This window comes from Leucoraja erinacea, chromosome 10, assembly GCF_028641065.1.
Source record: "Leucoraja erinacea ecotype New England chromosome 10, Leri_hhj_1, whole genome shotgun sequence".
Lineage (NCBI taxonomy): Eukaryota > Metazoa > Chordata > Chondrichthyes > Rajiformes > Rajidae > Leucoraja > Leucoraja erinaceus.
In genome coordinates, this window is record NC_073386.1 from 52,498,045 (window position 1) to 52,633,071 (window position 135,027).

At 44.3% G+C, this 135,027-nt stretch overlaps 3 protein-coding genes across 4 annotated transcripts; 1 reads left to right on the plus strand and 2 right to left on the minus strand.

The window, feature by feature from the left end:
* Positions 1-8,541: 8,541 nt before the first annotated feature.
* uhmk1 (U2AF homology motif (UHM) kinase 1) lies at positions 8,542-32,740 on the minus strand. The gene is made up of 8 exons (XM_055642308.1): positions 32,218-32,740; positions 26,587-26,879; positions 23,689-23,880; positions 20,646-20,740; positions 18,368-18,444; positions 15,757-15,855; positions 15,510-15,598; positions 8,542-14,374 (listed from the first exon to the last, which is right to left on the minus strand). Exons 1-8 carry the CDS (start codon positions 32,615-32,617, stop codon positions 14,219-14,221), a joined length of 1,401 nt encoding a protein of 466 aa, XP_055498283.1. The 5' UTR covers positions 32,618-32,740; the 3' UTR covers positions 8,542-14,218.
* A 9,692-nt stretch (positions 32,741-42,432) lies between these two features.
* Positions 42,433-77,800, plus strand: nuf2 (UF2 component of NDC80 kinetochore complex). Of its 2 annotated transcripts, none has more exons than XM_055642312.1 (15): positions 42,433-42,520; positions 48,601-48,631; positions 49,772-49,896; positions 50,469-50,543; positions 52,706-52,782; positions 55,131-55,192; positions 56,502-56,599; positions 57,936-58,009; positions 59,074-59,170; positions 63,286-63,348; positions 67,408-67,545; positions 69,569-69,712; positions 72,329-72,504; positions 74,016-74,151; positions 77,376-77,800. In XM_055642312.1, exons 3-15 carry the CDS (start codon positions 49,777-49,779, stop codon positions 77,505-77,507), a joined length of 1,392 nt encoding a protein of 463 aa, XP_055498287.1. In that variant the 5' UTR covers positions 42,433-42,520; positions 48,601-48,631; positions 49,772-49,776; the 3' UTR covers positions 77,508-77,800. The 2 variants fall into 2 exon arrangements, with proteins under 2 accessions (XP_055498287.1, XP_055498286.1); XM_055642311.1 differs by having other exon boundaries at positions 42,482-42,596.
* Positions 77,801-84,266: 6,466 nt separating this feature from the next.
* LOC129701212 (regulator of G-protein signaling 5-like) lies at positions 84,267-91,918 on the minus strand. The gene is made up of 5 exons (XM_055642313.1): positions 90,859-91,918; positions 89,616-89,714; positions 89,431-89,492; positions 87,711-87,877; positions 84,267-87,122 (listed from the first exon to the last, which is right to left on the minus strand). The coding sequence occupies exons 1-5, from the start codon at positions 90,900-90,902 to the stop codon at positions 86,910-86,912; spliced, it is 585 nt and encodes a 194-aa protein (XP_055498288.1). The 5' UTR covers positions 90,903-91,918; the 3' UTR covers positions 84,267-86,909.
* Positions 91,919-135,027: the final 43,109 nt, after the last annotated feature.

The following is a 135,027-nucleotide window of genomic DNA, read 5'->3' on the forward strand; positions in this document are numbered from 1 at the left end:
CCCATAGTATAGGAGCAGGGAGGTTCTACTGCAGTTGTACAGGGTCTTGGTGAGACCACACCTGGAGTATTGTGTACAGTTTTGGTCTCCTAATCTGAGGAAAGATATTGTTGCCATAGAGGGAGTACAGAGAAGGTTCACCAGACTGATTCCTGGGATGGCAGGACTTTCAAATGAAGAAAGACTGGATAGACTCGGTTTGTATTCGCTAGAATTTAGAAGATTGAGGGGGGATCTTATAGAAACTTACAGAATTCTTAAGTGGTTGGACAGGCTAGATGCAGGAAGATTGTTCCTGATGTTGGGGATGTCCAGAACAAGGGGTCACAGTTTAAGGATAAGGGGGAAGTCTTTTAGGACCGAGATGAGAATTTTTATTTTCACAGAGAGTGGTGAATCTGTGGAATTCTCTGCCACAGAAAGTAGTTGGGGTCAGTTCATTGGCTATATTTAAGAGGGAGTTAGATGTGGCTAAAGGGATCAGTGGGTATGGAGAGAAGGCAGGTACAGGATACTGAGTTGGATGATCAGCCATGATCATATTGAATGGCGGTGCAGGCTCGAAGGGCCGAATGGCCTACTTCTGCACCTATTGTCTATGCTTCTATCTGTAGTCAGGATCGAACCCGGGTCTCTGACACTGTATGGCAGTAGCTCTCCACTGTGCCACCGTGCCGCTCTTAATTAAAATTTCAGACTTACATGTCTCAGAATCACTTCGATGGATTAATCGGTGGTTATCTTGAGTAGCTTGCCATTGTCATTTGTTGTGTTGCAAGTAGCTCCCATATTTTATAATACACTAATACATTCATTAATATTGTGTAATTTAGTTTAGTTTTGCTATCGTTTAGAGAAACCACGTGAAATCTGGCCCACTGAGTCCGTGCTGATCAGCGATCACCTACACAATAGTTCCATCCTACGCATAATTTACCAAAGCTAATTAGCCTACAAGCATTCACGCCTTTGGCATGTGGGAAGAAATCGGAGAACTTCCGTAGAAAACCCACGCAGGTCACGGGGAGATCGTGCACACTCCGCACAGACGGCACCCGAAGTCAGGATCGAACCCGAGTCTCAGGCATTGTAAGGCAGCAACTCCACTGCTGCGCCACCGTGCCGCACAATCCCACAAAATGGTGGGCTAACTCAGCGTGACGGGAGGGAAAGAATGGGTGACGTTTCGGGTTGAGACCCATCTTCAGACTGGTGTGGTGGGACTAGTGTAGATGGGGCATCTTGATTGGAATGAGCAAGTTGCGGTAAAGGTCCTGTTTTCACGCCTCCTCTGGCAGCGCATTCCAGGCACTCACTTCCCTCTGTGTTAAAAAAACTTGTCTTGCACATCTCGTTTAAACGTTGCCCTCTCACCTTAAAGCCGTGCCCTCCAGCCTTTGATATTAAGAGCGTTGCGGCTTGAACAATTACATCTGTTTTTTCATGAACAACCATATTCATTCATTCAAAGAGATTTATTCATTCATTACTTAAACTGCTATCACTGAGCAGGCTTCCCTTTCTTTGTTTATCTCCAATTCAGTTCATCCTTCGTATTTCTTCCCCCTCTGTGCTTGGGTGGCAAGTGGTGCATGAAATAAGAGGTTGAGGATGAACAAACACATCTGGGGCTGCTCCATCTCAATTGCATTAGAAGAACCATATCATTCATTCTGGGCCATGCCCAAATCAACTGCAGAATTTTCATCTCTTCAGCGTTTAGAGAATCAGAGCACCGTGAGCCATACAGCATAGCCACAGGCCGTTCAGCCCAACTCATCCATGCCAACTGAGATGCCCAGAAAAGACACAAAGTGCTGGAGTAACTCAGCGGGACTTGCAGCCTCCCTGGAGAACGTGGCTAGGCGACGTTTTGGGTTGACTCAAAATGCTTAATTTAGTTTTGTTTAGAGATACAGCGTGGAAGCAGGCCCTTCGGCCCACCGACCACTCCGTACACTAGCACTATCCTACACACTAGGGACAATTCACAATTCTAACTTAAGCCAATTAACCTACAAATCTGTACGCCTTTGCAGTGTGGGAGGAAACCAGAGGACTCAAGAGAAAACCTACGCGGTCACAGGGAGAATATACAAACTCCGTACAGACAGCACCCACAGTCAGGATCGAACTCGGGTCTCTGGTGCTGTAAGGCAGCAGCTCTACTGATGTGCCTTCCCCCACTCTTCAGCATTTAAGGAGCCATACAGCATAAAACTGCCCAACCCGTCCATGACAAGTCAATGCCCTGGAAAGCGACAACATGCTGGAGTAACTCAGGGGGTCAGGCAGCATCCCTGGAGGACATCCATGAATGGAAAGCACAGTGGTGCAGGGGATAGAGAAAATGCCAGGGACCCGGGTCACTGTTATGGTCACTGTTGCCCAAGGGACCTTGCACAACAAGATCACTAACTAATCCTTCCTCATTACACAATACCCAGTCGAGGATGTCCTGCCCTCTAGTCGGTTCCTCTACATATTGGTTTAAAAACCCATTCCGTATAACATTCCAGGAAATCCTTCTCCTCAGCACTGTTACCAATTTGGTTGGCCCAATCTATTTCTAAAGTCACCCATGATAACCAATGTACCTTTGCTACACGCATCCCTAATTTCCTACTTGATGCTATTGCCAACCTCCCTCCTGTTGTTTGGTTGTCTGTATACAACTCTAACAAGTGTTCTCTGCCCTTGGCCATTGTCAGCTTAATTCTCGCAATAAATTTATTTATCCCAGTGCTGTGCAAGAAAAAATAATGTAAAGTACCAAATGCCTTCTCTAGATCAAATTAATAGTGAATGTGTCTCAGTATCGCCTTGAGGCATTACAACTGAGACCTAAACTTTGCATTATAAACTGTCTTCATCGCACGTATAAGGACTTTGAAACACCTCGCATTTTGAACGTTCGGCTGCTCCGACTGATTGAAGATGGCTTCAATTGAATTACATGACATAGACAATGCAATATTACAAATTCAAATTAAATAAATCACTGCACATAATATGAGAAGCAGATTCTTAACATTCAAGCCCCGGGATTTAGAAGCTGGTATTATTCCCAAGTCTGGTCGATTCAGACTTTAATGTGCCCTTACCTTCCACACAAAAATGGTTCTGCAGTCATGATTGGGGAGAGGGGAGAACGCTGGAACAGAGGAGGGGAAGGATTTGGCATTACCTACCTGGGTTGTGCAGGAAGGCAGTGCATTTTCTGGTTTACACCCGAAGATAGACAAAAGCTGGAGTAACTGAGCTGGTCCGGCAGCATCTCTGGAGAAAAGGAATAGGTGACGTTTCGGGTCGAGACCCTTCTTCAGAATGGGACTGAGGCTTTTAGTCTGAAGAAGAGTTCCGAGCCGAAACGTCACCTATTCCATTTCTCCGGAGATTTTGCCTGAACCACTGTGGTAATAGGTTGATACAGACGACGTGGGGTGTAAGATAAGGATTGAAGAGTTATGCATTGTGTATCGTTAAAACTATGGTTAGCACCATTTTTTGTTAAGAAATGTCGAACGTTAAGTCAGCGGATCCCCCTATCCTTCTCCCCCATGTCCCACTTGGACTTGCACCTATTTCTCCCCTCCCACTCCATTCCTTCCTCTAGCTTCACAATTCGCAAATCTTCAATCCTCGTCTCACACCCCCCCCCTCGTTTCATTAATGGTCTTTGTCCAACCATCAGCTGGCTGGGGTAGAGTTGCTGCCTCGCTGCGCCAGAGACCTTGGTTCGATCCTGACTTTGGATGCTGCCTGTACGGAGTTTGTACATTCTCCCTGTGACCGCGTGGGTTTCCTCCCACACTCCAAAGACGTACAGCTTTGTCGGTTAACTGGCGTTGGTAAAATTGTAAATATTCGCTAGTGTGTAGGATAGAACTAGTGTATGGGGTGGTCGCTGGTCAGTGTGGGCCAAGTGGCCTGTTTCTGCGCTGGGTTCAGTTTACTGTCACATGCACCGAGGTACAGTGAAAAGCCACCTGTTGATTGATCTGGTTTGATTCACTGATTGAAATGATACACAATTCAAAAACATCCCTTCGGCCCAGAGAATTCCTTGCGGACCACCCATCACCCGTTGTGCTGTCCCACTTCCTCATCCACTCCGGACACAGTAGAGGCAATTTACAGAGGGTCAATTAACCTACAAACCCACACGTCTTTGGAACGTGGGAGGAAACCGGAGCACCCGGAGGAAACCCACGCGGCCACACGGAGAACTTGCAAACTCCACACAGACAGAACTGAGCAGGTTAAGTGGCCATGGTGATGTTAAAAATTATTCGGAAAGTTTGAATTTTCCTCATTTCCCTTTATTCCTGACATTCTTTATTGTTGCCCAGTAAAATATTTGTGTTGATTTTAACATCCCTTGCAGGCATGTCCCTGGAGTTCTAACTCACCCAGTTTTTATCTCACTGCGTCATTAGTCTCCGTGGTCATTTTTGCCATTTAAAATTATTTTTCCAACTGTTTTATTGACTGTTAATTGCTTGCAATTGTCTACACGAATTGGAAGCACGAGAAGACCATTCGGCCCATCAAGCCTGCTGTCATAGAGTGATACAGTGTGGAAACAGGCCCTTCGGCCCATCTTGCCCCATTGTCCCAGCTATACTGGTCCCACCTGCCTGCGCTTAATCCATATCCTTCCAAACTTGTCCTATCCATGTACCTGTCTGTTTGTGAAACGTTGGGATAGTCCCAGCCACAACTACCTCCTCTGGCAGCTTGTTCTATACATCCAATAAGAACCCAGCTGATCTAATGGTAACATCAGCTTGAAGTAATCTTTGACCTGCTTGTTTATCAAAGGTCCATCCATTAAGGTATTCTGTGACCACCACCCCTTTGAAGAAAAGACTTACAAAAACACTCAGCCTCGCCGAGAAATCAAAGATTTACACGAAGGAAAGGTTCCTTTGTTTAGGTAGATTTTTTATTGTCACTAAAGCATAAGGCAATTATTTCACCCAACAGAAGATATATGTTACAAGACATAGTAGTATGTCTGTCAAGATAGTCTGGTACACAAAGCAGCAGAATAATCAATATGCCAACACCAGTGTACATAACCAAACCCTGCGTAAATAGGTGGATGCAGTACAGTAAAACTGTTTCCCTGGAACAGGATGGGAACCGATATACAAATTGCATATTTGGATGCGGGAACCATCTAGTAACGCAACATGTTTTGTGGCAATATTTATCATACAATGAAAGCTGCATTGGAAATACACTTGCAAATTTAGTGCGCAGGAAGGAACTGCAGATGCGGGTTTAAACCAAAGCTGGACACAAAACGCTGGAGTAACTCAGCGGGACGGGAACATCTCTGGAGAGAATGGGCGAGGTTCTTCAGTCTCAACCCGAAACGTCACCTATTCCTTCTTTCCAGACACGCTGCCTGTCCCGCTGACTTACTCCAGCATTTCGTGTCTATCTGCAAATTTAGTGCCCTCCTTGGCTGCAACATAGCTGTGCAAATTTCCCTCTGTAGCTCATTTGGAATTGAGGCCTAACTGAGCCACGTTAGCGCAGGAGGAAGATTTGCGTCAATCTCTGCGACCAGGGGAATGCAGAGGGTGAAACAAGCTATTGTTTGAAACTAATGATTTGGAGATAAGTCAGGAGTATGTACACTTGGATGACTTGTTTTCCTATCTGTACAATGTTGTGGCCGTCTGTGTTTATTTCAAATCCCACCCCAAGATCAATCTGCAAATATATGTAGGATCAAGATTATTCTGCAAATATATATAAGTATACAACAGCTCTCCATCAATCAGATTGGCCTATATTCTCCCATCATCACTTAATACACTTCAATTGGAGTTGTTTCAAATTATTAGTTTGTTCCAGAAGACATCTAATACTACTAAGCCCAACTTTAATCTTGCTTTTAAATTGCTAAATGGGGAAATAATTTGCATTGACAATATTACTTTGATGTAAAAGTCAAAGATTTTACAGGATTAACTGGAAGAAGTATATGTAATAAAAAAGGACCTGCAGATGCTGGTTTATACCAAAGATAGACGCACAGTGCTGGAGTACCTCAGTGGGTCAGGGAGCATCACACATTTCAGGTCGGGATTGAAGCCTGGTCCTGGCCCGAAAAGTCACCCATCCATGTTCTCCAGAGAAGCTGCTCTAACCGCTGAATTACTCCAGCACTTTGTATCTACCTTTGGAGGAAGAACTAACTCGATACTACAGGAATGATCCCTAAATGCAAAAGGAAATGAGGAATCAATCCACCTGCAGGTGGATGGATTGGTGATTTATACCAAAGATAGACAGCATCTCTGAAGAACATGGATAGGTGACTTCTCAGGCCGGGACCCATCTTCACTCCCAACCTGAAACGTGTAACGTTGCCTGACCCACTGAGGTACTCCAGCACCTTGCGTCTATCTTTGGTATAAACCAGTAATCCATCCATCTGTGTCAAACGACTTCAGTCCTGGAAGCATAGAATCAAATGTTGACCTTACTGCAAGGCAGGCATTAGTTTAAAAACAGAGTGGACATTCTCATTTAAAAAAAAAAACACTAATTGAACACTTGCACAAACTGTGCAGGGAACAAATGAACTGTCCCAATTGTTTTGGCTTACAATTCCTGTCCTTCACATCACTGGGCATGTGGTTTTCTGCACTCTGCAGTCATCAATCCTTTCCCCAACCCACCCACTTCATTCTCTCTCTCTCTCTCTCTCTCACTGAAGAAATGACTGCAATAGGTTCTGGCTCATTGCTTGGCACAAGTGCTGGAAATAGGCATTTATATGGCACTTAGCATTTTAGTGCGTAAATCTTAACTATCAATCACCATAAAATGAATGCTGAAAATTACAATGTTCTGATGGTGCAGCAATAAACATGTACAAACAGTTGCTCAATCACCATTATCATCAGGTCGGCACTAGGAACTGCAGATGCTGGCTTGCAAAAAAACACAGTGGCTGGAGTAACTCAGCACGCCAGGCAGCATCTCTGGAGAACATGGGAGAGTGCACCTGACCTGAAATGTCATCGTTTAGTTTAGTTTGGAGATACAGCACGGAAACAGGCCCTCCGGCTCACTGAAACCATGGTGACCTTCCATCAACCGTTCACACTAGTTTAGTTTAGAGATACAGAGTGTAAGCAGGACGAGTCGGAGCTGACCATCGATTACCCGTACGCTAGTTCTGACTTACACACTGGGGACAATTTACAGAAACCAATTAATCTACAAACCTGCAAGTCTTTGAAATGTGGGAGGACGCCCATGGGGTCACAGGGAGGACGTACAAACTCCACACAGACAGCACCCGTAGTCAGGATCAAACATGGATCTCTGGCGCTGTGAGGCAGCAGCTCTACCAGCTGAGCCACTGTACCGCCCATTACACTAATCCGCGTTCTCGAGATGCTGCTGAGTTACTCCAGCACATTGTGTCATTTTTATCATGCACAGTTGACTTATGCATGTTCACAGTAGTTTATCAATATATTAGGGAAAGGAGTGTCACAATCAGCAGTGTCTCCGCGTGAAAACCCCAAACACTTCTACTGATATTAATTCAGTAAGATGATGTCTCAGTGCATAATTACATTTATAGGCCTGTTTTGTTTTTTTACAATTCCTGTCATATATAGCTGTGCTATATTACATGTTGTAAGCAAAGAACAATTTCTTGAACATCTGAAGATAGTGAATGCATTTCCAATTCCAGTTGAGCATTCCACAATAAAAGCTGACAGATGATTTTGATGCTTGACTCATTTATTAAATGCAATGCATTAATTGTTGCTCTTTCATAGTTTGAGTGTTTAATATCAGGCCTCTAACATATATAGACCGAGAGGAGGGAAAAATAATAGCTTCGTATAGCTTTCCCAAGAACTTAATCTATGGGCTAAAAATGTTGACACAAGCAACTGCAGATGTTGGAATCTTGCATAGAAGACAAAGTGCTGGAGTAACTCATCTGATGGTCAAGATAGCATCTCAGGAGGACATAGACAGGTGAGGTTTCTGGTCGGGGTCCTTCTTCAGATTTCCGAAAACGTCACCTATCCTTTCCCTCCACAGATGCTACCTGACCCGCTAAGTTGCTCAAGCGCTTTGTGCTAATAATGACGTTCATCTTTAAAAACCTAACACTGCCGCAGAAAATGAATGGGCGATCTTAAGACTGAAATGTGTTGAAAGACCTCTAAACTCCGCTGCACTGGGCCAGATTATGGCTGGTACATTGTGTCTTCAAATGACCTTGCGGGTAATGTTTACGAAGACCAATGATTCATCCAAGCATCAAACTTTCTAGAATCGGAGATACAATCAGGCTTCATCAGAAACTGCTATGGAACTAGTTTGACTGCACGGCGTCTGAGAAGAGTTGATTTTCCCTCATCATCTGTCAGGGTTTGTACGATAATAAAAATAACAGCACTGCCCATCATAGTCCGTTGCAGTAGGACCCTTAATTTTACAGAAATATATCTCAAATGCTAAATAATCTCCCAGTTAAAATCCAGAATGTTATATCCAGAATCAACATTTACTAGTGTATAAAAGTTTATAATATTTTGACAACAGAACGGTTCAATAAAAAACAACAATTTCTTTTCTGTTTTATGCATAAATTCATTCCATCGGCCATGTCATGGTTGAACTGACTTGAACAAGATCAAATCAGACACAGTGAAAGTTGAAAATGGCATATAAAAAGAAACGCAGTAACAATGTGAGTGGTTACAACTTGCACAAGCCATACAGAATGCATTCTGAATACCGTGATCTGACATGGAAACTGAACTAAATCGTCGCTCGAATCCTATACTAAAATGGTGTTATCCATATCCGAACAGCATATGTCAGACTTTAAAAAACGCAAAATACTCACTGGAATTACCTTTGCTCAATCACAAGGGTTTTGCCCACGACTAAACAAAATGGGACTAGCGTAGACTGGGCACCTTGGCTGGCATGGACGAGTTGGGCCGAACTGTACGACCCGCGATTGTGCATTTGAGGGGTGGGTATGTTCCAGAGGACTGACCCTGAGAGATGTTTTGGAAATGATCCTGTTTCAATACTTCGTTTAAAAAAAAAAAAATCTATTGGAATCATTCCCGATGAACAATGATCGGCTCTAGAATCTCAATACATGGCTGCTTTTAATCCTTTTGAATAACAAGGTTTATTCAGAGATGGCAACGAGATCAAAGACATAAAACGTATTCAAAATCAACTGCGTGAAATTCTGGCAATCGCATCAGACTTCAAGGTGCACAATTAAAAAAAAAAAGAACATGTCAATAGAACTTGAAAGGTGAACAAGTAGGATCCTACACTGTAGGAAGAAACTGCAGATGCTGATTTACACTGAAGATAGACACCAAATGCTGGATTGACTCAGCGGGACAGGCAGCATCTCTGGAGGGAAGGAATGGGTGACGTTTCGGGTCGTGAACCTTCTTCAGACAAGGGTCTCAACCCGAAACATCACCTATTCCCTCTCTCCAGAGATGCTGCCTGGCCCGCTGAGTTACTCCCAGCATTTTGTGTCCATCTAGGTACCTTACACTGTCTTTTTGAAATGGTCCTCGACACACACACACACACACACACCATGAAAATTTCATCCCATCCCCTTCCCTTGTAATTTATCAAAGAACTGGATTCCACACCTCAAGTTATCCAAGGGAAGGCAGATATTATCACTCCCGATTGTGAAATGTGGCTAATGTTTTAAGACGGCAAGTTTAGTTTCATTTGATTCAAGTCTTCTGCTAGGGTAGCACACAGACCAAGAGTGGGACAAGCATGCATTCTCTTTGCAGAATACACACATTGTTCACGACCGCCAGGACATAAAATACACTGGCTGTTGGATTTGAGGTCCCAACCATGCAAGGGTTATGGGGAGATGGCAGGAGAATGGGATTGAGAGGGATAGATCAGCCATGATTCAAGTGTGCAGTACTCAACGGGCTGAAAGGGTTTTACGTCTTAGTCTTACGTACTCTTCAAAAAATAATCAGCACAATATCAACTGGCGTGTCTTGAGAATGACATACACTAATCTCATCAAATAATTTTTGCAAAAGAAACTGATTATAATAGTAGAGCAGTAAAACTGAGATTCAAGGGGCTGCAGATTGCTGGTTTGCAAAGTAAAAGACACAAAGTGGTGGAGTAACTAGGCAGGTGGGGTAGCAGCTCTGGAGTACATGGATATTGGACATTTCAGGTCTGGGCTCTTCTTCAGACTGATTATAGTGGGGGGGGGGGAACCTGGAAGAGAGAGGTGGGGTCGGGACAAAGCCTGGCAAGTGATAGGTGGCGAAATAAGGAACTGCAGATGCTGGTTTACACCAAAGGACACTTGGAACAACTGAGTGGATCTTGCAGGTGGATACAGGTAAGGAAGGGAGGCTCGATTGGAAGGCGGTTAGACAAAGGCCAGAGATGGAAAGACATAAACTGTGAGATGAGGAGATTTGGAGAGAAGAGACGTGAAATATGAAGCTGCCCTGGTGCCCATAGTACAGCGGACTCGTGGCTATTTTAATCTGTACAGCAGATGGTCTGTCATTCTATCTCTAGCTTGATGTTGCCTAGCTGTTGCATTTCCTAAAATAAAACTCAGGAAGTTATGACGATAAAATGGTACCCTCCCAGGATTGCGGTGCAAATTGTGACTGTTGCACGCTTAAGTGGAATCTTTTACGGCGGGTGGGCTGCTGGATTAAAGTAATCTGGTTTATAATTTAGCAAATGGTAAATAGTGATTAAATCAGCATTTCATCCAAGCCTCTAAAAATGTATGGTATTTATTTTGCATCCATGAAGCAAGACTGATCCAATCAAGAATGTATCCTGAGTTAAATGAACTCCGTAGAGCTCAGCAGTGGAAAGGAAACCGCTACGCCTGGAGCATTTAAATGCCAAGCACCAATGTCAACGGTCTGCAGAAATACACTGAGAAAAAAATCTCTTTGGACACATGTAAAATATGTTTTGATATTATTTTGCTCTACATGGACATGAATTTACACGGAACCAATTCAACGAGTGGGCAGAACTCCAAAGTGAAGGGAGCAGAATGAGCTAAATGGAGTTAATACCGCATAGTTTCTCTCTCATTCAGAATCAGCAACGCCAAGATGAAACCAACTCTGTCTAATCTCTTGTTCTGGGATGTGGTCTGGAGATAGAGTTTTGCTTTCAGAATTCCGTTCAAAAAGGCGTGATTTTTCTAAACTGCAGAAAAGTATACTTTTTTTAAAAAAAACTAGGCCTTGTATGATAAGAATCGTCAATATGTACTGGTGAAATTCTTCTCCACAATTGTCCAGAAGAGATCAGAGCTGATGTGAATTCATCGCTTTTAACATTACTGTCATGCTAATGAGAAATGTAGAGTTACTTGTTTAAATGGGGGGTTTTTAACATTTGTTTTATCTTTAAATTGTTTCTGAAAATACTGAAAAGTTACATAAGCTAATGACGATTGAAACACACAATGCTTGAAGATGCAACCATTCCAAATGGACTCTTAAATATTTTAACATTTAAATAATCCTATATCATTTAAATCTATTAATTTTAACCAAAATAAACGATCAGCATGAGAAGTATCCCATTTTGTAGGTGCCATTGGCTAGTAGGCAGAGTCTAAGCATTGATATAAACCAATAAATAGTCTTGAAGTTCACTGGAAACTGGAAGATGCGAGACCTCACTTTTGTCGAATAAATGCAAGAGCTGAGCAGTTTAGATGATATCTGTATAAAATTAGGGGTAGATGTACTCGATAGAACCAAAATGTGCATCCATGTTAGAATACAATGGAGGAAGCATACACTCCTAATGTTGGGAGAGTTCAGGAAGCTTTCCTTTCCTTTACTACGCTTTGGGAACTACAGGTTTTTAAATGGTTTAACTTAAAATATCTTGGAATAAATAAAGGAGTTTCCTTTTGACCAATGTAATTTAGTTACATTTAAATTCAGAGTTCTGATGGTAAATGTCATTAATACACAGATAAATTGCTAGTTCATTAATTTAGTGATTTGAGATTGTAGAGTACAACTAAAGTGTGTTAATTCGTTAAAAATATTTTTGTAATTGTCTTTTGTACCCGAGTGAAAACCCCTAAAGAAACAATTTAAAGATTTTTAAGCCAACAGAGATTGTTTTTTAGTCTGACTTGATCACCATGCTTCCGTTAATTGGTTCTATACTCTTGTTCTGCATTTGCTCCATTTTAGAAAGTTGTCTTTGGTCATTAGCTAATATTCAGCAACTCTGTGAAATATACTGCATCTCAGTAATTCGATTATTTTTAGGAATAATGCAGCCAAGTAGAAAACATAAACGCAGCAATACTTTACAGCTGCCGGGGACATTGTGATAGTGATGTGGTTATTGTCGACTGCTATAATAATCTAAGCTGTTTCTGCAGATCAATGGATGGATGACCCTGTAAAAGGCCATGTGGAAAAAATCTTTCCTAAAATGTCTTCAATATTGCCACATCAAAATGTCAGCTATATATTTTTTTAAATAGACAACAGTGCTGTGACAGTTAAATTGAAGTTTTTGTTTAACGTATGATTACTTTTGTTTTTTGTTGTATGTTGATTTTCCAGTCAATTGCATTCACTGATTCTAACATATATGTACAAATGCATTTTCTTGTACCACTCTGCCACTAAATGTACCTAAATTTGCTTATTAGAATAATTTAAGCAGTATTTCCTTTTCAAATAATCAGACTCAAGTGATCTAAGAATACCAGCAGTCTATTTGTTTTTTTGGACTAACAATGATCGCAAATGGCCCACTCTTTTGGAAGCACTGATTTATTGCTGGGGATAAAAAAGATGTACTGGAAAAAGATGTCCAGTGTGTCCGGCACTCTGCTGGTTCCTTCCCCTGTCCTGCCAGACAGCCTGGCATCAATTATCCGCACACTTGTTGCGTCTCACCTATTAAATCACTTGTCCTTCGTTCAGTCCTTGTATGGCACGGTACTCAAGGCCTCTCAACACCAGTCAAGCCTTCCCCATGCATGGAGAACCAAAAAAACTAAAGCTGAGAAAGGATGTGCAGAACCTGCTTGTGTTTCTCCCCAAACCTGCAACACATCACACCCGTGTACATACCATTCAAGCATTTCATATAGCAAGGCCAAGAAAGAACTATTGATGAATTCTTTAGAAATAAATTGACACAATGTGATGGAACAGCTCAGTGAGTCAGGCAGCATCTTTGGAGAACATGGGTTGGTGACGTTTTGGATTTGGGACCCTTCTTCAGGTTGACTATGGTGGGGATGGGGGCGGATAGAAAGCTGGAAGAGAGGAGCAAGACAAAGCTGGTGAGGAATAGGTGGCTACATGTGAGAGAGATTTTGATAGGCAGATGGACAAAGGCCAAATATGAAAAAACAAAAGGATTTCTAATTGCGTTGCGAATTGTGAGGCCAAAGTAAGGAGTATAGGAGGAAGGGAAGGGGAGGGAGCAATGGGAGAAATGGGTGCATCCAGGTGGGACACGGGGAAAGAGGGGGAAAAAAAAGGGGAAGGTTGTTTGTAGTTTAGTTACCTAAAATACTGAAATGTTCAATGTTGTAAGATTGTGCTCAAATCTGTGCACCACTTGCGATGGTAAAAAGTAGATTTTCTCCGGTTTCCTGATATGCACTCATCAAAGTCCATCAAGCCATCACAAGTTCTCTGCATTTGATCGGCTGATGGTTGCTATGGCTAAATGCTTCCAATAGGATCTTTATGACTTCACCGACAGAGACTTTTTTTATTCCATCATTTACAAAAATGTTCTGTGATTTATTTAGATTAAGATATAGTAATCCATGAAATAGGTTTCATCAGCATGCTCCCCATTATCAAGAATGCATTTTGATACCTCTGCCAGCTAAACTGTTAAATTAGCACTTTACAAATCAACAATAGCAGTTGGCTATAATTTCTAGTAATAAAATAGATTTTGTTAATAACTTGCCGGCAGTTTTAAGTGCATGAATCCCTAAATTTGTAAACCCTTTCTCTAAACTAGCTGTTTAAATCAATGCTATCTTACACACAAAAGGAATCAGAGCAAAACATGTAACCTTTATGCTACTGTATTGAGGAATATTTCAAAAAGGACTTGGGTGATTGTAAAAGGTAGCATGCCCCATTATAATTTAGGTATCAGTAACTACTGTATGATACAGGTATCCCCTCTTGTAAGCACACAGAGGGTAGAACGTAGCCACAACAAACTTGCCATCGAACATTCTTCCAGTCAGCATCTGCTGGGCTATTTTGCAGTCCCCAGCGCTTCTGAATTCAACAAAAACCTAATTGTAAGAAAGAATGAGAATGAGTGTCTCACACATCATTGTTTAGTTTAGTTCAGTTCATTGTCACATGTACTGAAGTACAGCCAAAAGCTTTTGTTGCATGCTGTCCAGTCAGTGGAAAGACAATACATGATTACAGTCGAGCCGTCCACAGTGTACAGATACATGATAATGGGAATAACGTTTAGTGGAAGGTAAAATGCAGTAAAGTCTGATTAAAGATAGCCTGAGGGTCTCCAATGAGGTGGATAGTAAGTAGTTTCAGTTGCCTGATAACAGTTGGGAAGAATAGGTCCCTGAAATATGGAGGTGTGTGTTTTCACACAAGAGGGGGTGGTCGGGGTGTGACTTGCCTTGACTATGTTGGTGACATTGCCGAGGCAATGTGAGTTGCAAATATAGAGTCCATGGAAGGAACGTTAGTTTGTGTGATCGTCTGGGCTGCGTCCATAATTCTCTGCAATTTCTTGCATCTTGGATGTAGCTGTTCCCAAACCATGTATGATGTTTCTTTAAACCATTTTGTAATCTTGGCAGTGGTGGCATTGATATTTTTGGGAGGAATTAAAATGAATTTGAACTGTGCCCTTACTTAAGGGCAGGACAGTGGCGCAGTTGGTAGAGCTGCACCCTCACTGGGCCGGAGAGCCGGGTTCGATTCTGATCCCGTGTGCTGTATGTGGGCGTCTGCACCTTCTCCCTGTGACCGCGTGGGTTCCTCTCACATCCCAAAGACGTGCAGGTTAATTCGCTTCGCAAAATTGCCCCTAATGTGAGTGAATGAGAAAGTGGGATAACAGAACTAGTGTGAACGGGTGAATGATACTCGGCGTGGACTCCGTTGTCTGACAGGCCTATTTTGCACTCAGTGGGAGGATCTTTCTGTCGATTTGCTCCTGGGGCTGGCCAAGATGGCCATTCAAGAGTCCAGACTAGTCCTTGATTGCGCTGGTGGCCTTGCCAAAGCAGCGGGCAGTGTAGATGGAGTCAATGGAAGAGAGTTTGGTTTGTTGCATGGTCTGGGCTACTCCCTGTTCTATAGACTTATACAGGAGATTATATTTAAATCCAGGAAACTATCCTTTATTACTATAAGAATAGAGGAAAGCTTTCAGGGTAAATGTTTACGTACCTGGCCTTTGCCAGGGTTATCCTTTGGGACAAGCAGAGACAAAACAGGCCCAAACTTCTGACATTCTTCCCTTACATCTTCCACGGCATCTGTTGAGGAAAGAAACAGTAGATTTTAAATGAAATTCAAATGCAGTCTTATCTTGCACGGGTATATTTAAGGTGTCAACCCAAATCTCGCTTCTTCCCAATATGATTGCAGAATTGTTTTCAAAGTTGCTTCTACAAGTGAGAAAGGAAACACTGACCTTCATATTCTTCTTCACTTTGAAGATAGTTATGATCAATAACATTCAGCAGTCTCAAAACGGGTGTTGGGAGCATGACCAAATCATCAATATGGGGGGCTAGTAATTAAAAAAACAACATGGTAAGGAATCGAATTTGCTTATAGATATTAGGTTTAGGTTTATTGTTGTCACATGTAGAGAGGTACAGTGAACAGTTTGGTTGTGCACGGTATCCAAACAGATCAGACATACCCTACAAAGGTACAATCAAATCCAACTCAAGTACAATAGATAGAGCAAGGGGGAAGATACAGAGCGCAGAATGTACCTATCAACATTGTAGTGTACCAGTTCCAGTGACAAAGTCCAATGTCCACAATGAGATGGAGGTGAATCGGACAGTACCCCAGCTAATGGTGGATCCGTTCAGAAGCCTGATAACTGGGTGGAACAAGCTGTTCTGGTGTGGTGTGCGTTTTCAAGCTTCTGTACCTTCTACGTGAAAGAAGCAGGGAGGAGGAATGACCAGGGTGGGACAAGACCTTCAAGCTGCTTTTCCGAAGCAGCGTGAAGTGCAAAAGGAGTCAATGGTGGGGAGTCTGGTTCGTGTGATCGACTGGGCTATATCCACAACTCTCAGCAATTTATCATCATAGTTTTAAGGTAAGAGGTGACATTTTTCTGATGCATCAAAAGAATTGCACACTAGGGACAGACTTCTGAGATGTTTTGTGATGGGCAGTTCATGGGCTCTTACCAAAGAAAAAGTTTTAGAATAGATTAGATTAGATTCCTTTATTGTCATTCAGACCTTTCGGTCTGAACGAAATTATGTTTGCCTGCAGCCATACACAGAACCAATAAAAACAAAACATACAATAAACACAAATTAAACATCCACCACAGTGAGTTCACCAAGCACATCCTCACTGTAATAGAGGCAAAGTCTTTAGTCTCCGTCTCTTCCCTCCTTGTTCTCGCTCTGCGCTGAGGCGATCGATCCAGGCCGGAGATGCCGCCCTACAGTCCAGCGGACCTCCGTGGTGATGTCGCCGAAAGCCGGAACGCCGTCTCCGCTCCGAGACGGCCCGCCACAGCATCAGCTCCGGGCAGCCGCCCCAGCTCCAAGTCCCGCAGTCTCCGCTCCGGGCCGCCGCCCCAGCCCCGGGCAGCCGCCCCAGCTCCGGGTCCCGCAGTGTCAGATCCGGGTCCCGCAGTGTCAGATCCAGGCCGCCGCCGAAAGCCAGAACGTCGCACCAGCAAGTTGGGCCACCGCTGCCTTAGCCCCGAAGACGGCCAGCCTCTCGTTGGTGAGTTCTGGCTGGCTCTGCCTCCGGAGCCTTGGGGTCAGTCGCAGGCTGGAGGCCGCCAGCTCCGCCATTAGGCCTCAGCGCAGACGGAAGCAGAGAAGGGGGATACGACACGAAAAAGTCGCATTCCCCCGAAGGAAGAGAGAGGACATGTTTCACCCCCCCTCTAACACAACCCAACAAACTAAAACTTAACCAAAACAAGACAAAAAAAACCAACAGAACAAAGTAAAGACGGACGGACTGCAGGCGAGCCGCAGCTGTTAACAGCGCCGCCACTTCCGGAAACATAGGCAGCCAATGGAAATTTCAGAAGTATAAAAGAAGCCTTGCAGTGGAGTGAAGGAGGATGAAATGTGACCATGTGGAGGTTTATAAAACCATGGGGGGGGGGGGGGGGGGGGGCATAGATAAGGTGGAGGGTCAATCTTTATTTTCTCAGTAGGGAGTCTAAAACAAGAAGGCACAGAGTTAAAGTGAGAAGGGAAGATTTAAAGGAGATATGTGGAAATTCTTTCACACAGAGTAGTAGGCGTGGGATGAACTTCCAGAAGAAGTGGTACAGGTGGGTAGAATTGCAGGTACATCGTCTAAGACACATTTAGATGGGGACATGAATAGGATAGGTTTAGAAGGATATGGGTCAAATACGGGCAGGTGGGACAAGCGCAGATGGGCAGGTTGGTCAACATGAGCAAATTGGGCCAAAGGGCCTCGTTTCAATGACTCAAAACTCTAATTACAATGTTTAAAAGTGGTTTGGGCAGGTTAGAGTCATAGAGTGACCTTCGGCCCAACCTTCCCACACTGGCAAACATGTCCCACCTGCCCGCCTTTGGTCCATATCCCTCCAAACCTCTCCTGTCCATGTACCTGTCTGTTTCTTAAATGTTAGATCTTAAAAGGTTCATAGATAGAAATTATTGAGAGGGATATGGGTCAAATGCAGGTAAATGGGACTAGCTCAGAAAGGCATCTTGGTTTGCATGGATGGGTTGGGCCAAAGGGTTTATTTCCATGCTGTACGACTATAAAAGCTAAGATTGACATTTACACCACTGACAGCACCGATCAAACATGAGGCACATTTTCTAATGCCTCTCAATAGATTGTCATTTCACAACTTAATGACTTTTCTTCATTTTTTTTATCAGGGTTAAGTACGGATGGGTAAGCCGGATAAATGGAAGGAATACAAAAGGTTTTAATCCATTTCACAACACAGTTACATCAAAATATAAATTCTAGAGTCTTATATAACTTGGATTGAAGTTATGAATCTTTACCAACATGTATTTAACTGTGGACATTGAACTTACCAAAGGGAATGCTGAAGAAGGGATTGTATAAAGCACAGTCTGCTGTGATTCTTTGTGCAGGGTCATCATGAAGCATACTGCAATTTAAAATATGATGGTGAAAATTGTAAAGTGTTGGAGTAAATATGTTTTACACACAAGTATCCTTCTGCTGGTTGAATATAATTATTTTCATCTATACATTTCAATTTCTAATATCACAGGATCTTTTCGAATCTATGTCAGCACTGATGCTTTTCTAATTGAAGCTGTCTTTTCTGATGTATTATAACTATAAAAGATCTTCGTTGATAAGAGCAGCATTGGGCCATTCTGCTCTGCTGTTCGATCATGGCTGATCTATCTTTCCCTCTCAACCCCATTTTCCTGCCTTCTCCGCATAAACTTTGACACCCTTACTAATGAAGAACCTGCCAATATCCGCTTAAAAAATACCCAATGCCTTGGCCTCCACTGCTGTCTGGATTCCACAGATTCACCACCCTCTGGCTAAAGAAATTCCTCCTCTAAGTAAGGGTAGTGCAATCTTGTGACATATATCTGCTTTAATGGTATTAACATACAATCAACTAGCAAAGACTACCAAAACTAACATTTGCTTATGATCAGAAAGACGTTTTTTACGTGTTTTAGATAATTGCTTTGCTTTAATTTCAAACTGCTTTCAAATCTTTACACGGGATACTCCTCTCACTACTGAGGGTAAATTTAACCAATTATGTTTATTGAGAACAAGAGTAGGGGTTTCATGTTGCAACTGTACATGCTGTTGGTGAGATGCACTTGGGGTATTATGTGTAGTTCTGGTTACCTAGCTATAGCAAGTATGTCATTTAGCAGGAAAGGGTGCAGTGACGTTTCACAAGCATCTTATTGAGACTGGAGGTCGTGTGTTAAAACTGGGTATGCTGGGGCTGTTTCATCTCTGGAGATTTGGAGGTCAGGGGTGACCTTATAGTGGGGAATAAAGCCATGAGAGGCATAGTTAAGATTAATCGCCTGTCTTTTACTCACAGTGGGGGATTCTAAGGGGAAAGATTTTAAAGTTAACTTCAGGGTCACTTTCTCACACAAGGTGGCGAGTATGTAGAAAGAACTGCCAGAGGGGAAGTGGTAGAGGTGGGTGCAGTGACAATCTTCAAAATACATTTGACGGGTATGTGGATGGGAAAGGTTTCGAGGGATGAGGGCAAAACACAGGCAACTTGGTCAGCATGGATGAGTTGAGCAGAAGGGCCTGTTTCCACGCTGCTAACTCTATGACGCTAATGTTCACCTGGCACTCCAGTAGGTGAGTTGTAAACCAGAAGCCTGAAGATGGAAATTAAAATGTTGATTTTAGGATTGCTGATTAGGAAGTAGCCTAGAAAGAAAGGAAACAAGTCATCTCACAGAAAAGACCAGGTATGTATTCATTAAATGAGATTAATAGGGCTCCACTTGACTGATCACTTTGCAGTTGCTTCCTTTTTATTACTTAACCAAGTAATATGAGAAACACAAATATCCTGCACAGATTACACAACCTATATTTCAGCCATATGCAAACATATATCTAAATAATGCTATATTATAGTGCTACATAACACAAAAATATCTAAAGTGTGCCTCCAAATTTAAAACGCATGCTTACAAAGTCGATTATGAACATCTTGTGATATTCTGTAAGTATACATAGTGTCTACTGTATTATTTAAACAAAATTCAGGATTTGATTTTCATAACATTATGCGCACAGACAAGTTTATTTTGTAACGTTAAATGTGAAGGGCTTGTTTTAAGATATTTTTGTCACACCTACAAAGGATGCAATGCACTATCTAGCATGAATCAACGTTTAAAAACGTACATGACACGTTATAGTTGGTGGAGGGTCATGCCTAGAAGTTAGGCTGCGAATTAAACTTCACTCCTGTATCTTAAACAAATAATCTAACATTATGGCGGCTAATTTCCTTATGAAAAGGGTAACATATACTTTGTTTAGTTTAGTCTAGTTTATTGACACGTGTACTGAGGTACAGTGAAAATCTATCCCTTGGTGTGAATGCTCGTGATTATTAAGGATGGTTGAACTAACACCAGTGTTCATAATAATGTCTTTAAAACAATCGTATCTATCAACTTTCCACAGTGACATACAACACAAATATTTTTTGCCTTGCACTACTTGGACATACACATGTACAATTTTCATTTCGATTCGGAAAACATTTAAATATCAATCAAATTTTACAAAATGATCGATGTTATTAATGATTCAAGGTTGGCAACTTACCTTTTAATAACATCTCTGAGGTGATAAACTGGGATAGCTGAATATACCATATCTTTACTTGCAAAAATTGACTCTATGACAGCAGAACTGTTGGCCTGGACAGAATAAAACAGAAGTGTTTAGATCAGAGTACAACATTTGGTATATAATTGTAACAGTGAGGACTTGGAAAAGCAATTGTTTTAAAACTTGCAAAACAATTATTCTGGTATTATCCTTCCACATTATGAGTGCATATTTTATACCTACAGGCCTCTCTTGGGATACCAGAATTAGTCTGAACGGATGATCGGTGATCGTTGTGAGCTAAAGAGTCTGTTTCCATGCTGTATCTTTCAGACAATTTAATGCTTCTAAATAAAGATGACAAATTAGGTGTGATGGCAGAAAATGAAGAGCATTCTTTGGATATTAACAGGGGGCATCTCCCTTTCAATATGAAACACCAATCCATAGCTGTGGAGCTTAACTTAACATTCTGAAACTGCACAAGAATCGGCGCTAATTTTTACATCGGTAAATGTTTACATTTTTAGTCAGATTTGTCTTCTTTCTGCTCCAGCTCAGAGGGTGGCGATTCTGTGGAATTATTTGCAACAGAAGGCTGTAGAGGCTAAGCCAGTGGATATTTTTAAGGCAGAGGCAGATAGATTCTTGATTAGTACAGGTGTCAGAGGTTGTGGGGAGAAGGCAGGAGAATGGGGTTAGGATGGAGAGATAGAAGAGCCATGATTGAATGGCAAAGTAGACTTGATGGGCCAAATGACCTAATTCTACTCCTATTCCTTATGACCTTATGAACTTTCTCCTCTGGAGGTCCCATGGAATTATGATGGATAATCAGATTGTTTCTAACTAAAATTGAAAGATACAGCATTGATACAGATCCTTTAGCCAACCGAGTCCACGCTGGCCATCCACACATTACGATACAATAGAACTTTATTTATCCCAGGAGGAAAATTGATTTGCCAACAGTCATAAAAACACAAAATACAAGAAACATGATATTTAAACTGACGAGTGGAAAAGGCTTGGGGATGTGCAAAGATTGGGATTGGGGCGGGGGGGAGGTGTCAGTCTCAGTCTACCCCACTTTAGAAGGGGGATGAGTTGTACAGTTTGATAGCCACAGGGAAGAAGGATCTCCTGTGGCGTTCTGTCCTGCATCTTGGTGGAACCAGTCTGTTGCTGAAGGTTCTCCTCAGGTTGACCAGTGTGTCATGGAGGGGGTGAGCTGTATTGTCCAGGATGCTCTGCAGTTTGAGGAGCATCCTCCCCTCCTAGACCACCTCCCATGAATCCAACTCCAACTCCGCCCCCAGGACGGAGCCAGCCTTCCTGATGAGTTCACATGCTAGTTCTAGGTTATCCCACTTTCTCATCCTCTCCCTACATGCAAGGGGCAATTTATACAGTCCAATTAACCTACAAACCTGCACGTCTTTGGGATGAGGGAGGAATCCGGAGCACCCATACAGTCACAGGGAGAACGTGCAAACTCCACACAGACAGCACCCGAGGTCAGGATCATACCCAGGTCTCTGGCACTGTGAGACAGCAACTCTACCAGCTGCACCACTGTAAAACAAAGGGCAAGGAGATATGTTACATGAAAGAAGTTGCAGATGGTACTGAGAAAGGGATGATCAAGGTACAGTTTTCTTTTCTTTTTTAATTACCACAATTTTCTGACGTCCAAGCACAGGTAGCTTATGTGTCCGGACTCGAATCAATGTAACCCTAGTAAGTTAACAAATGCTACATGCCATCCACGTTTCCTGTTCTGGAAGGAATTTTTCAAATCCACCGGGAAATAAGTCTGAAGTGAAGAACTGAGGTAAACATTATTAAACATCGGAAGGACCAAACCAACTGCCTTCAGTTCCTTTCCCTGTCTCCTCCATCTGTATAAAATCATGAGGGGAATAGATTGGGTAAATGCAGTCTTTTAGCCAAGGTTGTGGAATCACAAACCAGAGTACGTACATAGGTTTAAGATGAGGGGGGAAAGACTTAATATGAAACTGACGGGTAACATTTTAGCTGCATGGAACGAGCTGCCAGGGGAGGTAGTAGAGGCAGATACTATAACAAGACTTGAAAGACATTTAGGCAGATACATGGATAGGGAAGGTTTACAGCAGGTACGTGCCGCCAGGGTAGGCAAGGTAGGAAGTGCCTACCCCGACTAAAATTATTAAATGGTAATAATTAAATATAAATAGTAAAGGCACAGGAGAATTATGCTTACCTAAGAGATTGATCTTAGGTGCTTACCTAAGAGATTGATCTCTTAGGTAGGCATAATTCTCCCATGCCTTTCATCCGCAGTACATTTAACACGCGGATGTAAGTCTACTCATGTGCCGGCGACGTTGCTTCAAGCCATCAGTGGCAACAGTTTATAAAGGCAACTGAAATTCTGCCTTTACACCACGGACTGCGTGCATGTGCTGCGCAGCACAAGTTTTGTTTTAAAAGCCGAATGACAGCACACCGAGTAGAGAACAATCTGCGCATTCGCGGTTTTCAAGATGTTTTTTAAAAGCCAAAGATACTGACTGCCTACCCTGACTAATTACTCACGGCACGTACCTGGTTTACAGTGATACAGGCCAAACGCTGGCAGGTGGGACGAGTGTAGAGGGAATCTTGATCAGCAAAGACAAGTTGAGCCGAAGGCCTGTTTCCACGCTCTTTGACTTTATGGCTGCAGCTCTCCCTGTGACTGTAATAATCACCCGCCCCATAACCCTACGAGACAATGGTGTTCCTTCAGTTCTGGATTCTTTCTCGCTTTAATTGGCCCACTTTCCTGAGAGAGGGTGAAATATAGAAGGGAGTCGATTGGGAGGTATATGGGAGGTTTGTGTGTTCACAAGTGTCTGTGATTTCCTGCGATCTTGGACAGAGTGGTTGCCATACCAAGCCGTGATCCATCCAGATGAATTGTCTGGTGCATCCATGGTGATGTTGCCTCGGGAATCCATTTTACACCGCATATTTTGATTCTCCTGACTCAGTGAATGTTGATTCTTACCTTCCATTGTGGAGATCTGATCGTCTCTTTCAGTTTAATTCCTGAGTACATTTCCAGCAAAATTATTCCGAGACTCCAAATATCAACTGCTGTTGTGCATTCTGTATTACTTTCCAAACCCATCTGTGCAAGAATATTATGCAACTCTGCTTCGGGAGCTCTGTAACCATCCGTTTGAATGTATTTCACATCCTGTACAGAGTAAGCAAACAAAGACAGTTCATGACTGAATCCTAAATTATCGCATCATTACGTGGGCAATTCGCACATCTTTTCCTGCAAGTTATTGTCTTTCATTTGAAATTTAGTTTAGACTCTGGAGTAGGGGAATGAATGGTGAGGGCTAATAACTAGTCAATGGGATTATGGATGGTGCTAATGTGGTATCAGGGAACCGTAGACAAAAGTAGAGACATGGAATGCAGCAGTGACGACACCCAAGTTTCAGGAACGTCATTGATGATGTTACAGACAATAGAAAATGGGCAATAGGTGCAGGAGTAGGCCATTCGGCCCTTCTAGCCAGCACTGCCATTCAATGTGCTCATGGCTGATCATCCACAATCAGTACCCCGTTCCTGCCTTTTCCCTATATCCCCTGACTCCGCTATCGTTAGGAGCCCTATCTAGCTCTCTCTTGAAAGTATCCAGAGAACCAACATGCACCGGCCGCTGATGCAGAGAATTCCACACTCACAACTCTCTATGTGAAAAAGTGTTTCCTCATCTCCGTTCTAAATGGCTTACCCCTTATTCTTAAACTGTGGCCCCCTGATTCTGTACTCCCCCAACATCAGGAACATGTTTCCTGCCTCTAACGTGTCCAAACCCTTAATAATCTTATATGTTTCAATAAGATCCCCTCTCAGCCTTCTAAATTCCAGAGTATACATGCCCAGCCGCTCCATTCCATTGGGAACATATGACAGTCCCATATAGTATGCACCCATCATTGTAAGAGAAATATGCATCTACTGTCAACTAAGTTAGACCTGTGGATAATCATTTTATTCTGTAATCAAGACATAGTTTTACTTTTAATCAAATTTCTGTGCAATCTTGTCAGCTGAGAATATAAAAGCTGTACCAAACTCACGCTCAGGAGATCAGCTTTGACTGCGCACCAGTTTAAATAAATCTCCTGTATTTCTATCACCAACTCCGCGTGATCTCTCCATTTGCTCCAACAGGCTCTTATAAACCCCCCTGCTACATTTTATATGTTAAAATACAAATCCAACACTTATGAGAAGAACTTATTGATAAATGTACTTCAAGAAACCAACTGTCCATATGCCAAAGAAATAAAGAAACATTTAACTTGACATTTGCCATTTAAAAGTTAAAATAGGAGAGCTACATTGTAAAGAATAATTAGATTTCTTTAGCTGCATTATTGATTGGTAATTACTTGAAGCATTTGGTCCCAAAACCTCAAGAAGCTGACGAGTCATTATTTCATTCATGATTGCCAATGATTAGGGTTCAGACTGAGACTTCTGAACTTTAATTCCCAACTGCACCAATTGTGTGGCTCATACAATGAACTTTGAACGTTAGTGTCATTTATTCAACACACAATCTTCCCATTTCTCTGGAGCATTGAGAGGAAACTTGATATATATAAAATTATCAGAGGTATAGATAGGGTAGACAGTCTGAACCTTGTCCCCCCCGCAAAAGTGGAAATATCAAATACTAGAGGGCATAGCTTTCAGGCGAGAGGGGAAAAGTTTAAAGGAGATGTACGGGGACAAGTTTTTTTTGCAACAGAGGAAAAAAATCAGGGTTTCAAGGGTTCAGCAGGGTGTCTGGAATACGCTGCCTGGAGTGGAGGTGGAGCCAGATACATAGTGGCATTTCGATAGGCACATGGTTGTGGAGGGATATGGATCACGTGCAGACAGAGGAGATTAGTTTAATGGCTTCATTTTGGTGTAACGGGTCTGTCCCTTTGCTGTATTGTTTTATGTTCTAAAATCCCCACACGAGAAATTTGAGTCCTGATTAATGAAATTTTCTAAATTATCATGTTACCTCACTAAAAACTGCCAGAATTCCAGTTTTCCACATTGAAGCTGAAATGTGATTGTTGAAATCTTTAAAAGTTAAGCTCTTACAAGTGCAATTTTTCTATTACATAAGTACCTCCAGAACTTATGGCATCTGGTCAATCTCAGTGTTCACGCATCTCTCTTACTCCACAAAAGTCATCAAAATGTCAGATCAAATATTTGTTTCAAAGATCTGAATGGAATTAAACATTACCGCGTTTAATTAAAAAAGACACACAAAGTGCTGGAGTAATTCAGGAGGTCAGGCAACACCCCCGGAGAACATGGATAGGAGACGTTTTGAGTCAGGACCCTTCTTCAGACTGATTGAGGGGAGAGGGGCAGGGAGAAGAAAGCTGGAAGAGAAGCAGGATAGGGTGTGTCACTTTAATAATAGTTGAGCGCAGGCAGGTGAGGAGGGGTTTTCATGGAAAGATGGTTGGAGAAAGGCCAGAGATGACAAAACCGAAGGATGAGAATAAAGGATAAAAGAGCTGCAAACTACGAATTGGGTTAGTTTATTGTCACATGTACCAAGGTACAGTGAACAGCATTTTGTAGGGTGCTAACCAGCCAACAGAAGGACTACACATGATTAAAATCGGGCCGTCCATAGTGTACAGGATAAAGGGAATAAATAACGTGTAGTAAAACTTAAAGTCCAGTTACTTCAGAGCTGTTTCTTTTTTTTTTGTAAACAAGCGTCTGCAGTTCCTTGTTTCTACTGCATTTAATTAGTCAGGTTATAGCTGTAAGCCGTTAAGAGCAGTGCGCAAATAATCTACTAACTCTGCTTTTAGAAACTCGTCGTTCAAGCTCCCCTCTCAAGTAAAGGCAAATTTACCTGGTTTCCCTCCTGGAAGCTAAGCCCAAAGTCAATGAGTTTGAAGCATTCATCCTCGGCGCTCCAGAGAATGTTGCAGGGTTTGAGATCTGCGTGCACGTAGCCCTCGTGGTGAATGAAAGCCAGGGCATTCAGGACATCGCGCGCACAGTGCTGGATCATCCACATTGAATGCCCTCGATTGATCGAGTGTAGCAGCAGCTCGGACACACTGACGTCCAACAGTTCCAGCAAAATGCAGTTACAACGGTGGTTCGTGTAGGAGAAGTTAGAAAATCGCCCGTACAAAGTCACTGGAAACATACAGGAGAAATTGTAAATTAATCCACATGAAACAAATAATCGATGTCACGAGCGTTGAGGCAGTATAGTGATTCAGCTGTAGAGCTGCTGCTTCACACATGCCAGACACTCAGGCTTGATTCTTGCTACAGGTGCTGCCTGTACAGAGTTTGTACATTCTCCCTGTGACTGCGTAGTTGTTTGCCTCCGGATACTCCAGTTTCCTCCCACATTCCACAGAGGTACAGCTAATAGGCTTTGGAAAATTGTAATTTATCTCTCGTGTGCAGGATAGAACTAGGATATCGGTAATCATTGGTCAACGCAGAGTAAGTGGGCCGAAGGGCCTGTTTCCACTCTGTAGGTCTATAAAGCCCACCGCGTTCATCCCGTCCTTTATTCCCCATCTACGATAACCCGAGTTGCCTGCATCTGGACCATATCCTATGCTTTTTGTGCGTTATTGTGTCTTACAACTCTATGTACTCTCAGCTGTAGTGTACAATTGCTTACGAGTAGGAAGGAACTGCAGATGCTGGTTTAAACCAAAGATAGGCACAAAATGCTGGTGTAACTCAGTGGGACAGGCAGCATTTCTGGAGAGGGGATGGGTGACATTTCGTCACCCAAACATCAACCATTCCCCTCCAGAGATGCTGCCTGGCCCACTGAGTTACTCCAGCATTTTGTGTCTATGTACACTTGCACTCCCTGTCCTTTCACTCCCTGCTATAGCTGGTAAACCTGGGAAAATATTTATAGAATAAGACCTGCCTCTCTGCAGGTAAGCCCCCCCCCCCCCCCCCCAGAGACAGCCCTGTTGAGAAAATCACCAGTATAGCTAGGTAGCAGAGTGTAGTTCACTTGAATATTAGCCACAGTCTTTCCTCCAGGAGAAGCAAATCAAAAATTAAAGGGTATAGGTTTAAGATGAGAGCAAAAAGATTGAAAAGGGACCCGAGGGACAGCCTCTTCACACAAAAGGTGTAGCGTATATGATAGGAGCTGGCAGAGGAAGTGGTTGAGGCGGGCACAATTACATGTCAATGCCGCTGTGACAGGTACATTGGCAGGAAAGTACATGGTCCAGGGAAGTGGAACTAGCTTGGTTGGGCAACTTGCTCACCGTGGATGAGTTGAGCCAAAATTAATTTCTGTGCTGTATAGCTCTGACATGGGAGTGCCCACAATGTTTAGTCAGTGTAGTATTTCTGTACACTACTGTAGCCTGGTATGAACTCACAACGAGCTAACTCTCAATGTGGCTGCTCTCATTCAAATAGTTAAGGATTTACACCATAATTTTTTTAAATATTGCCTTTTTTTCAACTAAGACACCATTTAGTTTCCTAACACATGAGAAACTGCAGATGCAGGAATCTTGAACAAAACACAAAGTACTGGAGGAACTCTGCGCATCAGGCAGCATCTATGGAAGGAATGGACAAACGTTTTGGGCCAGGACCCTTCTTCAGTCTGAAGAAAAGTCACCTGCCCATTCCACAGATGCTGCCTGCTGTATGCTTCATGGCCACTCAGTCCTGCAGACTGATTGTAGTGTGTGGAATGGAAGTGAGAGAAAAAACGGGACAAATCAGGGCCAGCAATAGATGACCTCAGGCAAGGAAGTTCCCTGAGAGATGGTGTGAGCCCAAGTGGGACACATCTTCGCAAACTGTGGAACCGGTTAACAGACTTTTAGTGGAAGAAGGGAAGGTGTTTGTAGAAGTTACCTAAAATTAGACAATTCAGTATTTATACCATTGGATTGTAAGCCACCCACACAGGATACGAGGCGCTGTTCCTCCAATGTGCGTGTTGCTTCACTGTGGCAATGGAGGAGGTCGAGGACAGAAAGATCAATGTGGGAATAGGAAGGGTGTTATGGTGGTTAGCAACCGAGAGATCCAGTAATCCTTGGCAGACTGAACGCAAGTGTTCGGCGAAATGATCGCCAGGTCTATGCTTTGTCTCTCTGATGTACAGGAGTTCACAGCGGGAACACCTGATGCAGATGCATTCGGCCATGCTATTCAACAGGAGAGGTGGGAACGTGAAAGATCTGTAGCTAAACCCTTTAACGCATTACTGTGGTCTATCCAAAACTATAAATAATTCTGTAAAATAACCACTTCCTAATTGTGATTGTTCTTATGATTCAAATGCATCGTTGCCTCAACTGTGTGACCATAGGACCTAGTTACAAATCAATTGTGAAGATGATATAGTCAACTTAAGCTCCTGCATTAATATCAGGCAGGTACACAAAAATTGCTGGAGAAACTCAGCGGGTGCAGCAGCATCTATGGAGCGAAGGAAATAGGCGACGTTTAGGGGTGAAACCCTTCTTCAGACTGGACCAGAGTAGAAATATTATGCTGATCGGAAACGTCTCCGAATAGTGAACCACAAGTATATTGTGTCTTCCATTTAAAAATGCAATTGGAATCCAAGAAAAAGTCATTTGTTGGCAATTGAACTAAACGGAGAGGAATATGCATTTCTATGTGCTTTTATTTACGAGGCTTTTAGATTGGCACATGGATGTGGAGTGATATGGATCACAAGCAGCCAGAGGAGACTAAACTATGTCATAAACTATGCCAAGATTAGTTAGCCAATCTAATTATGTTTAGCACAAACATTATGGGATGAAGAACCTGATTCTATACTGTACAGTTCTACATTCTATAACTGATGATTAGAATGTATGGAAAAGTTAGTTATACGCTTACCATGATTTAGGTAGAAATAGTTATTAACCTAACGGTAGAATCATAGTTGTCTTACTTCAGTTACTGACATTTTGAATTGCTTCAAAAGAAGGTATATTATTAAAGCCTTTAACAGAAAGTGTGGGTGTGATGCAACGTCAAGTGATATTCTAGTTATGCTTTCTCATTTAGAAAACAGCTATTTCCTGATGGGGCTTTCTACAAGCTACTGTCATCACTACAATGTCACACAATGCTTGGAAAATATGATACAAATGCAGAATACACTTGCTACTTCCTCTTTGTGATTGATTTAATGCAGTGTTTTCCAACTGTTTAGTTTAGTTTAGAGATACAGTGCAGAAACAGGCCCTCTGCCCCACCGAGTCTGCACCAATCCCTGCATGCTAGGGACTTAAAAAATAAAAATAAAATTTATACCAAGCCAATTAACCTACAAACCTGTAAGTCTTTGGGGTGTGTAGGGAAACCAAAGATCTCGGAGAAAACCCACACAGGTCATGGGTGGAACGTACAAACTCCGTATAGACAAGCACCCGTGGTCAGGATGGAACTCAGGAACTTTGGTGCTGTAAGGCAGTAGCTCTATCGCTACGCCACCTTGCGTATTAGGCAAAGAGAAGGGAGCCATATTTTTGGGTGATTGACCAAGGTGCTATGGAAAAAATTATTACACAGAAATGGAATGAATATCCTTTGGTCATTGTGCAAAAAAATAATTGATGGAATGGTGTGTTAAGACAATTTGATTGATAATCAATTTATTTTCACTGCATCAAACAAGCCTCTGTAGCATGCAACACTGCTGCAGTGATCACAATTTTTAATTGAAGTTGTGTACACTGGGAGAGTTGGGTCCACAGATGATTGGAAACTGAAATCTTCTCACCACATGATTTAATGTTTTCAGATGCTTAAACTAGTTTGGGCGAGTATAAAAGAAACATGAGTATTCAAAGCAATGTAATTCACTCCACTGAACTAGCCAATAGTGCATTATTACGACATATCTACTCTACTTGAATCTGAAGAAGGGGTTCAGCTCGAAACGTTGCCCATTTCCTTCGCTCCTTAGATGCTGCCGCACCCGCTGAGTTTCTCCAACACTTTTGTCTACTTTCTACTTCTAAGTTAGTTAACAGTTTTCTACTCCGCAATAGTTCCCATGCTTGACATACTTTAAGCTGTAAATGCGTAAAAGAAACGCATTGTTTTGAAACTGGTTACAAGCCTCTCAAAAATGATATGGCAAAAACAATCCCAGGGAAATGCACATAGGTATTAATTTATTGGTATAGATTTGTTCCAGTACTTACCCACTTTATTTTTCTTGATTCCAAAAAAACAAAAACAAAAATAAGTCTCATCCAAAGTGCTGGAGTAACTCAGTAGGTCAGACCGACAGCATCTCTGGAGAACATGGACAGGTGACAATTTGGGTTGAGGTCTTCTTGACCCGAAATATCACCTATCCATGGTCTCCAGGGATGGTATACGCCAGCGCCTTGTCTTTTTCTGTAAATCAGCATCTGCGGTTCCTTGTTTCTACAAGTTTAATTTACATTCATGACAAATAAGCTCTGTTGTAACGCAATATGCCTTGATATTGACGTCCGGTATGTATTTTCAGTAAGCTATTGCATTTAATAACTTTATAAATGCTTTTAATACTAAATAAGCTGCAGTTTCCTCCCTATAGGCATTCTTTGGAAAAGCAAAGCACAACAGCCAATTGATTCTGGTCAACATGCGGTCCAAATTCTTATCCACATATAGCTCCATATTCCTGATCTTTACTGCCTCCGTTTTAGTCAATGTAACCCTGGATTATAAAAAGTTAGGTCGCAGTGCAACAAAATTATATTTGCAGTGTGCTTGCAGACTTGGATCATATTAAAACACTGCCAAAAATGAAATTGCAATGTGCAGACCAGTTTCAACATAAAACATGAATAGCAAACTGTCACAAAAGAGCAACCTAATGTTTTGAAAAGTGATTGGCTGGGGCTAAATACCGTAAGGATTTCACTGGTGTTGAAATTGTACTAAAGTATACTTTACACTAACAAAAGGGTGCAGATAGGCCTTATTTAAAATCAATCTAAATAACAGCATTTCTGGGATACGCTGGTAAACAAACTTGGGCATTACTGTCCTGAACGCTGTTGTAAAATGAACCAAGACAGGGACGTGACTCTCTGCTCATAACGCATGGAGATGGAGGGTTGAAGACCTATGTTTACCCCGTCCCGTTACCGATGTTCCTGTAGATCCTCCAACACCTCGCTCTCCCTCAGGCCCCGACCCCCGCTCCCTAGGTTTAGTTGCCGCTGTTGCGGTGGCCCTACAGCACCGCACTCTCCCCCTACCCCAGGCCCGCTCCCCACTCTCCCCTGCCCTAGGCCCGGACCCCCAGGCTCGGTTACCGATGATGCGGTGGCCCTGCAGCTCTTCCAGCACCGCACCCCCGGTCCCCAGGCCCCGCTACCCTGCCCTAGGCCCCGATCCCCGGGCTAAGTTACCGATGGCTCCCTACAGCACCTCCAGCACGCCGCTCTCCCCCCCCCCCCCCCCTCCCCCCCCTCAGCACGCCGCAGATCCCGGGCTCGGTTACCGATGTTGCGGTGTCCCTGCAGCTCCTCCAACACGCCGCTCTCGGTGAGGAAGCCGTAGTCAGACTTGGTGTCGTGCACGAACTGTTTGACGGCGGCGCGGGCGGTGCCCGACCTCACCCCGTACACAGCGGCGGACGAGCCCTTGCCCAGGCAGCCCTGGGCCCGCCACAGCCGCCCGTTGGCCTGGAAGACGCCGAGCGGCGGCGGGTGTCCCCGCTCCGGCTCCGAGTACCAGCCGCGGGGGCCGCATCCTCCTCCTCCTCCTCCTCCGCCGCCGCCGCGGTACCTGGGCCTGGGCCTCGGCCGCGGCCTCGACCCGCCGTACATGGCACTGGTGGCGGCGGCGTGCTGGCGGTGGCAACCCCGCTCCAGCCGGCCCCGGCGCCGTAAGCGGACCATACACAAGGCCTGGTCTGGCCTGGCCTGCGGGCCTATCTGTCGGTCGGTGTCCGTCCCAATCCTAGTCAGTCCGTCCGTGCGTGCGAGCGAGCAACCGCTTCGGCCCGTCCCGCCGAGCGTAGCCCAGCCCAGCCCAGCCCAGCGCGCATGCGCGGCCCACGTCCCGCCCCTTGTCGTGACGTCACACAGGCCCACGTCACCATCCATTGGCCCGCTCTGCTGTCTGTCAACGCAGACCCCGCCCAGACAATAGCAACAAGGCTATAGACTGGAGCAGAGGGTTCCCAACCTTAAATTCATCCCGTATACCCCTGGCAACTTTTCCAAAGTAAATGTACCCCCACCCTGTCTTGTTCAGTCATTTGAATTTACACTTCGACCATAATAAAGTAACCGACAAAGGGGACATTTTAAAATACTGTTTTTAACATTATTATTTTCGGTTCAAATAATAATAACACATAACAATATGCTGGGGGAATGGAGCAGCTGTGCTTGTACACTCTGGAGTTTAGAAGGATGAGAGGGTATCTCATTGAAACATATAAGATTGTTTGGACACGTTAGAGGCAGGAAATATGTTCCCGATGTTGGGGGAGTCCAGAACCAGCGGCCACAGTTTAAGAATAAGGAGTAAGCCATTTAGAACGGACACGAGGAAACACTTTTTCTCACTGAGAGTGGTGAGTCTGTGGAATTCTCTGCCTCAGAGGGCGGTGGAGGCAGGTTCTCTAGATGCTTTCAAGAGAGAGCTAGATAGGGCTCTTAATAATAGTGGAGTCAGGGGATATGGGGAGAAGGCAGGACGGGGTACTGATTGGGGATGATCAGCCATGATCACATTGAATGGCAGTGCTGGCTTGAAGTGCCGAATGGCCTACTCCTGCACCTATTGTCTATTGTCTATTATTTAACTTATTTATGAACAACAAATGATATACAGATACCAGTATACCAGAACCAAACACAGTCAGTCAATGAGAACACATCAATCAATTAGACTTTTGTTCTTGCTTTTCACCCACGATTTTGGAGATTCTTGGTGCAGTTGCTGAAAGAGCAAGTCTCATGTCGTCTTTGGGAACTAATAGAGATTGGTGCTTTGCTTTGATGAACCCTGCCTCACACAAATAAGTAGTTGCAAATGGTACAATGATTTTGAAAGCTCGCTTCGTCAACAAGGGAAATCCTTCGGTCAATCCACCCCAAAGCTTCGAGAAGTGTCCATTGCAAGAGTTAAATTTGTCACGAAGAACTGTTGAAGATTGAAGATCAATCAATTCATCTTTACATAAGTCATCATCATTAATGTCTTCCAGTTTGGTCTCGAAGAGATGGATTATCCAAGAGGTAACATTAACAAACATCGTATCATCAAAATAATCATCAAAGTTGATTTTTAAAGCAGCCAGATGCTGACAAATTTCAATGTTGAGTTCAGGAATATTGTCACCACTTTTGTTCACCTACCAATCATCAAATTTGGGAAAATTTGGGTGATTGCCGTTCTGAACTCTCCGGCTCCACAAATCTAATTTCGCCTGAAAGCCCTGCACTTTATCCCGTGCATCAATAATTTCTTCCTTGCATTTGAACATTGAGCTGATTTAAATGAGATAAAATATCTGTGAAGTAAGCTAAAGCTCCAATAAATTTATTTTCGCAAAAGTGTTCACTCAAAGGGAATTTCCGTTCTCGAAGAAAAATCTTCATTTCAGTCCGCAATTCGAAAACCCGAGACAAAACGAGGCATCTTGAGAGCTCAGTGTGGTAGAGGAGGACGGTGTGTTCTGATCCCCCCTGCTCACAGAACACTTTAAAAAGGCGATGATTGAGAGCTCGTGCTCTGATAAAATTCACAGATACTTCAAAACAAATTTCAAGTAATCCGGAATGGTTTTGCTTGCCAGTGCATGTCGATGTAGGACACAGTGGGAAGAAACAACGTGCGGTGCTCTTTCTTTCACAAGTGTTATAAATCCAGACCTGGCACCGATCATGGCAGGATCCTATCTGTGTATAGCGAGCCAACACCATTCCAAGAAAGATGATTCCATTCAAGGAAATTATCCATTTTGTCCAGAATGTCCACCGCTTTTGTTGTCTCCTCCAAATCTTCACACATCAAGAACTCTTCAACTGATCAGCATGCACGTAACGACAAAAAACCCAGCAATTGTGCGCAGTTCAACACGTCAGTTGACTCATCCAACTGGAGATTTATTCTTGCCGGACTAGCCCGAATTTTGTCCACGATCTGAATGTCCTGTGACATCTCACCAATACAAGAGCGTATTGCTTTGTTCCCTAATGAAATTTTCTGAACTTTTATCCTCGCTTCTTGTCCACAAACGAGTTCAACCATATCCTCACAAGTTCTTCCCCCATTGTATGAGGTTTCTTTTCTTTCGCTATCCTCAGAGCCACATGATAGTCAAGTCAAGGTTATTCGTCACATACACATACGAGATGTGCAGTGAAATGAAAAGTGGCAATGCTTGCAAATTGTGCAAAAAAACAAACAAACTACAAACGGAATCACATATTCACATATTACTTATTTGTGGGAGGAAAGAAAAAGGAAAACAACAGCAATTTTAAAAGACATCACATAACAGTAAAATGGTACAGTAAAGTTAGTCCCTGGAGAGATTGGAGTTTACAGTCCTAATGGCCTCTGGGAAGAAACTCCTTCTCATCCTCTCCGTTCTTACAGCATGGCAACGGAGCCGTTTGCCTGACCGTAGCAGCTGGAACAGTCCATTGCTGGGGTGGAAGGGGTCTCCCATCTTGTTGGATCTCGAGTTGCACCTTCTGATGTATAGTTCCTGCAGAGGGGGCAAGTGTAGTTCCCATAGTGCGTTCGGCTGAACGCACTACTCTCTGCAGGGCCTTCTTGTCCTGGGCAGAGCAGTTCCCAAACCAAATTGTGATATTTCCGGACAAGATGCTTTCCACAGCCGCTTAGTAGAAGCACTGGAGGATCCTCCGAGACACTCTGAACTTCCTCAATTGCCTGAGGTGGTAAAGGCGCTGCCTTGCCTTACTCACGAGTGCTGCAACGTGTGATGTCCATGTCATATACTCAGAGATGTGGACTCCTAGGTATTTAAAACAGCTCACCCTATTCACAGTATCCCCATTTATCTTCAATGGTGTGTACGTCCTCAGATGATGTGCCCTCCTAAAGTCCACAAACAGGTTTGTTTTCGGGCGCGAATGCTAGACTGGGCAATGTTCCAGCTGCACGAAATCGCGATTTCCGGTCGCTATCTGTGTGGTGTTGGATGGCTAGAAATAAAGTGAACTTTCAGAATAGAAGGCTTCAGAGACTCATTACCCAACACTTTGGAACAAAAAATACATTGTGGTTTCTGAACACCATCTGCAATGATGAAATCAAAGCCAAAGTCCACGTATGACACAAGATAAGTTCTCATCTTGTTCAACATGATGGATTGCACGATAATCTGCGGAAAAAAAATGGAATGTGAGTTACAACGTTTTTCCACAAGAGCGGCAACATTTAACTTTGAAGAGTCTGACAGGATAACTATGGTAACTGCACAGGTGTTGGGCACGGAGGTGAAATGCATTATCACAGAGAAATGTAACAATGAGGGTTAGCTCGATGTGGAAACACCATTTCAAAAACACAGAGTGCTTGGGGTAGGTAGGCTATTATAGAACATATTAATCAGTTAAATAAATATACGAGAGATAGATATAATATTTGCATATGGATAATTTGTTCTATATTTTGTTTTTTCCTAGTTATTCTCCTCTGAATTAGACTACTACATTGGCAACATGGTAATTAAGAAGTATAAAATACAGATTGTTAAGTCCAAAGCAGTAGAAAGAAAAAATATAGTTTTTTTCACAAAATAGGCCTACTTCAAATTTTCATCTACTTCAGATTTTTTTTGAATAATAATTGAATAAAAAAATATAAATCCAGAAACAACAAATTTACCCCAGGTTGGGAACCCTTGCCCCAGAGTGTTCAATTGTTAACATAAAAGTTAACATAAACATCCACCACAGTGGATTCCACATTTCTCGCTGTGATGGAGGGCAATAAAGTCTAATCTTCTTCCATCATTTTTCTCCCGCGGTTGGGGCAGTCGAACTATTCGTCGGGGCGATCGATGCTCTCACAGCCGGCAGTCAAAGCTCCTGCGGCTTGGAGCTCCCGAAGTCGGTCTCTAACCAGAGACCACGAGCTACATGAAGTTAAAGTCTGCAGGCTCCCGTGATTGGAGCTCAGAGGTCGATCCCTGGCAAACGATCCCGGTTTAGTTATTGTATGTACCAATAGTGGAACTGTGCAGTCTTGCTGCACAACAGGCTTGTAAACATAAAAGTTTAGACTGTTTAAACTGTTTAATTATTATATGTGCCATTAGTGCAATTGTGCAGCCTTGACATGCTGCACAATAGGCTTGCAAACATAAGAGTTTAGACTGTTTAGTTATTAGATGTACTGTGAGTGTAACTGGGTAGTTATCACTTGGGAAGACAGGGCAAGTACATAAGGATGCTCTTCATAGACTATAGCTCTGCCTTCAATAAGGTCATCCCCACCAAGCTCACCACCAAACTCCACCAGCTAGGCCTCAGCTCGCCGATATGCGATTGGATCCTGAATTTCCTGACGGAGCGACCGCAGGCAGTGAGACTGACCCGCACCTGTCCTCCACTATCACACTGAGCACCGGCACACCACAGGGCTGTGTACTGAGCCCCATGCTCTACTCCCTCTTCACACACGACTGTGTTCCTGCATTCGACACCAACACCATCGTCAAGTTTGCAGATGACACAACGGTGATCGGGCTGATCACCAACGGTGATGAAACAAAATACAGAGTGGAGGTGCAGAACCTGGCGGACTGGTGCTCCCGCAACAACTTGTCACTAAACACCTCCAAGACCAAGGAGCTGATTATCGACTTCAGGAGGTCACATAATGGAGAATACGGCCCAATCTCCATCTACGGGGATAGTGTGGAGAGAGTGTCCAGCTTTAAGTTTCTGGGCACTCACATCTCAGAGGACCTCACATGGCCCATCAACACCGCTGCGCTGGTCAAGAAGGCACAGCAACGACTGTTCTTCCTGAGAACATTAATAAAGACGGGTCTGCCCCAACAGCTGCTGACAACCTTCTACCGCTACACCACAGAGAGCATACTAACGTATGGCATCTATGTGTGGTATCTCAGCTGCATGGAGGCAGAGAGGAGAGCTCTTCAGCGCGTCGTCCACAGAGCGCAGAAGATTATTGGGACACCGCTACCAGCCTTGGAGCGCATCTACCACACACGGTGTCTCAGGAAGGCCGTCAGCATCCATAAAGACTACTCACACCCTTGTAATGGACTGTTCGAATTACTTCCCTCCGGCAGACTTTACAAGGCCTTCTACGCCCGCACCTCCAGACTCAGGAACAGCTTCATTCCCAGAGCTATAGCGGCTCTGAACTGGCCCTGCTGAGTGCCCCCCACCCCCATGGACTGTCTCCCTCGGATGGTCACGTCGCACAGACACGTCTGCACGTTAGTCTGTTTGAACTGTTTTGACTGTTTTACTGTTTTAATGTTCTTTTTACAAACCATGTTCTCGGGGTATCTAACTCTAAATTTAATTAGTTATTTAAGTTATGACATCGGATGGAAGCTGCATACCAAATCTCGTTGCACTTATGTGCAATGACAATAAAATATATTATTATTATTATTATTATTATTATTATTATTATTATTATTATTATTACTTTCTGCGCGTAATGTTCAGAAAGAGGTACGGAATTTTTGCATTTTTCAGCTTGAAATTGTGCAATATGGTTCATACAGTAGCGAGTCTTTTAACTTACACTTGAATGCAATATATATGCTTTAAATTGGATTGGAGCGTTTTTGAAAGGGGGAGGCTGTGCGATCACTGGCCTTGGGGGTACCCGGTGAGGGAGTGGAGCAACCGAGTGGGGAGAGGTTGTGGAAGAAGGGTGTGTCCCCTCCCAGAGTAGGAACATTTTGAAATTTGATGTATTAAAATCATGTTTTAGTGCATTGTAGAAGTATGATTTCAATGTTTTTTGTATGAAGTATTTTTAAGAGGTAACTTTTTAAGGGGTAACTTTATCCACACAAAGGGTGATGGGTGTATGGAACAAGCTGCCAGAGGAGGTAGTTGAGGCAGGGACCATCCCAACATTTAAGAAAAAGTTAGACTGATACATGGATAGGACAGGTTTGGAGGTATGGACCAAAAGCAGGTAGCATAGCTGGGACATGTTGGCGGGTGTGGGCAAGTTGCGCCGAAGGGCCTGTTTTCACACTGTATCACTCTATGACTACATTATACCTCCACCATGCATGAATGCTTCAAAATCAAGTGATCGAGTTTTATTGCCATATACTCAAGCATAGAAACATAGAAAATAGATGCAGGAATAGGCCATCGGCCCTTCGAGCCAGCACTGCCATTCAATATGATCATGGCTATTCATCTAAAATCAGTACCTCTTTCCTGTTTTTTGCCCATATCCCTTGATATCATTAGCCCCAAGAACTAAATGTAACTCTCTCTTGAAAACATCCAGTGAATTGGCCTGCACTGCCTTCTGTGGCAGAGAATTCCACAGATTCACAACTCTCCGTGTGAAGAAAGTTTGTCCTCATCTCAGTCCTAACTGGCCCCTCCCTTTATTCTTAAACTGTGACCACTGGTTCTGAACGCCCCCAACATCGGGAACATTTTTCCTGCAGTTACAGTAAGTGAAAATCTCTGTCCTTTGCCTATCAAAACCCCACTTTCCAGTATCAACCTATTGCCAGCACGGAAACAGGCCCTCCAGCCCATCAATTCCACGCCGACTTTCGATCACCAGTTCTATGTTATCCCACTTTCTCATCCAATCCCTAAACACTTTACAGAGGTCAATTAACCCTACAAACCTGCCGTCTATGGGATGTGGGGGGGAAACCGGAGAGCCTGGAGGAAACCCATGTGATCACAGGGAGAACATGCAAATTCCACACAGACAGCACTGGAGATCAGGATTGAACTCGGGTCTGTGTGCTGCCACTGTGTTTTCAGGCCTGTTATGTTGCTGCAACTCAAACGCCCAGGAACAAAGGTGATTCCAAAGAATGGTGGCTACTACCCGGTCGATCACCAGTACTGACCTCCCCGCCATCGAAGGGATCCATAGGAGACACTACCTCAAAAAGACAGCCAGCTACAAACACCCACACTACGATGGCCATGCTCTCAGTTTACTCCTACCATCAGGAAGGTGGTACAGGAGGATGAAAACTGTGATTACCAAGTTCAATAACAACTTCTTCCCAACTACCATCAGGCTCTTGAACACTGCACAACACTAACCTCAACAGTGAATCTCTCTGGAATGTCTTTAGTTGCATTAAGAATTAATTGCACTAATATTGGGGTTATTCATGCATTCTTATTTTGTTTATTATATATTCTCTGTATATTTTGTGTTTACGGGCCTGTAATGGTGATGTAAGTAAGAATTTCATTGTTCCACTGCTGGTACGCATCACAATTAAACACTTTTTCTAGCCTATTTCGTTTGCTCCATAGATGCTGCTGCACCCGCTGAGTTTCTCCAGCTTTTTTGTGTACCTTACAATTAAATACTTAACTGTTGTTTTTACAAGTCTGTCGTGCACGTGAGAACTGTGCAGTAGCACTGTCAGTACATATGACAATTAAACACACACTTGACTCTAACCTCAACTATGAATCTGTTCGAAGTGTCTTTGGTTGCACTAATATTGAGATTATTAATAAAATAATGCAAAATTCAATAAATTATCTGTGTATAGTATGCTTACAGGCCTATTGTGCAGCAACCACTCTTGACCCTGGCCTCAACTAATAATAATAATAATTATAATAATAATATCTTTTATTGTCATTGCACGTCAGTGCAACGAGATTTAGTATGCAGCTCCAACCGATGAAAAAGAAAAGTAAAATAAATAAATAAGCTGTGTGTCGAGACCATCCGAGGGAGACAGTCCATGGGGGGTGGGGGGGCACTCAGCAGGGCCGGTTCAGAGCCGCTATAGCTCTGGGAATGAAGCTGTTTCTGAGTCTGGAGGTTCGGGGGTAGAAGGCCTTGTAACGTCTGCCGGAGGGAAGTAGTTCAAACAGTCCGTTACAAGGGTGTGAGGAGTCTTTATGGATGCTGACGGAGCTGACGAATTATGGAGTGTTTTTGGTTGCACATTGGGGTTATGATTTTATATAGTTTTGGCTTATTATATATTATCTGTATATATTGTGTTTAAAGACCTGAAGTAAGTAAGAATTGCAGTTTCACTGTTGGTATCCATCACAATTAAAGTAGTGACTCTTGTGTTTACAGGCCTGTTATGCAGCAAGAATAGTGTACAGTAGCTTTGAGCGTGAGAATCACACATTCGAATAAACTGTCACGCCCTCACGCTGATCAGAAATTTCTCACGCTCTGTGGTGAGAAATTCTGCGATCAACGAAAATTTCAAAACTCAGATAAACTGCATGGTCCGCGGGTGTTGGAGAGCCGGGGTTGAGGGAGGGATGGAAGCAGCTAGCGGATACGGTTGCGGGGAGTCGGGGCTGACGAGTGTTTGCGGGGCTGGCGAGTCGCTAGCTGCAGTTCCGGCCATGGAGCAGTGCAAGAGTCCCGAGCTGTCGGAGGCGTCAGAAGCGTTGCGCCGCTGCTGCGAGAGTCTCTGTGCCGAAGGCACACAGCATCAAGGACCACAGCCACCCAGCACGCAGGCTGTTCTCCTTGTTACTGCAGACGATACAGGCTGCACGTGCCACCAGACTTAAGAACAATTTTTATCACCATGACATCAGGCTTCTGAACTAATAAACATATCATATATATTGATTATTTTATTTATTATTGTCTTTTATTTACCAAAGGTACACAAAAATGCTGGAGAAACTCAGCGGGTGCAGCAGCATCTATGGAGCGAAAGAAATAGGGGACGTTTCGGGCCGAAACCCTTTACCAATGTCACTTTTACCTTATCTTTTTTTATCTTAATTTTATTCTGGTAATATTATTGCTGAGGTGACCCGTTGTCTTGTCAAACACATTTCATTGTACCATTGACTCTGTGTTAACCTACATATGACAAATAAAAAACTGAACTGAACTGAACCTGGAGGGCCTGGAGGAAACCCACGTGGTTGCAAGGAGAATGAGCAAATTCTGCAGACAGCACTGGAGATCAGGGTCGAACTCGGGTCTGTGTGTTGCCACTTTGTTTCCAGGCCTGTTATGTTACTGCAACTCAAACGCCGAGGAACAAAGGTGATTACAAAGAATGGTGGATACTACCTGGTCGATCACTGGTACTGACCTCCCTGCCATCGATGGGATCTTTCGGAGATAAGGAATGGATGAATAGAGGCCCTTCTTCAGACTGAGAGTCAGAGGAGAGGGAGACCAGAGACATGGAAGGGTAAGGTGTGAAACGAGAGATGAATGCAAACGGTGATAAGGTAATGTATTAGTAAAGAAGTGCAGATGCTGGTTTATACCGAAGGTAGACACACAAAATGCTGGAGTAACTCAGCGGGGCAGGCAGCATCTCTGGATAGATTCCTTTTTCTCCAGAGATGCTGCCTGACCCGCTGAGTTACTGCAGCATTTCGTGGACATTCGGTGTACTTACTCCAGCATCTGCAGTCCCTTCCTGCCCAAGAATGGAATGGATCATTGTTTGGCTGCACTTCCTTGTTGTGGTCCAAGCGACGCAAGAGCGCGATGATCTCACCGGTGAGGTCACGGCGTCTGGCAGTTGACGTCGAAGGCGCCAAAGTTGAATGGTGGAGTCAGAGCGCGGCGGCGGCGGGCGGCGGGTGAAGGTACCGGTCACTGCGGGCGGGGGTGTGAGGGCGGCCGGAGCACCCGAGGCAACCGGACACCGTGTGTCCGCGGCAAGTAACCCATCCTATCGCCCCTTTTGCAGAAGCCGCCAGCGCTTTGTTGCCCTATTTGTCTGAGGCATCTGCCTATTACTCCTCGAATTGTGCAGACGCGGTGATAAAAATCACTCCGCATCCGCCGACGTTGTGGATGGATTTTAAAGAACTAAATCACCTCTCACCTCGGCGGGGCGGGTCCGGGCCGGGCGCGGGCGGGGGGGGGTACGTGTCGCAGCTGGCAGAGCCGATGCCGGCACCCCTGCCCTTGTGCGCATGCTCGGACGGCGCCGGTAACGGGGATCGGTGTTACCGCGCATGCTCCGCCGGCCCGGTCGAGAGCCGGCGCCGCTGCCATGGAGAGCCGGCAGCCGGTCGCCCGCATGCTCAGTTGGTCAGCAGCCGGCCTGACGTCATGGCCAAGAGCCAATACATCTAGAGTCATGCAGATGCAGCACAGACCGTTCTAGATGCACTATTTACACGTCCCATTTTTATTAGACAAGTAGGCCATTCGGCCCCTCGAGCCAGCACCACCATTCAATGTGATCATGGCTGATTATCCCCAATCAGTACCCTGTTCCTGCCTTCTCCCCATATCCCCTGACTCCGCTATCTTTAAGAGCCCTATCTAGCTCTCTCTTGAAAGCATCTAGAGCACCCTCTGAGGCAGAGAATTCCAGACTCGCCACCCTCTGTGAGAAAACGTTTTTTCTCATCTCCGTTCTAAACAGTTTAACCCCTGATTCTGGACTCCCCCAACATTGGGAACATGTTTCCTGCATCTAGCGTGTCCAAACCCTTAATAATCTAAAATGTTTCAATAAGATGCCCTCGCATCCTTCTAAATTCCAGAGTATACAAGCCCAGCCGCTCCATTCTACCAACATATGACAGTCTTGCCATCCCGGGAATTAACCTGGTGAACCTGCGCTGCACTCCCTCGATAGCAAGAATGTCCTTCCTCAAGTTGGGAGACCAGAACTGGCCACAATACTTCAGATATGGTTAAGAAGGAACTGCAGATGCTGGAAAATGGAAGGTAGACAAAAGTGCTGGAGAAACTTAGCGGGTGCCTCAGAGGAAGGGTTTTGGCCCGAAACGTTGCCTATTTCCTTCGCTCCATGGATGCTGCTGCACGCGCTGAGCTTCTCCAGCACTTTGCTCCCATACTCAACTCCTCCTGTTATGAAGGCCAACATGCCATTTGCTTTCATCACTGCCTGCTGTACCAGCATGCTGGTGCATTAGTCCCATTTGCCCATTAGTGGTTGACCTGTCTCCCTCTAAACCTTTCATAGCCACTTACTGGTCGCAGTGTCTGGCCAGTGCAATGTAAAGTCTGATTAAAGATAGTTTAACCTCTCATTCTTTAGCTCCCATTGGTGTCTGGTCGAAATGGTTCAATTTTAAGATTCCAGTTCTGAATTTTTAATCCATTCAAAGTCTTGCTCCTCTGTAATTCTTCCAGCCACCCATGCCCGGGACTCTGACCCATTGAAAACCCTGTGATTGACTCAAAACTCACTAGAAAACGATATGGGAGTGGGCTCAAAATGCAGGATCTCGACCCGAAACATCACCCATTCCTTCTATCCAGAGATTCTGCCTGCCCCGCTGAGTTACTCCAGCATTTTGTGTCTTCTTCTTTTCGTGCCTTTGAAGCTGGTTGGTTATATGACAGTTTCCCATTCCTTTATACAGTCCTTTGCGTTTTTATTGAACACTGCAAGATCCTTTGGGCTGCACTGGTTGGGTAGTAGGGGGCAGACAAAGCAGTGCTGCATTGTATGGTCCTCTTCTCCACATTCACAGGTGGTTTGGCCAGTTTCATAGCCCCATCTGGCCATCTTGTATTGTATTCTTGTATTGTATTCAAATTTTATTGTCGTTGCCTCACTTTGAGACAACGAAATGAATTTCCCGTACAGCAGTATCGTTAAAAAAAATCACAAGAAAAATAATAAAAATAAATAATAAATAAATAATAAAACATATTAAAAAATAAAATTGAAATTGAATTATCAAATTTAACAAAAGCACAAACGGGAAAACCTGGTCCTGCACTGCACAACATCGATAGCAAGAATGGCTTCCCAAGTTGGAGGAAGGCACCATAGTCAGATATGGCCAGCCTGCCCCTCCGTGGAAAATGGAAGGTAGTCGGGGCCTTCCGAGCACCTAGCGGGTCGCCTCAGAGGAAGGGTTTTGGCCCGATGTTCACCTATTTCCCCTCACGCCGGGCTGGTGGAACGCTGACGCGCCGAGCTTCCCGACTTTGAGCATCCTCCTCCTCCTCCTGTTATGGACCTCCAACATGCCAGCCGCCTTCATCACTGCCGGCTGTCCGCATGCTGGTGCATTCCACAGGCCGAGCTGGGCTGTCTCGCAGGACCCCATGACTTACCGGTTGTCAGCGCCGCCCGCATTGGAGCTCGATTAAAATACCGCAGCTCCTTTAGCTCCCATTGGTGTTGGTCGAAATGGCAGCTTTTAAGATTCCAGTTCACTCCGGGCTCCAGACGGCGACCCCCGGTAAGGCATCGCCACCCCCCGCGATGTTCCAGCGCTGTGATTGACTCCCGCCGCTGAAAAGGATCTGGGAGTGGGCTCAAAATGCAGGATCTCGCCGAAACAATCCAGGTAGGCTATCCCGCTGTGGGGGGGGGGGGGAGTTACGCCACTCAAATAATCTTCTTCGCGTCCTCACCTGGAAGTTATATGAAGTCCCGGTATCCCCACAGTCCGTGCCCTCTTCCCCCACATAAAAAAACCTTTGGGCTGCACAAAAAAATACACTTTTAACATAACAAAATAAACAAAAAAACAAAAAGATACCGGGCTGTAGGTGGAGGCTGCTGGCACCAGCGCCACTGGCAGCTTTTGATCGCCCTGTTCCTGTTCTCAGGCGGTTGAGCGTCTTCCACTGGACCCATGGTGCTTCTGAGCCTGGAGGGAGGGCTTCAGAAGGAGGGATACCCATGTCAGTAGGAGGGGGGGTCGTCCTCATGCCTTTTTGTCCATAGTTGGAGTCTGGTTTCTTCCCGTGATGCTATTAGGGGCTGGACATGGCTGAGAAAGCTTCTCCTGGACTTCAGCCGTTGGGCTGGGGGTACACGTCCGTAGAGGAGGTGGCGTTCATCACTCGTGGTCTTGGTCATCTCTACTCGGCTGGCGACTTCCCGTCTCACATCGGCAGGGGCAATGCCAGCGAGGAGGTGCAGGTTGTTTATGTTGGTGGGCTTTAAGCAGCCAGTGATTGAGCGTCAGGTGTTATTGAACACTGGGTCTAGTTTCTTGGCATGGGATGATCTCTCCCAAACAGGACACGCATACTCCGCAGAGGAGTAGCACGGGGCCAGAGCAGTAGATCTTAATGTGTGTGCTGTGGCTCCCCATTTGGAGTTGGTCAGCTTCCGGAGGATGTTATTTCGGGAGTTAACATTCAGTTTGGTGTTTTTGACGTGTTCCTTATAGGAGAGAGTGCGATCCAGTGTTACACCGAGGTAGACAGGGTTGGTGCAGTGCTCAAGAGGTGTTCCAGACCATGTGATGTTAAGGGGTCTGTTTGCTTCCCGGTTCCTGAGACGGAACGAGCAGGCTTGGGTCTTCGCAGGGTTTGCGTGTAGGTGGTTGCGCTCGTAGTAGAGGTGTTGCTCATCTAGGACTGAGGTGAGATTCGCTTCTACAGCTTCAAACGTACTCTCTTGGGATGTTACACAGAGGTCGTCGGCGTAGATGAACCGCTCAGTGTTCTGGTCCATTGGCTGGTCACTGGTGTAGATGTTATATAGTAGTGGAGCCAGCACACTACCTCGAGGCAAGCCATTCCATTGTCGTCACCAGCGACTTTGCTTGTTGTTAAGGACAACATGGAAGCGCCTATCTTTCAGGAGGGCTCTGATGAGGTCCGTGAGTGCCAGGTCTTTGGTATTCTCCAAGATCTTTTTTAGGAGGAGGCGGTGATTCACAGTGTCAAACGCGGCAGACAGATCAACAAAGACGGCTCCTGTCACCAGTCCTTTCTGGAACCCCTTCAATGTGCTGTGTGAGATTCAGAAGTTGACTTGTTGTGGATTTGCCAGGTCGGAATCCAGCTTGTTGAGGGATGATGGCTGGTTCAGCGACTGGGGCAAGCCTGTTGAGGATCAGGCGCTCAAACAGCTTGTATGGGTGGCATAGCAGGGAGATTGGGCGGAAGCTCTTTGCATATGCTGGATGTTTACCAGGATTTAGAAGAGCGATGATTTTGGTTTTCCTCCAGATCTTTGGGATGTTTCTTGTCAGCATGCAATTGTTCATCAGCTCAAGGACCCACTTCCGTGTCAGAGGTCCAAATTGCTTGATCTCCTCTGTGAAAATATTGTCCAGGCCAATGGCTTTGCCAGTCTTGAGGGCTTTGATGCTGATATTGAGCTCTTCAAGGGAGAACGGCTCAGTCAGTCCGGTGTTTTGGGAGTGCTGAAGTCGGTCTGCCTTTGGTCTTGGCTGTTTGGTGGTGGATTACCCGTTGAGCAGCAACTGATACGCAACTTGGTTGGCCGTGGTGGTATACTGTTGATGTGTTGATGGGTCATTGCTGATTTTTCAGATGAGGCTCCATGCCTTTTTGCTGTTTTTTGCCATATCAGTTGTCTCCAGTAGAGTTTGCCATTTCTGCTGGCAGCATTCTGATAGGGAGGTCATGAGTCTCTCACCTACTTCCATGGTGCTTTCAGCAAAGGGGTCAGATTCGTAGAGCTGTTGGTATTGCTCATATAGTTCGCTGCTTAGTGTCAAGGCCGGGGATGTATTGAGTGCGGCAGCCTCTCGGGATGTTCTCTTGGGCTGCCTGGTGCACTAACTTGGTGAAGATTTGATAGTATTTGGGTCTGCTGGAGGTGGGCGATCTTCCCTTCAAGATCTTCTTGGAAACCAGGCCAGTTCGCTTTCCCAAAGTTGAATCTTCTCTGGAAAGGAACTGTGGCTGGGGTAACTGCAGCATTGACTGTAAGGCCAATGGGGCGGTGTTGGGTTTTTGGCAGTGGCTTCAGTACCAGCTTCTTGCCCAATCCAGAGATGCTGTGGCTGACAAACGCGATATCAGGGTTGTAGCCGGCTTTCCATCGTCCGCTATTAAAGGACTTTGGTTGCTTGGCATCATGGATCAGGTAGATCTGGTTGGTTTTGGCCCATGCTTCCACTGCATCTCCATCAGCGTTGTTCCCAGCGTAACCCCAGTGTGAGCTGTGGCTGTTGAAGTCTCCAATCACTATCCTTGGTTTCCCAGATGATGGTATTTCTGGCATCAGGAAAGGTGTGGGAGGTGGCTTGTAGACGGAGGTGTTGGTAATTCCTCTGAGCTCAGCGGTTAGGACCTCAATGTTGTTTACATCGCTCTTTGATGTTGATTCGATGATTGTCCAGTTTTTTGCAAGCATGACGCTTCCATGTTTCTCATGTGGTCTTTCAATGAGGTTGGTCATGCCTTCCACTGGAGGGCGGGGATGTGCGCGGTGAGTTTCTTGGAGGCAGAGAATATCACACTGATGCTCTCTGCAGAGTTGGGCAACAAGTTCTTCTTTAGTTGCAGAGAGTCCTTCAACATTTAGAGATATGATGGTCAAAGCCGGCCTTGGGGGCGGGTGTTGGCCTCTCTTCCTGTTCCGGGCTGATGGGCTACTGCCATTTGTTAGGCTTCTGGACATCATTTGTCTTTCGGCTTTCGATTTGGCTTCAAAGTGTTTGGTAGAATTCGTAAGTAAATTTGGTGATATTACTTGACAGGGATCGTGAACGCTTCTACCTTGACCCCCATTTTGTGTCTATCTTTGGTGTAAACCAGCATCTGCGGTTCCTTCCAACACATCGTACTGGGGCCATTCAGTCATGTCACAATCTTGCTACTTGGATTAGTGGCAAATAATTGAATTTTACACTGGTATTCAAAGACTGTAATTTTGGCCATTAGTTGAATATAACACATGTAATGCTTTGAAAATTGAAGATTTTAATTGTGTATTTTATTACTTTGTTTTCTATAGTAAGAAGTATTTGAAAAGACTTTTAAACCACGTAAGCATGTTAACTTTTCCTTTTAATCTATCCCATTGTTCTACCGTGCAGGTGCATGAATAATTTATCTAGCATGCCACTGGATAAAAATGGATAAATCTGGACAGGGAAGCAAATTTGCAACATATTCAAAACATGTATATTTTGTTTTGATGAATATTTATATGTAATGCATATTTGCATTTAGTTGCAGACTACACCTTTTTTAATTGGGACAAAATGTTAAATTTCCCATAAGTAGTATTTTGAATCGAGGTGTCACTGTGTCATTAGTTGTGCATGCGATTATCTTTCAGAGTTAATAAGTCAGATGATATAAGTGGTATTATACAACTTGACATAATTTATGGCAAGCAATTTATGCTCAAAGGTATTAGAGTGCATCTGTCATTTAATTTCTAGATTGAACCTCATTAGATGTTTATCTGCTAGCTTCCCTGATCTTAATTTATTTCCCACATATCAATTTAGTCAACAAGATGAGGTTTTATGTAATATTCAGCGTTTATATTAACTTTAAATTTTTCATATCAGATTAAGTTGTGGATTAATGTCGATTTCCATGTAGACAAAAGATTACAAGATATTAAATATTTTTTGAACATTGCCAACTCTCATAGCTGGTATAGAGAACAAAACACAAAATGCAGGTGTAACTCGGCAGGTCAGGCAACATGGGTGACAATTTCGGAACCATTCGTCAGATTTTATAGTGGGGAGGGGGGGCAGAAAGTTGGAAAAGTGGTGGGGTCAGGAGAAAGCCTGGCATGGGATAGGTGAGGAGGGTTTTGATGGGTGTGGTAAGTGACGAAGGCTAGAGATGTAAAGGAGTCAAAAGGTGTCAAGTAAGGAGAGACGCGAAGAGAAATGTAAAGCCAGTGGGAGAGATATAGGTGGGAGGAGCTGGATAGCGGGAGAAATGGTTGTGCACCGAAGTTGGGGGAGCACATAAGAGAAGGGGTAGATATAGTTAATAATTGTGAGCAGACACAAAATGTTGGAGTAACTCAGCGGGACAGGCAGCATCTCTGGAGAGAAGGAATAGATGACGTTTTGGGTTGAGACCCTTTTAATAATTGTGACTTGGTTAACATGTTAAACAATGCCAATGTGAATTCTAAAATGCACTCTACTTTATAGCTGAAATGGAGGGGGAAAGAGTTGCCTTTCCTATTTGTAAATTGGATTATATTGTAAATTACTGTCGCAAACACATATTAAGTGGGCCAGAAGCTAGCAACGTTACCAAAGCTGACATTTCTAAGGTAAGCATTTTATAACATTTCTCTAAACTTCTGTAAAATCACTCATAGCCAAGAATGCATTGATTTATGAGGGCAAGAGCATTAAGAAGTGGAACATATATTTTTAAATGGAGCTGGAAAAGAATATGGCTCAAACCCTACATTCATTATTTTCATTGTTAGTTTTGATGTGCTGTTCCCTTGACACTTTTGAATACATTTTCAACTCTCTGAGATTAGAGAACAAAGTAGTCTGTTTCTTACAGCATTCATGCAACCTTAGAATATTTGAACATTTTACTATGTACTACTCATATTGAGATAGGTGTCCAGCTGTTTCAAAGAGAGTTTCTTGGTTGTAAAATATGAATTGAGATGCATAATGGAAATAATTCTAAGTATATTTTGATAATATTCTAGAAAATAATTTTACATGTACTGGTTCATGAATAATTGTCATTTATGTACATTTTGAATTCTTATTTGTAAAAGTAGATCATGCTAATACTGGCTTGCTTGAAAATGTCATATTTGAACTTGCTTGCAATGTAATATGAATGGGGAAAAAAAAAAACTTTTTTTTGTTTCAATAGCCAGAGGTTGTGCAGTGCTTGTACATGAGAACTCTGCAGTATATTTTCGATGCACGGCCAGATTGTTTCTGCATGGTGAGTAAACATTAGCAAGAATAATGCATACAATATATATTTATGTTCTTGACTCTGTGTACCATCCATTACACGTTGGCATGATTGGCTTGATTATCAGTGTAATAAGTGAAAATTGATAATACAGGTGCACAACCTTTTATCCGAAAGCCTTGGGACCAGACACTTTTCGTAATTCGGAATTTTTCGGCTTTCGGAATGGAAGATTTTTAGCGTAGATTTTAACGGCTGGCTCAGTGGTAGAGTGCTCGGCTCATATCCGCAAGGTCGCGAGTTTGCGCCTCGATCCTGGCAGTTACTCGATCGCGAGTTTGAGTCTTCAATGTAGTTTTTTCTTGCAGAATAGGAGAGAATAGGGAGGGTTAGGCTGGGATCATGCTCTGCGAGATGATCTTAGTGCGGGAGACAAGTGTAGGAGAGGTGTACTGACTGTGTGGGCAGAACTTTGGAAGTGATTGCCCACCATTCTCAAAAGCCGCTGTGTCTACCTGTCCCTAGGATAGCAGGGGGCGATCAAACAGCACAATATCCCCCTCCCCCTCCAACTCCAGAGGAATCCGCTCCCCGATGGGCCGCTACGGCGACAAGTGGCAGTTCGCCCACAGCCCGAGCTGCGCCACCCCGAGAACAAGACGTACTTGCACACCATCAGCTTCTCTGTATCCCTCTGGAGTTGGAGCGGGGCTGGGCTGCAATTGCTGATCTGGGATCTCCGTGCTTGCAGTGCAGGCCTGGGGGTTGGTGTCCTGATGAGCAGGCGCAGCTCGGGCTGTGGGCGAACTGCCACTTGTTGCCGTATCGGCCCATCGGGGAGCGGCTTCTGGTGGCCCTGGCGTCTCCGGCCAAAAGAGAAGGTGAGGGTATATTGTGCGGGAGGGTTAATAATTGACAATCTGCTGCTGCCTGCCCGCTGAGTTAAAAAGTTCCCACGGTAGACTCACGATACACAGTGTATCGTGAGTCTTGCGTGGGAACTTTTTAACTAACTCCCTTCAGTTTCACCCCCCTACACCCCTCTGCTTCCCGGCCTCCCTCCCCTCTCCAGCTCCCCGCCCCCCGCCCATTGCACCGTCCAGGGGGGGGCAAGGGCGGTACAGTGGCAGTTCCCAGTCTCAGTTCCTCCTGTCCAGGGGGGTGCTTGCCGGAGACGTCAGGACCTGGACAGGACACTGGGAACCCACTCCCCGATGGGCCACTACAGCGACAAGTGGCAGTTCGCCCACAGCCCGAGCTGCGCCCCCTCATCCGCAACTCGGGTTCCTCTGGAGTTGGAACGGGGCTGGGCTAGAGTTGCTGCTGGCTGTGAGTCTCTGGGGAGGGAAAGGGGTCACACACATGGCCGGAAAGCAGAGGGGTGTAGGTGGGGTGAAACTGAAGGGAGCGACAATCTGCTGCTGCCTGCCCGCTGAGTTAAAAAGTTCCCACGCAAGACTCGCGATACACTGTGTATCGTCAGTCTACTGTGGGAACTTTTTAACTCAGCGGGCAGGCAGCAGCAGATTGTCAATTATTAACCCTCCCGCGCAATATACCCTCACCTTCTCTTTTATGAATGGGGATTTAGTTCCCCTTTCTTCGAAGACCGACCGGAGGTTCCGCTGTCACCTCTGCGGGCCGCCCTCGGTGAACGTCTACAAGGACCTTTCTTCAAGGACCGAAAAAATGTCCGCTATTCGGAGCTTTTCGTTATTTGGAATTTCGGATAAAAGGTTGTGCACCTGTAGTACAAGAATTGGTGCTTGCTACACAAGTACTTGATTATGGATATGAATATATTAAGTCCCACTTTAATGTACATTTGTTTATCCATAGAGTAATATATAAGCATTGATCTTCCTGACGTTAGTTAGACTTTGTGAACTTACTCTTTAATGCAGATAAAACACTCACTTTTATCTCTTTTCTTTTATACTTACCTATGTAACATCGGTTATTATTCCACTAGGGTCGATTGTGTTAAAATTTAGAGCCAGTAGTGATTCTTGCAGAATAACGTCTGCAGTGGTTGTATGAAATAATGTTTTACCTTATTAATCTTGCACTTTGACATTTAATCTTTGAAGAATATTTCTAGTTTTATATCATCTATAAGCCAACTTCTCAAATGAATTATTCAAATGGAATGCAAGGGACCTAAATCAATGCATCTGGTTTATCTATAGCTGCCTGGAGATGAAAACGTACCATATCCACAACTTTTTGAAAATTCTATCGCAACATTGAACCTGTATATTTGCATGTAAGTATCAAAGTGGTCCGACAGAATAAGGCATTTTGGGTAGCTGAGAATCCAAGTTGTTCAGACGAGTGTCTCCTGAAATATCTGGTTTGCCATGTTGTGACCAGTAAACTAAAACACTTGGAGACTAAAAGTGATGGATAGGAAAGGACTTTATTTGTCTCGACAAACAGACATGCTTTTCGTTTAGTTTAGAGATAGAGCGTGGAAACAGGCCCTTTGGCCCACCGAGTCTGGGCCGACCAATAATTCCAGTACACTAGCATTATCCAACACATTAAGATCAAATTTTACATTTTCCTAAAGCCAATTAATCTCCAAACCTGTACATCTTTGGAATATGGAATGAGAAAACCCACGCGTTTTGCGGACCACCTGCAGTCGGGATTGAAACCAGGTCTATAGCGCTGTAAGGTAGCAACTCTACTGTTGCACCACCTTTTGTAGACCATCTCACTAGAATCTCTCCAAAGACAAAGTACATTAAGTCTTTATGCGAATGGTATGTTAGCTTTCATTGCAAAAGGATTTGAGTATAGGAGCAGGGAGGTTCTACTGCAGTTGTACAGGGTCTTGGTGAGACCACACCTTGAGTATTGCGTACAGTTTTGGCCTCCAAATCTGAGGAAGGACATTATTGCCATAGAGGGAGTGCAGAGAAGGTTCACCAGACTGATCCCTGGGATGTCAGGACTGTCTTATGAAGAAAGACTGGATAGACTTGGTTTATACTCTCTAGAATTTAGGAGATTGAGAGGGGATCTTATAGAAACTTACAAAATTCTTAAGGGGTTGGACAGGCTAGATGCAGGAAGATTGTTCCCGATGTTGGGGAAGTCCAGGACAAGGGGTCATAGCTTAAGGATAAGGGGGAAATCCTTTAAAACCGAGGCGAGAATAACTTTTTTCACACAGAGAGTGGTGAATCTGTGGAACTCTGCCGCAGAGGGTAGTCGAGGACACAGTTCATTGGCTATATTTAAGAGGGAGTTAGATGTGGCCCTTGTGGCTAAGGGGATCAGGGGTATGGAGAGAAGGCAGGTACGGGATACTGAGTTGGATGATCAGCCATGATCATATTGAATGGCGGTGCAGGCTCGAAGGGCCGAATGGCCTCCTCCTGCACCTAATTTCTATGTTCTATGTTTATATGTTTATGCTCTTAAGAACAAAGATAAGTGATTCAATATAATTCAATAGCTTCTTCAGTGATGTTTGCTTCTATATTTTGAGAGCAACAAATGGATAATGTGAGTACTGAAAAGGCACTTCTGAATGTTCAAACTGGGACAAAGTATGGGACATGAATCGTCTAAAGGCTTCTCAGAACCTAGACACTCAAAATATACCTCATTTGTTGCAGGATTGAGGGGTGAGTCTCTGGATATGTAAAACATTTAAATAACAAAGCTATCACGCCCTGTCCTGAACTGTGTGTTAATTGGTAGGGAAATGCCATTCATGTTGTGCTAATACAGAAGACACAAGAGACTGAACCTTGAGCAAAAAAACAAAATGCTGGAAGAACCCAGTGGTCAGCAGGGATTTGTGGTGGAAAATGGTCAGAAAGTGTAAGGGATGGCCACTTAATACCTTCCCTGAGCTCATGATGAAGGTCTCAGTGAGGGCTAAGCATTCATATATTGTCCTTTCAGCTTGCGTTTACAAATGGGTTACACAGTCAAAATGTTTTTTTCCAAGGTGGAAATATCAAAAACTAGAGGGCACAGCTTTGAGGTGAGGGGGAGAGTTTAAAAGAGATGTGCGGGGCAAGTTTTTTTTAACATAGCGCTTGGTGCCTGGAAAGGCTACTGGGGGTAGGGGTGAAAGTGGAATGGATGGTTGAGGTTAAGAGGCTTTTAGTAAGGCAAGTGGATTTGGAGTGATATTGTTTACGTGCAAGCAGGTAAGAGTTAGTCTTGGCTTTGTCACAGACACTGGGCTGAAGGGCCCGTTCTTATGCTGTACTGCTCTGTGTTCCATGTTAATTGCAAAGTGGTAGAAGGGCCACCTATTAGTGTTAGACGGCTTAGATATCTTTCCTGGCAGTCAATCATTGGGATGCAAGAGTTTTTAATTGTGTTCTCACACATTCATATTACTAATCTAATATGAAATCTAGCTAACTTTCAGAAGTAATAGAGTCTACTCACAAGAACTAATTACACATTAAAAGGCCAAATTATATTTGAATGTTAAATGATATAACCATGATTTCGTTGTTTTTTAGAATTATTTAGATGGAATTTGTGTTGCTTGAAAAAGGATACTGTTAAATGATTTTTGTGGTATTGTTTGAAAGAAACCAACATTGTACAAACTGACTTGTTTTTAAATGTCTTACTCAGGCATAATTTGATATCCATGTGCGCAATCCCAAATTTTACGATGAATGACCTCTGGAATCCCAGTAAGTTTCTAAATTAATTCAACTTCCATTAAAGCATGCAATTTCATGCATAATATGCACTTCTTTGAGATTTAGTTCTATGACTCAAATCACGGGGCTTGGGATTAAATTAAAACCCTCCACAGACATTGAATGCCTGTATTAAATCAATAATTCACATTACTAAATTGAATGACATGTTTGACATAAAAGCATAGGGAAATTATCCAAAGCAGTAAATTAAGTGAACTGACTTGCATCCACCTAAAAGTCATTTGTCCAGTTTAATATCATTCCTCATGTATAACCACGTGTAGTGTAGCCAATAATAAATCATGAGAGTTGACAGGTAATCAAATTCTTTAAGCAGCTGCACAACAGAACAAACTCAATTTATAGTAAAGTTTGAATATTACTTGTGAATGATTTTTGGCACAAATGCACCCATTTCAGTTTTCTACTATGTGCTATTGTGATGTGGTCTTGTAACGTGAAGAGTATGGGTTATAAGTAATAGGAGTCGAATTAGACCATTCGGCACATCAAGTGTACTCCACCATTCAATCATGTCTGATCTATCTCTCCCTCGTAACTGCATTGCCCTGACATCTCCCCATAACTTCTGACACCTGTACTAATCAAGAATCTATCTATCTCTGCCTTAAAAATATCCACTGACTTGGCCTCTACAGCCTTGGTGACAAAGAATTCCACAGATCCACCACCCACGGATTAAATTAATTTCTCATGGTCTTCCTAAAAAAACGTCCTTTAAATCTGAGGCTATGACCTCTAGTCCTAGACTCTCCCTCTAGTGGAAACATCTAGTAGAAGTATAGCCCTACAACTTGTATATTTTGCACTATAGGACAACCTATTTTCAGCTTAACCAGATCTGATGTAAAATTTAACTTGAGCAAGCTTTTTCAAACTTATTAACACAACTCCAGTGCAGTCTAAGTAAATTTTGGAAACCAGCAGAAGATTAGTATATTCCACTTCATCTATAAACATTGTACTTATCACATATATATTGGTGTAGGAGAAGTAGCATTGACCATTTTTCACAATTTTGTATTGAGTAACTTGATAGCTAACCTATTGATAATTACAGTTGAGTGAGATTATATTGAATTATATTTTAGAGAAATGCTAAGTATAATTATGTTTTTGAGCACCACTGGAAATGAACAATCCTTATTGTTATTGTTTAATATATTTGCTCACATGATCCAATTTTAAGAATTCATCATCAAAATATGGTTGGCGCTGACTGTTTTTCTTTCTCTTTCTTACTTGCTCATCTGTTGTACGAATTTAATGAACATAGAAACAAAACGTGTCATTATGATCCTGAGTGGTATCATCAGCTTTTTCCAATTCAGAAGGAGAGCTCTGGATATCTATCTGAACCAACAAAAAAGTTTTGTGAGTATTGATTTATAAATGAAGTATAATCTTATGTTCCACAGAACAAGATTCCTGCAACAAATAAAATTTTTGCTCTTATATGAAACGTTAAGGACTCATTTTATTGACTTAGAATTAGATATCTAAATTGGTTTTTTTAATGAAATGAGATTTATTTGCCCCTGTGGTATTCCTGAGGGAGTGTTATTGTGAAAGCATCTTTCATCATCCTACAAAAATATTCATTTATGAATTGGATTATATTCAGTATTTACTTTAATGTCATTTTAACTGAGTACTTGCATACACAGATGAAACAAAAAATAGTTTCGCAATCAGTTCCCGCCAGTGCAGTTAATAAAAGAATAAATACATATTGCTTTAAAAATTAAAATGACCATATCTAAAATAGGCCTAATAATTGAAATAAATACAGACATACAGACATTAGGTGCCTAGCTGTCAAAGTAGGGGCGAGGTTAGATGTGTTGGTGTATGATATATGGGGAGGGGACACAGTCCGTTAACCAGTCTGATTGCCTGTGGGAAGAAGCTGTGTAGCATCCTGCTGGTTTTTCAGCTGATGCTCCTGTACCTCTTCCCTGATGGCAGAATGGAGAAGATGTGGTGTGATGGATGATAGGGGTCCTTAATAATGGAGATGACTCTGCTGATGCTCCACTTCTGATAGATCTCCAACAGGAAAGGGAGTGTGGCACCAATGATCCTACTGGCTGTTAAGTTGGTTTTGCTCATAAGCCTTGCAGCTCCCAAACCAGGAAGTGGTGCCGTAGGTCAATCAATATACTCTTTATGGTGCCCCTGTAGATGGTCCTTAGTTAAACAGTAGGGAGTCCTGCTTTTCTTAGTCTCCGGAGATTATATGCTATTTTTTCTGATTGTGTTGCTCCATTATCTAGACACTGAAAGTGCAAGTTATCTTTACAGTTTTCTGATCCTTTATCCTTATACCTTTGAGCATTTTTCACCATGTATAATACATTGCCTTTTATCAGAACAACAGTTAAAGCGTTTTTCTAAATGCTTGCATTTAATAGGTGTTGGATTCTCCATTCTTTACATTTTCCTGTTTGTATTGTCTGCAACACTGACTGTCTTGTTTGTAGATAGATTCTATCTAATAAATAAATTGATTGATTTGACTTTCAGGTTCTTTCTAACGTCTTCCCTGCATGCAAGCCAACTGAATTTTAAATTCAATCTTTATTTGGCTGATCTGGTTATGATTATTCTCATAGTAGAGGAGTGCAAAATATATTTTTAGGGAAAGTAGCTGCACAGCAAAAGTATAATGTTAGCAGAAAAATATAACAAGTGTAATTATTCTCCACAGGCAATGAATCTGGGGATGATGCAGCAGATGCTTACATCAAATGAAGAAATGAAATACAGAATTCAAAGTCTTCGGTAGGTTAACACTAATGCAGATTAAGCTGTGAGAGGAGAATTTATTTCTCTAATTATACCCACTGTAAGTTTAAAAAAAAAAAACTCCTGAAGGGCCCACTTGTGCGTCATTTGCGCGTAATGTACGCGACATTACGTGTTCCTGGTGACGTAAGCAGTGACACGCAGTTGGGCGAGGCGCCCCAGGATTTTGGGATGTAAAGAATCTTTGCGTGTCATCTGCGTGACGCGCAAATGACGCCCAAGTGGGACCGGCCCTTAATATTAGTTGCTACGTTGCACGGCCACAGGTCCCATTGGATACAGAAAATATACTATTGATTTTGTTTGTTGGATCAGCTATCTGTGGGAACCATCGTGCATTAATTGCACTACACGGTGGAGACACAAGGAACTGTAGATGCTGGAATCTTGAGCAAACGACAAAGTGCTGGAGGAACTCGGAAGGTCAAGCCGCATCTGTGGAGGGAAAATAGAGATGGTTTTTTTTTGGTTGGGACCCGTCTTCAGGCTTGAAGTTCCTCCAGCACTTTGTGTTGTGCACTACAAAGTCGACATCTGCACTGGAAAAAATCAAAATGGTGAAACTTTTTCTTAGACTAGGATACCGTGAGGAAAACAACTGCTGATGCTGCACATTTAAGAAATGCAGCTTCAGTAAGAAATATGCTGGGATATATTTTTAATGTATCCTTAATATTGCTCTCCATTAATCTCCATTTGTAGCATTCTGCACCATTTTGATGCATTTTAATTTTCTTGGTGAATATTTCAATTCACAAATTTAATATGGCTCTCTCCTATAATCATCTTGTTACACAGGATCAAACACTAATCCAAAACACAACCCAGATTATCTGTTGTAATGGAATACTTTTGTTTAACCCCATAAATGTTGGCGCAAGTTATCAGTTGAAGGATGGAGTGCAGCATCTAAAAGTAATGATGGAATAGACTAGATCCTGATGTACTATTACTAAAATATATTACTTTGATATTTTAAAGATGTGCAAGTCATATGAAGTAATATAAATAACTTTATTGGAAAACACTTGCTTTGCCAGAACAATACCACCTGACCAACAGGAAAAGATTGAGGTGCTGTCTGCAAGCATTGGAGAGTTGCAGCAAGTGATAAACTGGGACTATCGTCACAAACAAGTAAGTGCACTTGTGTAGGAAAAAAAGGAACTGCAGATGCTGGTTTACGAAAGAAGACACAGAATGCTGTAGCTCAGCAGGACAGGCAGCATCTCAGGAGAACATGGTCGTTTTGGGTTGGTACCCTTTTTCAGACTGACGACCCGAAACATCACCTTTCCTGTAATGCTGCCTGACCCACTGAGTTACTTCAGCACTCTGTATCTTCTTAAGTATGCTTGTGTTGTAGCTCTCCTCCTGTTAACAATTTTAATTAATGTAGCAGAATATTACAAAGCTCTTTACTGTCAACTTGTGACTTTGGCATATATTTACTATTTTTATGTAGGAGAGTGTGGCCAGTTTGGATTATCCAACAGGCAGAAGTAGCTAAATTCTATAATTCTATACTGGCAGGCAGGTTAGCTAGTGCAACACGGGTGGGATCTTATACAGGGCAGATGCAGGTGAGAGGTTAGAATTTGGTGTGAAGGGTAATGAGAGAAAGTATTGAGGACAGAGTAGGTAGGAGAAAGGCAGGGAGCGAGGAAGGAATGTCGGTTTAAATTGAATGTATTTTAATGTAAGGCCTGATGGGTAAGGCAGAAGAACTTGGGGCATGGATAGACATGGGCGATTAGGACATAGCCATTACGCAAACATGGCTCAAAGAGGGGCAGGACTGGCAGCTCATTGTTGCAGGGTGCAGGTGCTTCAGGAGACACAGGTAAAATAAGGGGGCAGTGTGTTATTGGTTAAGGAGGATGCCACAGCAGTGGTCAGGGGTGACATTATGGCCGGTTTGCCTAGTGAGGATATATGGGTGGAGCTGAGGAACAAGAAAGGGATGATCACCTTGCTGGGGGTGTAATACAGACCCCCGAATAGTCCACGGGAATTAGAAGAGCAAATGTACCCGGAGATTGCAGGCAGCTGCAAGTCTAATAAGGTCGTTGGGGATTTTAATTTTCCCAACATTGATTGGGAATTTCATAGTGCGAAAGGTCTAGCTGGGGTGGAATTTGGCAAATGTGTTCAAGAAAATATCCTCTGGCAATATGTTGAGTGCCCTACACGTGAGAGGTGCATTGGCGGCGCGACTCACCTGTTGCAGCGGCCCCTACAGCCTGTCTGTCTTTTTTTTAATTTTTTGTCTAGTTAAATGTAGTGTTGGTGTTTTTTAATACTGGTTTTAAATGTGTATATGTGGGGGGCGGGGGGATCCGTTTAAAATCTCTACCCTGTCCGGGAGACTCGGCCTTTTCCCTGTCGGGTCTCCGTTGTCGTTGGGGCCTAGCACCGTGGAGCGGCCTCCAACCTGAACGACCCGGGGGCTCGGGAGACTGCGGAGCTGAGGACTACTCACCATCGTGGGCTGGCCGGCCTCGGAACGTGGGGAGCGGTGGTGACTCGCTGCTGCGACTCGACTCCTGGGGCTCGGAGGCTCCAGCAACGCAGCCGCAGGTCCGGTGGACTGGGACATCGGGAGCCCGTGGGTCCGGGGGAGAGACCGCTTCCCGGAGCTCCCGCAACGCAACTTTTTCCAGCGCGTGTTGCGGGGTTGGAACGACCCGGGATGGGGTAGTACATCGCCTGGCACGGCTTCATGGCTGTGGGACATTCTAGCACCCGCCGGGGGCTCCAACTTCGAGACTTTTAGACCAGGAGCGGGGCTGTAAATCGCCCGGCACGGCCTAAAATGGCTGTGAGACTTATCAGCGCCCGCCTGGGGCTTGGACATTGGGAGAGACATGGAGAACAGGGGAGAGAAAAGACTTTGCCTTCTGGATGGATGTTTGTGTGAATTAAATTGTGTGTATCTCTAGGAATTGTCTTTGTTTGTTTGGCTGTGGAAACAGAATTTCGTTTGAGCCTCACTGAGGCTCAAATGACAATAAAAGGTATTGTATTGTATTGATTTAGTCATGGGCAATTGGGAGGGGCAAGTGAATGAAGTGTTTGTAGATGAGCCTTTTGGGATCAGCAACCACTGGTCTACTATGTTTAAGATAATTATTGATAATAATAATAATAATAACTTTATTTGTTAAGCACCTTAAAAAACAACCAAAGCTGACCAAAGTGCTGTACAGAAAAAAGAAAACAAGCAAGACATCATAAAACAGGCAGAACAACAGAACATACAACTAACACGAGGCGCATAAATTACATACGAAAATCCAAACAATAAATTAAAATACATAAAACACGAGTACGAACCACGCAGCAAAAGCCAGGCAAATAAAGTAAATAAATAATTCAACACCTCACTGGTCTACAAAGGCCACGGAGAATAGATATGTCTTCAGGAGTGACTTAAAAACAGCTAGAGAAGGGGCCTGTTTAACGTGCAGAGGCAATTCATTCCACAATCTCGGAGCCGACACAGCAAAGGCACGGTCCCCTCTGAGCTTCCGCTTAGTCTTTGGCTCAATCAGGAGCAGCTGATCATCTGACCTGAGAGAGCGGGAGGGCGAATAATAGAGTGAAGAAGCTCAGATAGGTAGGACGGGGCAAGACCACTTAGGGATTTAAAAGTAAATAAAAAAAATTTAAAACGAATCCTATACTGAACAGGCAGCCAATGGAGAGAGGCCAAAAGGTGTGAAACATGATAGGGATAGAGCTGGCTCACGAGTTAAGATGCTAAATTGGGGGCAAGGCCAACTGAGGGTATGAGACAGGAACTCACTTGAGTTGATTGGAGCAGGTTGTTTGATGTACCTGAGGACGTGTTTGATGAGTAGGAAAAGGAACATCAGGAATGCAATGTTTTTAAAAGTGTGCTGACAAGAGTTCAGGACATGCATGTCCTTGTTAGTGAAGGGCAAGGAGAGAAGCCTGGATGATGAGGGAAAGGATAAGAATAAGAAGGAGCCATGGGACGGGTATAGGCAGCTGGGATCAAAAGTATCCCTGGAGGAGTTTCGGGAACTAAGCTAAAAAGGAAATCGGATGTGCCAAAAGGGGACAGGAGGTAGCTCTGGCAGATAGCATTAAGTATAATCCCAAGAGATTTTAATCCAAAACTCATAAAAGGGAAAAGGGTAACCAGAGAGAGAGTGGGACACCTCAGTAATCAAAACTGTGTGGAGTTACAGGAAATGGACAAGGTCCTCAATTAGTATTTTTCCTCTGTTTTTTTTGTGGAGAAAGACAGGAGCACGGGGGTCTTGAGGTAGTCACTGGAAGTGTCTTGAGAGCAGTTATTATTATGGTCACACAGTTGCAGTAGGCCCTGCCTGACGTGTATGAAGATGGACATATCTCCCAGGCCTGATCAGATATATCCAAGAACACTTTGGGAAGCAAGAGAAGAAATTGCAGGAGCCCTCACAGAGATTTATGAGTCGTCGTTAAATAGAGGCGAGGTATATTTGGCATATTGGCCTTCAGTCAGAGCATTGAGTATAGAGCTTGGGAGGTCATGTTGCAGTTGTACAAGAATTTGGTGAAGCCGGATTTAGAGTATTGTGTTCAGTTTTGGGCACCATATTATAGAAAAGATGGTGTCAAGCTGGAACGGATGCCGAGAAGATTTACGAGGATGTTGCTCAGACTCAAGGGCCCGAGCTATAAAGAGAGGTTTTGTAGGCTAGGACTCTATTCCTTGGGGTGCAGGAGGATGAGGGGGTGATCTTCTAGAGGTGTACAAAATCATGAGAGGAATAGATCAGGTCCAGAGTTGGGGAATTGAGTACCTGATCCATCAGGTTTAAAGTGAGGGGGGGAAAGTTAATAGGAACTTGAGGGGTGACTTTTTCACGCAAAGGGGGTGGGTGTATGGAACGAGCTTCTGGAGGAGGTAGTTAAGGCAGGTACTATTGTAACGTTTATGAAACATTTAGCCAGGTACATGGATAGGATAGATTTAGAGCCAAATGCAGCCAGGTGGGACTAATGTTGGCCAGTGTGTATGTTGGGCGGAAGGACATGTTTCCACGCTGTATGACTCTGAGTTGAATGGTTATGACGTCCATCAGCATCTATTTTAAGGTCCGGAAGGACATTCAAAATCTAATCTGGCTCTAATACAATTTGAACTTTAATGTGACCGTGTGATATATTTCTTGTTTTAATGGAAAATGCAGAAGACAAGAATTAGAGAAAATAACTGCATTTTCTAATTCATTCAGACCTCTGTTCAAGATGCAACGACACAACTGAAGGGTGAAATTGCCGAACAAAACAAAAGGCTGGTAGGTATATCTTAACCTTTGTCTAGATTTTTATTTCCTGAAGATTTTAATGAATTGGTAAATGTCACTTGATTTAAGTGTGATTAACGCCATGGCTTTGCACTTCTGCAAATTTAATTCCGTCATCCAATTTCCGTTCCAACTTGTGACATGCTTTTGCCTTTCAATAAAAATTTGAAAATTCAGTTTGAATAACTAAATGAAAAATAAAAATTTTAATTGCTAAATTAAGCTCAACAACTTCATATGAACATCATACGTCAGTTTGCCATCAAATGTGGAAATGTAATTTCTGATTGTTGATGTGTTGAAGTTGAGTTGCATGTAACAGGGTAACGGCCACAACACACTCAAAGACGTACAGGTTTGTAGGTTAATTGGCTTGGGTAAAAAATGTAAATTGTTCCTGGTGTGTCGAATGTGTATGGGGATTGTTGGTTGACGTGGACTCAACCGCAATTTTGGACACTATCTGAGGAAGGATGTGTTGGCTCTGGAAAGCTCCTCTGGAAAGGGTCCAGAGGAGCTTTACAAGAATGATCCCAGGAATAAGTAGGTTAATCTATGATGAGCGTTTGTCAGCACTGGGCCTGTACTCGCTGGAGTTTAGAAGAATGAGGGGGAACCTTAGTAAAACATACAGAATAGTGAGAGGCTTGGATAGAGTGGATGTGGAGATGATGTTTCCACCAGTGGGGGAGTCTAGGATTAGAGGTAATAGCCTCAGAATTAAAGGACGTTTTTTTGGGAAGGAGATGAGGAGAAATGTCTTTAGTCAGAGAGTGATGAATCTGTGGAATTCTTTGCCACAGAAGGCTGTGGATATTTGTAAGGCAGAGCTAGATCGATTTTTGATTTGTATAGGTGTCGGAGGTTATGGAGAGAAGACGGGAGAATGTGTTTAGGAGGGATAGATAGATCAGTCATAGTTGAATGCTGGCGTAGACTTGATGGGCCTAATGGCCTAATTCTACTCCTATCACAAATTACCTTATAATTTGTTGGGTTGAAGGGTGTGTTTCCGCGCTGTATCTCTAAATAAACTACGGGAATACAATCAAACTAACGTGAAGTGCAATACGTAGAGCACAGGGGACGATACAGGGTGCAGAATATAATTTCAGCATTGTAGCGCACCAGTTCCAGAGACAGTCTAATGGAGGCAATGGGATATGTAAAGGAAACTAGACGTTGTCCATAGTCCTTTAGCAAGGTCTTTATTTAAACACTAATAACACACGTTCCAGTACTAACCACAACTGGTCTACATACGTACTGGAACCCAACAGGGAGGGAACATGCAGAGACTACAGTTATACTATAGAATGTGGGAGGGACGATATGCTAATGAGGTAGTTACATATATGGTTGCATGCATAACCATCTACATCCCTTCCCGTAAGATAAATAGCAGCAACAGGCAATTATACAGACCTGCACATAATAACAATAATGGTCAGAGAACATCTCAAACTAAGCATAATCACCATACCGATCAGGAGCCCGCACAACTCTGCCAGAGCGGGTCCGTACACCACCCTCACTCCCCTCTCCCAAAGGCAAAGGCAGCGAAGATCGGGGCATTTCAGGTGCCGGCTGTTGTAGCAGGGGCTGTCGTTGATGGTGAGGGGCCATGGAGTTGCAAGCAGCACACGCAGCAACCCGAGCCTTGATGTACTTGGCCATAGCAGGCCAATAGTATTGCCCCTGGGCATGTGCAACGGTGGCGTCAGCACCCGGGTGCCCGGAGTGTGCAGCAGAATAGTAGGCATCATACAACGAGGCAGGAATAACCACTTTGTGACCCTTAATGACAATTCCATCCCGAAGTACAAGCTCGTCCCGAACAAGGAAGAACGGCCTCACGGCAGCAGGCAGGGAGTGTGGCTTGCAGGGCCAACCACGCAGAATAACAGCCGACAGCTGCTGCAAATCAGAGTCAGCAGCGGTGTGCTCAATCAGTGTCTGTAACTGCTTCGACGGGACGAAATTCACGTTGAGGACATGCAGATCAGATTGTTCATATGGATGCTGTACACAGGAGGACAAAGGCGCCCGCGACAGGGCATCAGCAATATGCATTTCCGTGCCCTTCTTGTACACTATGTCAAACTCAAAGCGTTGCAGCTGTAACATCATCCGCTGCAAACGGGCCGGGGCAGCATGAATGGGCTTATTAAGTATGGTGACCAACGGCTGGTGGTCCGTTTCAACTGTGAACCGCACACCGTAAAGAAAATCTCTAAACTTCGAACAGGCAAACACCATAGCCAGGAGCTCCTTCTCGATTTGAGCATACCTCTGCTCCGTGTCAGTCATTGTGCGAGAAGCAAACGAGACAGGCAGCAGAGAATCACCTTCGCAGAGCTGCATGCAGGCAGCACCGAGGCCAAAACGGGAAGCATCACAGGTCACGACAATCGGCAACTTGAGGTCAAAGAATCGCAGTACAGGAGTGTCAATCAGCTGCTTTTTTGCTGTGGGCTCCAAGACCAGGCAACTTCCTTCTTGGTTAGAAGGCGCAGCGGCGCACTTGGCTCACTGAGGCGCGGGATAAACTTGCCCAAATAATTCACCATCCCGAGAAACCTTTGCAGACCTGCAACATCAACAGGGGCAGGAAACTCTGAAATAGCCGTGGTCTTGGCAGGGTCGGGCTTCAGACCCCGAGAGGTGAAAATGTGTCTGACGTAAGAGACCTCAGACAGTCGGAACCGGCACTTGGAGGGATTCAGCTTGAGGTTTATCTGACGAGCACGGTCGAGTACCCGGCGGAGATTTCGGTCATGCTCCTCGACATCCCGGCCGTACACAAGGATGTCATCTACAATGATGGCACATGGGAGCCCGGCAAACAACTGCTCCATGGAGCGCAGGAAAACCTCGCTGGCGGAGCTAATCCCGAAAGGCATCCTGAGGAACTTGTACCTCCCAAAAGGCGTGGCGAAAGTGGTGAGGTCGGACGACTTGCTGGAGGTAAATTTGACTGTACCCTAGCTAATGGAAGAATCACGTAGAAGCCTTAAATTAATGAATTCCAAATGGTTATAAACAACCTAATTTAAAGATTTCCAGTCAAATCTATTTCTACACAAATACTTGCCTGCTCTTGGATGCAAATAATTCTAATGTAACGTTGATCTTTCATAATAAATTGCTGAATGCTGCTAATGAGGTTGTGAAGCTGCATTTAATTATTCAAAAGAACATTTTTAGTTTAAAAAACAAAAGCATGCCACAAGTTGGAACATAAATTGAAAGACAGCCTAAAATTTGACCTGCTGCCCAGGTTTCATACTTGTGTAGGGTTACACAGAAGCAACAATTTCTAAGCAGGCTAATGTTTCCCATGTGACTGCTGTTCTTGTCTTCCTAAGCATTAGAAGTAGTAGATTTGGGCGGTGCTGTTAACCAAACAGTGGCAAGTTTCTGTGGGACATTCATAGATATGTATGTTATGTTGCAGCTTGGTGGAGGGAACGAGTATACAAGATGTTGGGTGCAGTTATGGTTGAGTAGACCTTTGGGTATATTGAAGCCTTCTATGTTATTTATCCAGCCTTCTATGTTCTGCCAACAATCAGAGAGCATACATCGGCCTCTAGATTTTACACATAGTCCTGTCTAAAGTGTGTTGGTTAACAGTGGCACAATAGGTGCAGGAGAAGGCCATTCGGCCCTTCGAGCCAGCACCGCCATTTAGTGTGATCATGGCTGATCATCCCCAATCAGTACCCCGTTCCTGCCTTCTCCCCATATCCCCTGACTCAGCTATCTTCAAGAGCCCTATCTAGCTCTCTCTTGAAAGTATCCAGAGAACGGGCCTCCACTGCCTCAGAATTCACATTTTATCATAATCCTTTGATTTTAGATTTTTATTTCTGATTTATTTATGTAACTTGGTTTTGACCTTTCATACTACAGCCAGTAGTCTAGCCCTCTAATACTGTAAAAATAACCATTATACCACAGAATCCCAACTGTTGGTTGACAGGTTGGAAAGGTTAACGTAATTATTTTCCCTAATAAAGTTATTTTATTGTTATCTTTTATTCATAGAGCCAACTCAAAGTGGACTTGGTCAATGCAAAGGAGAGACAAGCAAAGCTCAAACCCATGATTGTGGAATGCCCAGAACAACAGAAGAGTGAAATACTGGCAATGAGTGAGGCAGTTGAAAAGAAGAAGGTTGCCTTGGTATGAATATTCTTATATACGTTTAGATTATAAAGTGCTACCTTTTGCTGGCAAATCATTGCAAATTTGTCCACCACTGGTCCCATTTTAAGGGAAAAGAGTATCAAGGTGGAAGTGGCTTTTGTGCAAAAGTCACGGTATTGTTTTGCAAGGGTGAACTTCCTTAAATTGCTACTTGCCTCTGTCTACACCTTTGGCTGGAAGAACCCTCCAAACTATCCACCCCAGTGCACTTTTCTTCCCACCTTTGAAATGTACTGTTTCATTGGCTAGCGTGGTGTCAATTATATCAATTTCTCAACATCCTTTAGTCATTCTAACCTCCCTCCTTCTGAACCCGCCTCTTGATCTAATCTCATTTTTATCAGTCGTGCCGTCAACTTTGCTGCTGCTGTTTCTGAAACGATGCTTTGTAAAGGCTGAACGTTAACTATCCTACACCATCTAACTTTCCCTGCATGGAAACCTGGTACACATATAAAGAGCCAGTCGCTGACCTCTTTTAAGATCACCTACAACCCTGTGCAACCTGATTCTACATTCTTTCCAATGCAGAGATCTGTGTCAGGACTGTTACAGTGGAATCATTGTTTTAAACTTTTTTTTTGTCCCACAGAACATGTTTTTTCTGTCACAACTTTTCCCTTTTTTGTATATAATATTATGAGGGGAATAGATCAGGCGGACCCACAGAATCTCTAGCCCAGAGTGGGGGAATTGAGAACCAGAGGGCATAGGTTTAAGGTGATGGGGGAATAATTTTATAGGAATTTGCATGGTGACTTTTTCGACACACAGGATGGAAGGTGTATTGAACAAGCTGCAGGAGGAGGTCATTGATGCAGGATCTATCGCAATGTTTAAGAAGTAATTAGATGGGTATATCGATAGGACAGGGAATATGGGCCAAATGCAGGCAAGTGGGACTAGTGAAGATGGGACATGTTGGTCAGTGTGGGCAAGTTGGGCGGAAGAGCCTGTTTCCACATTGTATGACTCGGTGTAGACTCTTGCTTCTTAATAATTTTCAGCTGCCTGATGTTAACTGGTGCTTTTTTTTAAAACTGTGGGTTTGTAGAGTGGGGATGTGAAAGTGGGATTACAGAGAACTAGTGTGAATGGATGATCGATGTTGGCGTATACTCAGTGTGCCGAAGGGCCTTCACACAGCATGTTGTATCCCTAAGTTAAACTAAAGTAATTCATCTGTGCTTAAGATATGATGGGAATGTTAATATGTAATTGAATAATTACATGTTTTGTCTCTGAGCAGTATCTTTTAAAATGAGTAGAATCTATGCCGTTGGTTCCTGTTTATTCCTCCAGGATAAAAATAGTCATTTCCTCACTCTGTTCTGGTGTAGTTTGACATTCAGGATGTATGAGATAGTCACTGTGATCTTTTTCAAGATGTATTTTTACAATCATCCACGTGAAAGGAGATCTGAGGCAACAGACTGCAACTTAATCAAAAAAACAAAGCACTGGAAGACCTCAGCAGGTCAAGCCGTGTGTGTGTGGAGGAAATTGGCAGACATCTGATCAGGCCAAACAAGGGTCCCATCCTGCAAGGTCTTCTGTCCGCTTCCCTTCACAAAAGCTGCGTGACCCACCGAGTTCTTCCAGTATGTTTTGTTCATGGTTCAAGTATCTACAATCTCTTGTCTCCAGACTGCAACTTAATATTGCCTTGAGCACTTGTTCCGAGCTAAGTCATTGCTTGGCATGTCAAGGGGTACTACAAACTGCCCCTATGGTTAAAACCTACTCTATGTGATTTAACTGAAATAAACATGGAAGGGATCTGCCTTGAATGTTGTCTTTTTATCTTTTCCTAAATGTCCTAGTTGCATTCTTAGTGTGCAGAGAGTGCTTTGGGTTGGCATCATCAGACCTAAACAGCAGACAATTGCCGGTCAAGGACTGACTGGTTGGTGTTGTGGATGTGCCAACTCGTGCTTATCAAAAAATCTAGCTGACTGGTTTATCTCCATCGTCATTCTTTTTTGTGCATATTCAACAGCAAAAGAAAAACGACAGGACATTGGAACTTCAGGACAAGTTGGCAAATTTTAGTGATTTCCAGAAAAAAGAACTGGAAACTTACTGCAGTATCTTGCAACAATCCCAAGCTGGCTTTGACAAAATATGCAGTGAGAACACAGAGGTATGTTTATCAAACTGTGCATTACATTTTGCTTAACCTTTGCTAACTTAAATATCCTAAATGACTGTTTTCAATGAGGGTGAACATTGTGACGATGTTCAGCACATCACATCAGTTTCATAAAGTGTTCTTTATTATGGGTGAAAACTTTGAAAATCAACGATTTTTTGAAAAACAAACATCTTAATTACACAGAATCATAAATTTAATTATTTGTATATTATTATTATCATTCTGGTATTTATTATGCTCATCGCTGACTGGAATGAGTAATGGAAACTTTATCTCTACTTCAGATATTTGACCAAATCAGCATGGTGAACTACATAGAAGCTAATCAGAAAAGGGGGGGGGAGGTTGTTTTTTGTTATTTTTACATGAATGCATTTGTACACAAGATAACATTTGAAAAAGTTTTTCCAGTAACTGCTGATAAATCTCTGCTTTTCTTATAAATGAAAATAAAAGTTAAATGCATTTTTTCTCTTAAACTGAATTTAATGCACTTTATAATTATTCTATTGTCAGTGATATAGCTTAATTGCTAGATCAATCATTCTTTTGGAGTTTTGGATGTTACTAGACCAAGTGGGACCTGTTGGGTCCCGTCCCCTCAACGTACGGTTGCGGGGGTGGGGGGGCGGCCTGCGGCGTCACACACACATTAACCAACACGCACGCACACACACAGCCACCCTGATATTATTTTAATTGGCTCCTTTTACCCCATACCCATCCTATCCACTGACGCATAGCCCCCAACTCGCAGGCCCATCTAGAGAGGGGTGGGGGGAGGTTAAGAGTGAGGGTTAGTGAGAGGGGCAGAGACAAACAGAGAGAGGAGCAGAGGGGGAGGGGGTGGCTGGGAAGGGAGGGGTGGGGGGGTGGAGGAGAGGGAGAGAGAGGCGGATGGGGGAGAGAGAGGCGGATAGAGGAGAGAGAGAGAGAGGGGGGGGAGAGAGGAGGGGGGGGGAGAGGAGGGGGGGGGTGGGGCGGCAGCCCTTGGGGGGGACGTCAATCGCAGCGCAACACACAGTGCCCGCAGAGCAATTGTGATGTCATCAGCCAAAGCTGCTTGGTTTTATTTTCAAAGACATTTCAGATTTGTGAACATTTTCATAAATAACTTGAGAAATAAAGCATAACTTTTTCAGATAAGACAATTTTGGACTCCACATGATAAAACTCTACAGGAATATGTAAAAAACGTTTCCGTTCGCGCGTCGTTTCTTTGAGCAGATGTGATCACACACAAACAAATAAACCCGCGCACGCACACGCACACACACACTCAAGAGTTTTATAGTTATAAGGATTATACTCCTGTTTTCTAATTGTATTGTGATTTTAGTCTCCTCGGTCATCCAAAGAGTCATAGCGTCTTTCTGGTAGCCGCTGGATTTTCAAAATGTTCGGCGACAGTGGGATTGACGCCAATGTGCATAGCTTGACTTCACCTGACGCAGGTGATTTCGTAGGTTGTCGCCGGTGCTGACTTCGGTGAATTCCATTGGCGACTACCTGCGTCAACAGGTGATGGGTGCCAGCTACTGAATTGTCTTCACTTGTCGCCGACAGGGTCGTAGCTTGTTGCAGGTGGACGTAGGCTGACTTTGGTTGTCGCACGTGTGGTTGTAGGTGTGGCTGTAGGTGGACATCCTAAGTCGTGACGATTGGGTCGCCGGTTGTGGGTAACTTGACGTCAACTAGATTTTCGGCAACCTGCTATGACAGACAGTCGCCATCAGTTGCCTAAAATATCACCTATGTGGGACAGGCCATTTTCTCCACCTGAGCAAACGGTTCAGATTCCCATGAGCACCCGATACTCATCAAATCTTTTAAAATTAATCCAATTTTGACTTTTTAGGTCTATATTCTGGCAATGAATTCAAAAGCACCTTGAATCTTTCTGTCCTCTCTTAAAATGATTTATTTTTGGATTGATGGCCTCCTCTTAATTCAGTTGTCATTGGAAATAGTTTTCTTTAATCTATCGTGTCCTTTCATAGAGCCATGCAGCATGGAGACAGGTCCTTGGCCCAATTTGTCCTTGTCAACCAAAACTCCGTTCCTCAGCTGATCCCATTTGGCCCATATCCCATAAACCTTTCCTATCCGTTTACTTTGATAATTTTAAATAGTCCTGTAACATTATTCTGTAATCAATATTCTTTTGAAGAAAACATCTTATTGTTTTTTTCAAAGTCTGCCTTGATATTCAAGTGAATTTACACTGGATCGACTCAAGTGTCAAGACTTTCCCTGCACAATGGAGTCCAATTTTGGTTTCAATGTTCCTGCTGGGATATAAATCCTACCAGGTTTTAATATTGTTGAATTGAAGCAATCCTTGTGAGGGCATTCTTATAAATTTCAAGGATTGGTTTGGTTTCAAAAAGCCAGGCTATTATTTAATTCTCTGCTATCGAGAAAAATATGTTCTCTGGAGTTATATGAAGATAGAAGGTAAAAACAGAAGCGTAGGATAGTTCCAAAAGTATATTGAAACCATGCCCTTTTGATCAAGCAGCTGTTGGATTTTATGTGCATACATGTCAAAAATGATACTGTTGTTTCGTGCAAGAATATATTGTTCACTTAACTTTTCTACAGATTTGGAATGAAGAAAATAAGCTGGATAGGAAAAGAATGGAACTTGAAAGCATGCAGACAGAAGAGGCTCAACTGAAAAGGGTTCTCTGTTTGAAGTTAGAAAAGCAAGACAAGCTGCAGATGCAGATATTTAAGAAGCGGGAAACTTGGGAGCATAACCTTGATTCAGTAGCGAGGTAAGTAAACTTAATGTGGGCACAAGGAACTGCAGATGCTGCTTTACTAAAAAAAGGACGCAGTGCTGCATTAACCTGAGGGTCAGACAGCATCCATGGAGGGCATGGATAAGCAAAGTTTCAGACCCGAGGCGCCACCTATCCATGTTGTCCAGAAATGCCTCTTGACCCACAGAATGACACCAGCTCTGTGTCTTTTTTATTAATTTAATCACTGTATCAGGGTTTGCTTTGGACTGTGGTGCATCTTTTAGCTGTTATCATCTGTTGACAGGAGAGTTTAAGCAAAGTAGTTAAAATTAGAACCACACTTATGTGTATCGAAACTGTCAGAATTGAAAACCGCTATGGTGTCTTTAATCTATCAGTTTTTAACCCATGTCACTACCAGGTGTCAGTATTTACTGCTTCTACAAATATTCTTCTGCATAAACACTCCCTGGTTACATGTAGCATGTTGGCTACAGAGTAAAACCTTATTAAACTGATAGATCAACTAATTTTTGTGCTTGAAAGCCTAAGGCAGTTACAAAGTAACAATTCCAATCCCATCAAACACACTGGTTATTCCCAGCAATGGGAGTCATTCTGGATGGAGATTCCAAGAAACTGTGGGTAAATACATTTCCGTAAGGGGAAAAGGGTGGGACTATCACATGCTCCTTGGATAACTAGAGCTAGGGCAGTAGCATACTGAGATCTGCCTGTTCGAAAAGATAAAGGTAGAAACCCTGGTCTTATATTATATTACCCGCCCAGGAGTGCTTGTGTGTCAGTATAAAGAGATTCACTCTGTATGTGCCCCAAGGTATAACTGCGCTGGGATTGTTAAATTGAATAATATGGATGAAAGTTTTCTCTGTCGACTGCTCAATGCTGCCCCTGCCCCTATGTTGTATGCAATCAAACCCCTGCTGTGTGTATTCACGCAGTGTTTGAAGGTGTAAAGGAAGCTTTATTCAGTAACTAACCTGTGCTATGCTTGCCGTTGGATGGGAAATGTAACATCAAACACTGCCAGTCCGCTGAAAGTGAACCTGTAGGAATGAAATGGATTGTTCCCATCTCTCCTATTAAGGCATTGTGATAATATGGTCTGGAATTTCCATTTATATATGCAAGAAGAAATGTGCTCTTGAATTTGGATAGCCAGCTTTACTTCAGTTGGAAACCGCGCGGACACAGGCCCTTCGGCCCACTGAGTCTGCCCAGACCAGCGATCAATCCTGTACACTAGCTCTATCTAACACACAAGGGGAAATTTACAGAAGCCAATTTACTTACAAACCCGCATGTCTTTGGAATGTGGGAGGGAACCAGAGCACCCGGAGAAAATCCATGCGGTCACGGGGAGAACATACAAACTCCATATAGACTGGATCGAACCCGGTTCTTTGGCACAACTCCACCGCTGCGCTGCCAAGAGCTTAATCTGGCCTATTCTAGGTGAGCCCAAAATAAAACAAAATATGTATTTTAAAATACGACTTTTTTTTTTTTTTTTTTTAAAGTGACTATGATCGATTTAAGCTTCGAAGCCAGGAAATGACTGAGCAAGTTGCTCAATTAAAGAGTGAACGCCAACATATTCTGACAAAAATTCAGCTGATGCAGGATAAGTGCGAGAAAGAAGTGTCTGATTGTGAGGTATGTAATGGGAAATTGAAGAAAAGCTTTGTGTGTAGTTTAGATTTCATAATTGGATGACTGGAACTTTAATCTTGTATTCCTTTAGATGTTTAGTTGTGTGAAGATCAGTAGGAATTCTAATAGTTTAAATTGATGACACCTCAATGCCTCTAATCAAAATGACATTTGCTCATGAGTAAATGTAAATACAGCCTGTAGTGCCAAATATGGTTTTAATTGGAGGTGTTTAGGTCAGCCTAAAATGTGCTACCTAAAATAGTTACAGGATTTAAAAAAAAATTGCTTTGATAAACTGCAGAATTTATTTCATTTGAATAATTCTTAAATGTACCATGACCGAGATTGGGCAGTTTGATAACACTATGCTAAACAAATCTTTGATAGCTTGCCTTTCCTGTTACAAAACTAATGGCGCCGTATTGTTGATGGAGAAATAATGTGCAACTCTAAAACTAATAGCCCTGTCCCACGGTACGAGTTCATTCCAAGAGTTCTCCAGAGTTTGCCCTGATTCGAATTCGGAGAGTTACGGTAATGGCCACTTGTCGGTACTCAGGGCTGTCGTGGACATTTTTCATCATGCTGAATACCTGCCGTTCGCGCTAAGAGACGTCCCAAAGCTCCGACGTCCCCGCTACGTTCATTCTCCGTGCTTACCCCTTTGATTTTTTTTTTTTAAAACTCGGGAGAGCTCTTGGAATGAACTCGTACCGTGGGACAGGGCTTTAAGGCTTCATTTTAATTGTATTTGTATAATGTTGTGTCCTACTGCCCCCACCACTCCCCTACAGGGAACCTCACTGAGTCTTCCCCTTTTAGCCAGGTGACCCCAGCTACTCCCCACCCATACAATAGTCCTCATGGCGCTCTCCTCACTGAACACCCACCATTTTTTCCCCCCCCCCCCCCCCCCCCCCCCCCGCCGCTTCTGCCTCCATTCATTCACCTGCCTGCCTCCGACCCCAACCCCATCCTTGCTGTGTGTTCACTATCCATACAGAACGGTCTGTCCTCAGCAGAGGCCTTGCCTTTGTTCCCCTCCGCCCCCACCTCAGACGAGTTCCGGGTCCGCCATGATGTAGAGTTCTTCTGCTGTCGCCTCTGTCTCTGTGCCTTTTTCTATGGGAAGTCCTCACCACCCAGTGATGACCCCATTCTCCGGTCTCCAACGGATCCCTCCTCTTGGACTCTCCCGGATCGTCCTCTACCCTCTTTAGACCTTTTCATTTCTAACTGCCGGCGGGACATCAACTGCCTCAACTTTTCCACTCCCCTTACCTACTCTAACCTCTCTCCCCCTGAACATATAGCCCTCTGCTAACTTTGCAGCAACCCCGACTGGATAATCAAACCCGCTGACAAGGGAGGTGTCGCGGTAGTCTGGCGCGCTGACCTCTACTGAAAACTGAGGCCAGGGGACAATTTTCAGACACTCTTCCTTCTTAACCATGGACCATGACCCCAAGGATGAGCACCAGGCCTTAATCTCAAGCACCATGACTGACTTCATCACTATCGGCTTTTTGCCCCCTAAAGCCCTCAACCGTATCGTACCCCAGCCCTGCACGGCCCGATTTTATCTTCTCCCCAAAACCTACAAACAGAACTATCTATTGATAGACCCATTGTTTCTGCTTGTTCATGCCCCGCCGAGTTAATTTCCACATACCTTGTTCATGCCCCTCCCGAGTTCCGTTTCCCAGGCCCCCCCCCCCCAGGATAGGTTCCCCCCCCCCCCCCCCCCCCCCCCCTCCATTCGTAATAAGGACCCCCCCCCCCCCCCCCCTCCCCAGAGCCCCCCTTGTCCTCACCTTTCACCTCACCAGCCGTCGCGTACAGCATATAATCCTCCCAACATTTTCGCCACCTCCAATGAGATCCCACTACTGGCCACATCTTGCCATTTCCTCCCCTGTCTGCTTTGCACAGAGACCGTTCCCTCTGTAACTCCCTGGTCAACTTGTCCCTTCCCACCCAAACCACCCCCTCCCCTGGTACTTTCCCCATGCAACCACAGGAGATGCCCTTTACCTCCCACCTCGACTCCATCCAAGGACCCAAACAGTCTTTCCAGGTGAGGCAGCGGTTCACTTGAACCTCCTCCAACCTCAGCTACCGTATCCGCTGTTCCAGGTGTCAACTTCTGTACATCGGTGAGACCAAGCGCAGGCTCGGCGATCGATTCTCTGAACACCTCCGCTTAGTCCGTCTTAACCAAGGTGATCTCCCGGTGGCCCAGCACTTCAACTCCCCCTCCCATTCCCAATTTGACCTCTCTGTCCAGGGCCTCCTCCATTGTCAGAGTGAGGCCCAGCGCAAATTGGAGGAACAGCACCTAATATTTCGCTTGGGTAGTTTACACCCCAGCATGAACATTGACCTCCAACTTCAGATAGCCCTTGCTTTCTCTCTCACTCTCCATCCCCTCCCCTTTCCAGTTCTCCACTAGTCTTACTGTCTCCGACTACATTCTATCTTTGTCCCGCCCACTAGCTGACATCTGTCTGAAGAAGGGTGTCGACCTGAAACGTCACCCATTCCTTCTCTCCAGAGATGCTGCCTCACCCGCTGAGTTACTCCATCATTTTGTGTCTACCTTTATGTTTAGATTTATTGTTGTCACATGTATTGAGGTACAGTGAAAAGCTTTGTTTTGCATGCGTTCCAGTCAGATCAGATAATACATTCTATCTCTGTCCTGCCCACCCCCCTGACATCAGTCTGAAGAAAGGTCTCGACCCAAAACGTCACCCATACCTTCTCACCAGAGATGCTGCCTGTCCTGCTGAGTTACTCCAGCATTTTGTCTACCTTCGATTTAAACCAGCATCTGCAGTTACTTCCTACACAGATCAGATAATACTATACATAATAACAATCAGGCCAAACAAGAGCACAATAGTTGAAGCAAAAAAAAAAGATAAGAGTGCAGAATATAGTTCTCTGCATTGTAGGGCACCAGTTGCATGGACAAAGTCCAATGCATGCAATGGGGTGGAGGTGAATCGGACAGTATACCAGCTTATGGAAAGGATGGCATGTTCAAGTGATTGACAGAATGCAATTATCACAAAGTATAGCTTTTTCATGCCCACCATCGGGAAGAAAACCAAAGTGCTAGTACCCTAGAGCATGCCTTGAATTTGCTATTGACGGATTGTGTGAATTGCACAGTACTTGGATCAGCTTTTGAGCTTTGTCCTTAATTTATCTGCGAACAGAACCTCCTTTCCAAATTGCTGACTGGTCTGGAGCAGTACCATGAGCGCCTGGCCACTGTGACGCAGAAGATGACACATGAGAGGAGTGAACAAATGGCGGAGCTGGAGAGTGCCATGAATGAACGAATTTAAAATCCCCCTTCACATTTTTTTGTACAAATTGCATTATTTAAAAAAAAAATCTTTGACCTCTTCTGTTTATTCTCCACAAGTGAAAATGATTCGAGCAGATATTTCAAAGCCGACGGATTTGTCACTGTTGTCACTTTGTACATAATATTAAAAATAAGCCTTTTTATCTATCTGAAATAATGATTTTCAAGTCTTTATATGCATTTTATACTCTGCGGCTTTTGAAAAAAATGTAAAATAAATGAAAGCTTAATGGGGATTGCTACAGTTAATAAACTAATGCTTATCGTGTTGTATTGATTCAATTTTATTGAAATTACCACGGATGAGGTGTGAATGTTTATCAAAGAAGGTGACACAAAAGGACAAAGTGCTGGAGTAACTGGAGATCTCGGGGAAAACTTATGTGGTCACAGGGAGAACGAACAAACTCCGTACAGACAGCACTCATAGTTTGGATTGAACCCGGGTCTCTGGCGCTATAAGGCAGCAACTCTACCGCTGTGCTATGTTAAGACTGATTCAGGGAGTATTGTCTCCTGAACTGCTGATCGTTTTTACTATCAAGCTCCCACTGTAATGGTGGGAGGTTCACATATTTGGAATTCGGGCAAAGTCGAGTCAGTGGTAAGTTAATAATATTTGCAGGAGAATAGGAGGGAGGTGTGACAGTGACGTCTGAACTAATCTCCACGTAAAACTCAGACCCAATTTACCAGAGACGTGATTTTTTATTTTACCTCAATACTGTATAATTTCTCCCTACTTATTCCAGCCTTAAATTTATATCCCTCTAATCCTTTCTCCTGAGGTGAGAACAGATCTAGGTGTGACTCCTCAATTGGTCCTTGTGGAATTGAGTAAAACATTTATTCAACATTTTTTTTTAATTCATAGATTTGTGGTGTTCACGCTCCTGGTAATCCGAAGAACAAACTGCCTACTCATAATATTAAAGAATTTACTGAGGCACAAATGGCCATGGTCTACACAATTTTCAATTTTAGTTGCACTCATCTCTCCTGTCTTTAATCCCAGTGTTTTTTCTTTGCCTTGGGCACATCAGCGTAGATGTTCCTGAGCACAGATTTGACAGACTGAGCTATTACAAACCTGGTAATGGTTTATTATTGGCAATACAGTGAATACGTATCTGGTCAAATCATACCATACATGAGCGCAAACAGGCAATGCGCAAGTAGGACAGGTAGTGCAAAAGGAAAAACACCAAGAGCAAGAGTAGTGTTACAGCTTAAATGAAAGTGCAGATAAAAATATCTTGCATACATAGAGAGGTATAAGGAAATGCAGATGCTGGTTTACCAAGGAAAGACACAAAATGCTGCAGTAGCTCAGCGGGTCAGGCAGCATCTCTCGAGAATAGCCAGTCTGCGTAGTCTGCATCTCTGCGTAGCCAGTCACAGTGTGAACTCCATCATCAAGTTCGCTGACGACACCACTGTTGTGGGACGTATCACTGATGGGGATGAGTCGGAGTATAGAAGAGAGATCGAGCAACTGTCCATATGGTGCCAGTGCAATAACCTGGCCCTCAACGCCAGTAAAACCAAGGAACTGATTGTGGACTTTGGAAGGAGTAGGAGGGGGGAAATCACAGCCCCATTTATATCAACGGGTCGATGGTTGAAAGGGTCAAGAGCTTCAAATTCCTGGAGATCTTTCCTGGTCCGAGAACACTAATGCAATTATCAAGAAAGCTCATCAGTGCCTCTACTTCCTGAGAAGATTACGGAGAATCGGTTTGTCAATGAGGAATCTCTAACTTCTACAGGTGCACAGTAGAGAACATGCTGACCGGTTTCTTGGTTCGGCAATTTGAGTGCCCTGGAGAGGAAAAGACTACAAAAAGTAGTAAACTCTGCCCAGTCCATCATCGGCTCTGACCTGCCTTCCATCGAGGGGATTTATCGCAGTCGCTGCCTCAAAAAGGTTGGCAGTATCATCAAAGACCCACACCATCCTGGCCACACACTCATCTCCCTGCTACCTTCAGGTAGAGGGTACAGGAGCCTGAAGACTGCAACAACCAGGTTCAGGAATAGCTACTTCCCCACAGCCATCAGGCTATTAAACCTGGCTCGGACAAAACTGAATATTAATAACCATTTTGTGTTATTTACACTTTCTCAGTTTATTTATTCATGTGTGTATATATTTATATTATGGTATATGGACACACTTATCTGTTTTGTAGTAAATGCCTACTATGTTCTGTGTGCTGAAGCAAAGCAAGAATTTTATTGTCCTATACAGGGACACATGACAATACTTGAACTTGAATAGACATTTTGGTTCGGGACAGTTCTTCAGATATAGTGCCTATTATAAAATTTATGAAGGTGTTTCTAACTATATCTCAAACTTTGACAGATTGGAGTTATACAGCGTGGAAACAGGCCTTTTAGCCCAATAGCCCAACTAGCCCATTTCGACCAACAGTTTTCTGGAAATGGTGAAATGCATAATTCCTTCATTATTGGATAGGAAAGATTTAGTGGGATGTAGGGCAGACATGGGCGGATATGGCCCAGCTGGTAGAGCTGCTGCCTCACAACACCAGAGACCCTTGTCTGATCCTGACCTTGGGTGCTGTCCCTGTGTAGGGTTTGCATGTTCTCCCTGTGGTCACTTGGATATCCTCTGGGTGCTCCGGTTTTCTCCCATGTCCCAAGCATGTACAGATTTTTAGGTTAATTTGCCCTAGTGTGTAGGGAGTGGAGGTGAAAGTGGGATGACATCAAACTTGTGAATGGATGATGGTTGGCATGGACTAGGTGGGCCGAAGGCCCTGTTTCCCTGCTGTATCTTCCAATCAGTTAAGTGGGACTAACTTGGATAGGGCATGTTGGTCGGCATGGACTTGTGCCGTGTCTATGAATCCAGACTGCATGGCATAAACAATATTTGAAAGACAAAACTACATTTTCTTGTGTTAGTCTATAGGGGGCACCAATGATCCATTTACCCGTCTATTTGTTCATTTCAAACCGGTTGATCATTTTACGAAATGGGCTGAGACAATTATGCCAATGTTGTGGCAATAATACATATAAGTGCACTTATTTTTGATCCAATAGATTTGGGTGCTCCTGCCGTTTACTTGGGATGAACAATATTTTGCATAATATTCACCTAAAAGAATTTGCCAAAATGATTCAAAAGGAGGTAGGAGAAAATGACGATATCATTGTAAAGTTTATTATAGAAACAAAATGTTCTTGCATAGTGTCGTGAAATCCAAGCATTAGTGTAGAGGCTTTTTTAAAAAAATGGATACAGTCATTCCAGCCTTTCCTATAGATAGAGTCGTCGAGAGGCAGCATTAAAACAGGCCTTTCATCACACTAAAGGGCCTGTCCGACTTGGCCGTCATTTACGCGACAGGCCGGTAGTGACTGACGTGCGACGGTCCCGCGCGTCATCATGCGTCCGCACAGCCGTCTGGAGCGCGTGACGTCATTTGAAGATAGACACAAAATGCTGGAGTAATTCAGCATCTCTGGAGAGAAGGAATGGATGATGTTTCGGGTCGAGACTTCTTCAGTTTGAAGAAGGGTCTTGACCCGAAACGTCACCCATTGCTTCTCTCCAGAGATGCTGCCTGTCCCACTGAGTTACTCCAGCATTTTGGGTCTACCTCCAATCGTCTTGGCCCTGCTCTGGGTGTAGGAGATCCACAACAGCCGTGAACCCCAGGCCGAGCATGGCGATTGTTTGCCTGCTTTTGCTGCTGTTGGAGGTGAGACGATGTGCCGCCCCAGGGTCTTGGGCCTGTCCCACTTTGGCGGCCAAGTGGGACTGGCCCTAACTCCATGGTGAACATTAGGTACCCGTTTTCACACTAATCCTGCCCTAACTCGTTTTATTCACCCTATATTGCTATCGACTACCTGCAGCACAGTGGAGCAGTTGGCTCCTATACGAATATTAGCTTACCCCATGATTGGACTGGTTAAAAAGTGATCTATTTAAATGTGTCTAGAAAACTGTATGCTGTAAATAAAGCCTGACTATAATGCGGTATCAATTGCCCATCAACACATTTACGGAACATAACTCGTACGTAAGTCAGAGACTGTCCGTACTCGTGTATGGTATGATTTGACTGGATAGGAGACTGCAAGGTGACTTGGATAGGCTGGGTGAGTGGGCAAATGTTTGGCAGATGCAGTATAATGTGGATAAATGTGAGGTTATCCATTTTGGTGGCAAAAACAGGAGAGCAGACTATTATCTGAATGGTGGCCGATTAGGAAAAGGGGAGATGCAGCGAGACCTGGGTGTCATGGTACACCAATCATTGAAAGTAGGCATGCAGGTGCAGCAGGCAGTGAATAAAGCGAATGGTATGTTAGCTTTCATAGCAAAAGGATTTGAGTATAGGAGCAGGGAGGTTCTACTGCAGTTGTACAGGTTCTTGGTGAGACCACACCTGGAGTATTGCGTACAGTTTTGGTCTCCAAATCTGAGGAAGGACATTATTGCCATAGAGGGAGTGCAGAGAAGGTTCACCAGACTGATTCCTGGGATGTCAGGACTGTCTTATGAAGAAAGACTGGATAGACTTGGTTTATACTCTCTAGAATGTAGGTGCTTGAGAGGGGATCTTATAGAAACTTACAAAATTCTTAAGGGGTTGGACAGGTTAGATGCAGGAAGATTGTTCCCGATGTTGGGGAAGTCCAGGACAAGGGGTCACAGCTTAAGGATAAGGGGGAAATCCTTTAAAACCGAGATGAGAAAAACTTTTTTCACACAGAGAGTGGTGAATCTCTGGAACTCTGCCACAGATGGTAGTTGAGGCCAGTTCATTGGCTATATTTAAGAGGGAGCTAGATGTGGCAAAGAGGATCAGAGGGTATGGAGAGAAGGCAGGTACGGGATACTGAGTTGGATGATCAGCCATGATCATATTGAATGGCGGTGCAGGCTCGAAGGGCCGAATGGCCTACTCCTGCACCTAATTTCTATGTTTCTATCGCACTTGAATTTGAACTGATTGTATCTGATCTGTTTGAATAGCATACAAAGCAAAGTTTTTCACTGTACACATGACAATAATAAACCTAAACAAGATTTATCACTGTATCTCAGTACATGTGACAATAATAAACCATTACCAATAGAAGAGGTATACATATTCTTTCTCCAGAGATGCTGCTTGGCCTGCTGAGTTACCCCAGCATTTTGTGTCCAAGACATATACAAAAGTCTAGTTACAAATGGATTGCTTGCTGAACTGCTCCATTCTGGTAATCCCATCCAAATGAGAGAAATTCATTTTATAACAGTGTCCACACTTTTATCACCTTCTGCTTGGGATGCTGCAATGCTTGCATCCTCCAACAGAGGTCAGTGAATGACCAACAGTGAATGAGTTTTGATTTCCCTTGCCCAGACACCACCTGCAGTTCTAAAGTGCCCCAACCGAGAGCTTGGAAGTGTTATCCTGCCTGTGTGCTTTCTAGTCTATGTGGCTTACTGCTCCTCTGAATTGAGGGCTTCATCCCACTGCTAGGTCTTGGCAAATAGGCCAGTGCTGTTCGAAGAGTGCTTACCTGTCAAGGTGCAAACCTTCAGTGCAGTCTCAAACCAGCGCCTCTCTGTCAGAATTAATCTGTTCACTGATATACAAAAAAGCTGGAGAAACTCAGCGGGTGCAGCAGCATCTATGGAGCGAAGGAAATAGGCAACGTTTCGGGCCGAAACCCTTCTTCAGACTGAAGAAGGGTTTCGGACCAAAACGTTGCCTATTTCCTTCGCTCCATAGATGCTGCTGCACCCGCTGAGTTTCTCCAGCTATTTTGTGTCCCTTCGATTTTCCAGCATCTGCAGTTCCTTCTTCAACACTTAACCTGTTCACTGTCTGGTAGATTAGTTTTGTTTCGTTTAACAATGCAGCATCGAAACAGACCCTTCGGCCGACCTGGTCCACGACGACCATCATTCACCCGCTCACTAGTTCTATGTTAATCCTCTTTCGCATCCACTCCCTACACATTGGGGCAATTTACAATTTCAGAGTCAATTAACCAACATTAATTAATGGGAAGAAACCAGAGCACCCAGAGGAAACCCACAAGGTCACAGGGAGAATGTGAAACTCCACGCAACCAGCATCCGAGGTCAGGATTGAACCCGGTTTTCTGGTGCTGTTAAGATAGCAGGTCTACCAGCTGTGCCACTGTGCTTCTATTCATATCTCTGAAATGATTGTTGCAGTTCCAAAGTAGCTGTTTCACAATAGCTTAATGGGCATGAATTTACTACAAAGAAGAACAGGCTCACAATAATAGTTTATCATCTGCAATTTTTGAATAGCTGCAAGTGATTTGCATGAGGGAAATGTAGGAGTCAATTTGTATAAGGCCCACACACAACGTATGGCATGGTCTGGCACTAGCAATCAAGAGCGAAATAATGGAATGGAGCATCAGATGGAACTCTCTTCTTCCAAAATGCTCTTTGCATCTTGTATGTCCATCTCAAAGAGATGTCCATCTCATTGGAGACTCAAAGAACTGCAAATACTAGAATCCTGAGCAAAACACAAAGCACCTGAGGAACTCAGTGGGTCAGGTAACAACTGTGGATGGAATGGACAGACGACGTTACTGGTTGGGACCTTTCTTCGGACCGATTGTAATAGGGGGTAGAAAGCTGGAAAAGTAGTGGGGGGGGAGGGACACACACAAAGTCTGGCAAGTGATAGGTGGATACAGGAGTTGATGGGCAGATGGAGGAAGTGACAAAGGCTAGAGAAGAAATGAGTGTCACAAGGAGAGAAGTGAAATGTAAAGTCAGGGAGGGGGATATAGGTGGAAGGGTCATAGAGGGAGGCATCCGGGATAATGGGAGAAATGGGTGCGCACTGGAGTGAGGAGGGTGTACAGGAAATAAATGGAAGAGGGGTTGTTACATGGCATTGGAGAATTCAATGTTCACATTGGTTGGGGTGTAAGCTACCCAAGGAGAATATGAGGTGCTGTTCCTCCAGTTTGCGTGTGGCCTCACGCTGGCAATGGAGGTGGCCCAGAACAGAAACCTCAGTGTGGGATTGGGAAGAGAAGTTAAAATGGTTACCAACCATACCTATTGGCTCTTGGGTTATGCTGCTTTACTAAGGTAAATGGCCCCATAGCAGAAGCGTCCACATCACGGGGCTGGAAACTAGAAGTATCCTGAGCTATTTCTGCAACCACCATCATCTATTGCAACAAATGATGGCTTCCACTAATTGTCGCCGGAAGCTTGCGTCCTTTTCAGGACGGACGATGACAACGAGGTCAACATTTGTAACAAGATGGACACGAAAAGAAGAAGATTAAGGTAAATAACAGAGATAGAGCTTTCAATTAAACTTCTTTTATTGAGAGCAATCTGGTGCAACAATGTATGAGAAGTCATTTCATATGGTACATTAAAGTCACACTTAGCTTATATACATTAAATTGCGTCCTTTTTTAAAAGAAAGTAACGGACATACATACAAACAACCATCTATATACATGCATGACATTATTCTCATTGCTCGTGACTGTCAACATCTATGCTTAACATCCCTGTAGTATCCATTCCCGGTACCAATAATTCCATTTGTTCATATCTCCCTACTCGGTTCATACACATTTCGCAGCATCGCGTGTCTATGAGCCTCATTCAACAAATATCTGATTCATTTCTTCAGGTATGTTGATGTTGCCCACTGTCTTTACAACCCGCTTCTGCAGATTTCCCACCTCCCTGGAAGGCCTTGCATTTAACTGCTTAGATCTCTTTCCAATCCAAGCATCACATTACTCTTCACATGTCACAGTTGTCGATGTCCAGCTATAACAATGCTGGTGCATTCACACACCACAGGGCCTATTCATTTCTTTAAGGTATACCTTTGCCCATGTAACACTGTCTTATAAAGATTAAGACCAGATTGCATGCTCAAAATCATGGAATTAATTTTGAATCCAGTCTTTCTTTCACAAGAGTATAAATACTCACATTAAGACCAGATTACATGCGCATAATCATGCAATGAACCGTGAATCCTCAGTTTCTCCCTCACAAATGATACATCTCTCCGCTAGTCAGTACCATTTTAATGATAGTACTTTGTGCTCCATGGATTTCATGTACCTCACCACATACCTTTACCACATTCCTTTTCTACGCCTTGTACACAATATGAACGAGGAAATCCTTTTATTGTACAATCTTTATTTTGTTTTCTCTTAGTATTTTCACTTGGAGAAAATCAAAGACTTGTATGTAAATAGTTAAAGGAAAAAAACTGAACTGCCAGGCAGCAGATAGTGTGGTGAGAGCAGAAACAAATCTTTAGCAGGTAGCGACAGCATGTAACCTTTCCCACTCGATCTGGAACCCCATCTGCTTTAGAAATGGATGCTAAGTGGCTTGGGTTTTGTCGCTGGGATAATCCAGCAACAAAAATGGCGTCCGATGCCATGTTCCAATGTCCAGAATTATTTAGGTAGACAACTAATATATTGCTCTCAGTGGCGAGCTCTTTCAAAAGGTTTGGCTAGTCCTTTTTATTAGTCCAGGACATCAATTAGTATGTTTAAGATTTAATGTGGGGTTTAGTTTAAAGATACAGCGCGGAAACAGGGCCTTTTGCCCATCGAGTCCGCACCGACCAGTGATCCCCGCACATTAACACTGCCCTACACACACTAGGAACAATTTTACATTTATACAAAGCCAATTAACCTACAAACCTGTACGCCTTTGAAGTGCGGGAGGAAACCAAAAACCCACGGGGGGGAATGTACAAACGCCGTACAGACAAGCACCCCTAGTCAGGATCGAACCCAGGTCTATGGCGCTGTAAAGCAGTAGCTTTACCGCTGTGTCACCATGCCGTGTGATGTTTGAAGTATTTAGTACTTGATGCATGTGCAGATGTTTACAATTCATTTTCCTTTGAGTTATTAAGGAGGTTAAACTTCATTCCAATGGTCAATTAATTGTACAAACAGACCCAAGTGGAGCAGGATACTGCACTAATAACTCTTCTTAAAGGGTTTAGTAGAACAAATTTCCAAGCAACTTCTTTCTTGTGTAGACTTTAAATATTTTCGTACGTGTAACCAATATCAAAATAAGTTATGGGCAATACAATAAATAATTTATACAATAAGCAATAAAATATTGGTGTAAAAGTCTAATAGTCTCGCTTCAGTATACACTGCATCCTCAACAGCTTCAGTGTATGTCCAATTCCTTCTCTAAGCGTTGCAAACTCAGCTCAGCAAATAACCCTTTTTTTCCCCAACTATGTTTCCACTGATGCTTTCCATTCATCTTTGCAGCTTGCATTAGCCGCTCTGTTCAGGTCTCCCCAAAAGGTTCTCATTCCCCGACTCATGTCTCGGACTGCTTGTTGGACTCGGAGTGGCTTGCCGCTCTCTCAGTTTGTCTGGTCAGGTTCAGATACACTTCCGACCTCAGGAATCTGGCGTAGGAATCTTTCTCCATCAAGTTGTAGATCTTACTCTGTGCCTCGTCAAAGCTGGAACTGGTGGGCCTCTGAAGAAGGTTCCTGGTGGAGTCTTTAGTTTCATAATCAATATTAATCTATTCAAGATGAGAAGAGGGAGAAAATAATCAATAATTAATTCTTGTTAATCATAAAGTTTCCCACAGTTTTTTAAATAATATACTAGGTCTGTACAGAAGGAAATAGATCCTTCAGCCCCTTTTGTCCATTCACCACTCCACCTTTGTGGACATTGTTTTCATTTCTGCAACTGATGCTCTACAATGCTGAGCACTATATTCTGCCCTCCGTATATTCCCCTTTACTCTTCCTATTGTACATGAGTTTGGCTTGATTGTATTTATATATAGTGTTATCTGATCAGTTTGGAATTCTGTTATTGCCCAATTCACCTCTACCCCATTGCGGACTGTGGACTTTGTCTCTGGAACTGGTGTGCTACAACGCTGAGAACTATATTCTGCACTCTGTATCTTCCCCTTTGCTCTACCTATTGTACTTGAGTTTGGCTTGATTGTATTGATGTTTGGTATTATCTGGCCTGATTGGATAGCATGCAAAACAAAGCTTGGTACATATGACAATAATAAACCTTAGCCGACCAAGTGGGCTAGTCCCATTTGTTTGCATTTGGCTCTGAGAATTCTTAGTATGAAGGGACTCACCTCTTTAGGAGCATCTGTTTCTATGAATTCCAAATAAATCATCTTTGCTTTGGAGGTCCGCTTTGCAGTTGACCTGATCTTCTTGTAGTCTTCGCAGGCTAGCCAGAACTCAATGTTCTCTTCGCTGTACTCGGAGCGGAGGAAGGTTCTGAAGGCAGCTAAACCATCTACCAAAAGAAGAGGAGAGAGAATTGTAATTCTAATGCAAAGTGCAAAGTCCAAAAGCTTTATAAGTTCATACGTCATGGGAGCAGAATGAGGCCATTCGACCCATTGACTCTACTGTGCCTTTCGATCATGGCTGACCTATTTTACCCTCTCAACCCCATTCTCCTGCCTTCTCCCCATAACCTTTGACACCCGTAATAATCAATAACCTATCCAGGTTGCCGTCTGTGGCAATGAATTCCACAGATTCACCACCCTCTGGCTAAAGACATTTCTCCTCATTTCCTTCCTAAAGGTATGTCTTTTTATTCTGATAAATCCCTTTTACTCCCATTGAATCGATTAAAAGACAAAGTGGCCTAACGAGTCCATGCCAACCATCGATCGCCCGTTCACACTAGTTCTCCCACATTCTCATCCACCCTACACACTAGGGGCAATTTATGGAGGGCCAATTAACCTACAAACCTGCCCATCTTAGGGATGTGGGAGGAATCTGGAGTGCCCGGAGGAAATGCAAGCGGTCATAGGGAGAACGTGCAAACTCCATACACAGAGACAGCACCCAAAGTCAGGTTCGTAAACGGGTCTCTGGCGCCGTGAAGCAGTAATTCCACCAAGAATTTACAACATGTTCAGTCTTGTGAAATGCTTTTTACATTTCACGATAAGTCGTGCTTCGGGATTTTCCTCTGACTAATAAATAAAAATCTCTTAATGTGCAATAGTGATCTGAGGGAGGTTACCAGTGAAAGTTTGAGGGCAAGCAGAATTTACTAAGATGAATTATCATTGCTGTCCATCCTCTCATTTACCACCCTCTCTGGATGAGCAAGTTCAGATTCCCAAGGGGGCACAAGGCAAGTCGCCAAGAAGCATGATATAAAAACCACTTGGCTCCAATATCCCTTTGGACTTGACTGAACATGGGAAAGAATTAACTCCCAGTTGGATAGATCTTGGCTATATATTGCTGGGACTTTCTCTCAGTGATTTCTTGGCTAGCATGCCACTGTTGATCAACCCTGTTGCTCTTGTTTGATCCTAGCAGGCACCTATAGTCTTGGCAGCCAATTTATTGCAGAGAGTTCTGCTTCTTTAGGTTTATGAGGATGTGGCCAGGACTTGAAGGCCTGAGAGATTATACCCTTCAACATTGTACCCTTTATCCCGTATCTGGACACTGTGGATTGCTTGATTGCAATCATGTATTGTCTTTCTGCTGACTGGATAGCAAGCAACAATAAAGCTTTTCACTGTATCTCTTTACACGTGACAATAATAAACGGAACTAAACTCCTTCGATTTCTACTCTGCTCTTGCCGAATCGTTTCCAAACATGGGAATTATTTGGCAAGTTCGACATCCCGGAACAGAAACTGAAAATATTCTAATTTTCTAATTAAACATTCTAATGTTACCAAAATCCTCCCAAATCACGGGTAACGCTTTAATCAATCCATTGAAACAGTTTTCCCCGGGTCGTATGAACACAATGATGAAAAACCACTAAGGAGTCTCAATAATGTCAGGAATATCCATGTCTACTTACGTTTGTGAGAAAGCATCTTGTCCAAAGATTGTCTCCATTTCTTTGCTTCCTCTGAGGAGGGTCTGATTGAAAGATAAAAAATACAACAGTTTTCCTTAGTATATTTTTGAAGAGATAAAGCTAAAGCTTCTTTGAATATCGATTGATCTGCCTTGAGGTCAGACAGACATTGACTGTCAGCTCACCTGGATCTTGCCTTATCTTTCTTATTTGCTCGTACGGACTGACAAGTTTTCTTTGACTTCTGTAGAAGGATTCTCAGCCGAGCCTTAATACCCTTTGCCCTGCAAAGAGAAAGTAATTGTTAGTCACACAAGAAAAAATCAACTCGTTTTGATGTTCTTAATGACAATTATGAATTTTGAGTTCATCTATGCTCCTTTCTCCAGCATTTGCTATTTGAAGGGACCTGCGTTGTCTATAATTTGGGTGAATTCATGCAAAATTGGGGTTTAATTTGGTTCCGTGTAATTCCATTCCTCCGAAACAATTGGGAGGTCACTTGTTCGAGAAATTGACTGGAGTAACTCTGCAGCCGAAATGGCAACACATTTCGACAGAACAATGCCCTGCTAACTCTTGAGACGAACTTAGAGGCAACACAAAACTTAACGGTGATTGTGCCTTTTAAATCATTCATAGAAATAAAATAAAGACAGGATGCTGAAAACAACTCCTGACCAAAACAAGACCACGGGTAAGATTTTGGATTGTTGCTGCCTTTTATTCTATCAAAGGCTGATATCTTGACTACTTTTAGCTATTTTTTTAAATCTCATATTTCAAGTATTTCCATGCATCGCCTAATATTCCGAATTAAATAAAATAATCGGGGCATAAACTCTTGTGCTAACTCTGCGAACAGATCTATTTTCTTAACTCCGCTATACTAATCTGGAAATATAATCTAGAGAGCAGACCTACTATAGATTTGTCTGACAGGGCTGCTTCAATGTTTCATAGATCTTCAATTGATTCGAAGCTTAAATCATTTCCAGCTGGAAGCTTGAAAGGCTCTAATTCCTGATGCACAAAACACATCTTTCACGATATTCCTTCACAATTTTAACATGATGGTGGACGTTAGTCTTAATCGAGACAGGATTTATCGCCGTAGCTGTTCCTAGTACAATTGTTACTGCAATGCACCACTATGCTTCTGATTTGTGAAGCGAAAACAGAACTGCAATCTAATGGTTCAAATGTGCTATATTTTTGCAAAATTATTTTTGCAAAATTATTTTTGCAAAATTATTTTTGCATATATTACACATGCAGAATCTATATCACCTTTACACTGCACACATAAGTAAATATAAGACGGTGACCCACTTGAAAGTTTCTGAAAGCATTATTTATTTTCCACACATAGAAGTATTTTTCTCTGCACAAAGATACACACACACTGAAAAATCTTCAGCAACATACCGTTCTAAGCAGCAGCTTGATATTGATGATAATCCTTGACACATTTTGTTTGGTGGTTTTACCGGGACCTGTTAAATCTCCTTCAGAAAAAAAACTTGCTTTCTCTGGTTTCGGAGTCTTCAATGCACAGACTGACTGCTTGGGTTGGTCTCAGCGCCTTTACATACACAGACTGGTTGGATGCAGTCGACTCTCTCTCCAATCACTGAGCTGCAGGAAGCTGACAAGGTTACACTACCAACTGTTATAGGAGTCCAGTGCTGACGTTATTTTGTGCGTGAAAATTCCCAGATTGATAATCTGATAATTTATTAAACATCGAACCATTTGTTATTAGTATGGCTGGCTGATTAAAACTGAAAGGTGTTCAATATATTTCTCATCAGCTGCAAGGAAGTGAATATTACAGGAAGAAGAAATGCTTCTGTTAACATTTCATTTCTGGGGACTAATGTTACTAGCTGCTGAGGGCTGGTCCATTTAAAAACAGCATTGGAACAGTAATTGTGATATAATTAAACTTATTGTGAGATCTGTTAGAGCGGCATTATTGCAACACTGATCAGATAGAATTATTGTTATGTTTGGAGCTTTGATCTTGCTTGGTTTAGTTTAGAGATAGTGCATGTAAACAGGCAGTTAAACCCACCGAGTCCACGCTGATCATCGATCACCCATTTGCACCAAGTTCTATGTTATCCCACTTTTTCATCCACTCCCTACACACTAGGGGGCAATTTACAGAGAGCAATAAACCTACACACCCGCAGGTCTTTGTGCTGTGGGAGGAGATGGGAGCACCCAGAGGAAAGCCACACAGTCACAGGAAGAGCTCTATGATATCCCACTTGCCCATCCTCTCCCCAGGGACAATTTTGCACAGGCCAATCAATCTATGGAGTTGCACGTCTTTGGGATGTGGTGAGGTAACCGGAGAAGACCCTCAGGGTCACAGGGTGCAAACTCCATCCCCCAGGTTGGGATTGAACCCGGGTATCTGGCACTCTGAGGCAGCAGCTCTACCAGCTGCACCACTGTGCTGCACAGTCTGAAGAATAGAATAGAATAAGTAGAATAACGTTTATTGTCATTTGAACCTAAGTTCAAACAAAATTACGTTTCTGCAGTCATACAAACAAGAAAAAAAAAAAAACAAGACACACAATTAACACAATTTACACAGACATCCATCACAGTGAATCTCCAAACACCTCCTCACTGTGATGGAAGGCAAAGTCTTGGTTTGATCATGACCTCGGGTACTGTCTGTGTGGAGTTTGCACGTTCTCACTGTAACCATGTGCCTTTCCTCCAGGTGCTCCAGTTTCCTCCCATATCGGGTTTGTAGGTTAATTAGCTTCTGTAAATTGATCCCAAGTGTGTAGAGAGTGGATGAATAAGTGGGATAACATAGAACTAGTGGGAGCAGGTCAGCTTGGACTCGGCGGGCCGAAGGGCCTGTTTCCTTGTTTTAACTGGACTAAATATCTTTGATGTCAAATAGAGAAACAAGCAACAGCAGTTGCTGGTTTGCAAAAAAAGACACAAAGTGCTGAAGTAATTTAGTGGGTCAGGCAATATCTCTGGAGAACATGAATAGGTGACATTTTGGATCAGGCTGAAGAAGGTTCCTGACCCAAAACGTCACCAATCCATGTACCTAGAGATGCTGCCTGACCCGCTGATTTACTCCAGCACTTTGTGTATATCTTTGTTGTCTTACTGTGTCTTTTTTAGACAAAAAACAGCTTAATATATTTTGTTACACTATTTGATGAAAGAAAAAATAATATCATCATATTTACCCACTAGGAGAGAGGAAGGTATGAAACTATTTTGGAATAGTGACATTTTAAGTATAGGGTAGGAGGAAGCCATTTGCACATCGGTGATAAAAACTGCCCTTTTTTTGGGGCACTTCATTTACTGGAAGTGAATTTTAAAAACATTCACAAGGCCAAACAACGTCAAACAAATCTGACCTGGGTAAAAAAAAATATATATTTGTTCTCAACGGCCAATCTCGCTGGAGCTTGAAGCATCTTATCTGTAAATTGTCAGGGCTAATAAGTCGGGTGCTGTAGTGCTGGGTTCCAAGAAGTGCTTGTGTAAGAAGGAACTGCAGATTCTGGTTTAAACCAAAGATAGACACAAAAAGCTGGAATAACTCAGCCGGACATGCAGCATCTCTGGAGGGAAGGAATGGGTGACGTTTCTGGTCGAGACCCTTTTTCAGACTCAGAAGTGCTTGGTTTGATTTTGTTGGTTTTCTGGGAACTTCTGTCTCCTTCAATCATTTTATAGGGAACTGGGGGAATTTTTTGAATAGCTATAAGAATAGGCAACAATGAGAGGGACAAAGTCTGAAGAAGGGCCCCAACCTGAAACGCTACCTATCCATGTTCTCCAGAAACGCTCCCTAACCTGCTGAGTAACTCCAGCACTTTGTGTCTTTTTTTGTATCTGCAGTTCCCTGTTTCTACAATATGAGGGGCAACTTTTTCACACAGAGGGTTTAGTTTAGTGTGCCCGAACATTAGCACTATCCTATACACTAGGAACAAATTACATTTTTTACTGAAGCCAATTAACCTACAAACCTGTATGTCTTTGGAGTGTGGGAGGAATCCGGAGTACCCCGTGACAACCCTTGCGGTCATAGGGAGACCGTAAAAAACTCTGTACAGACAGCACCCTTGGTCAGGATCGAACCTGGGACTCTGGCGCTGCAAGGCAGCAACTCTACCGCTATGCCACTGTGCCTCCCCAAATTTTTGAAAAGCTATAAGAATAGGCAATAATAAGAGGGGCATAGTCTGAAGGAGGGTCCCAACCCAAAACTTTGCCTATCCATGTTCTCCAGTGATGCTGCCTGCCCGTCATGTTATTCCAGCACTGTGTCTTGTTTTTGTATTTGCAGCATCCTTGTTTCTACAAAACAAGGGACAACTTTTTCACACAGAGGGTGGTGGGTATATGGAATGAGCTGCCGGAAAAAGAAGGCAGGTACTATAATGACATATAAAGGACATTTGGATGGGTACATGGATGGGAAAGAGGGATATGGGCCAAATGCTGGCAGGTGGGACTACTGTAGTTGGGGCATCTTGGTCAGCATGGGCAAGTTGGTCCGAATGGCCTGTTTCCGTACTGTGTGACTGTGTCTCCAGGCAGGAGACTCGGGATAACAAACACTGTACCTTGTCTCGCTGGGGTCAAAACTCTTCCCCATTATAGCAGCCAAACAGAGCAAAGGAGACTATTTAATTTATTACAATGTTCTTGTCAGCAGGAATCAATCCACCCTTTACATGAAATGTAATCAATCATTATGTTCGGTGAGACAGAAATACAATTTATTCTCTCATACCATTTATTATGATAAAGTGAAGTTGATTACCGTGGCCTCATAACCGACGCAGTATTTCCAGTAATTCTATTCGTTTTTTAGATTTCCAGTATATTTTTTTGCTACTTGTCTGTTGACGATAAATAGCGCTGGTTTGATGTGATCTTGACTGAACATTCCATGGGCTATTTCCAAAGAAAAATCAAACTCTTGCACTTGAAGCACTTGGAGAGGATACGCTGATCTCCAATTCATGAGGACGGCAGGGGAGGTGGACACAGTATTGGCCTCCAGACTACAGTTTACCCAGTGTAGAGGAATCAAGAACCAGAGGACACAGGTTTGAGGCGAGAGGGGAAAGATTTAATAGGAACCTATTAAAAGGACAACCTTTTAACTCAGAAGGTGGTGGATGTATGGAACAGGCGGCCAGATGAAGCACAGTGGTGCAACGGTGGAGTTGCTGCTTCACAGCACAAGAGACCCGGGTTCAATCCTGACCGAGGGTGCTGTCCGTGTGTGGAATTTGCACATTCTCCCTGTGACCACATGGGTTTTCCCCAAGTGCTCTGATTTCTTCCCACATTCCAAAGACCTTTTGAGTTCATCACCCTACACGTTGTTAGTGGTCTTTAAGGGAGGGAGTGGGGCAGAGAGCTGGGTTTCTAGTTGTTATGCAGGCTTTAGAGTCTTTGACAATGTTATTGTAATTCACTCACTGACTGTATGTGCATCAAACTATTCCACCCCAATCCCACGCACGCCCTCATACTAGGGTTCAAATGTAATGGTTAAATCTCAATAAGCAGTTTACAGAGCTTTCTTAATTCTAAATGAATGTTTCTGCTTTGTGACAGCACACCAGCCTACACTGTGATTATGCATTCATATAACCTTGAATCGTTTAATGCCTGCAACCTACATTCAATGTTATCACCACCACCTCCGCACACTCCGCTGTGATGACTAGATTGCAGGTTGCCCTGTCTTATCTTTCTCTCATAGGGCCAAGGACCATAATTAAGAAATCATGAGTCTGTCAACAGTACATAGAGCGTAGAAGAGTGCAGCGCATGAACGAGCCCTTCAGCCCACACTGTCTGTGCTGAACAGGATGCCAAGTTAAACAGATCTCCTCTGCCTGCATGTGATCCATATCCCTCCATTCCCTGCATACCCATGTGCCTGTCTCAAAGCTTCACCAACACCCCTGGCAATGAGTTCCAGTGACCACTTGCTCTATCTATCTATCTATCTATCTATCTATCTATCTATCTATCTATCTGTCTGTCTGTCTGTCTGTCTGTCTGTCTGTCTGTCTGTCTGTCTGTCTGTCTGTCTGTCTGTCTGTCTGTCTATCTATCACAAAAATGCTGGAGGAACTCAGCGGGTGCAGCAGCATCTATGGAGCGAAGGAAATAGGCAACGCTTCAGACCCGATTCTCTGTCTGTCTGTCTGTCTGTCTGTCTGTCTGTGTCTGTCTGTCTGTCTGTCTGTCTATCTATCTATCTATCTATCTATCTATCTATCTATCTATCTATCTATCTATCTCTAAAACTGTCATCTTGTCCGTGAGTGAGTGAGTTTGCGTGTTTGTTTGCTTGCTTTATATGGCCTGAACTACGCCAAAACGTTACACGATAACGCTACTATTTTTGCACCACCTTACTCACCATTGTCCTGTGGTGTGTTAAAACTTTAAAAATGTTACTTTTCACTTAACTTCTCTATGAACAATCCAAATCCAATTGCTGACCCTGCCCGCAACAATGTTGTAATCACAGGACACTGAGTCCTGACAGCAATTAAAATCCGATTTGTTTTCCTGGCAGCATTTATATTTAAAGTTTAAAATGAGGGAGATGAATAAGGGGAAATGAGCCGCCCCTGCACAGCTATGGGTGAGTGGTGGAATATTGCATTGGGGGAACGGGTTGTGTTGGTGAAACGGGTGTGGTGAACGGGTGAGTGGTGGAATAGGCCTCCCGTGGGGGCCATGGGTGAGTGGTGGAATATTGCATTGGGTGAACGGGTTGCATTGGGGGACCAGGCCTCCCGTGTGACAGGGACCCAATGGGTCCCACTTGGTCTAGTCTCCTTTGAAGTTTGCCCCTCTCACCTTAGGATTTGATTTTTCCATCCAGGGTGAATGTCTACCCTTTAAACTTTGTTCGGCTCACCTTTAAAGTTAAGTTCTGCTGACATTTCTATCCTGGGGAAAACGTTTTGACTGTCTACCCTGTCTATGCCTCTCATAATTTTGTATACTTCTATCAGGTCTCTCCTGACGCTCCAGATAAAACAATCCAAGTTTGTCAAACCTCTCCTTATAGCTAATACCCACTAATAGAGGCAGCATTCTGATAACCCTTCTGCAACCTTTCCAAAGCCTCCACATCTTTCCTGCATTGGGTAGACTAGAACACTACACGATACTCCAAATACGGCCCAACCAAACTCTGGTAAATATAGACACACGGAACTGCAGATGCTGGTTTACAAAACAAAAGGCACAAAATGCTAGATAGTCTTCAGTAAAACACAAAGTGCTGGAATAGGACAACTTGCAGAAATGAAGAACTGCTGATGCTGGTTTATACACAAAGTGCTGGAGTTACTCAGCAGGTCAGGCAGCATCACTGGGGGACATGGATAAGTGACGCTTCGGGTCTGGACACTATTCCGTCCTCTGGCTTCACAAATCGCAACTCCTCAATCCTTTTGTCTCACAACTTCTGTTTTTCCATCTTTGACCTTTGTCCAAACATCTTCCTATCGCTCGAAGAAGGGTTTCGGCCCGAAATGTTGCCTATTTCCTTCGCTCCATAGACGCTGCTGCACCCGCTGAGTATCTCCAGCATTTTTGTGTAACTTCCATCTTCCTATCAAAACTCACCTGTATCCATCTATTACCTGCCACGCTCTGTCCTGCCCCCATCTCCAACTTTCGTCCCCCTCCCTCCTTACAATCAATCTAAAGAAGGGTCCCGACCCGAATCGTCACTTATCCATGTCCCCCAGTGATGCTGCCTGACCCTCTGAGTAACTCCAGCACTTTGTGTATCTATCTTTGGTATAAACCAGCATCCGCAGTTCTTCATTTCTGCAAGTTGTCCTATTCCAGCACTTTGTGTTTTACTGAAGATTACAGCATCTGCAGTCTCTTGCATCTACAATACCTCGCACTTTCTGTACCACTCTATCTACTTGTGTCTGAAGAAGAGTCCCGACCCGAATCATCACCTATCCATGTTCTCAAGAAATGCTCCCTGACCGTTTGAGTTACTCCATCACTCTGTGTCTTCTTTTTTTGTAAACCAACATCTGCAGTTCCTTGTTCCCTCAAAGTGGCAGGTTCTGTTGTTTGACGGGAACTGATTTCCCGACACAGAAGCTCACGGCACTGCTCAGTGTTCCTGACAATAGTTGCTTGCACAGTAACCTACCAGATGAGAAAAGGACATCAAGCTGTTTAATAACTACCTTCGATGCCATTAATTACACTGAGTCAGAGGACAAGCCGTTTAATGTTATTTAACGTGCCAGTTATACCAACAACTTGGTGGTTACGCGAGTGACAATTTGTGGGTTTTGTTCATGAGCAGTACAAGAACATTAGGAATATTCTCAGGTTCAAGTTGAATCTTCTTCTTGCGTATGGCGTGCACAGCTTAAAGTTGTAAGACAACTTGTTCTGTTTGATGCACGCCAGGTTGATTGCATTCATCGAAACAGGGTGGACCATGTGAAGGTTGCATTCTCCCACCCCTTTAAGTTGAATGATATTCTTGTAGAAGAGTTCTTGATGAATTTCGTTTAGAGATACAGTGTGGGAACAGCCCCTTCAGCCCACTGAGTCCACGCCAACCAGCGATCCCCGCACACTACCACTATCCTACATCCACGAGGGAGAATTTACAAATTTACCAAGTCAATTAGCCTACAAACCTGGAATGTGACAGGAAACTGGAACACCCAGAGAAAACCCACACTGGTCCTTGGGTGAACATGCAAACTCCACACAGACAGCACCTGTAGCTAGGATCGAACCCGGGTCTCTGGCGCTGTGAGGCAGCAACTCTACCACTGCACCACAACAAGGCCCAAAATATTCCTTTGGAGATACCGATATCTAAAAGAGCGGCATTATTATTGCAAAACTTGTGAGATAGAAGTATTCTTTTCTTTGGAATTTTGTTTTGGGTTAGTTTAGTTTAGAGATACAGTGCGGGAACGACCCCTTCAGCCCACCGATTCCGCGCTGACCATCAATCATCGAGTATAAGTCTGAAGAAGGGTCTCGACCCGAAACATCACCCATTCCTTCTCTCCAGAGATGCTGCCTGTCCCGCTGAGTTACTCCAACATTCTGTGTCTACCGTTCACACTAGTTCTATGTTATCCCACTTTCCCATCCACTCGCCACACACTGAGGAGCGGTTTACAGAAGCCCATGCAGCACGAAAACACGGCCATCAGCCCAATTTGCCCATGCCCATGTCTTTGTGTGTAGGGCGGCATGGCGGCACATTGGTAGAGTTGCTGCCTTACAGCAATAGAGTTTAGTAGGTTAATTGGTTACAGCACAAGGCTTGCATCCACGCTGTATCTCTAGACTAAACTGAACCAAACTCAACCCAACTAAAAAAAACTAAACCCTCTCGTAAGACAAAGCATTCTGGAGCTATGAGCGATTCCATCCATGTATTCTGGCAGAGACCCACATGCCATGATCATCTGGGGCTGATCAAGTGATTTGTACAAAGCCTTAACTTGAGAAGCCAACACTATCATCAGAGCAACCAAGAAAAGAATCCTTTTTGCATGTGAAACCAATGAGTGCAGCAATTATTTAGTAAATTGCTTATAAATGCTGTAATTTTTTAATAGTCAAAATAATATCTATGTACATGTACTATTTAAACCCCCAAACCAATTTTCAATATAAGCTGAGTACCAAGAAGCCATTGTGGTTTAATAGAAAATTGCCAGAATATTTGCCTAATTACACTAAATGAGTACATTAATTTCCAATAAGGACAATTCCTTGCTTGTGAAACCACACATAGCCGTCTCCTTCTTTAGCTGAGTTTCTGTGGCCAGAATACAGTATGAACTAAAAAGGAAATAGATGTAAATGATTTGTATTATTACATTGGAGGCCCTGTGGCATGGAATCTCAGCTGTCCAATGAATATTTTCCTGTTGCTACAGGACCAGTCAAGCTTTCTAAAGCTCGGGCTAGAAGACTATGGGCCACCATATTGGATTTGATGGTGGTGGTGACAGGAATACCTTTTGTCAACTTTCAAAGATGGAGTCATAAGTTCATATATTCCCAAGTCACAGGAGCAGAATCAGGACATTTGGCCCATTGAGTCTACTCCGCCATTCAATCATGGCTGATCTATTTTTTCCATCTCAACCCCATTCTCCTGCCTTCTCCCCATAACCTTTGACACCCGTACCAATCTGGAGACTGTCCAACTCTGCTTTAAAAATATCCGAGGAGTTGGCCTCCACAGCCGTCTTTGGCAATGAATTCCACAGATTCACCACCTTCTGGCTAAAGAAATTCCTCCTCATCTTCTTTCTAAATGTATGATATTTTATTCTGATTCTGTGCCCTCTGGTCCTAGACTCTCCCATTAGTGGAAATATCCTCTCCACATCCAATCTATCCAGTCTTTATTTGATTTATTGCAAGTGGACAATGGGAAGGAATAGGTTAGCCGGCAATACCTCCATTTTAGTTCCATTTGACTTTAAAATGATCCAGCGTTTCCATCTTTTAGAGTCATAGAGTCGTACAGACACAAGCACGTTCTACAGCCCAATTTGTCCATGCTGACCTAACTGCCTCATCTAAGCTACTCCCATTTGCTCGTGTTTGGCCCATATCCCTCTAAACTTTAGAAACAAGGAACTGCAGAGACTGGTTTACAAAAAAAAACACACACAAAGTGCTGGAGTAACTCAGCAGATCACATGGCATCTCTGGAGAACATGGGTAGGCAACATTTCAGGTCAAAACCTTCTTCACACTCATCTCAGGCAGGGTTTGATAGGCAGATGGTTGGACAAAGGCCATAGATGAAAAAAACAGTAAATATTGGATTGAAGGGTTGCAAATTGATGGAGGGTGAGGGGGATGGAAGACTTGAGAAGAAAGGTCCTGACCCAAAACATCACCAATCGATGTTCTCCACAGATGTTGCCTGACCCGCTGAATTACTCCAGCCCTCTGTGTCTTTTTTTTCCCTTTCCTATCCATGTGCATGTCCAAATATCTGTTAAATGTTATTTATTGTACCTGCCTCAACCACCTCCTCTGGAAACTTGTTCCATATACCCACCACCCTCTGTGTGCAAAATTGCCCTTCAGGTTTCTATTAAATTAGAATGTCATTAATAGATAGGGTTAATATCACAGTCTGACTCAGAGTCTTTTTAATTTAGTTTACATTAGTTCATTTAATTCAGTTTAGTTTACATTATCGTGCACTGAAGTGCAGTGGAAAGCTTTTTATGTGTGGTAACCTGTTGGCGGAAAGACTATACTTAGGGGTGGCTCAATGGCGCAGCGGTAGAGTTGCTGCTTTTCAGTGCCAGAGACCCAGGTTCGATCCTGACTATAGGTGCAGTCTGCACGGAGTTTGTACCTTCTCCCAGTGACAGCGTGGGATTTCCCTGGACGCTCCGATTTCCTCCCACATTCCAAGGTTTGTAGTTTTTTTGGCTTTGTTAAATATTACATTGTCCCTAGTGTGTTGGATAAAGTGAGTGTATTTGTAGTGATCGCTGGTTGTGGTGGACTCGGTGGGCCCAAGTGCCTGTTTCCGCACAGTATCTATAAAGTCTAAAGACCATACGTGATTACAATCGAGCCGTCCACAGTGTACAGATACAGGGTAAAGGGAATAACGTTCCCCAGGGTCTGGAGGTCAAGCTCGGGGGAGGGAGATTGTGATCCTGAGCGGCGGGGAGAGAGTGTCGGAGGGCCCTGCTGTGAGTTTGGGTCGTGAAACCAGGAACCGCTGACTGACGCTGGCCCTGACACTCTTACGTAACCGAAGGGAGACTTTGCAGAGGAGCAAGACCTACGCTCACAGTCCCGTCAGCCTGCAGAATGAAAACGTCAATGGCTTTCTCCAGCAACGCTCTGTTGAAGTCGCCCAGTCAACCTTCCCCAACGTGATTAGTTGGTCATTTGACCCACTCGGTCAAATGCTTTCGTTGCAGTTGGCCCGACTTGTGAAATCCCATGATGGTTGGCATTCCTGGCCAGTTAATCCATCCCATTGTTTCAAGCGTTTAGAACTGCTTCATTTAGCACACACCTACCTCTTGCTGATGTCAAAGACCTGCGTATTTAGCACTGAGCCGCTCATAGCTAACCTGTGCAGCAACGATTGCGCATGAGTTTGGCTATTGTTTTACCTCCCCACCCCCCAAGCCCATAGAAAATGCCAGCCAGCTTTATCAGAAACTGGATCTTCATCAACGCAATGCGAGGGACCAGGGAGCTGGAATGGCGCAATGGGAGGGGAGACGGAATGAAAGAAAGCACAATTGATTCTAATTAATAAACCATGCAATTAACACTCAGCTCACTCTGGCATGCCGTTGCTCAAGGTCCTATGTCCAGCAAGGGCTCAGTCTAGGCTCAGTGGGACTCGGGTGATGCAGGGTTCCAGACCCCTTCAGACAGAGCAGCGATTATCCCCTCACTTCTTGACCCGCACTGACATTCAGTGGAGGTGTGTCACGGCAGGTCTAACAGAGAGCGCCTACTTGGATCTTCCATTTTAAAGGAGCATCGACCACCAAGACTCGAGGCTGCGCTTCATGGGAAGAAGGTTGGCTACTGGGATGCGGACGACACTGAGCCGTTTGGATCTTTGGAACCGATCGTCGGACAGAGACCGTTGAAGGTGAAAAGACCATCGGCCATATTGCCCGGCTTGGACACGTCAGTCATTTGCGATGTTAGGGTGTGGAGAAAGGAACCCTCTTAGCTATCTCCCCTCCAACAGAGGTCTGGTAATTCAATCTTTATTCAATGCAGAGTTTGTTTGGTGCTCCATTCTCTTGAATTGGGCTTGTATGTCACATTGGGGAGAGCTTCCTCCCATTTGTCATCATCCATTTTGAATCCACCTTTACAAGAAATTCTTGAAATTTAAAATGGAGTTTGTCGTGCCGGCATTTTAGATTGTAGATAGTGTACCACTGCAGAAGTTGCGGGGAAATTCTGCTCTAAAGGAGATTTTCATAGAAACATTGTCGGAATATTCAGTACTTATTAACTTGGAGTCCTAATTTTTTTGGAGAGGGATAAGGTTTTTACTGACACTGTTTCCTCACGGCTTTTAATCACCGATTTAAAAAATGCAAAATCCAATTATCTGTTTTGTTCTGCTATATTGTAGCCGTTTTTTATCTGCGTCAGCAAATGTTTTTTTAATGAAAATCATTTACTTGGAGCTCCTGCTGAGGAATTAAATGACTAAAATTTGGCTTAGAATGAATTGAGCAAAATGTGGCCATGCCGTGTAAATCATGAAGGCAGAGACAGACTGCAAGGAATAATTTTACCTCTCATTTCTCTTTCCCCTGACTCTAAGTCTATGTCACCTATTCCTTTTCTCCAGAGATGCTGTCTGACCCGCTGAGTTACTCCAGCATTTTGTGTCTGTTTTCAATGCTTTTTGGCTACTACTTATAATTCAGATACTCGTCCCATTCACGTGCTGAAACATATTTGTTGGTAATGACGTGCCACACAATATATCACTATTTAAAAAGTGCCGTTAGCAGGTGGTGGATTATTAATTATTGTATGTTGAAACTACGGAGACCGTGATGTTGTTATCAGTCCAGTGCTAATTCGGAATGTTACATAAGAGCGCCAACTTCACAAAGTCTTTGATCACAGCAGCTTAGAGTCATACAGCACGGAAACAGGTCCTTTGGCCCAACTTACCCACACCCACCAACATGTCCCACCTACACTAGCCCCACCTGCTCACATTTGGTCCATATCCCTCTAATTCTTTCCTATCCACGTACTTTCCCAAATGTCTTTTAAATGCTGCCACAGTATCTGCCAGAGTGCGGAAAATGGTTCTCAGCATTGTAGCGTGCCAGTTCCATAGACAAAGTCCAATGTCCGCAATGGAGTAGAGGCAAATCAGACAGTCTTTGATTATAACCCGACCACACTCCACCTGAGGGACTTCATCAACTTCACCACCACTTTTCATCCTGCACTCAAATTTACTTGGACCATCTCCAACACCTTCCACCCCTTTCTTGACCTCGCAGTCTCCATCACAAGAAATGGACTATTGACTGACATCTATTACAAACCCACTGACTCCCACAACTATCTTGACTACACTTCTTCCCACCCTGCTTCCTGCAAAGACTCTATCTCCTACTCCCGATTCCTCCGTCTACACCATATCTGCACCCAAGATGAGGTGTTCTGCACTAGAACATCCAAGATGTCCTCATTCTTTAGTGAACGGGGGGATCCCCTTTCCCATCATAGATGAGCCCCTCACTCGCGTCTCCTCAGTACCCCACAGCTCTGCCCTTGCTCCCCCTCGCCCTCGTCGCAACAAAGACAGAGTCCCCTTAGTCCTTACCTTCCACCCCATCAGCCATTGCATACAACACATCATCCTCCAAAGTTTCCGCCAATTCCAATGGGATCCCACCACGAGCCACATTTTCACATCTCCACCCCTTTCCACCTTCCACAGAGACCATTCCCTCCGCAACTCCCTGGTTAACTCATCCCTTCCCACCCAAACCACCCCCTCCCCAGGTACCTTCTCCTGCAACCGCAGAAGATGCAACACCTGTCCCTATACCTCCTCCCTCGACTCTGTCCAGGGACCCCGACAGTCCTTTCAGGTTAGGCAGAGGTTCACTTGCACCTCCTCCAACCTCATTGACTGTATCCGCTGTTCAAGATGTGGACCCTTATACATCGGCGAGACCAAACACAGACTGGGCGATGGTTTCGCGGAACACCTTCGCTCAGCCCGCCTGAACCAACCTGATCTCCCATTTGCTGGACACTTTAATTCTCCTTCCCATTCCCACCCAGACCTTTCTGTCCTGGGTCTCCTCCATTGTCAGAGTGAGGCTAAATGCAAATTGGAGGAACAGCATCTCATATTTTGCTTGCGCAGCTTACAGCCCAGTGATGTGAATATTGATTTCTCTCACTACAGGTAGCCCCGGCATTCCCTCTCTCTCTATCCCTCCCCCACCCAAGTTGCACTAGCTTCTCATTTTCACCCAACAAACATCCAACAATGGCCAGTTTCCTTTATCCTCATTACTTTTTTGCATATCATAGTCTAATCTATATCTCTAATTTCCCTTATCCCTAACCAGTCAGAAGAAGGGTCTCGACCCGAAACGTCGCCTATTCCTTCTCCCCAGAGATGCTGCCTGTCCCGCTGAGTTACTCCAGCTTTTGGTGTCTAGCTTCAGTCTTTGATTATGTTGGCTGCTTTTCCGAGGCAGCATGAAGTGTAGATGGTGTGAATGGTGGGGAGTCTGGACTGTGTGTTGGACTGGGCTACATCTACAGCTCTCTGCAATTTCTAGCGGTCTTGGGCTAGAGATATTCCAAGCTGTGACGCAACCTAACAGTATGCTTTCTATCGTGCATCTGTAGACGCACCAGTTTAAAGAATTGCCAACACGATCCTAGGTTTTAGATTTCATTTTGATTTGGAGCACTTAAATGTTCTATACTCTTCCTGATTCCATTTTAACTAATTATATTTTTTAAATGTGTTGCTTCTGATGTTGAGATGAGGACCTGCAGATACTGGAATTGAGAGCAAGAAGGGGTCACAGGGGGAATATGATCATATTCTAATAATTAGAATAGGGTTGAATACAAGTAGGGCAGCATAGTGGTGCCGCTGGTGGAGTTACAGTCTCACAGCACCAGGGACCTGGGTTTGATCCTGACCTCCGGTGCTGTCTGCGTGTAGAGTCTGCACCTTCCCCCTGGGACCGCGTGGGTTTCCTCCGGGTGCTCCGGTTTCCTCTCACACTCCAAAGACGTACAGGTTTGTAGGTTAATTTGCTTCTAGATAAATCGTACATTGTCCTGAGTGTGTAGGATAGTGGGAGTGCACGTGGGGATTGCTGGTCGGCAGGGGCTCGGTGGGCCGAAGGGCCTGTTTTCACGCTGTATCTCTAAACAAAGACGTGCGGGTTTGTAGTTCAATTGGCTTATAAATTGCCCCCAGTGCTGAGGGAGCGGCTGAGAGAGTGGGGTAACATTGAACTAGTGTGAACGGGTGATCGATGGTCGGCGTGGACTCGGTGGGCTGAAGGGTCTGTTTCCACTAAACTAAACTAAAGTCAATTGGAATCCAGATCATTCATGAAATGTGTATGCAGCTCTGAAAATACAGATAATAACTCTACTGGTCTTCAGACTAAAATACAGTTTGAATTCCTTTTTATAGAACACAGGAATAGGCTCTTAGGCCCACAGTGTCCATGCTGAACTTGATGCCACGTTGGAATGAGCACTAAAATTCCTTTTGCCCTTTATCCTTCATTTGTTGGAAAAGATCTTCTAAACTTGCTGGAGAATGGTGATAAAATGTGAATATTTTACGGTCAAGATGCCTTCTCCGATACCAGCTCTCTGGAGGCTCGATGGTTTTGGAAATCATTTTGCAGATTTTATTGAGTGGTCTGGAGTTCAGATTAGTGGATAGTGTCAGTGACGACATTTCATACAATCCGCTTAGATCTGACGTGAAATCAAAGGACTTGAGCGGAGGCAACAATACAACGTACCTGTGGAGCTGACTTAGAGTGGCCAATGATCTGTACAGGATTTATAGCTTAAAACAGGTGATGGACTGAATACAAAGGGCAGTGTGATTTATTGTGCTACCTGGCGTCCACTGGGGAACAAGGGTGTGAAACTGAGCTTAACTTGGCAACTGAAGTTCGGGGAACATAGAACGTAGAACAGTGCAGCGCTGGAACTGGCCATTCGGCCCACAATGTCTGTGCTGTACATGATGCCATGACCAACTCTTACCTGCCTGCACATGATCCATATCCCTCCATTCCCTGCATTTCCACGTGCCTAACTAACAGCCTCTTAAACACCACTATATCATATCTGTCTCCACCACCACCCCTGGCAGTGCATTCCAGGCACCCACCACCTTCTGTGTGAAAGATTTGCCCTGCAAATCTCCTTTAAACATTGCCCCATGTCACCTTCAAGCTATTCCCTCTGGTATTTGATCATTTCCATCCTGGGGCAAAAGTTTGATACTGGGTTATAAGTTACTCATATGAAGAAAGACTGGATAGACTCGGCTAGTACACGCTAGAATTTAGAAGATTGAGGGGGGATCTTATAGAAACTTACAAAATTCTTAAGGGGTTGGACAGGCTAGATGCAGGAAGATTGTTCCCGATGTTGGGGAAGTCCAGAACAAGGGGTCGCAGTTTAAGGATAAGAGGGAAGTCTTCTAGGATCGAGATGAGTCACGGAGTGTGGTGAATCTGTGGAATTCTCTGCCACAAAAGGTAGGTGAGGCCAGTTCATTGGCTATATTTAAGAGGGAGTTAGATGTGGCCCTTGTGGCTAAAGGGATCAGGGGGTATGGAGAGAAGGCAGGGATGGGATACTGAGTTGGATGATCAACCATGATCATATTGAATGGGGGTGCAGGCTCGAAGGGCCGAATGGCCTACTCCTGCACCTAATTTCTATGTTTCTATGTTTATGTTTACTGTATATGGAGAACACTTGAAGAGGTACAAGGAAGGAAAGGATTAGAGGGATATGGGCCAAATGTGGGAAAAAGGGACTAGCTAAGATGGGGGCATTTGGTTGCCTGCCTCAGCTATCTCCTCTGGCAGCTCGTTCCATTTACCCACCACCCTCTGTGTGAAAAAAAGTTACCCCTCAGGTTCCTATTAAGTCTTTTCCCTCTCACCTTAAACCTATGGTTCTTGATTCTCCTACTCTTTGTAGAGGACTTGTGCATTCACCCTATCTATACCCCTTGTGATTTTATACCCCTCTTTAAAATCACCCCTCAGCTTCCTGCGCCCCAAGGAATAAAGTCCTAACCTGCCCAACCACTCCCTGTAGCCCAGGCCTTCATGTCCTGGCCACATCCTCGTGAACCTTTCCCTGCACTCTTTCCACCTTGGTTCGGTGGGTGGCGCGACTCTCGTCAGCAGCGGCCTCTGCAGTCCGTCTGTTTTTTTTATTATTTTCTGTTTCGTTTAAATGTAGTTTTTAATTATTTTTTGTCGGGGTATGTGTGTGGGGGGCGGGGGGTGGGGGAAACTCTAAATTCTTTCCCCTGCACGGGAGACCCGACCTTTTCTTTGTCGGGTCTCCGTTGTCGTTGGGGCTGCTACGTGGAGCGGCCTCCAGCAGGAACGACCTGGGGCTCCAGTCGCGGAGCTGCGGACGACTCACCTTCACGGAGCTGGCCGAGTCCGGAGCGGATGGAGCTGTGGTGGAGCGCTGCTGTGGCCCGACCCCCGGAGTTTCGGAAGCTCCTACCGCAGGTCTGTGGACTGAAATACCGTGAGCCCGCGGGTCCCTGGTTGGAGACCGCTTTTCGGGGCTTCCGCAACGGCGACTTCTCCCGCCTGAGTTGCGGGGTTGAAGATTACCTGGAGCGGGGCCTTACATCCCTGCTCCGCGCGGCTTGGAATTGCCGCGGGACTTTGTGAGCGCCCGCCGGGGGCTCCAACACCAAGAGCCCGCCGGGGGCTCTAACACCAAGACCCAGTGCTTGGCCTTGCATCACCCGGCGTGGCTTTAATGGCTGCGGGACATTTAACATCGCCCGCTGGGGGCTTTGACTCTGTCTTTGACTCTGACATGGGGGGGGGAGAGGGGAGTGCAGGGGAGAGATATGTTTTTTTTTGCCTTCCTTCACAGCGAGGAGAAGATGCGCTGTGAAGGATGTTTGTGTAAATTGTGTTGTGTCTTGGGTCTTTTTTGTTTTGTGTGTATGACTGCAGAAACGACATTTCGTTTGAACCTCAACGGGGTACAAACGACAAATTAATTGTATTGTATTGTATTGTATTGTATTGGTTCAGTGTAGTTTAGTTTTTATTGTCATGTCAAGTCAAGTCAAGAGCCAAGAGAGTTTATTGTCATGTGTCCCAGATAGGACAATGAAATTCTTGCTTTGCTTCAGCACAACAGAATATGGTAGGCAAGAATACAGAACATATCAGTGAGTCCATATATCATTATATAAATATATACACACATTAATAAATAAGCAGATAAAGTGCAAATAAACAGATAATGGTCTATTAATGTTCAGAGTTTTGTTTCAGTTGAATTTAATAGCCTGATGGCTGTGAGGAAGTAGCTATTCCTGAACCTGGACGTTGCAGCCTTCAGGCTCCTGTACCTTCTACCTGAAGGTAGCGGGGAGATGAGTGTGTGGCCAGGATGGTGTAGGTCCTTGATGATACTGCCAGCCTTTTTGAGGCAGCGACTGTGATAGATCCCCTCGATGGTATGGAGGTCAAAGCCGATGATGGACTGGGCAGTGTTTTCTGCTTTCTGTAGTCTTTTCCGCTCCTGGGCTCTGAAGTTGCCGAACCAAGCCACGATGCAACCGGTCAGCATGCTCTCTACTGTGCACCTGTAGAAGTTAGAGAGAGTCCTCCTTGATATACCCGTAATCTTCTCAGGAAGTAGAGTCGTATTTTGTCAAGTTTATTGTCGGGTACAGTGAAAAGCTTTTTTGTTGCATTCTATCCAGTCAGTGGAAAGACTATTGATGATTACATTCGAGCCATCCACAGTATGCAGATGCAAATAAATTAAATATAATAAAAAGGACATGTTGATGCTGGTTTATACCAAAGCTTGACACAAAACGCTGGAGTAACTCAGCGGGCCAGGCAGCACCTCTGGAGAACATGGATAGATGACATTTCAGATGACATATATGATTATTTATACTATATATGATTACAATCGAGCCAAAGCTAAGTGAACAAAGCTAAACATTGTACTCCAAATCCATACCTAATCATAATCATCAAAGTCATAATCATACTTAATTAGGCAACGTACAAGGAATTTGATTTGCATACAGTCATTCCAATAAAAATGCCCTTTTGCAGGGATGATGGTAGTTAGTAGTTAGCTACTGTGACATTAATATGCATCGAAGTCACGATGACGTACATACAACTTGGATGGATTTGGAAGGTGCTGACCTTCCACCCTCCCTTGTGTTTCTTGGCGAAGGTCGCAGGCTTGTGAAGCGTTGCCAAGGAAACCTTGGCAAGTGGTTGCAGCTCTCATAAGACCATAAGATCTGGGGCGGCACGGTGGCGCAGCGGTAGAGTTGCTGCCTGACAGCACCAGAGGCCCACGATCGATCCTGTCCGCGCGGAGTTTGTACGTTCTCCCTGACAACCGTGGTTTCCAACGGGTGCTCCGGTTTCCTCCCACACTCCAAGACGTGCTGGTTTGCAGGTTACTTGTCTTCTATAACCATATAACCATATAACAATTACAGCACGGAAACAGGCCATCTCGGCCCTACAAGTCCATGCCGAACAAATTTTTTTCCCCTTAGTCCCACCTGCCTGCACTCGTACCATAACCCTCCATTCCCTTCTCATCCATATGCCTATCCAATTTATTTTTAAATGATACCATTTAAATTTATTTTTAAATGATACCACAACTTCCACTGGGAGCTCATTCCACACCGCCACCACTCTCTGCGTAAAGAAGTTCCCCCTCATATTACCCCTAAACTTCTGTCCCTTAATTCTGAAGTCATGTCCTCTTTTTTGAAACTTGTTTTTGTGTGTAGGATAATACGAGTGCATGGTTCGGCATGGACTCGGTGGGCTGAAGGGCCTGCTTCCCTGCTGTGTCCCTAAACTAAACTAAACTGAACTAAATCATAAGACCATAAGACATAGGAACAGAATTAGGCCATTCGGCCCCAACGAGTCTTCTCCGCCATTCAATTGTGGTTGATCTATCTTTCCCTCTCAAGCCACATTCTCCTGCCTTCTGCCGACACCACCAACACCCGTTCTAATCTGGAATCTATCAATCTCTTGGCTCTTGAAAAACACTCAATGACTTGGCCTCCTCAACCATCTGTGGCAATGAATTCCACAGATTCACCACCATCTGACTAAATAGATACCTCCTCCTCATCTCCATTGTAAAGGACCTCTCTGTGTTCATGGTACACATTATATCCCATGCTGCTGTGGCACGAGGATTGGATTCTTATTTCTGCCAATTTTGGTTTTTCCTATTTGTGATTGTGCTTGTTTCATATCAGAACATCCGATCTATCTGGGTGCTTTAGAGTTGTAAGATAGATGCTGGGGTAACAGTGGGAGAACATGGAGATAGGGGACCCTTCTGCAGACCCACAATGTCACCCATCCATGTTGGGTCTGAAGAATGGGTCCCGACCCAAAACGTCACCTATCCATGTCCTCCAGAGATGTTGCCCGACCTACTGAGTTAATCCTGCACTTTGTGTCTTTTTTGTAAAGCATCTGCAGTTCCTTATTTCTACTGCTTGAGAGGTTTAATTTAGAGAAACAGCATGGAAACAGGCCCTTCGGCCCACCAGGTCCAAACTGCCGATCGATTACCCATTGACACTAGTTCTATGTTATCCCACTTCCTCATCCACTCCCTACACACCAGGGGCAATTTACGGAGGGCCAATTAACCTACAATTTGGGATGTGGGCGGAAACCATAGCACCTGGAGGCTCCTAGGGAGAACTTTAGATTGGCAATAGACAAAATACAAATGTATAGCGGTAAAATTCCCATTTTGCTTAAAAGAATTTGGAAAATAATCTACATCGTGGCGGCTCCCAAGGGGCGGGCCACCCTAACTGTCGAACCCCTCGGCGCAGGAGTGGTTCAGTCCGGAGGCGGCCCTTAACCAGAGGGATTTAAAGGCAGGGGTTTGGGTGCCATCTTTCTCTGGTGTGGACTTCCCTACAACCGGGAGGAACACAAATAAAGGTGCCTCTCGAAATACCTGACTTTCGTTTCGAGACCTACGCACCACATTGGTGACCCCGACGCTCCATTGCTGTCATGATGGAGAAAACAGAAAGCCCTACCGTCTCACAAGCCGGCCAGGCCCTATCTCTGGACGCCGTCTCTGTAAAATTGCCCACCTTCTAGACTGTTTTTTCTCGCACAACTTAATTTATCTGTCGACACAAAGTGCTGGAGTAACTCAGCGGGGTCAGGTCAGGACCCTTCTTCAGACCCGAAACGTCACCTCTCCATGTTCTCCAGAGATGCTGCCTGACCCGCTGAGTTACTCCAGTGTTTTGTGTCTATCTTTGGTATAAACCAGCATCTACAGTTCCTTTTTATTGTATTTAATTTATTTGTACATCAGATGAGAGGTTGCTCTCATGTAACATGGCAGCAACTTTTGTCAGTAGGGGTCACAGTTTAAGGATAAGGGAGAAATCTTTTAGGACCGAGATGAGAAATCATTTTTTACACAGAGAGTGGTGAATCTGTGGAATTCTCTGCCACAGAAGGTAGTTGAGGCCAGTTTATTGGCTATATTTAAGAGGGAGTTAGATGTGACCCTTGTAGCTAAAGGGATCAGGGGGTATGGAGAGAAGGCAGGTATGGGATACTGAGTTGGATGATCAGCCATGATCATATTGAATGGCGGTGCAGGCTCGAAGGGCCGAATGGCCTACTCCCGCACCTATTTTCTATGTTTCTATGTTTTAGAGCAGTCTGTACAGTTTCTAGCCACCTGTTACCTGGCAACTGGTCAAATGGCCTCCTAAATATCTTCTTCCCTGCGACCATCAGGTTCTTGAACACTGCACAACACCAACCTCAGCAACAATGAACTTCCATGAACCATGTCTTTGTTTGCACTGCGGACTTTAGGCTTTGCCCTGTTATGGTTATCTAGTATTACTGTTACTGTTACTAATTCATTCATGTTTATGATTATTATATTAATCCGTGTGTATTGCACTAACGGGCCTGCTGCAGGTAAGAACGTTATTGATTTGTGTCAGTATGGATCACAATTAAACCTGCAGTATTTAATTGGTTTCCACATTAGAGGAAGGAGCTGGAGGCTTTGGAGAGGGTGCAGATGAGGTGTGCCACAATGCTGCTGGGATTAGGCGGTATTAGCAGGTGGACAGACTTGGATTATTTTTTCTCTGGAACGCCGGAGGTTGCAGGGAGACCTGATACAAGTATATAAAATTATGAGAGGCATAGATAGGATAGACAGTCCCAACCTTTCTCCCAGGGTGGAAGCGTCAAAGACTAGAAGACACAGCTTTGAGGCGAGAGGGACAACGTTTAAGGGAGATGTGTGGGGCTTGGGTTTTTTTAACACAGAGAGCGGTGAGTGCCTGGAACACTTTTCCAGGGGTGGTGGTGGAAACAGGTACGATATTGTGGCATTTAAGAGGCTTTTAGATCCACTCAATAGTTCAAAGTCGTGTGAAAACGCACACCTCCAGGTTCTGGGACAGTTCCTTCCCAGCCGTTATTAGGCAACTGAATCATCCTACCTCAACCAGAAAGCAGGCGCTGTGTTTAGGCATATGGATATGCAAGGGATGGAGGGATATGGATCACATGCAGGCAGAGGACATTGTGGACCTTGTGGTTCAGTGTGGACATTGTGGGCCGAAGGGCCTCTCCCTGTTCAGTACTGTCCTATATTGTAAACACTCCTGACTCTCAAATACAATAACCGCATTGTATTTACTTTGACCAGCATCAATTGATTTTCTTTTTAAATTTCCAAAGAAAATCCTACACGTGACACTTTATAATAGGACGAATAATAGCAGTTTGACAGATCTTGCAGGTTTTCAGGCATCCTTGTTCAATGGGAAATTGTGAGGTTAAGCCTCAGAATAAAAGGACATATCTTTAGAGAGGAGATGGTGGAATTCATTGCCACAGATGGCAGTAGAGGTCAGGTCATTGGGTCATTTTAAAGCAGAGATGGACAGGTTCTTGATTAGTGACGGTGTCAAAGGTTATGGGGAGAAGGCAGGAGAATGGAGTCGAGAGGGAAAGATAGATCAGCCATGATTGAATGGTGGAGTAGACTTGATGGGCTGAATGGCTTAATTCTACTCCTATGACTTAGTCATAGAATCGTGCAGCATGGCAAGAGGCCTTTGGCCCAACTTATCCACGCCGCCCAACATGCTCCATCTACACTAGTCCCACATGCCTGTGCTTGGCCCATGCCCCTCTAAACCAATCCTATTCATGTACCTGTACAAATGTTTTTTAAATCCCAATTACCTCCTCCGGCAGCTCGTTACATATACCTCTCTTTGCAGTAGTGCCCACATAGACATGAACAAAATCACAGTAATTGAATTAAATCCTGGAAGCAATGATGACGGATTCCGGAGTCCGACTCTCATCTGGAACAGTACGCTGGAACCAAGTGTTTTTCAATTTTAAGTGAGATCTAATTTTTAACAAACAATTCCAAATCAGCAGGCGTCCGTCCCAATTTCCTGGTTGTCTTACGTCCCTCACCAGGACTTGCGCTGAATGATTCCGTCAAAGGGTTTGGCTTGATGTGACCCAAGTAATGCGTCTGCGCTGCTTATCCTGGTGACTAGAGCACAGTGTGCAGATAAGAATGAAGCAGCTGGGCCAAAGAACGGTCAAAGGAGCCAAGAAAACCCGATAGTCATCCAGGAAAGCAGCCAACCTTGCTGAATGACCCTGGCGATAAAACAATTCATTCTGTAATTACGTAGTTACGTCAGTGCCCAGAGCTTAGTTTAGTTTAGAGATACAGCGTGGCAACAGGCCCTTCCACTCACCACGTCCGTGCCAACCAGCGATGGACCCATACACATGTTGTATCCTACAATCTGCAGAAGCCAATTAACCTACAAAAGTGTGCATCTTTGGAGTGTGGGAGGAAACCAGGGCACCCGGAGAAAACCCACGCTGTCACAGGGAAAACTTGCTAACTACGTACAGATAGTAGCCGTAGTCAGGCTCGAACTCTGGCCTCTGGTGCTGTGAGGAAGTAACTCTATCGCTGTGCCACCACTAGCCGGGCGAATAGTACTGATAACTAATTTGTGTTTAAAAGGAAAAGGTTGGAAGGGAAACAAGGTGCAGGGTCTGAAGGTGGTGGGTGCATGGAACCAGCTGCCAGAGGAGGTAGTTGAGGCAGCTACTATAACAACATTTAAAAGACATATGGACGGGGACATTGATAGGATAGGTTTAGTAGGATTGGGAGTAGCTCAGATGGGGCATCTTGGACGGCATGGATGAGATGGGCCAAAGGTCCTGTTTCTTTGCTGTATGATTCTGTGACTGATATACTGTGGGATATTATTCATATGCCAATGAGTTGGGATCAGGGGCATGTATTTGGAGGATAATACATTTAGGTTTGAATGTTAACGAATTAATAAATGTGAGTATAAAGGAATTCTGTTAGACACAAGAGACTGTAGATACAGGAATATTGAGTAAAGCTCGTGAGGTAATAAGTGATAGGAGCAGAATTAAGCCATTCAGCCTATCAAGTCTACTCCGCCATTCAATCATGGCTGATCTGTCTCTCCCTCCTAACCCATTCTCCTGCCTTCTCCCCATAACCCTTGACTAATCAAGAATCTATCTATCTCTGTCTTAAAAATATCCACTGACGGCCTCCACAGCCTTCTGTGGCAAAGAATTCTTCAGATTCACCACCCTCTGACGAAATAAATTCCTCTTCATCTCCTTCCTAAAAGAACGTCCTTTAATTCTGAGGCTATGACCTCCAGTTCTATACTCCGCCACTAGTGGAAACATCCTCTCCACATCCACTCTATCCAAGCCTATCACTATTTTGTATGTTTCAATGAGGTTCAATAATCCACATTCCTCTAAACTCCAGCGAGTACAGGCCCAGTGACGACAAACGCTCATCATAGGTTAACCTACACGGCGGGGTCTCGGTGGGCCGAAGGGCCTGTTTCCATGCTGCAACTCTTAAAAGAGAAGTACTTTGGATTAGCTATGGTGCAGGTGTAAATCTGAATGATTCCATAGGTTCAGTGTTCATGTGCAAGTTACGTGCAGCTGAACAAATAGCCAGTGAACATATCAAAGGAATGAGTGAATTGGCCTTCTCCGATGAGATCAAAGCTGCCACATCAATGGGCACAAACTATTTCAAGCTGCCCACTCACCCTTGCAATCCAAGGGGGAGACAAGGATTGGCAGCTTTCATTCAGTTGTTGTTATTTATATGCTTTCTCTACAGTATGTTGTGCAGTGTGAAAATCACATACCCTGCACTCTATAACATTGCAATGTTTTCTTGTCAGCTCATCAGCCTACTCTTGACAGAAGACAAACAGATTATTATCAAAAAGGGTAAAAGGAATGTATTCACTCTCATCCCAACACATTGAAGGGAATGGCCAGGTGACGTTTCGAGTCGGGACCCTTCCTCTGTGCCCTCACAGCACCAGAGAGCCGGGTTTGAACCTGACCTCGGGTGTCGTCTGTGTGTGGAGTTTGTACGGTCTCTCTGTGACCGCATGGGTTTTCTCCGGGTGCTCCGGTTTCCTCTCATATGCCAAAGACGTGCGGGTTTGCAGGTTAAATTGTCCCTAGTGCGTAGGATTGAACTGGTGTACAGGGCTATCATCGCTTGGCGCGGACTCGATGGGCCGAAGGGCCTATTTTCAATGCTGCATCTCTAACCTAAACTAAGCTAAACATGCGGGTTTGCAGGTTATTTGGCCCACTGTAAATTGCCCCTGGTGTGTAGGGAGTGGATACGAAAGCGGGATAACATAGAACTAGTGTGAACGGGTGATCGATGGTTGGTATGGACTCGGTGCGCTGAAGGGCCTGTTTTCACACTGCACCTTTCAATGAATCCATCAATCAATCAATCAATATCATGCTGTCCCAACATAAATAGTTTTGAAGGAGATTGTAGGTTTGTATGTCTTAGAATTATCAAAGGTAGACTGGTCTTTCCCCGCCACCTTCTTATGCTCACAGTATGATCTCATTTATGTTAAGAAGCATTTCCGACGGGCGGAAACTATACTCTGTGTCAGCATCGCACCAAGCAATTCTAATCAAACAAAATTTCCCCTTTCAGAACCTCATGTTGATTTTGCCCAATCATGGTTTTTTTTAAATTCTCTAAATTACTGCAAATTACTACATTGTTAATGCTAGATTCCAGTAATTCCCCTGCAAGTAGCTTAGTTTATTGTCGTGTGTACCGAGGTACAGTGAAAAGCTTTTTCAATTGAAGAACAGTCATGGTGAACAAGCAGAAGGAATAGGGTAAAGAGTCACGCAGCCTAGAAACATAGAAACATAGAAAATAGGTGCAGGAGTAGGCCATTCGGCCCTTCGAGCCTGCACCACCATTCAATGTGATCATGGTGGTCATCCAACTCAGTATCCTGTACTTGCCTTCTCTCCATACCCCTTGATCCCTTTAGCCACAAGGGCCACATCTAACTCCCTCTTAAATATAGCCAATGAACTGGCCTCAACTACCTGTGGCAGAGAATTCCACAGATTCACCACTCTCTGTGTGAAAAATGTTTTTCTCATCTCGGTCCTAAAGGATTTCCCCTTTATCCTTAAACTGTGACCCCTTGTCCTGGACTTCCCCAACATCGGGAACAATCTTCCGGCATCTAGCCTGTCCAACCCCTTAAGAACTTTGTACGTTTCTATAAGATCCCCCCTCATTCTTCTAAATTCTAGCGAGTACAAGACAAGTCTATCCAGTCTTTCTTCATATGAAAGTCCTGGCATCCCAGGAATCAGTCTGGTGAACCTTCTCTGTACTCCCTCTATGGCAGGAATGTCTTTCCTCAGATTTGGAGACCAAAACTGTACGCAATACTCCAGGTGTGGTCACACTGCAGTAGAACCTCCCTGCTCCTATACTCAAATCTTTTTGCTATGAAACAGGCAATTTGCCCCAAATTGTCTATGCTGTCCAAGATGCCCCTTGTCTATGCTGTCCATAAATGATTTGGAGATAAATGTAGATGGATTAGTTGGTAATTTTGAGGCTGACACCAAGATTGCTGGGGTCACGGACTGTGAGGAAGAAGGCTGTCCAGGTATACAGCGGGATATTGATCAGCTGCGGAAATGGCCAGAGAAATGGAGAATGGCGTTGAATCAGAGCAAGTGTGACACTGCATGGGTTTTCTCCGGGTGCTCTGGCTTCCGCCCACATTCCCAAAGTGCGGGTTTGTAGATTAATTGGAGCTCTCTAAATTGCCCCTAGTGTGAAGGGAGTGGATGAGAAAGTGGGATAACATAGAACCGGTGATCAATGGTTGGTAGGCAGAAGGTCCTGTTGCCATGCTGTATCTCTAAACTAAACTAATGTAATTGAAAACTGTGAAGACATAAGCAACTGCAGATGCTGGAATCTTGAGCAATAAAACAAAATGCTGGTGGGACTGAATGGATCAGGCAGCATCTCTGGTGGAAAATAGACATGGCATTTTGGAAGAAATATCCCGACTCAAAACATCGTCTACCCATTCCCTCCACAGATGTTGCCTGAGTTCTTCCATTACTTTGTTGGTTGCGTTTAGTTGGTTGAAATCTCCCTCTGATGATCACAGTTAAGGCTTTGAAATGAAGAAGCAGTACTTTGGTGAAGTGATTAGATTTAAACTTTGGCGATACAGTGTGAAAACAGGCCCTTCATATTATTGAATCTGTGCCGTACACTGCGCACTGGGGACAATTTACAATTTTTACCGAAGCCAATCAACCTACAAACCTGTATGTCTTTGGAATGTGGGAGGAAACCGGAGCACCCGGAGAAAACCCACTCAGTCACAGGGAGAACGCACAAACTACATACGGACAGCACCTGTAGTCGGGATCGAACCCAGGTCTCCGGCGCTGTGAGGCAGCAACTCTACCGCTGCGCCACAGTGCCACCCTGGGGACGCAAGGAACTGCAGATATCTTGATCTGTGGATTCAGGCCAGCTTATTGGGGTGGGAGATTGCAACCTTCACGTGGTCCGTCCTGTTTCGACGAATGCAATCAACCTGGCGTGCAAAATCAAATAAGACCAAATAGAACAAGTTGTCCTACAACTTTAGGCTGTGCACGCTATACGCAAGAAGAAGAAGGCAGCCATCATATTTCTTTCAAAGAAAGAATAGAATAGAATAGTTTCTTTATTGTCATTGTAACATGAACCATGTACAACGAAATTTAAAATGTCAGGTAAAGGAAATGATGAAGTGTTTTTTTCTGTGTGCAGTTATTCTGCCTTCCCTTTCTTCGTGAATAAAATAGAAAATAAAGTCCGAAGAAGGGTCACGACCCACAACGTCACCCATTCCTACTATCCGGAGATGCTGCGTGTCCCGCAGAGTTACTCCAGCAATTTGGGTCTATCTTCAGTGTAAACCAGCATCTGTAGTTCCCTCCTACACATACAACTGCTGATTTAAGTGAGCAAACACCACAACTTTAGTTTGCAGAGGGCTTGCGTAGATTTTTATTACATCTTTGTGGCGGTCAGTTTAATGTATCATAGAAATATTATAATGTTTGGCGGGATAAACGTGGATATGAAAGAGTGGGTAGAATGATATCATTTTAGTTGCTCAAGTTCAGTTTCGATCATTAATTGATTTTTTTTCCTTCCATGTAGTGTATTTAGAACCCTCCAGGGTTAGATTCGTAGAGAGATCTGATTGTGGGATCAATGTTCGTCAGAATTGGCAGCGTTAAAATAATGTGGAGTCGTGTTTCAAATGGAGGGTTAAAACATGTAACTGTCTGGGTGACACCAGACAGCTCATGAACCTTGAATATAGAACAGTACAGCACAGGAACAGGCCCTTCAGCCCACAATGTCCATGCCGAACATGATGCCAAGTTAAACTAATCTCCTCTGCCTGCATGTGATCCATATCCATTCCCCCAGCATGTCTATGTGCCTATTTAAAAGCCTCTTAAACATCACTATTGTACCTGCCTCCACCACCACCACCACTGGCAGTGTGTTCCAGGCCCCCACCATCCTCTGTGTAAAAAAAAGCAGCCCCGCACATCTCATTTAAACTTTCCTCCCTCTCACCTTAAAGCTATGCCCTGTCTATTTCCTTCGCTGCATAGATGCTGCTGCACCTGCTGAGTTTCTCCAGCATTTTTGTGTGCCCTCTAGGACTTTACATTTCCACTCTGGGAAAAAGGTTCTGACTGTCTACCCTATCTATGTCTCTCATAATCAGGTCTCCCCCCAGCCTTCAATGTTCCAGAGAAAATAATCCAAAAGAAGGCACAGAGTGCTGGAGTAACTCAGTGGGTCAGGCAGCACCTCTGGGTGATGTTTCGGATCGGGACTGTTTAGTTTTAGTTTGGAGATACTGCGCGGTGACAGGCCCTTCGGCCCATCGAGCCCGCACCGACCAACGATCCCCGCACAATTGTAAATTATCCCCAATGTGTAGGATAGTGTTATCTATCACAGGATAGATAACACTATCCTACACACTAGGGACAATTTACAATTTTACCGAAGCCAACTATCCTACAAACCCGTTTTTGGAGTGTGGGATGAAACCGGAGCACCCAGAGAAAACCCACACAGTTCACAGGGAGAAGGTTAAGCTCTGTACCGACAGCACCTGTAGTCAGGATCGAACACGTGTCTCTGTCGCTGTAAGGCAGCAACTCTACCGCTGCACCACTGTGCCGACTGATCGTGATAAACATGAAAACGATCCAAGTTTGTCCAACCTCACATTATAGCTAGCATTCACTGAACCAGACAGCATTCTGGTCTGTGAAGACCAAACTCTATGGTTACTGATTGTGCAAGGATAAGCAGTGGATTTAATTTAGTTTAAATGTTTTATTGTCATGTATATCGAGGCACAGCAAAAAGCCTTTGTTTGCGTGCTATCGTCAAAGAAAATGACTACACATAATTACAGTCAAGCTGTCCACAGCATAGATCCTATAGCGAGCAAGATAGTCCACTCCACGGAAAATACGTAGTATGGTCATGGGCAGACTCATGGATGATTTTCGGCCCCATTTCCATAACTGGCTTCCGTCTCTGCACCAAAGATCCTATAGCAGAGCAAAGATACAAGTGCGGAGACAGAGCCGGTTACGGAAATATACTCGTAAAAACAAAAGTTCTTTGGTGAAAATCTTCTCCTCATTTTCAGAATTATAATTTATTAACACAAACTGTCCTCCCCCCCCGCCCCCAACGTTGATTACACTGCGAGAGTGATACCCAAAGTCGGGTCGGGTTACTGAAATGGATGAAAAAAAGTCCCACGTTCCGCTCCGTTGCGTACTACACGCCAGTCCATTGCATTTAGCAGGAGTGGTCTATCTTGTTCCGCTATAGGATCTTTGATCCACAGTGCACAGATACAGGATAAAGTGTACAACATTCAGTACAAGATTTTAAGGTGAGGGGAGAAATATTTAATAACAACCTGAGAGACAACCTTTTGAAGACAAAAGCTGATAGGTATATGTAACTAGCAGCCGGGGGAGGTAATTAAGTTAATGTTTAAAAAAACATTTAGACAGGTGCATGGATAGGACAGGTCCAGAGGGATGTGGGCCAAACGTAGGCAGGTGGAACTAATGTAGATGGGGCATGTTGGTTGGGCAAGTTGGGCCGAAGGGCCTGTTTTCACGCTGTATCACTCTAAAACATTGAAGTCCGAAAAAGTCTGATTAAAGACAGTTCAATGGTCTCCAATGAGGTAGATGGGAGGTGAGGACTTGCTTGTGTGCAGTAGATCTGGATTAAATCTTGAACTTGTGTTGAACGTGTAATTTGTGGTGGCTGTTCTTGTGGTTAAATGGATGCTGTGGTGCCAGGAAGGTGGTGTGTGACGTTACTCAGCGGCAACATGCTCCGCCTGAGGTCTTGATAGACCATGCAGGCCACAGGGGGAAGTCCACCTTGTCTCCGCTCTTTCCCCTCGATGCCCCGGTGTGTGCAGTGAGGCCGGTGTCAGGGATCTCCCCGCTGAGAGAGGCCTAACGCAGCCGTCTCTGCAGCTGAGGTACGCCACTCAGACGACACGTTGATGTTTTTTGCTGCTCTGCAGAAATCACAAAACACTCAGCTGACACACTGGGGAAGTTTTCATTTTTTTTAGATAAATACAATTGTTACAAAAGTGCAGTGTAAGGAAAGTAGTCCCGTGGGGGCCTTGTGTAGTCCGTGTGCCCAGCACAGCAGCAGCATCTTGGACCAGATGCTCATCACAACAGACTGACTCCTCAGCTACCCCCCACTGGCTAATCCCACAAGCTCCCTCTCCAGTCTGTCCCCCATCTCCTGTCTGTCCCCCATCTCCCGTCTGTCCCCCGTCTGCCGCCTGTCTGTCTCTCTGCCTGTGTTCTTTCCATCTCCTATCTGTCTCCTGTCTCTTCTGTGTGTCCCATGTCCCGTCCGGCTACCATCTGTCTCTTGATTGTCTCCTATCTCTCGTCTGTCTCCCGTCTCCTGTCTGTCTCCCGTCTAGTTGTCTCCCATCTGCTGTCTGCTTCCCATTTCCTGCCTGTCTCCTGTCTTTCTCCCATCTCTCGTCTGCCTCCCGTCTGTCTCCCTTATGTCTTCTGTCTTCAGTCTGTCTCCTGTCTGTGTCCCATCTCCTGTGTGTTTCCTGTCTACCTCCCGCCTCCGGTCGGTCTCTGTTTGGTCTCCAGTCAGTATCCCATCTGTCTCCTGACTCCTGTCAATCTGCTGTCACTGATATATCTCCTGCGGCCTGTGTGTCTCCAGCCTCCTGTCCATCTATTGCGTGTGTCCTGTCTATCCCCAGTCTGTCTCCCATCTATCTCCCGTCTATCCCCTATCTGTCTCACGTTCATCTCCCAAAACAGTTGGAGGGATATGGGCCAAATGTGGGCAGGTGGGACTAATGTAGATGGGATACATTGGTTAGTGTGGGCAAGATGGGCCGAAGGGCCTGTGTCGGTGTTGAATGACTCTTGATTCCTTGCATCTAAGACTCTAGTTGGGTGATAACTATTGGCCAGATTGTTATTGATAACTCCCCTGTGATAGAAGATATTTGACTTTCACCCACATGTGTGAACCACTTCTCATAGGGAGGTTGGCAGTTTAGACAGGAGTGGGTCCCTTAATGCACCACAGTTCTGGCCCACTTACCACCTAGTTCCCGGAACAGCTTCCTCCCCAATGTTATCGGACTACTTAATGGTCCTGTCATAAGCTAGGATGTAGTCCCGATCTTCCAACCTACCTCATTATGGACACTGGATCTTTTCTCTGTAACTGCAACACTGTAACACTGGATTCTGCACTCTGGCATTTTTCCAGTTGCACTGTGTGTAGCTTGACTGCACGTATGTGTGGTATGATTTGATTTAAAATAGACACAAAGTGCTGGAGTAACTCAGCGGGTCAGGCAGCATCGCCGGAGAACATGGAGCGGTGATGTTTCAGGTCGGGACCCTTCGTCAGACCATGAGGTGAAATGGGCCGTGTTTGTGAAGGCAAGAGAAGGGAACCACCATTAGTTTCAACTTGCTTCATAGTTCAGTGCTTGAAGGAGGTTGAAGTTCATAGCAAAAGGATTTGAGTATAGGAGCAGGGAGGTTCTACTGCAGTTGTACAGGGTCTTGGTGAGACCACACCTGGAGTATTGTGTACAGTTTTGGTCTCCAAATCTGAGGAAGGACATTATTGCCATAGAGGGAGTGCAGAGAAGGTTCACCAGACTGATTCATGGGATGTCAGAACTGTCTTATGAAGAAAGACTGGTTTATACTCTAGAATTTAGGAGATTGAGAGGGGATCTTATAGAAACTTACAAAATTCTTAAGGGGTTGGACAGGCTAGATGCAGGAAGATTGTTCCCGATGTTGGGGAAGTCCAGGATAAGGGGTCACAGCTTAAGGATAAGGGGGAAATCCTTTAAAACCGAGATGAGAAGAACTTTTTTCACACAGAGAGTGGTGAATCTCTGGAACTCTCTGCCGCAGAGGGTAGTTGAGGCCAGTTCATTGGCTATATTTAAGAGGGAGTTAGATGTGGCCCTTGTGGCTAAGGGGATCAGGGGGTATGGAGAGAAGGCAGGGATGGGATACTGAGTTGGATGATCAGCCATGATCATATTGAATGGCGGTGCAGGCTCGAAGGGCCAAATGGCCTACTCCTGCACCTAATTTCTATGTTTCTATGTTTCTATGAAGTAGCCCATGAACACAGGTCAGGATGGAGCCTGGGTCCGTGGCGCTGTGAGGCAGAGGTTCTACCCAGTGTGCCACTGTGCCACCCAAGTGAAGCAACTTTAAACATCGATAAATGCCAATCTCATAATCAGAGGCAATGAAGTGATGGAGCCAGTGAACAAGAGGCGGCAGCAATGGGGCGACACGGTGGTGCAACGGTAGCGTTGCTGCCTTACAGCGCCAGAGACAAGTGCTGTCTGTATGGAGTTTGTACATTCTCCCTGTGACTGCGTGGGTTTTCTCTGGGTGCTCCGGTTTCTTCCCACATCCCAAAGACGTACAGGTTTGTAGGTTAATTGCCATCTGTAGAATTGTAAATCGTCCTGAGTGTGTAGGATAGTGTTAATGTACGGGGTGAATGCCGGTCGGCGCAGACTCGGTTGGCCGAAGAGCCTGTTTCCACACTGCATCTCTAAGGTGAAGAGAAAAGTTTCAAGAGATTGATTCCATTTGGCTCATTCCAGCAGGAAAATATTCGGGAAGGGGGAATTAATTTTCGAGTTGTCGTGTGCATGAGCATAAATTAATAGTTACAGGAGTGATTTATTTGGGAATTATGCCTCATTACGTCCCCTTTATCAAACACAATAAAGCTTTCAGCAAGATCTCGTGCCCAAAGTACGTATTTTCACAAAAGGCCAAGTGTGTTTTACTGAAGGAAATAAAAACACCCTCTTGTGTTTGAGGAATCGAACTTTCAACAATCTCTAAACGTCAGACCGTAATTCCACAGCCAACAGTCAAAAGTTTCGTTTAGCTTAGTTTAGTTTAGAGATACAGGGTGGAAACAGGCCCTTTGGCCCACCGGGTCCATGCTGACCAGCGATCTCCACACATTAACACTACCCTACACACACTAGGGACAATTTACATTTGTACCAAGCCAATTTACCGACAAAGCTGTACATCTTTGGAGTGTGGGAGGAAACCGAAGATCTCGGAGAAAACCCACGCAGGTCAGGGGGAGAACGTACAAACTCCGTTCAGACAAGCACCCGTAGTCGGGATTGAACCCGGGTCTCTGGTGCTGTAAGGCAGCAGCTCTACCGCTGCGCCACTGTGCCGCCCATGTGTGGATTGAATGGGGTAGGCTACGCTTTGGGTCGGGACCCTTCTTCACTCAGAGAGAGGAGGAGAAAGGCTAGTGATGGAAAAGAAAGTTGAGGGTGTGCGATGTGTCGACTTCTAGCGAGCAAACGGCCATCCACACTTCACCAGTGTCGCCGACTACCCGACCATGGAGCAGGTAGCACGGGATCACATGTTACTGTGGCGGGGGGGAATTCTCCCCTCGACCTGACAAAAACATGACATGGAGGCAACCATTTTGTCCATTGGGCATTATCATTCTGCCTTTAATTATTCCTGCATTCTCTCACACGAGCGACCACCTTTGTTTGCCGTGATCCGCCCACCAGCCGCTAACACTCGGAATAAAATGTAGGAGCCAATTAATCTGCATTTCATATGGGATGCCGGACAAAACCAAAGATCGCAGAGAGAGCCCACATGGTCACAGGGAGAACATGCAAACTTCGCATCAACAGCATCCAAGGTCAGGATCGAGCCCGGGCTTCAGGAGCTGAGAAGTAGCTGAATTAACCACAGATCACAATATCACTTGGTTACACAAAAAAGCTGGAGAAACTCAGCGGGTGCAGCAGCATCTATGGAGCGAAGGAAATAGGCAACGTTTCGGGCCGAAACGTTGCCTATTTCCTTCGCTCCATAGATGCTGCTGCACCCGCTGAGTTTCTCCAGCTTTTTTGTGTAACCTTCGAATCTGCAGTTCCCTCTTAAACTCCCAATATCACTTCCTCAGCACGTTAGCACGTCCTGATAAATTGAAAGCACAACTGATAATTTACATGTCTGTGTATAAAATAATGAGGGGAATACACAGGGTGAGGGCACATAGTCTTTCCTCTAAAGTAGGGGAATCAAGAACCAGGGGACATAGGTTTAAGGTGAGAGTGGAACGATTGAACGGGAACCGAGGTGAAACTTTTCCACACAGTGGGTATATGGAACGAGCTGCCAGAATAGTTTAATTAATAGAATTAAGGCAAGGAGTTAAGGCTTTCCACTAGGTGGCGCTTCAATGGCAGCCTCGCCTACAGTCTGACTGTTCTTTTCGTTTTTTTTTAGTGTGTTTAGAAAGTGGGTGTGGGGGAGGGGTTCAGGGACAATTTTTTTTCAATCTCTTACCTTGCCGGAGATGCAATTGTTTTCCGGGTCGTATCTCCGGTTGCTCTGCGGCCTAACATCGTGGAGCTGGAGGCTTTGCTCGGGACTGACTTTGAGCCCCACCGCGGGTGCGTGTACTTACTATCGGAGCCTGCGATCCCTTACCTGTGATCGATGCTCCAACGCGGCCTACGGACTTTAGCATCGAGGAGCTCGCAGTCTCGGGTAGAGACCGGGTCGGGAAGCTCCAAAAGCCACACGATGTTCGATTCGCCCTGACTGGGGGGAAGACCGCCCGGCGTGGGGGAGCTGAGATTCCCCCCCCCGATGCAGGAGCTTGATCGCCCTGGTGAGGAAGGCTCGCTGCCGGCTACGGGAGCAAGATCGTCCCGTCAACAGAAGTCTCGAGGACCCCGACCGTGGAAGAACAAAGAGGGGAGAGATTGACCTTATTTTAACCTTCATCACAGTAAGGAATGTGGAGGAGTCACTGTGTTGGATGTTTATGTTAAAATGTATTTTGTGTGGCCTGGTGCTTTTTATTGGTATGACTGTATGGCAAATGAAATTCCTCGTATGGTTGCAAAAGGATGCTATGAGAATGCAGAGTGACTTGGACAGGTTGGGGGAGTGGGAAGATGCATGGCAGATGAAGTTTAATGCGGATAAATATGAGGTTATCCACTTTGGCAGCAAAAACAGGAAGGCAGATTACTATCTAAATGGTGTCAAGTTGGAAAAAGGGGAAGTACAACGGGATCTGGGGGTACATCAGTCTATGAAAGTAAGCATGCAGGTACAGCAGGCAGTGAAGAAAGCGAATGGCATGTTGGCTGTTATAACAAGAGGAATCGAGTATAGGAGCAAAGAGGTCCTTCTGAAGTTGTACAGGGCCCTAGTAAGACCACGCCTGGAGTATTGTGCGCAGATTTGGTCCCCTAATTTGAGGAAGAACATTCTTGCTTTTGAGGGAGTGCGGCGTAGGTTTACAAGGCAATTCCCGGGATGGCGGGACTGTCATATGCTGAGAGAATGGAGCAGCTGTGCTTGTACACTCTGGAGTTTAGAAGGATGAGAGGGAATCAATTGAAACATATATGATTGTTAAGGGTTTGGACACGCTAGAGGCAGGAAACATGTTCCTGATGTTGGGGGAGTCCAGAACCAGGGGCCACAGTTTAAGAATAAGGAGTAAGCGATTTAGAATGGAGACGAGGAAACACTTTTTCTCACAGAGAGTGGTGAGTCGGTGGATTTCTCTGCCTCAGAGGGCGGTGGAGGCCGGTTCTCTGGATGCTTTCAAGAGAGAGCTAGATAGGGATCTTAAAAATAGCAAAGTCAGGGGATATGGGGAGAAGGCAGGAACGGGGTACTGATTGGGGATGATCAGCCATGATCACATTGAATGGAGGTGCTGGCTCGAAGGACCGAATGGCCTACTCCTGCACCTATTGTCTATTGTCTATTGTCCATTGTCTAAAACATACTTGGCTAATAAGGTATGATTATGATTATGATTCTGATTACTGTACCGTAAGATCAGGCATGTCAATGTTTTCATTGCTTTCATTCTCTGAGTTTATGTGCTGGTCATATGTAGGACTCACGCCACTTATACCACAGGGTAGCTTACAACCCAACGGTATGAATATTGACTTCTCTAACTCCGTAACCCTTGCTTTGCCTCTCTCTCCATCCCTCCCCCACCCTAGTTCCCCGACCAGTTTGACTGTCCTACTGATTACTGATGGTATGCAACTTTGTCACCTTCCTCTCAGCTAATAATAACCATATAACCATATAACAATTACAGCACGGAAACAGGCCATCTCGGCCCTACAAGTCCGTGCCGAACAATTATTTTCCCTTAGTCCCACCTTCCTGCACTCATATCATAACCCTCCATTCCCTTCTCATCCATATGCCTATCCAATTTATTTTTAAATGATACCATCGAACCTGCCTTTTTAATGATAATGATCTGTTCTATTTTCCCCTTTGATGTCTCATTTTCACACCTTACCCTTGCACATCTCTACATCTCCCGCTCCCCTGACTCTCAGTCTGAAGAAGGGTCTCGGGTCGCCATGGAAAAAAATCGATACATTTTTTACTCATAGATTTAGTCCTAGTAGGTCGTCATGTTAGTCGTAGGTAATCGAGGGTAGTCGAAAGTAGTCGAAGGTTGTCGTAGATAATCTTCATCATAGTCGAAGGGCTGGACTTCAACATAGTCGAAGGAGGTCGAAGGAGGTCTTCTACATGACATTTTTTCAGTCTCTCCTAAACTCGCCAATTAGGTTGCTCAAGTGGGACACTCCCTTAAGCAGCAGAGGACATTGGTTTAAGGCAGGGGTGAGGAACCTGCGGCCTTCTAGGCCATTAAATGCAGTCTTTTGAATGAATCCAAATTTTGTAGAACAAATCCTGTTATTTTTATTAATATGTTTTTGTTTGTCTTTTATTATTTTTATTTTAATCTTAAAATGAACCTCTTTAAAATACCAAAGAGTAAAAGAAGATTCAACTAAATAATCCTCCCTGACTGACGGCCACAATTAAAACATTAGTAAGTCATGAGGGCTATTTTAACAAAATAATGTACATTTTGAAGTCTATCTAATTGAAGTTTCTTGGATGAGGCCTTATTAGATTACAGCTAAATTAATGCGGCCTTCCAACATGAAAAGGTTCCCCACCCCTGGTTTAAGATGAGGGACAAAGATTTAACAGGAACCTGAGGGGCAACTTTTTTCACACAGGGTGAATAATGCACTCATGGAAGAATTCGGGATTTTCTCAGTTCTGTTTCTGAAAAGGTAAATGTTTTGCAAACATCCCTGCCTTTGACAAAGGAACGGCAAGGTTGCATAAAGGGGCAACAACCTGTGCACAAACAGGATCAAGACACTGCAGCAGCAGAGTTAATACCTCACTTATTGTTAGTGAACGGAAGCTTTGGAGGCATGACAAAAAAGGTGTTCTTTTCCATTTGACCGTTCTTTAAATTGTGCTGAGCTAAATTAATGAATGATGGAAACAATAGGCAAAAAGTGGCAGGTATTAATAGGTGAATTGTTTACAAATGGAAATTCTGCGTAAGGTATAATAACATTCACTCTTGAGTACCTTTTTTTTTTCCAAAGTACTAATAGGTCACGGAGTCATAGAGTCTTACAGCAGGTAAATAGGCACTTCGGCCCAACTCGTCCATGTCGAACAAGATGCCCCATCTCAGTTAGCCCCATTCCCCCCCAATTTGGACCATATCCATAACCGTACAGTGTGGAAACAGGCCCTTCGGCCCAACTTGCCCACCCTGACCAACATGTACCATCTATACTAGTCTCACCTGCCTGCCATATCTCTCTAAACCTCTCAATGTACTGTACCTGTCCAAATGTTTTAAAATGCTGTTATAGTCCCTGCCTCAACTACCTCCTCTGGCAGCTCGTTCCATATATCCACCACCATCTGTTTGAAAATGTTGCCCCTCAGGTTCCCATTAAATCTTTCTCCTCTCACCTTAAACCTATGCCCTCTTCCCCTACTCTAGGTAAAAGACTCTGTACATTCACCCGATCTATTCCCCTGATGATTTGACTCACCTCTTTCATATCCCCCCCCCCCCCCCCCCCCCCCACCCTTCTGCGCTCCAAGGACTAAAGTCCAAGTGGTTCCAAAATTAATTTTGTTTCCTGAGCAGGCCTTGTAGTGCGTATCCAAACACGAAGTGCTAGAGAAAGTCAATGGGCCAGGCAGCATCTATGGAGGGAATGGAAAGGCAACTTTTCAGGTCGGGACCCTTCTCCAAACTAAATGTCACCGTCACCCATCCATGTCCTCTACAGATGCCGCCTGACCCAATGAGTTACTCCAGCACTTTGCGCTTTTCTCCAGATTCCAGCATCTTCAGTTCCTTCTCCCACGCATGCATGTGACGTGTCACTCCCAGACCTACCGCAGTCTACGTACCGATTTAATCAACACTCCTATTATTATAATAAGAACAAATCTTGTACGTGATGTTTGACCGGCTTATACAGTAATTTATTTTCATTAACACACAACCAATTTCTCGACTTTATTGTGCCAGGAATCTCACTGACAATGAAACCATGGTACATTAATAGATTAAAATTAATGCAAGTCGCCGGTTCAAGCTGTTTTAACAACTTGGCTCCAGAATAACTCAAAAAACAACTTGCAGTGTTTGTCCGTGGGTAATTACAACATGTTTGAAGGTGAACTGTGTTTCCAATCAGTGTAAAAGCCTCTGCCTTGATCTCCAAAGCTTAAAGTACCCGAGGGAAAACTAGATTTGGAATTAAGCACCCAGTGTGATTCAAGCAGTGATTCAAACTGTGTTTGTTCCATCGCTGCCCATTGTTTATTTTTACTTTAGATTTAGAGTTACAGCACGGAAAGAGGGTCGTTGACCCGGGCGCTGAAATCCCGGGGGGGGGCAGGGGGGACACGTCCCCCCCCCCCCCCCCCCTCCCTGTTTTGAGAGGTGAGGGACGTTCCCCCCCATTTTTTGTAATCCAGATTTTAAAACTCGGTGAAATCTCCGCTTTCCGCGAGACCGATTAGACGAGAGAGACGGTAAAGTTGCTGCGTCGAGGCGATGGAGGCTCCCGATGTTGAAGCCCCCGCCGGGGGATGGAAGACCCCGTGAACGGGCCGATTCAAGCCCCACGGTCCGAGGCGGACGAAGCTGCTGTTGCTGGAGTTCAAAGTCGGTCACCAACCAGGTCAGGTCCCGATGTTACCGTCCACAGCAAAGATACTAGACAGGGCCAAGAAATTGTGTCCCCCCCCCCATGTTTTGACAGCGATTTCCATGCCTGCATTGGCCCACCGAGACCTCGCCGACCAGCAACCACCAGCACTATCCTGCACTAGGAACCTTTACAATTTTACCAAAGCCAATTAGCCAACAAATCTGCACGTCTTTGGAGTGTGGGAAGAAACCGGAGCACCCGGAGAAAACCCACGCGGGAGAACGCACAAACTCCACACAGACAGCACCCGTAGTTGCGATCGAATCCGGGTCTCTGGCGCTGTAAGCACTGTAAGGCAGCAGCTCTACCGCTGCGCCACCGTGCCGCCCTACATTGGCGACCATGGTCATTGGTGACCATGCAATAGCACCAGAATTGGACAGGAATACGGCGCAGGAACAGGCCATTTGGCCCATTGAGTCTGTGCCAAACACCTTTACACTTACCCTATCCCAACCCATTATAATCTTCCCACATTCCTATCAACAACGGCGTTCCACAGTCATTCCCATTCCGTCGGAGGCGGTAGAGGTATATAAAGTCATGAGAGGCATAGATTGGGTTGGCAGTCATAATCTTTTTCTCAGGATGGAAAAATAAAATGCTAGAGGGCTTAGCTTCAAGGTGAAAGGCAACATTTAAAGGAGATGTGCGGGGCAGGTTTTTTACATAGTGGGTGACAAGTGCTTGGAACGGGCTGCTGGAGGTGGTGGTGGTGGCAGATACGTTAGCGGTGTTTAATATACTTTTGGACAGACACATGGATATGCAGGGAATGGGGGGATATGGGTTATGTGCAGGCAGATATGTGATGGTCATGGCATCATGTTCGGCACAGGCATTGTGGGCCGAAGGGCCTGTTCCTGTGCTGTATTGTTCTATGTTCTAACGCCCTAGATTTCAGCTCTCCCTGCACTCAAGGCAAGTTATGGTGTTCAATTATCCCGCCAACCCGTGCAATTTTGGGATGTGGGAGGAAACTGAAGCATCCAGAAGAAATCCACACTGTCACAGGGAAAACGTGCAAACTGTATTCAGACAGCACGGAAGGTCAGGATGGAACTGTGAGGCAGTAGCTCTACTAATGACACCACCCCTCTCTAAACTCTGCAATCCTGCGTCTAAACATCTTTCATAACACTACTGCTTCTCATTGTAAGACACTGGTTTAAATTAATTTTGGGGTACGGTGAAAAGCTTTATTTTGCATGCTATCCAAACAGATCAGATTTACCAATACATAGATTTGAGTATAGGAGCAGGGAGGTTCTACTGCAGTTGTACAGGGTCTTGGTGAGACCACACCTGGAGTATTGCGTACAGTTTTGGTCTCCAAATCTGAGGAAGGACATTATTGCCATGGAGGGAGTGCAGAGAAGGTTCACCAGACTGATTCCTGGGATGTCAGGTCTGTCTTATGAAAAAAGACTGGATAGACTTGGTTTATACTCTCTAGAATTTAGGAGATTGAGAGGGGATCTTATAGAAACTTACAAAATTCTTAAGGGGTTGGACAGGCTAGATGCAGGAAGACTGCTCCCGATGTTGGGGAAGTCCAGGACAAGGGGTCACAGCTTAAGGATAAGGGCGAAATCCTTTAAAACCGAGATGAGAAGAACTTTTTTCACACAGAGAGTGATGAATCTCTGGAACTCTCTGCCGCAGAGGGTAGTCGAGGCCAGTTCATTGGCTATATTTAAGAGGGAGTTAGATGTGGCCCTTGGGGCTAAGGGGATCAGAGGGTATGGAGAGAAGGCAGGTACGGGATACTGAGTTGGATGATCAGCCATGATCATATTGAATGGCGGTGCAGGCTCGAAGGGCCGAATGGCCTACTCCTGCACCTAATTTCTATGTTTCTATGTTTCTATAGATACAATCAGTTCAAGAGCCTGCAGGTTGTTGGCAAGAAGCTGTTCTTGAGCCCGATGGTCATAGGTTTCAAGCTCCTGTACTTCCTACCCGGTGACAGCAGAGATATGAGAGTGTGGCCAGGGCGACAGAGGTCTTTGTTGTGAGCTGACGTCTTGAGGCACTGCCTCCTGTAGACCTCTCTGGTGGCAAGGTCATTTCTCTGGAGATGCTGCCTGACGTGCTGAGTTGCCCCAGCACTTTGTGTCCTTTTAGGCCAATACGTGTGACAATAGACAATAGACAATAGACAATAGGTGCAGGAGTAGGCCATTTGGCCCTTTGAGCCAACACCGCCATTCAATGCGATCATGGCTGATCATCCCAAATCAGTACCCTGTTCCTGCCTTCTCCCCATATCCCCTGACCCCGCTATTTTTAAGAGCCCTATCTAACTCTCTCTAAAAGCATCCAGAGAAACGGCCTCCACTGCCCTCTGAGGCAGAGAATTCCACAGACTCACCACTCTCTGTGAAAAAAAGTGTTTCCTCGTCTCCATTCTAAATGGCTTACTCCTTATTCTTAAACTGTGGCCCCTGGTTCTGGAGTCCCCCAACATCGGGAACATGTTTCCTGCCTCTAGTGGGTCCAAGCCCTTAACAATCTTATATGTTTCAATGAGATGCCCTCTCATCCTTCTAAACTCCACCAAGCCCAGCTGCTCCATTCTCTCAGCATATGACAGTCCCGTCATCCCGGGAATTAACCTTGTAAACCTACGCAGCACTCCCTCAATAGCAAAAATGTCCTTCCTCAAATTAGGGGAGCAAAACTGCACACAATACTCCAGGTGTTGTCTCACTAGGGCTCTGTACAACTGCAGAAGGACCTCTTTGCTCCTATACTCGACTCCTCTTGTTATAAAGGCCAACATGCCATTCGCTTTCTTCACTGCCTGCTGTACCTGCTTGCTTACTTTCATAGACTGATGTACAAGGACCCTCAGATCCCGTTGTACTTCCCCTTTTCCCAACTAGATGCCATTTAGAAAGTGTGATGGAGTGAATAGCATCCACCACTCTCTGCAGACTCCTTCAACCTTCAATGTTTGAATTACTGAACCAAGCCACGAGGCAATTAGTCAGGATGCTCTCTACCATACTATGGGATGGGATGGGTTGGAATGGAATTGAATTTGGGATTGGATTGCATTGAATGGGATGGAATTGGATTGCATTGAATTAAATTGAAATGGATTGCATTGAGGTGATTTGGATTGAAACAGATTGGACTCCATTGAACTGCAGTATATGAATTGAATGAATTGAATAGAATTGAAAGATACAGCATGGAAACCGACCCTTCTGCTCACCCAGCCCACGCCGACCATCGATCACAGGGTTCACAATAGTTCTATGTTAAGGAGAATGGGATGGAAATTTCCACCAGAATTGGGTAGAAGCTAACAACCCAGTCAACTGCCGAAACTTGAAATCAGCAGCTTTAGTGCGACACAGATGCACACGAGTGTAACCAGGTCCCGCTACTTACATTGGGGGGAGCAATGGAAATTTCCCTACCCCGGGAGCACTTTGTAATTGAATGTTACAAGGACCACCATTGTGGCGGGCGTGTAAATGATCCACTGCTCTGCGAGGGTTTGTTTGCCTCCCCCATTATTTCTACATTATCGCTGTGCACATATTCGACACAAACACAATCATTACCATGTATTTATAGACCTGATAAATGTAACAGTTATATCGGCTGACAACACTGTTTCCCGGGAGCTTTCAGTGAGGCTTAAAGTTTAAGGTTAATGAGACAATAAAAGAGCAATTTTGCTTGTTTACGTAGCGTTGCCTGTCGGGCAAAGCCGCAGGTTCGGAGCTGGCTTTACCAGTATCAAATGTGCAAAATGATCATTTATCTCCTTACCCGCTGTACGCACGATAAGTTAACAAGTGCACTGTTTTCATTTCAGGACCAACACTGTTTTTCTGTAGTTTTCCACTGAAACAGTGTGTTCTTCCCCTCATTGTGTGTGTGTGTGTGTGTGTGTGTGTGTGTGTGACAGAGACACAGAGAGAGATACATACCAGAGGAAGGTGATGGGGGGAGAGATAGGAGGAAAGAGAGAGAGCTACTAAACACACAGAGAGGAGGCGGGGGGGGGGGGGGGGGGGGGGGGGGGGGGGGGAGATTGAGGGCTGAAACATACCCTTAATTGTGTATTGTCTTTCCGCTGACTGGTTAGCACACCACAAAGGCTTTTCACTGTACCTCGGGACACGTGACAATAAACTAAACTCCACTAAACACAGAAGGGGAGAGAGAGTGTGCTAAACACAAGAGGGGAAGAGAGAACTAAAGTGCCCGAGAGAGAGAGAGATCACTAAATACAGAGCGGGGAGAGACAAAGAGACTTCGGTGGTGGGAAAGATGCTGGAGTCAATTATTAAAGAGGTAATAATGGGGCATTTGGATAACAGTAAAAGGATTAGTCCAAGTCAGCATAGATTTATGAAAGGGAAATCATGCTTGACTAATCTTCTGGAATTTTTTGTGACAAGTAAAATGGACAAAGGGGAGCCAGTGGATGTAGTGTATCTAGACTTTCAGAAAGCCTTTGA

Coding starts and splice junctions, on each gene's coding strand:
- uhmk1 (XM_055642308.1), bottom strand. CDS start 32,617: ATGGTCCGCTTACGGCGCCGGGGCCGGCTGGAGCGGGGTTGCCACCGC. Junction 26,880..32,217: donor GCAGGGACACCGCAACATCG/GTAACCGAGCCC, acceptor GTATGTTTCCAG/TGACTTTGTACGGGCGATTT. Junction 15,856..18,367: donor CTTCTTCAGCATTCCCTTTG/GTAAGTTCAATG, acceptor TTTAATTACTAG/CCCCCCATATTGATGATTTG.
- nuf2 (XM_055642312.1), top strand. CDS start 49,777: ATGGAGGGGGAAAGAGTTGCCTTTCCTATTTGTAAATTGGATTATATT. Junction 67,546..69,568: donor AAAAGAAGAAGGTTGCCTTG/GTATGAATATTC, acceptor CATATTCAACAG/CAAAAGAAAAACGACAGGAC. Junction 74,152..77,375: donor AAGAAGTGTCTGATTGTGAG/GTATGTAATGGG, acceptor ATCTGCGAACAG/AACCTCCTTTCCAAATTGCT.
- LOC129701212 (XM_055642313.1), bottom strand. CDS start 90,902: ATGTGTCAAGGATTATCATCAATATCAAGCTGCTGCTTAGAACG. Junction 89,493..89,615: donor AAAGATAAGGCAAGATCCAG/GTGAGCTGACAG, acceptor TCTTTCAATCAG/ACCCTCCTCAGAGGAAGCAA. Junction 87,123..87,710: donor AAACAGATGCTCCTAAAGAG/GTGAGTCCCTTC, acceptor CATCTTGAATAG/ATTAATATTGATTATGAAAC.